General features: G+C 43.4%; 1 protein-coding gene across 7 annotated transcripts; it reads right to left on the bottom strand.

Moving 5' to 3' along the window:
* Positions 1-46,600: 46,600 nt before the first annotated feature.
* On the bottom strand, positions 46,601-131,585 carry SYNE3 (spectrin repeat containing nuclear envelope family member 3). Of its 7 annotated transcripts, none has more exons than XM_075926633.1 (19): positions 131,475-131,539; positions 109,243-109,321; positions 102,064-102,221; positions 88,825-88,997; positions 87,943-88,252; positions 82,821-82,982; positions 79,896-80,240; positions 77,277-77,413; positions 74,576-74,750; positions 73,216-73,398; positions 72,807-72,950; positions 72,102-72,236; positions 70,399-70,560; positions 68,641-68,804; positions 64,413-64,539; positions 63,018-63,173; positions 62,403-62,552; positions 60,195-60,233; positions 46,601-48,962 (listed from the first exon to the last, which is right to left on the bottom strand). In XM_075926633.1, exons 3-19 carry the CDS (start codon positions 102,205-102,207, stop codon positions 48,765-48,767), a joined length of 2,904 nt encoding a protein of 967 aa, XP_075782748.1. In that variant the 5' UTR covers positions 102,208-102,221; positions 109,243-109,321; positions 131,475-131,539; the 3' UTR covers positions 46,601-48,764. The 7 variants fall into 7 exon arrangements, with proteins under 7 accessions (XP_075782748.1, XP_075782747.1, XP_075782749.1 ...); XM_075926632.1 differs by lacking the exon at positions 131,475-131,539 and adding an exon at positions 130,970-131,245; XM_075926634.1 differs by lacking the exon at positions 131,475-131,539 and adding an exon at positions 125,462-127,253.
* Positions 131,586-144,179: the final 12,594 nt, after the last annotated feature.

The following is a 144,179-nucleotide window of genomic DNA, read 5'->3' as shown; positions in this document are numbered from 1 at the left end:
AATATATTTTTTAATTGTTTTTTGCTCAACAAGTTTGGTCTCCCCCCTTTTTTTTCCTCAACAGAATTTTTTCCCTGGTGGTTTGTTGTTGTTGTTGGTTTTTTTGGGGGGGGGGGAGGGTTCGATATTTTTGGTTAAACCATCTAACCTTACGTCTAACCTTACGTGGAGCCCGGGATCAGCTGGAAGGACCCAGCTGACCCTGGGCTCCATGTGCACAGCGCCACATGGCTGAGCCTAGGCTCAGTTGTGCAGTGCTGCCCCTTTGAACTCCGCCTCCGTGTTTCAAAGTGGCCGCACTGCACAGCTGATCCTGTCGCTTTCAAGTACCCCTTCTTCCCCTCAGTTTGCTGCCTCTATCTGATAAATAAATTTTATCTGATAGAGGCAGCAAGGGAGGGAGGGAATCAACCAGTCGACTTGTCTTTAACATCCCTACTTTGCACCTTAAATATGCTGATCTTACAAGACTGTTAACCTGGTTGTTTGTGTCTTATTTCACAATTCTAAATTGAATTAAGAAATATTTCATTTGTGCTGATCAGAAACTTTATGTGGTAGGGTAATCACTCAGATGCCATTGAATTGGGGAGGAGGGGATAGATCTTCATGTTCTTTGATTGTAGTATACAAGTATCTTTCCAGGGAGAAAATATTTGGCATATTTATTAAAGAGTAAAAGGCATTACAAGAAACATGACCAGAAGCTGGAAGAATTCAAATTAGAAATTGAGCACAAAGGTATAACAGTGACAGTAATTAACGATTGGAACAATCTAACCAGGGAAGTGGTGTAGTCAGCATTTCTTGATATCTTCCAGAAAGTCTTGATGTGAAAACATGTTTTAGCCAAACACATATTATGTTTCAGTCCAACACAACTCACTGGGCTCAATGCAGGGCTAACTGTTAAGGATGCAAACAGATAACTGGTAAGCAAGGGCACAACAACAGTGCAGTTACGTCTCACAGTTCTATCAGAAGTGTTGCCATCTTTGATGTTTTCTCAAAGCTCCAACTGTAGGAGTCATGAGAGTGTCATCATTTTTAAGAAGAACATTTCTTGCCCTGCTGATTGGAAAAAAAAAGAAGAAAGGAAGAAAAGAAAAATAGAACAAAATACTTGGGTACACCCTAAAGGCTAAAACACAAAAGGTAGTGGGGGAAAAAGGAACCCAATATTTTGTTTTAAACCTTGATTTTTTTAGGGCCTTCACTCAGGAAACTGGCATTAATACCATCCTGCCCTTCCCATTATGCTAAACCAGAGGTGAGTCACCCACTAGACCCCAGCTGGATGAAAAGAGGATCTCTGTATCAAAAAGGATAAGAACCACTGCATTTGAGAAAACAGTGGCATTAGTAATAAATAACTAGATTTTATTTGAATGAAAAGCATGGAGAAGAGCAACTGATTTCTCAGGAAGGTAAAGGAACAATGCATACAAAACACCTGCAAGATATAAGCTAACATACTTTGGATTCTGAGGGAAAATGTTCCTCAAAATGATGACTCTAAATTTATAACCAAACACAGTGTCAAGGCTTTCACAGAATATAATGTTGTATTTTAAAATGCTTAAGTTTTATTCAAGTCCTGGTCTTCAACTTCTGACATTTTATTTTTGCCCAGAGACTGAGAAGCAGCTAACAAAGCACAATATGACACGTCTCTCACTGCACATTTCTTCTGACAAAACAGCCATTGAGCATTGATCAGTGGCTATTAGCAGCCTGTTAAAATGAAATGTAAATTCCATGAGAGCTCATTGTTTTTACCAAGATCACATGCAATTTGTTGCCAAGCAGCCTACACAAATATTTAAAGCCTGCCTCTTTGACCAGCACAATTTAAAATAAACAAAACAAAAATAACAGGATCTTTTTCTTTGTGTAGTCAGGATAAAGAGAGAAATTTACCCCTCCCTGCATAGAACCCATGTAACTGAGTTCTGTGAGAGCAGCCAAGGAGGAGTGGGATGGAATTAATCCGTTCAATTTGCAGACAAGGCTCAGGGCAGCAGTCTAAGGGTATGTCTACAATACCACGTTTTGTCGAGGAAACTAATGTTGACAGGCAGAAATTGACAAGGCTAAAGTCACCAATATGCTTTCACCCCTGTTGACAAATGGTGTTTCAATTGGGAGCTCCCCCAGTGACAGAAGGAGCAATGCACTGTGAGTCTGTATCCCATAGTGCCTGGTGACACCATCTACTGCTAGATGTTGTGGGACCACAGAATAGAGCGAGGGGCATCTGGGGACCATGCAAAACATCCCCTCGGGTACTACTTTGTTCAGGGGCTTCTGGCATCCTTTTGCACCTTTTTTCCAACTGCCATTCTTTGCTATGCACTCTGGAATCTTCAGTGAGAAAAAAATGGATCCCATCCCACACTTCTCTTGCATGTTCTGTTAAGGACATCATGCATGGCAGCAGAGATCATCTTGAAACTACTGACAGAAGAAGATGACTCAGAGGAGCCTGACAGTGTATATGATATGGAATAAAGCCCTATTCCGGAGGATCTCTTATTCCTACTTGCAATTCCTACTTGTAGGAATAAGAGATCCTCCGGAATAGGGCTTTATTCCGGAGGATCGCGCCAGTCTGGATGCTTTTCTCCGGCTTATCTCCAAGCCGGAAAAAAGCGGCGGCCATGAAAATGCAAATGCCGCGGGAGATATTTAAATCCCTCGTGGATTTGCCTTTTCCCAAGTGCTACATTAGCATGCCTATTCCGTAATAGGCGGCCAGTGTAGACACAGCCTGGGACTATTCCTCCAAACTGGGACAATCTTGGTATGCTGTCTGGTCACCCTAAATAAATATTGGTTTGGTCTCATAAGGTAAAGGCCTATTACCAAAGGCAGAGTGACTCTAAATGTAAAATATCAGCTCTATTTCCAGATACAGCCTCCATAAGCCCCTGGGCAACATGGGGGAGGACTCCGATGCCATGCTCCCAGAAGGGGTGGGGCAGAGGGCAAAAGGGGTGGGGTCAAGGGGAGCCAGACCTCAATGCTGCCTAGAGCACAGCCCCCCTCTCATCCTTAGCGCTGCTCAGCCCAGGGCTCCGATGCGGCATTCCGGCTGTGATTAAATTAAAGGGCCTGGGGCTCTGGCTGGTGCTGCTACTGCAGCAACAGCCAGAGCCCTGGGCCCCTTTGAATCGCCAGGCCCCAGGGGAATTACCCCCTTCCCTCCCACCCCATCAGTGGGCCTGACTGTATACACATCTCTGTGTGTAATTATAATACTGAAATGGAATTATTTCCTAGCCAGATGAAAGCACAATGCCCTGGATCAATGAACCCAGCTTCTGAGCTCTAAGGACACATTTATGATCTGTCTGGATCAGGATTATTAAGCCCCCTGAGTGCTGTGACACAAACATTTGCAAAGCTTCCTTGGCCAACAGCTGCAGCAATCCTATTTCCTGCTCAGCAGAGGCCTGTGTTATGAGGGGGTGATTAACCAATTGCAAAGCAGCTTTAAGAAAGCCCAATGACATCACAAAACAGCTGTGCAACATTCAGATTGATACCACAGAACATTAACCAAAGCCACCTAATAAACAATGATCTCAAGAACATTCTAATATTTAGTTCTTATATACACAGCAAATAAATGATCAGTTGCCAAAGTTCTAACAACAAGCACTCAGCAGATCTCTCTCCTCCTTTCCTACATTCAATTTGATAGGTTCTCTTGCTTCTTGATATCACAGTTCAAAGGATTCTTTCCAGTTAAAATCATCCACTGCAAAACCTTACTGATTGAAGGAAATACCAACATTAGCAATTTTTGAACCAGTTTAACTGATTTTAAAATTGTTTAAAGGCATAGCATAAATCCAGTTTTGGATTTTAAGGCCACCTGATGTATTTTTGCTCAAACTATTTCAAAACCAATTAGAAAGTGTCCACAATGTAGACATGAGCTAGAACTCTTTGTTACTTAGAACATAGTTATGAGCCCCAATCTCTGTTTATTACATTGGAAATTCTCTCAAGTACCTAAAAGTCTCATTTATAAACACTTATTCAATGCCCTCTTTTTCCACTCTTGGTATAATTGAGGTAATGCTGTGTGTTGCTAATAATACCTTGGGTTCCAGTCTTGTAAAAACTTGCTTAACTTTAATTTAGTGAATGTTCCAGCAATTTTAGTAGGCTTGCTCAGGGCAATAAAGTTAGCCATGTGAATCAGAGTTTGCAGAATCAGGCCCTTAGATTGTTAAATATGACCCCATTTTATAGCGTTGTCTTGCAAAAAATATAAAAGCCAACAAAATATAATGTTAATTATTTCCTTAAGCTTAGATAATGAGGCTAGATAAACAACCAATGCCTAGTTGGTTAGACTTTTGGGTTCTCATGCATTAGTGCAAAATGCTACAATGTTTGGGTTGCAAACATTATGAGGGAATATTTAAATCCATATAAAAAAACTGATGTCACTGAAATAAATCGTGCTGAAAACATTTCTATTAAATACGGGTTTTTTAAAAAATTCTTTTCATTTTTAAAATGAAACCAGTTGTTTGGGCCTAATTTTACCTGACAGTGCCTCTTTAAGCATTATAAATAACAGGAGAATTCCAGCTCTCTTGCTCTAGGGAATATCTTTGGCAGAGCTGATTCTTAAAATATAAAATGAAGATAAATAACTACATTGAAAGGGATAGGGCCCAAAGCCTGACATTTACCTGTTTTCATACCATTTTTTGCCCTGTAAAGACAAGTACATTGGAAGTTCTCAGTGGCCGTTCAGTGGATTGATTGGCAGAGAAGGCTTTCTAATAAAGGTAAAGCAGCAGTATAGTCATCATGGGTACAATCCTACAAACCCTTACTGCTAGAGGTAATGCTTGCTACAGGTTAATGCCACAAATGAACTTTCAGTTTCATTGAATGTCTCTTGGCTCTACTGGTATGAGGCAGGGAAACCAGAAGTTGCTTCCCAAGAACATTCATTATCATGTCCCTTTTTGGGCCCTGGTCTTGTGTGCTGCTCCAGATGGACAGACCTCTCTGCTTATACAGAGCCTGAACGAAAAGGACAATTTCTGGCTTATGTTAGGCAGATCAGATTAGTTGACCAAGCCGTCCTCTTTTGGCCTGAAAAATCTATGGATCTTCACAGAGCTGCTTATAGCACAGAAGTTTCCTTTTCAGCGCACATTAAAGAAAATATTTTCAGTGCACATTAAAGAAAACACAAGACCTCAATCCAGCAAAAATTCACTAGTTGACCTGCAAACCTCATGGGTGATGCAGATAATACTCTCTAATTATCTGAGGGAAATCTAGAGTCCATAGCAGCTGCAGAATGTCAGATTTGTCAGTCTCACTTCCTAATACCATGCCATCCATCTCCAGCCAAACCCTAATGAAGTGATTGCAAAGCTACTCAAAGAGGAGACTCAGAATATCCCTTAAAAATAAAGTGTCTTAGTTATGAGCACCGCTGCCCTCTACTGGCTGGACTATATCTCAATGGACCTGCTCTCAAATTGCTTTGGATGATCTTTGTCAACAAATGCACTACATTATTCATTATATTATTAATACAGAGCCTGAGGGGTATAGTAGGTGCTTTAAGAAACATGGTTCAGAGAGAGAGAGAGAGAGAGAGAGAGAGAGAGAGAGTTTAGGGGCAAATCTAGATGTAGGAATGCAGACAAGAAGCTGAATGCCTTCAAAGCCTAGAATGAACACATTTCATAAAGGGCTTTTTTACAGCTTAGATACCTTAATGTGTGAAGCATTTCCCAGCTCCTGCAGTTAACTTGAAACCACTAGCACATGCACTGCCAGCCTCTTCTCTGTGGAAAACTAATCCTGTATTCAAAGCTGCCAGGTTCCAGAGAGCCATTAAGGAGAATTTCGCAGCACCAGTCTGCAGAGATATATGGGGTCTGATTTTCCCTTGCCCTGCACCAGGTGTAGTAACATGTGCCAGTGCAAAATGAGTATTCAACACTGCCATTCTCATTGTCTGTTCACTTTGCACTGGTGCAGTTGACTACCCAATGTAACCCTTTTGCCACGTTCCTCTCCATCCATCCAATACAGAACTGACTCAACACCCACCCGGTAACCTGGGAAATTCACGCTACACCCCTGGGCACCTCTGGGAGGCAGTGCTTCCCCATTCCACCAGCACAGAGTCTGAGTGTAGAAAAATAAACTTTTAATAAAAGGGGAAGTAACGTGGCAGTAATCTGGGAAAATGCCACAAACTGAGTTCATAACCAAATCTATGGGTAAAAGTCCCACCCCAAGTAGGCTGGGCAATGTACTTTTCCTCTCAGGTTCTTAAGGCCAGCAATGTAAATGTCTCATTCACATGCCCAACCCTTCTCTGTACCCCACTCACTGTTGCTGCCCTTGGTCAGGGCAAACCCAGAGTTCAGGGGTGCATCTGCAGGGGTCACCTCCCAACCTTAGGAAAGTAAAGAGGCATCTGACACACTCCACTTATCACTTATCATTCGCCAGCTCACTGCTGTCTGGAGCTGCCCTGCTGGCCATTCATCTCAATTCTCTGCCACTGCCTTGCAGTCTGCTCATTATGCCTTTCCATTGCTTCTCTGCTGGCTGCTAATTATGCTGCCACCATGCTGCTGCTCCTGCCAGCTACTCCCACCAGCCACTTGCCACTGCTCCCACCAGCCACCCTGCCAGCAGCCGCCATTGCTCCCGCTGTCTGGCTTGTGGTGGATGTGGGTCTGGGCCAAACCTAGTGGTTTCAGCTCTCAGTGATTTCAGCTCTTAGCCCAATGCACAGTCTAGACTCAAGAAATTCCAGCAACCACTGTAATAAATTTAAATAATAAAAGAGACTCCTTATTGAGACTCTCTTTAGCTCTATCATTGAAACAATGGGAAGAAACAGGTTGAACCAGTCTTACAGCTCACTCCTGGAGGGCATGCAGCCTGCTGACTCAGAGTCCTGCCCTCCCCAACTTGATCTCACAGTGCTCTGGAAGTGAAGCCTCTGTCCATCCAAGTTTATTTACATGGACAGTGTCTCTCTTCTTTGTGCTAGCTTAAGCACAGATTTTCTTCTTTTGTATTCAGACGTTGCAATTAGTGTTAACACAATTTGTGACCCAACACCAGCCAAGTTGATTACAATGAACAAAACACTATTCCATCAACTGAATATCTAACACATCTAAGCAAAGCAGGTACATAGACAAACATGGATTTCTCTCTCATCCCAGCGGGCTGTAATGGAAACATTGATTCAGACTCTGCTTACACCAATATCCAGTGAAATGAAGAACAAAGCCCTTCAGGTTTGTATCTTCTGTTTCATCCCTTTTCAGACAATCCTTTTTTTTTTTTTAACATTCTCCCTATGCCAAATCTCTCTCAGTCCAATTCTGCTGATGGCCTGAGAATGCTGCCCACCTGCATAGTGGCATGCCATCCCTTTCCTTCAGTCTGGCTAATCGTGAGTGCCCCCTGCTCTACCAGTTGCACAAGGAAGTCAGAACACAGAGCCATGTCCTGGTTAGGAGAGAAAGGAACACTCCCTTTATTGGCACTCAGCGTCTCATTCCGGCCCAAGGTTTCAGGGAAACAGGTAGCAGCAGACCATGCAAGAGCAGGGGGAGTTAGTGCAGCCAAGAGAGATTCCAGGTGGCTGGTGGTTGAGTGGGAGAAATGCCCAAATGTGGGACATTCCTGTTTCAGGGAATCTCAACAGACCTGCCTGTTGCTAAAGGAAGAAATTCAGCATTTGTTAAATGTACAGAACAACTCCCTTTTAAGTAACTTAACATAGTTAGAGGATGACAAGAGAAAAAAAATCTATGAAAGTATTCATCCACATTCATCCTCTTTTTTTCACCCACAGGAATCCAATTATTAAGCAGCAATACCTGAGATTATACTCACTAAGCAAAATCTCCAAGGAAACCTCCCTGTCTAGGTGCATTTTTCATTACCCACTAAACCCTGAACTCCACAAAGGTGTTTTCTCATAATGTTAAATTCAGAGCCTGACAATTATTATCCAGCTCCATTTGGTGCCAGAAGTGCATTCAGTGGAGGAGTAATAAATCCTTTCATGCTGTTTAATAAAACAAGAAAATGTGTTGCTCACACTTGGATGCTAAACTTTATTACACAAACACAGCTAAAAAAATAAATGGAGTATTTCCTGTTTAGAAGTGCTTACAGGCCACGTGATGTTGATTTTCTCCAGGTGTTGCAATTTTAAATGCAATTTGCACCAAAGTTATTCTGAAAGAAATAAACTAGCTTCCTTTAAAAAAAAATTAAACATGTCATTAAACATGGAAAAGCAATTATAAAAAAGAGCATTCAGTGTGCCATAATGAAAAGTAACATGGTGCCTGACAGTTACCAAATTATACAGGAATCTTGAGACGCTACATAATCCACGAGTCCATTCCTGACCAGCTCCCCAAATTATTTACAGATTTGTCTCCAATGACAAGGAAAGAAGAAAGATCCTGAGAGTTTCTGAGCACCTTTTTGTCTGTTTTTTTGTTTGTTTTGCCAATTTAGATTGTCAGCTTCTTGCAAGGAGCCAGGGACTGGTTTTACTCTGTTTGTATAGTTCCTAGTGAAATTGTGGTCTGGTTTGGATTGGGCCTCCAAGGATTTATGTGATAAAAATAATAAATAGTCTGATTTCATTGTGATGTTCAGCATTGCTCAGAATTGAGTTCCTAATCTGTATTAATCCTCCTCTCTGTCTTCACAGTCATCTTTAGGAGCGAGATAATCCTATTTATGTATCTTAGGCCAGGTCTATACTAAAGGGGAAGGTCACATTAAGATACGCAACTCCAGCTATTTTAATTACGCAGCTGGAGTCAACATTCCTTGATTTGAGTATTCCTGCTGTCCCCACAGTGGGAGGCTGATGGAAGCAAACACTTACCCATCAGCTTCCCTTACTCCTCGCAGAAGCAGGAATACCAGCAGCTGACAGGTACACCCTCTGAGTTATCGAACTCTGGAACATCTGTTCTAGGTTCTTGCATAGTATCTGTGCTCTTTCCAGTAGTGCATTCAGTGACATGATCAGTATCTGTCACGTGTGATTCGTTCTCTCTCATCCTCTCCCAGGGAAGACTTGTGTATCTGCTACAGAATATTTCTTTGAATGTACATGCTTCTCATTTTATGTTAGAGACAACAAGGTCAAAGAAGTGCACCTTGTATTAGGAGCAGAATGTGGTGAGGCTTGAGGTGATCCTTAGATCTTTTGAGAGATTCTCTCATGGGCTCGCAAGAAAGGTTCTGTCTTATGCACAGACTTTACCCTTATGGTAGAAAGCTCCATCGTGCCTCAGCACTGAAATTGTTGACTTCGGTCTTAATCCTGGAGCTTAAAGTGATCTTTTAGATTTCCTGGGTGCAAGTATTGAATGCCTGGAACTTTACTCAGCAGTCCATGGGAAGCTAGTGCAAAGAGTGGAGGACAGGTCTGATGTTCTTGCCATAACGGTATTGCTGAGGAGATACACTGCAGTGTTCTGTGCTATCTGGAGTTTCCTAAGGACCCATGCCTTCGTGCTCAGGTATGTCACAATGTTGTAATCTGGACAACACAGATGCTGACTCTGTTGGTGATCTAGGGCTGGAGCACCCATGGAAAAAATTAGCTTAGCACCCACTGGCAGCCAGCTCCTCCCTGTCCTCCAGCATCTCCTGTCCACCAGCGTCCCCACTGACCAACTCTTCCCCTTCCCTCCCAGTGCTTCCCATCCACTGTAGATCAGTTGTTCCCCAGTATACAGGAGGCACTGAATGTGAGGGGGAAGGAGTGATGATGGGATGCAGTTGGAGGAGGGGGTGGGGCGGAGATGGGATGGGAAGAGGTGGGGTCTTGGAGGAAGGTGGGAAGTGGGAGCCAGGCCTACGGCTAAATGAGGGTTGAGCACAGGAGGTGATGAAGGTATGTATAACTGAGGCCAGGGCACAGTGTAACAGCATGGGACAGAGTCTCTGTGTCTGCCTGAGATGGTAAAAATGTTACTCACAGATTCTGCTACGTGGGAGCTTAGTGTCCACAAGGAGTTCAAGAGCATTCCTAAACTATAGACTGTACTGACCACTTGTAGATGCCATCTTTGACTAGAGGAGACAGCACTGTATCTTATGAAGCTTTCTTTACTCTTTATTCTGTTTTCTCACAACAGATCAGAATGTTTTTAAAAAACATTCTCTTGTCGTTCCTTTCATAGCAATGAGAGTGACAGGAACAGTAAAATCTATTAATTGCCAGAGGTTGAAAACAAGAGAATTCAAACCAACTTGACACTCAGAACTCATGTTACCAATCAACAAATGAATGTGCTGTATTCTCAGTGCTTTTTCTTTACAGTGAACCCTTCCTGTTGCAATGAAGATAAAAAAGTCTGTCTTGGTCTCTTATGGTACCTATAATACATACTGTAGACAAAATTTGTTTCTGCTAGCTTGGAATCTGTAAATAAATAAATACATAAATAATAATAGTTAATAATCAACTATCTAGTTTTTATGGAACACTTTTCAACAGTAGATCTCAAAGCACTTTGTAGAGGAGGAAGATAACATTAGGCCTATTTTACAGATGGGAAAACTGAGACAGAGTGGAGAAATGACTTATCCAATGTCATTCAGCAACTCTCTGGTTGGAAGGTTTTGTCCTAAATACATCTGAATATAAATCAATATAGTCATCTTAATGGATTTTTCATAAACATGATGAAGTCTGTTGAAAAAGTGCCTTCTTGATCAATACTTTGATTGATTGGAGGACTAATAATTATGCAGACAGTAATTGCTCTTCTCTATTTTCATTATTGCACAAATAAAATAAATAATAATTATATTAATAATAAATACCAGAATTGATTGTATACAGGTGAACTGTAGTTTTGTAAACTTAAAACTGATTTTTTGTGAGAGATTTGTATATATTAAACTTTCTACTATGAAGTTATTTGCCTTGTTAGTTGAGAACAGATTTATTCACCTTTCTTTGTATTGAGGGTAATAGCTTTTCCGTCTGAATGTGCTTTGGGAATTCTAAACTTTTTCAGTTAATTCCACTAATGAAATTAAATGAAACCCTTTAGTGACATTAAAAAAAGATCTGAGCTGTCAGTTAAGAATTACAACTGACAACAGAACTTCTGCAGAACTTAATTCGATAAAAGCATGTTGCACACATTAAAATCTTTATCTGAATTTGAAAGTCCTATCTGGCACCGCTGACTTTAAACATGGCTTTGGTGTACGTGCTACCTGCTTAGAACTCAGTTATTACCTCTTACAGTTCATAATACTTGATGCCTACGTCTACACTGGCACCCTTTTCCGGAAATGCTTAAAATGGAACAGTTTTCCGTTATAAGTATTTCCGGAAAAAGTGTGTCTACATTGGCAGGATGCTTTTCCGGAAAAAGTGCTTTTTCCGGAAAAGCGTCTGTGGCCAATGTAGACGCGCTTTTCCGGAAAAAAGCCCCGATCGTCATTTTCACGATCGGGGCTTTTTTGCGGAAAAGACTACTGTGCTGTCTACACTGTCCCTTTTCCGGAACAGTTTTTCCGGAAAAGGACGTTTGCCCGAACGGGAGCAGCATAGTTTTTCCGGAAAAACACTGACAATTTTACAGTAGATCGTCATTGCTTTTCCGGAAAAGCAAGCGGCCAGTGTAGACAGCTGGCAAGTTATTCCGGAAAAGCGGCCACTTTTCCAGAATAAGTGGCCCAGTGTAGACACAGCCCATATGTGCTGGAGATCGAGGCCAGCAACCCTCTTTCTGGAATCAGTTCAATTCATTGTTTTTTTGGAATGCAGATAGGACCACTTAATCATGTTTTTCAGTCACCCCTGGATACATTGCCCTACAGGTAACTTAGGCCATTGTGTGTGCGTTTCCTCAGGGGCTACTATATGGTGTCAGATATAAACCAGATCTATGGCAACAACGCAGCAGATAAACCACTAGAATGTCCTCAGACTCGGAGGAACCATGGCAGAAAACTGAAGGAGGAGGGTGAAGCACTCCCAGTTTTCTTGACAGTAAAGTTTGGCTTATTGGCTACACTGAGAAATTAATTCAGTTTAAGGTCAGGTGTGCATTTAAAGCAGGAAAAATATTCCTGATTAATTCCCTGGGATGTACTTTTTCTAGAATAACTGCCTTATTCCAAATTAGTTTAATCCACTTCTAAAGGTGTTCTTATTCCAGAATAAAAGCATCCACACAGGGAGGTTAATTAGGAATAGCTATTCTGAAATAGCTCCCCACTTAAACAAGCACTTTTCGGTATTGCCAAAAAGCTGCAGAGGGCAAAAGGCAGACACATAGGCACTGAAGTTCTACAGAATATTTCAGAGGAAATATGAATATAAATCTCAAAAATACTGTGAGCCACCAAGAATGTCACATTTTCTTTTCACGTAATCATTTATCAGGTGAGACCACTTGACCATAATGCTACAAATAAATCTATGTAACACAGAGGCTCTGAGACAACTAGGGAAAGTGAAGTCTGCTGCCTTCGCTAAAAGTCACTTGGCTTTTAGCTGATGTGCTAGAAGCACATGGATTTTGCATTCCTACTGTCCTAGGTTCAATCACACCTTCCAATATACCAGGTTTACACACACACAAAAGTGAAGCCATGGGATTTTAAATAGTTACAGACAAACTAATTAGTGCAGTGTACTAGTCACTAGGTTAAAGTAAGGTTATAGCAAAAATCAGTTTTTACTTGGCAAATTTTTGTAAATAACTTGGAGAAAAAAGTGCCGTAGTAGATTTATGGGATCTTACTTAGCATTGTTAGAGCATTGCAACACCTCAAGCATGGCTTTGTAGAATCATCAGTTTGGAGACCTGTAGACAAAAAGTTAAAAAATTTACTGCCAACTTCTAACAAATTTCTGTGTCAAATAAAATTCACCCTGACATGATTACAAGAAAACTGTAGAAAAACTACCATGGCAAGAGCAGAGAACAGTTGATTTTTTTTCAAAAGTTCAAAAATGTTGAACATTTTTTCATAGTTCAAATTGTGATGTAAAAATAGCAGAAAAGGGGGAAAAACACATTTCCCTCTCACCATTTTTCAAACAGCTGTAGACAAGAATGCCAAACAGATTCATTGCCAAGGGGATGCATGAATTCTCTTCAATGGGAAAGAATGTTGCATTTCTAGCAGAAGGAGGTAGGCACCTTGCCAAAGTGAAAGCTGTACCCTCCCTAACAATATATATATATATATATATATATTAATACCACCTCTGAGGGGCAGCTCTCAGGAAGAACAGAAAACATCTATGCAAAACCAAGAGAAACCCTGTTGATTATTTATTATACTATTGATAAGATTCAGAGAGGGAACTAGCATATGCCCACCCATTCATGAACAATGAAAAACAACAGAAGCTGAAATTAGGGATGCCAAGTGACACATCACAGCCACAAGAAGTCAATGCAGATGGAGCCATTTGGAAAACAAAAAGTGTTTGTGTGACCAGAAAGTCATTGAAGTGCATGGGTTACTGCCAGATGTCCAAATACCTTGCCTCCACTCTGGATATTATTTGTGTGCTCAGTGATTCTTAGATTTGGTTGCTGTTATTATATTTATATTATTATAATTGCATTTGATTTTTCAAGAAAGAGCAGATGGCCAGTCAAAATAGTGATTACTGGCCTCTGTCATGTGCCATGGATATAATTTTGTGTAACCTTGATGTAGGTCATATGACTGAGGTCAAGAAATGAAGCTCACCCTCTTACCAGCTATCCGATGTGTCATATTCTTAGCACAAGGAGTATCTTTATTTCTTTATTATTGTTTATTCCAATTTTTATCAAAACCTATCATTTGCTCTAGTTGATGTTACAATATGCGAAAAATCACATTTTCCAAACACAAATTCAGAAATATAAGCAAATCCTTAATTAATTTTTCTTCCACACTTTTAACACAAATTCTCTAATCTTTTTCTATTCCTCTGAGAAAAGTTGCTTTGTTGCCTAATTAAAAACAAATCCCTGTGACAGACATATATCTAGGTCAGCAGCATGGGATTTTATATTTAATACCACTCTCTCTGAAACACACGCACATGATCCCTGGGAGGCCTTAGTTTGTCACCTTTTACAGATTTGTCTCCTAGGTATCCTCAGAGTTTACTGCAGCTGACATTGCTTCCTGTGGACTTTCTCTTACATGCTTTCTTTATATACCTGCAGGAGTTGATCACTTTGCAGTCATTATTCTTTTCCTATTTTCCCATGTGCTTTTATGGCACTTGTGTTGAATTTTTAGACTAGCTTATGTATCTGGGGCTTCTTTGTGCTTTTGTTGGATGTTTTGTTTTTCTTGCTCTCCCCAATGGCAGTTACTTTATTGCATCTCAGCCTGTGTCTCCAAACTTTATGCTCTGGGACTTTTGTTTCGTTTTCTCATGGAACAATCTTTTTCCTTGCCATTTCCCTGATGCCTTGTATTGCAATTTTATTACAACAGAGGCTGTGTCTGCAGATCCTTCAGGCTATTTGTTCTGAGGCTTTTATTGAATTCTCAATAAATATGTTTGCCATTGGGGGTCCTTAGCTGGTTTCCTTACTTATTTTATTGAAACTGTGCTTCCAGACAGCAATCTGGTTTCTCCTCTGAGCTCTTGCACAGTTGCTTACATGTTTGAGTTGGCTGAGCTACATCTCCTGGCTTCTTTGATCTTTCCCTCACGTTCAGGTTCCTTGGTGGTTGGTTTCGTCAATCATTTCCATTTTGCACAGAAACACACACGCACACACACTAACTCTCTCTCTCTCTGTGTCAAGTGGTAGATGGAACCAAAACAGACCAAGCCCCTTTTTCAAATGCAAAACGGTTCTAGATTTGGGGGAAGCAAGGAAAAGCAGATAATAAATATGCTCATGGAAACTCACCTCTCTGATGAACAGGTCTTATGGCTTTCATTGGAATTACATCATGCTCCATAGGGTTTGCATGTAGGAAAGAAGGGAGACAGATTTAATGTCTGTAAAACTGACAGATTTAATACCCTAAGGAAAGTCCAGCATTAAGAAACCCCAAAGTAGCCTGGCATTCACATTAGCACATTGTGGAAGAATGGAAGTACTCCATACTCTCAACATTTAGAGACAGGCCTAAGCCACCAAATTTGGATCTAGATCCGAATCTGAAATTCAGCAGAGTTTAGAGGCATTCAGATCTGGGGTTGGGTTTGGTCCCATCTCTATCAGAAGTAAAATGTGATGTTGAAAATATATAAGTAGAACATAAGAATGGCCAAATGGGAATGCAGATGAAGTGACTTGTCCTAGACCACACAGGAAATCGGTAGCAGAACACACTATAACCTGTATCTTCGGAGTGCTAGTCTATTGCCTGACCACAAGACCATCCTCCTTTCAGAATGAGACATGTTGGCAGGGCTGATGTAATGTGCATTGCTGATAGCCAGGGAGTATATTTTAAAATCAATGGGAGTTAGGTGACTAAATATCTTTGAAAGATCTGAGCTGAGACATCTGTAGACACTAAATACTTATTAAAAATGTGCCCCTAGATGCAGGGCCAGATTTACACCTTATGTCTCTAGGCACAGTATCTTTAGCGCCCCTACCTCCTTTATAGGGACTTGCCTGGAGCACCCCCCAGGTGTCCCTGCCTAATGACTCCCTCCCATCTCTCCATGTGTCCATGTGACTTCCCAGATGCCTTGTGTGGCCCACTCTGCCTGCTAGACTGACTTCAAGAAGGCTACTATGAGTTTTCACTTGAGGAAAAATGCACCAGCTACCTACCTACTGGCTGTTTGCCATCGCCCTTCAGACCAGTTAGCCTTAGCCACTTTGGTGTTGCAGCAGCCTCTGGTGGGTGAAAGGCAGAACTGCAGCACATTTTCTACAGAAAAAAATTCTGCCCCTCCCTTCCCGGACTAGAATTCTGCACACACTGCACATGTCACCTAAGAGGAGCAGGTACAATGTGAGATAAGCAGCATGTGGGGAATCTCAGCAGGAAATAAGGCAGATCAGGAGGCTCCTTTGGTGCCTCTTTCCTGAGAAGTATGGTCAGCAGCAGCAGGGCAGCAAAATAACCCCAAATACTACAGCTCACAGCTGTTAGTTAAACCTGGCAATTGACAGCTAAAAGTAGCCAAATTGGGCAAGAAAAAATGCATACTTGGTAACCTGCACACCTAGAACTCCAGCACCCCAAGGCACATGCCTACTGTGCCTAATTAGAAATCTGGCCCTGCCAAGATGACTGACCACAAACTCTGAGGCTGTGTCTACACTGGCATGAATTTCCGGAACTGTTTAAAACAGAATACTATTCCATTTTCAGTTTTTCCGGAAAAGGAGCGTCTACATTGGCAGGCTGCTTTTCCAGAAAAGCCCTTTTTCCAGAAAAGCGTCTGTGGCCAACGTAGACGCATTTTTCCGGAAAAGAGCCCCGATCGTCATTTTCGCGATCGGGGCTTTTTTCCGGAAAAGACTACTGGGTTGTCTACACTGGCCCTTTTCCGGAACAGTGTTCCGGAATAAGGACTTATGCCTGAGCGGGAGCAGAATAGTTTTTCCGGAATAGCAGCTGATTTTGTACAGTAGAGCGTCTTTGCTTTTCCGGAAATTCAAGGGCCAGTGTAGACAGCTCGCAGCTTATTCCGGAAAAGCGGCTGATTTTTCAGAATAAGTGGCCCAGTGTAGACACAGCCTGAATGAATAAACACTTTCTATTCAGCATGGGAGAAACCTTGGCTTTGCTGAACAATTACATAACACTACTCTAGAGGCTCTCTCAAAAATGAAAAAATGGAACTCCTCCACAGTGCTAATATGATACCTTTGCTGGAGTCATAAAACCACACCCAGGTCAGAAAGGGGCCACATGATTCCAGATATCTTGATGGCTTCCCCACCTCAACTTTTCAATAATCTTCCTCAGTTATGCAGGTTTGCAACAGGGAGATAAAATTGGTAATTATTCATCAGGGACCTAGCTACCAGTCCTTATAATGAAACTAGCATTAGCAAAGGACTAGTACCCATCTGCACAACTGCTAGATGTTAATAGGCAATTAAACATGGTTCCAATTCACATCTCTCCCAATACAAATCTCCCTCCATATATCCAGAACCCCACAAAAAACCCCTGATAATCAGATATGGTGTTGTATTTAGGATTTAAATCTCTCCTACCACAGAAGCAACTGAACAGGTTCAAAGCTAATTGGTGACATATGGTGTAACGGTCCTTACTTGGGATCTGGTTGGGGAATGTGACCTCATTGTCACATTTGCAACTCCTAATTGCCAAGGGGGTTGTGGGGAGAGTAATCTAAGGCCCTCCCACTCTGACCCAGGACCCTTTGGGCTATCAGTAATTTGGCAATTGGGTCCTCCCTAAACCTCTTCCTCTCATCCCCACACTCATCCCGGTTTTCTTTCTCTCGTCCCTCCTTAGTCCAAGGCTTTCCCCTGATGGGAATTCCAAAGCACATTAAGTAAGAAGGGGTTGCCAATGTCCAAGATTCACAGCATATTTCTCTCTCAGTTTGTCTCTGCAGTGGATCCTCTTTTCCCTCATGGAGGGCCCCTTTGTTTGCCGTGTCAGAACCTTAAGCTTCCCTACACACAGGTTGCAGTGCTGCTGGAGCTGTGGGCTACAGCTCTGCTCACCTCTAGCTCTGCCACTCAAATGAGCTAATTCTCCCGTCTTTTAATTTTTCCAACAGATGGAGCATTTGCTGCAGGAATGGTGGACCGGGGCTGGCTGACCCTAAAATAATCCTTTAGCCTCAAGTTGCCCATTGCAGGATTTGCACATCCCATCACATTTGGACTGAAATGATTTGACTCCATTTCTGAGCAAAGACCACCCAGATTCACTAAATTGGAATTATGTTCTTTGAGACCGCCTTTCTAGAATGGAAGACTTTCCAATATACTTAATATTCCCATTTTGTCAGTAAAACTAATACTTGACTACAAATAGGGAGACATGTTTGAATTGATTTGGAGCAATAAAAATGGTCTCAAGGATGCATGCTATTTTGTATCTGAAATGAGGGTTTATCAGCATTATATTTAAAAATACAAATAAAATGCGGAATGAACCAGTCAAGATTCCTTGATCAGAAGAATCTGGATATGTCTACACTGCCACCCTAGTTCGAACTAGGGTGGCTAATGTAGGCATTCGAAGTTGCAAATGAAGCCCGGGGTTTAAATATCCCAGGCTTATTTTGCATCTTGCCGGGTGCCGCCATTTTTAAATCCCCGTTAGTGCAGACTCCGTGCCCGCAGCTACACGCGGCACGGAGTAGGTAGTTTGAATTAGGCTCTCTAATTCGAACTGCCGTTACACCTCATTCCACTGAATTGACTAGTGTTAGAAAAGTGCTATACTCTGCACACATTTCATCCAAGACAAACTGGCTGAGCTCCACTGACATCCATGACTTTGGCCTCCATTTTATAACAGGCTATCTACAGAATACTCTCTTCTCCATGGAAGCACCCATGCATCTGATGAAGTGGGTCTTTGCCCATGAAAGCTTATGTTCCAATAAATCTGTGAGTCTATAAGATGCCACAGGACTTCTCGTTGCCTCTTCTCCACTGCATCCCTTGGATTTAGCGTGGCAACTTATGAAATGTACCATGGGGAAAGGTACCTCGGTTCTGCACATTAACAGCTCCAAAAGATTTGCCTCTCAACTTGAACAAGGTTCACCTCAAAGGACACAGGTGAAAATTACTAGGCATCATCACTGACATAGCCACACCACAAAAGGTACCCAATGGGAAAGTGGCTGGTGAGTCATTGTCAAGTCTCCTCTCAAATATCATAAACTTTATGATTGTTTCCTGTTACATTCTGGGTATGCAGTATACCTCCTAGGAAAATGCCTTCTGGGAGGCAATATTATATGCATTCAAGTCTGTGGTTTTTTCCCTGGTGCAATGTTTAACATTTCTATATATAAGCAAAGTGTCAGTGAGTTTATGAGACACGTGATATATTATTGTGCCTTGTTGCTGTGATTTCAGTAGAAACTTATTTCTTTATTGTGTGTTGTGCGTTAAGTATTAGACCTCAGAATAGGTTCCAGTGATAGAGACCTACTAGACAGCCTTCTATGGCTGCATGACTGTCTCTTGTGGGATAAAAAGTCGGTGTGGGTCTTCTGTTTAATGATCCACCCTAGTACTATTGTTTGGACTATCCCATTTGACTGTACATATAGCTGTATCACAGAGTCCAGGTGGGTTGGTAATCTGCATATACTGAGGAATCAGGCTGGGGAACCAGGGAATTTATTGACAAGACAGACATGGGGAACTCAGAGATGTGCCCCCCATGTGGGACTAAATGTGATCAAAACTGCTCAAATGTTCAGAGAGTTTGGGCTCTCCAAAGCACAGCTACAGCTAGAGCTGCCAGACCGCAATTAAAGGTCAGGCAGAAGAGGAAGACTCCTGGTGAGCTGCTGAAAGTGCCAATGGGAATGAAGAGATTCATGGGCAGTGCTCCCAGAGAGAGAGTCTTTTGCCAGAAACAGATTATGCAAATTGTGTTTAGGAGATAAACATGTCTGGATACTGACAGAGTTTTTCTGTAAGCCATCATTCCAGGGTTGGTGGACATAAATCTATATCAGGACTGGCAATAATTCCATAACAATATAGACCAAAGAAAGTCTCCAGACATGTAAAATCACTGAAGAACTGAACTTATAAACTGGGGTGCTGAAACTAAGGGTGCAGAGAGTTCTGCAGCACCCTCTGCTTCGAAGTGGTTTCAGTTATATAAGTTTCCAGTTTGGTTCAACAGCTCCCAGTATTTGCATTATAAAAATGATTCCAGTATCCCTGCTTAGAAGTGCTAGTCATCAAAAGTGAAGCACTAAATCCATATTTAGGTGTTTCAATGAACATTTTATGTGCTTAAACTAGTAGTTCAAGCACCTACAGTAAGTGCCCATTAATCTAGTGCTAAACATATTATTGCCTAAACATATTGGGCATCAGTACTTAATAAAAAGTTTGTTTAAAAACAAGCACTCTCAGCATGCTAGAAGTCTTGGTCTCTCAGCATGATAAAGACTTGGTCTTCATGAGAAGAAAATAGCATTGCTATGCAATTAGCCATGATGATTTTTTTCTTTTATTTCTTTAAAAGAGTTTTGCAAACCCGCTTTGTTATTTCTAATTTTTCTAGCCTTCTTCCCCAAAGATTGACTCTGGTATCCTTTACCAATGATTACTTGGAGAAAGGGGTCAGATCCTCAGCTGGGTAAATCAGCGTCACTCCATTGAGGCTTGGATACAAAAAGTTTTATTTTTTGTATCACAATAAGGGAATGATCATAATCTCTCTGAAATCAATAGCAAAGCTCCCATGAATTCCAGTGGGAGCAAGAGCAGACTCAAGGCCTCTGATTCTGCAACAGGAAAGTAGTTCTAAAAGGACTTTAACTTCTGCCTATTGGAGTAGATTTTACACAAAATACTGAATAAACAGAACTCCATGACTAAATGCATCCTGAAATGTGATAGGGAAAGGAAAAGAGAATCTATTATTGTGCAAAGAGCACATTGGAGCCACACAAACAGAAAATGTATCCTTTTGGCAGGAATAGCTAGTAAATCTACGAGGTCAAAATTCTGCAATAGTGGTTTATAATGAAGACTAAACAGTAAGTAGATCCTCACTCTTTGTGAAGGTAACAGAACTCTCCTTGCTTGTAGTTCCTACATTCATTCTCTTGTGAACCTCTATATCCTTCACGCTTCTTTTATATAGAAATTTCCCTGCTCTCTCATCTTCCTTCATTTTGGGACTAGTAAAATATGCCTAAAATTGAATGTCTAAGCTGTGCAACTTAATTTCATTTACGGTATTTTGGTACCAAGAGAAATGAAGAAAAGATGCCATTTACATCAAAGGTGTTCTCACAATAGCAATTGCTCTTTTAATATCAGAGGAAATGACAAATTAGGACTCCATCTTACAGATCATTTGCAACACCTTACATCTTTGATTGTTAAAAAGAAACATTTTAACAATAATTTCTTTTAAATAGAATAGGAAGAAAAAAAAAAAGGGAAAAGAATTGTAGCTGTGTTTGGCCAGTTGGAATGGAAAGGGTTCTGCATGACATGAGGGAGTTTAAATACATAGGATGTAGTGCTTTTAGTGAAGAATAGAACAGTAAATGTAAACATTAGTTGGCTCCCTTATGGTACAGATAGCTTCCCTTAGCCATAGTCCAAATGAAAAGTTTAAACTGGGACTTGATTTCAAATCCAAAGCAAAGATCTAAAATAAGGCTCACAATCAGCCATGTCCCAGAGGATAATTAGACAATTTCCCTTTCCCTTGGTTCTCTGTGCAACCCTGTCCCTCTGGCTCTTGTAACATCTTCCCATTCAGTGTCTACTCTAGCCAATGATTAGGAAATGGGCTGTCAGCTGCAAAGGAGGTTCAAAGTGCAAATCCATTCATGCTAGCTAATGGAATGCATGGCTAGCTCGCAAGGTGGTTACTTAGCCCTGCCAGAGCTAATGTGGGGGTCTCCTCGTCTCATCATGATTTGGGTTTTTTTGGGGGACTTTTTTTTAAAGTTCCTTTTTCTCCTCCTATGGCAACAGAAAAATGGGATATAAGTGACTAGTTGACTATCTGATTAGCATATGCTTATTGGATAGTCGACCAGTGACTCAACTATCCCTCTCCCCGCTCATGGGCCAGTCTCTTAATACATTTAAAAGGTGAAGACACAGTGGGGTGGGATGGGGTGGGGGGCCGGGGAGGGGGAAACACCAGGCATGAGCCAGGACAGCTGATTCCTCCCCTGCTCCCCCTCCCCGCAGAGATGGTGCTAGAGGGAACCGGCTCCCCCAACACTGACTCCTGCTCTGCCCTTCCAGCAAGGGCAGAGCAGGAATCGGTGCTGGGGAGAGCTGGCTTAAAAGCCAGTTCCCGCCAGCACCATCTCTGCAGGGGGGGGAGGGGCGAGCAGGAGACACAGAGGCGTAGAGAGGGACCGGGTGCAAGCTGCTGCACTTGTGCTTTTAAAATGTATCAAGAGCTGCTAGGCTCTTAATACATTAAAAAGGCTAAAGCACAGTGTGGGCTCGTCTACACTGGCCCCTTTTCCGAAAGGGGCATGGTAATTTCAGAGATCGTAATAGGGAAATCCGCGGGGGATTTAAATATCCCCCGCGGCATTTAAATAAGAATGTCCGCCGCTTTTTTCCGGCTTTTAGAAAAGCCAGAAAAGAGCATCTACACTGGCCCCGATCCTCCGGAAAAAGCGCCCTTTTCCGGAGGATCTTATTCCTACTTCAAGCACAAGCACAATGGGGGTGGGGGAGAACTGGGCATAAGCTGGGCCAGCTGATTCCCAAGTCACACATGGTTTCCCCTTCCCCCGCTGCACTTTACTTTTTTAATGTAAAGACAGGGCCGCAGTGGGGTTAGCTTTTATCAACTAATCGACTAGTCGATGGAAATTCCATTGACTAGTTGATTAGCTGATTAAACACCATTTAACATCCCTAGAATTGCCTCACCAGTTTTCAAAAAGGTCATCTTTCTGTCTGTATGATCGTCAAACAAGGGAAAGGCAGTTAAGCTCTGACGTTAATATGCCAAACATGGTTTTGCTACTGTAAGCTTGGAAATGAAGCTTTTGTTTTTCTATCATGGGTCTCATGTCCTTGTTACTATTGAACTCTTCAGAGAAATTCAAGGTACAGTGGTCAAATACAGAAGCCACTTCTAGCAGCCAGACCAACAATGATTCATAACATCATCACTGAATAAACAAGGGCTTGGTTACACAACTCTCCTCACATTGGCCAGTACTTAGTGACACGAGCAGACCCAGCAATGTCAATGTGACTATTAATTTAAAGACATGCTCACCAAGGAAAATGAGGTTTGCTGTATCTAGCCCTAATTTAAAAAGAAAAAATAAGAGATACCAAAGTTAAACATATAGGCTACGTCTAGACTGGCCCCTAATTCCGGAAAAGTCATGCAAAGCTGGTAAGTCAGAATAGGGAAATCCGCGGGGGATTTAAATATCCCCCGCGGGATTTAAATAAACATGTCCGCTGCTTTTTTTCCAGCTTGGGGAAAAGCCTGAAAAAAAGCGTCTAGACTGGCGCGATCCTCCGGAATAAAGCCCTTTTCCGGAGGATCTCTTATTCCTACTTGCAAGTAGGAATAAGAGATCCTCCGGAATAGGGCTTTATTCCGGAGGATCACGCCAGTCTAGACGCTTTTTTCCGGCTTATCTCCAAGCCGGAAAAAAGCGGCGGCCATGAAAATGAAAATGCCACGGGGGATATTTAAATCCCCCGCGGATTTGCCTCTTCCAAAGTGCTACATTTGCATGCCTATTCCGTAATAGGCGGCCAGTGTAGACACAGCCTAGAGGTTCCCTAGTGCACTTTAATGCAGTGCTGTTTGAAAACATACTACTTAAAATTTCTGATTTAAAACCATGCTAGGGAGGCCTTTAGTGCACAATAGCAGGATCTAGGTAGATCAATTAATGTACAACACATTCATGTACTTTAGAAATCACATCCCTGCTTGTTTACGTCACCGTGTAAACAAACCATTAGGGTCATATGCATTGATTCTTCCTCTCCCTTAAACAGTACACGTCACGAGTCACTCCACTTAAATCAATAGAATTACACCAGTGTAAACTTGATGTGAGAGAATAACGAGGCCCTATGAATGCTAATTGTCACAGACATTGCAGGCCTGGTACAAAGATGTTTACTGTAATCAAATATGGTGCGTGGATCTGAGATACAGATTTTCTCAAAAAAGGTTGAAAAGAGCCGTAATCTGATTGTCCAACAAAAATTTCCAACTCATGCTACAAGGGAATAACAGATACACCACTTTTGAAAACAGTACTTTGTATGCAAATGTAATGCTTATGGATGATACAGATTGACCAGCTCTGGAAATGGAGGCCGTTAGTTTATCCACAGAACAGATAAAGTATAGCATGTGACTCTGTGACTTTACCAATATGCCCAGAGGGACAAGCTCTTTGGGTTCATTGTCTAGGGCCCATTTTGTCCTTGGCCTCTCCATTAAGCAAAAATACTCACTGGGGTGGTTTTCCTGAGGTGGCCATTTAATAACCTAAATTTCACTACACTAGACCGACAGAAAGACACATTTGTTAAAATAATAAAACAAAACACAAAAGAGTCTTAGCATCCTGACTTGACCCCAGGATGATAAACACCAAGACATTCATTCCTAAAATCCTGCCAAGTCGCCATGTTTGTTATGGCAAGGATGAACACCAAGCCTCATTCCCTTCAAAGCACTGGCTTGCTGCTTCAAAGAAATCATCTTACCAGAATGCTCACTGTTGGGTCAGTCCCTAGGTCAGAGGCGAGCAAATATCGGCTCAAGGAGTGGATCCAGTCCACCAGGGTTAGCTCCTGGTGGGCCCCCTCATCACCTTATGTATCTGTACCTCTGCAGGTACAGGAGATGACAGCTCCCATTGGCTGTGGATCACTGTTCCCAGCCAAAGGGAGCTGTGGTAGCTGGAAATCTATGGAAGTGCAGGTAAATATAGCAGTGGTAGACCAGCGGGGCTAATTCTGGTGAACCATCACAGTTTTATTGCCCACCCCTGCCCTAGATGAACAACTGGTGGAGCATCCCTCAGTTTTACAGCTTTCGACCATTATACATAGCAGTAAGCAAGATTGAATGTGAACCAAGCCCATTGCTGATGGTCACAAGCCATTCCCTTATATAGACACTGCCCTCCAAACATTCCAGTCAGTTCTGTTTGCCTGGCTGTGTGATCATAAAGCTGCCCAGATACAGTGGGAGTAGAAACTGACTGGAGTGGTCTAAAGAGCAGTGTTCCCTGTAAGCTGTGCACTTGTGTAGCCATTCAGGAGAGATTTAAATGCCACCCAGCTGATTAGCAGAGTGCCCACAGTTAGGTTGTTTGTTTCTACTGGTGGTGCACATTTGCACATGCTTTGGTGCACATAAAGCAATTTATTCCACACACAGAAAAATATGCACATAGATGGAAAGGGTTAGAAGGAACATTGATAGAGAGAAGCAAATTAGAGCTGGTCAAAATTTTTCAGACAGAACACTACTTGTTCCCTTGGAAAATGCTGATTCAATGGAAGCAAACTGTCCTGCAGGAATGTGTCGATTCAATCAAAAAATTCAATGAAAATTAGTCAAGCAAGCAGACTTGCTCACTGGCCTGCCTCACCGTCTGGATTCCTGCCAGTCAGCTGGCTAGCAGGCAAGTTGTAAGGGTACACTGGCAGACCAGGGAGTTGGGCAGCCCAGTCAGATAGTTGCTCAGTAAAACAAGAAGCATGGGGAGCAAGCTAGCTGGGAGTTGGCTACCTGTGGAGGTGAGCTGCCTGGAGGAAGAGCTGCTGCCCAGTCAGAAAGCTACTTGCCTAGGGAGCAAACTGAAAAACTGTATTTTGGTTCATCCCAAAAGAAATGTTTCACTTTTTCCTCCTACAAAATTTTTCAAATTTGTGACCTTTCAGCCTGATTTGGGAGACATTTTTACAGGTGGGACATTCTTCTTCTCAGCCAACTCTAATGCTAATGTGTGTCAAACCAGCTCTCACAACAAACACTTGAAATGAGTAGATACTTTTGAAAACCTGATTTAAAGGGTGAAATCCTGGCCCAAGTGAAGTCAATGAGAGTTTCATCGGAGTGGGGCCAGGAGTGCACCCTAAGGGCACGTCTACACAGCAGGGCTAAACTTGAAATAAGCTATGCAACCTGAGCTATGCTAATTGCATAGCTTAAGTCAAAATAGCTTATTTTGACTTTTGGCGCTGTCTACACAGCAATTATTTCAAAATACAGCACCTCTTCCCCTGACTTCCCTTACTCCTCACACAATGAAGGTTACAGGAATTGGAGTAAGAAGTTATTTCAAATTTATTTCGAAATTACAGGCTTGCTGTGTAGACACAGCCTAAACGATTTATCATTACTCACAGAGGATATTTTTGGCAGAGCCAAGACTAGAACTTGTAGTTTCTGATTCCCAATCCACTGCTCCAACAAGACCATCATCCCTTTAAAATGTTACCTCTGAGTCACTCTCCCTTTGTGCCAATTCTACACTATAGATCATTTTAAAAATCTTTCCTTCTAGTTCAACTCCCACTTCTTTTCTACTACCTCCTATGCTCTCTCTTTCCCACTGATGCAAGGTTTCCAACTGCTGCTGCTCCAGTTTTTTCTGACTTCTTCTAGAAAACTGTCACTTCATTTTTCACCCATTCTCTTTTATTATTCATGTGTAAATGCTGTTTCTTTTTACTCTAACTACTCGTCCCTTCCATTTATTTCCATTCCCCCTTTTCCTGACGTGTTTCTAGGGACCTTTTTGTTCTGTATGGTTTGTGTTCTCCTTTGCACTTTACTTAAATGCCCTGGGACAAAATTGCTGCCTTTTCACATAGTAAACAGCCTCTCTGAAGTTTCTTAGTGTTGTCTTAGGCTGTTGGTTGTCTCTCTCCACAGGTGCATGCCCCTTTCACTAATTTTGTAAAAAAGCAATGTATAGTAAGCAGAAATGGGAGAGCAGATCTAAGCAGTTTTTATTTATTCAAGGACATACTCATCATGTGATGTTCTGGAAGGATGGGACTGGAACTCAGGTCCATAAGGTGCAGAATGGCCAATGCTTTTGCAATATAAACCAGCAAAGCTGATAGGTCTGGATGCATCTACTACATAGATTCTGTGGGGATAAATACCACAGGAAAGTCCACCTCAGAAGGTCAGACTGACAGGTTCCCTTGTTGATACAGTGTGTATAGAGACACACATGTGCACACATACCTATAGCAACAAAACTTCCCAAGTACAGTTCAGGTGGAGAAACAGTATAGCATTCAGCAGCAAGCTGCTGTTTAAAGTTGTTTATTTGGTGTATACAAGAGGTGGCCAAAAAAAATTCAGCCTGCAGCTGCCTCTTCTTTACATTGAGATGTTATCTGTAATAAAAGCAGCAGTGCAGTATTAATCAGGAAAAAATTCTACCCTCAGTGGAACACAATGTTCCCATTGAGTGAATTACGGGTTACGGGTTCTTACTTGAGATTAAAACTTGGACCAGAAATACTTAACAGCTCTATCTTGAGTTCTCAAACTACTTTATCAGCATAAAGAGCTAAAGCCTCATAATCCCCCAGTGAAATGGGTGTGGTAATGGTAAGCATCATTCCCATTTTACAAACTGGGGAATAGAGAGGTTAAGCAGTTTGGGCAGAGTCAGGCAAGGAGTTGCTTTCAGTCAGGCCCAGAACTGAGAAATTCTGACTCCCATGACCATGTGCTGACTGTACAACCATGCTGAGATGATGCAAAATATCCCAACAGAAAACATCAATCTTAAGAAGATTGGCCCTTCCAGTAAGGGCAGTTCCAGGGACTCATCACTAAGCCCAAACAGGGGGCATCTTTGCAAAGATTGGACTGGAAGGGAGAAATTCTCCTTGCTCACCCCTGCAGGTGCAGAGCTGCTCTATGGGGTTAGTTCAGCCCACTGGCTTCAGGCCTGTGCGACTTTGCTGCAGGATCCTCTGACCGGCCCTTCCAATTCCAGCACTCCTTCCTACTCTGGCACAGGAAACATACACTGATCCAGTGTTTCCTGGAAGTTGAGCACCTGGGTGGCTCCTTAGAAGAGATTCATATGCTGCCCAACTGATTTGCAGTGTCCACGTTTCTACTGGTGGTGCACATCCACATGACTCAGTGAACATAACAAAATTTATTCTGCACATGAACAGAAGAGATTTGAGGGAACATTGATTGATTCTGCTGTCCATGGGTCCTCCGCAACCACAGAGTTGGGGTTCTACTTCACCTCTTAGGGTGTATCTACACAGCAAAGTAATTTCGGAATAACGGCCGTTATTCCGAAATAACTATGTGAACATCTACACAGCAATTCCGTTATTTCAAAATACTTTTAAAATAACAGACAGCTTATTCCGACTTCTGTAAACCTCATTCTATGAAGAAGAATGCAAATTCCAAAATAGCTATTTCGAAATAAGGCGTGTGTGGACGTTTCACTTCTGCTATTTCAAAACAACCGCTCACCAGGCCCATTCTAAGTTATTCGTCCTGGGGCTCTAAATCGAGACAGCATGTCTACATTAGGGAAGCCTGCCTTGGACTAATTTTGAGGCTTCTCTGCAGTAGACACATGCTATTCCAAAATAAGTTATTTTAGAATAACTATTCCAGAATAACTGTGCAGTGTAGACATACCTTTAGTGCCCTGTATACATATGGGTTAATTACAGTGGCTATTTACTATTTGATGTCTATGATGCTGGATAATTTATCTCTAAGATTTAACCAGCCATACCATTAGTTAGTCTAGAACATTATCTGCTTGGTATATGGGCTAGTGGAGAAAGCACTGACCACTGTAGTGGAAGAGCACTCCTACATGTCATCTAGGCTCTGGAATGGCCTTCTCTTTCTTACACCCATAGCATGCCACCATATAAGACAAGAGAATGTCATGTTAACAAGCCTTTGAGGGATGGGGAAAAGGAGGAGATTGCTGCATCTGTCTTGCCTCACTGACACCTAGGACCTGTTACAGAGCATGCCTTTGTTCACAGAGAAAAGGCTGAAGTAAGCAGTTGCAACTGCCATGAATTGTGGGGGAGATTTAAAAGAAATATTTAAAAAGGTAGTATGGCCTAGTGGTAAAAGAACAGGAAATTAGACCAGTCCCTTTAAGCCTGGGGTTGTCACACTGGGAGTCATGACCCGTTAGGATCGTGAGCTGTCAGTCTCCATCCCAAACCCTGCTTTACCTCCAGCATTTATAAAAGTGTTAAATATAAAGATGTGTTTTTTAATTTATAACGAGGGGATTGCACTCAAAGGCTTGCTGTGTGAAAGGGGTCATCTCCACTGTTCCCTCTAATCTTTTCCATCCATGTGCAGAATAATTTTTTTATGTGTACCATGGCATATAAGTATGGGCTAAGTGGTGGGGCGGCATCTGAATCTCTCCTGAGCAGGCACACAACTGCACAGCTTGCAGGGAACACATGTTACCACCAGTACAAACCACTGCTTTAAATGAATGTTTAGGAAGCAGAGCTGGGCAAAATCCACCTAATCCCCACTTCCTGCTCTTTTTCCTCCCTTTCCTCCCATTTACTGTAGTCAACAATGGGTGTGCGTGTGAAAAGCCCCCTCTTTGCAGACATATATCTGAGTCAGATGCAGTAGAAACCCATTTTTTAAACAACATTTTTTCCTGTTCTTCTGTGGGACAGTTTTATGAAGAAACACTGAGGCCCGGTGTTAAGCCCCAAACTCTTCAGTAGGTACCTGAAGTTAAATGTTATGTAAACACCATTCTCATTAGGTAGTGTGGGCTGAATTAAATCTTCCTTTAACTCCACTGACATCATTGGAATTACAGCAGGGTTGAAGCTGACACCTAAGGCCACAAAAGGAATTGATTGTTCATGAGAATGAGTTACTAATTACAATTTCCAAAACGGTAAGTGTAAGGCAAATACTGAGAACATATTATGTACTGTAGACCCTATGGTTATAAATTAACATGCTTATTTCAATTAAAGGTAGACGCCAACTAGCCCCTCATCTGGTCTAATGCAAGTCAGTTATTGGCTGCTAGCAGTTGGAAAGTAATAAGTGAAGAAGAAAGCTAATCATGACCTTTTGGAACTGCTCCATCATGTATGAAGACAACTTCCCCTTACACTTCCACATTATCTGCATCAAAACGTCTTCCAAGCTAAGCAATTTCAGAAGCCTGATTTTAGGAATGCAGAAATGTCTGCTTAATTTCAACCTCAATTAGCCTGCATTGCAACTCATTCTTAATGTATCAAAGTTAAATGTTTTAAACATTTATCTAGTTGCCATGGCTTTGCCTTGTGCATCAGGCACTTTATCCATCAGACATGACAACGGAATAATATTTTTTTTATTTGCTGACACGGGTCACAGATTCTTCTCATCATGCTACTTTTTCCCCTCTGCCCTTTTAAGCTCACTGGAAAATCTGTTCTGTAATACTGTGGGTAAATGAATTACTGTCACAGATGGCCTGTAGAGATTTCATACATGCTGCAGTTCATTTGTCCAGGAATGAAGAAAAACCCCTGTGCTCTATGGGTATTATCAGTGACAGCAGATCAGACACCATGAGGCTTCCTTGCACTCTATACCAGTGGTTCCCAAACTCAAGCCCCCTTTTTGATTTTTGAGAAATCCTCATGCTCCCCTCCTAAAAAAATAGCAGCAAAACTTGTTGAGAAAAAAAAAAAAAAGGAACTAACCTGGGGTGGAGGGGTGGGGTTGGGTTGCCTCACACCTCCCTGGAATTTCTTCATGCCCCGCCAGAGGGGCACCCCCCCCATGCTCTATACTCTATTGACTTCCTATATTTTTATGACTCATCATGTACCATACTTGGATTTAAACAAACAAACAAACAAAAATATCCCAACCCCTCTAAAAGTAGTACGTTCACTTCCACAGTGCAAAGTATTTAGTGCCAAGAACTGTAGTAGTTAGAGATTACAGTCCAATTTTATATTCCTGTTCCGTTGTGGTGAGCTGCTAAATAACTACAGTGTTCCACTCCAGAAGTGTCTGCGTTTCAATGGTTGATGAGGAGATTTCATGGCATAAAGATGCGTTGAGACTTATTTGTTAAAATCTGCAAAGTGATTTAAGATGCTTTGATGTAAGGTGCTATCGAAACTGCAAATATATCTGATATTAGGACAATGGAATAGACTGCATAGGGAGGTTGTGGAAGCTCCTTAAAGGAGGTTTTCAAAAGGAGGTGGGATGGTTTAGACTTTAAACACAACAAATCCTTCATCTTGGCGGGGGTTAGATAAGGCTAGAAGGGACTCTAAGGGTCACCTAATGTTTGTATTATTCTATATTAAATAAAATATGTAAGATGCTGTGAATGTGTCCTGATTAGCATAAGCCAGGCTCCTAGTGAAAGATTTGTCTTTTTATAGCCTATCATCAGCATTCTTTGTTCTTGTTTAACACCCACCCCCTGCTTACAAATTCAGTCTGATGATAAGCAGTCAGGAACGATCTCTGATGCATTACGCCATGGGGAGAGGGTGGGAGAGAAGTTCATTCCTGCTGTAACTCCAAGGCTTCTGTGGGTTTATCCGAGGGATGAAATTTGACCCAATTTATGTATATCTCTACATCCACACTGTACCTCTTTTGAGGGCAGGCCTTGTGGGATGCTTGCTCTAGTTAAGTGCTGAGAAAGACTGAACAAGACACTTTACAGAGTTTCAAAGAAAGGGTTGTATGGCACAGTGACTAAAGAACAGGAGTAAGAGAATTGGATTTGATCTTGAAATCAGCTTTAGACTTGAAGCAAACGTTAGGCAGGCCACTTAGGCAAATTTTTTCAAAATTGGGTGTCTAACGTTAGGTTCATGCATCCAAATTTAGGCCCTGATCCACTCCATGCAAGTGTACTGCTTTGCCTCTACAGAGCCTCCTTTGAAATCCAAAGGCACTCTGCAGGGTCCCACCTCTGAGGAAATCATTGCAGGCTTATGGCTGGTAGCACTCAAAAAGGTAACCTGATTTTCAGAGGGCACCAAGCACCCACGTAGCCAATAAGAACACTTTACTGTAGGTGTGTAAAGTAAAGATACCTGGATTCAGGTATCTCAGGTTGAAAATGCTGGGTTTCACCACTTCCCAATGGTAAAGTTCCCTGTTCTGTAAAATTGGAGTGACAACACATACTTACCGCACAGGGACATTGTGAAGTTTAAAGAGGCAATAAGGGCAAAGTGCTTTGAGATCCTCTGATGGAAGTGCTATGAATGGGCAAAATGTCAGTAATAGCTATTGAGTGTACCAGCTATTACAGCAAGACAGCTCTGTATAATAGCTGACTAGCAGTCACCGTCTGCTCCCCGTCTCTGTTTGCACTTCATCAAGTTATCTTTGTGCAAGTGAAGAAATCCCAGCTGATGGAACAGTATATTCATCATCTGGATTTTTGTATATCATTTTCTATATCTAAAGTGCAATAAAAATCCCACCTCAATAGTTCATGAAGCTCTGCTCTATCTTCCTCTTAACCCCCTAGAGGAGCCACAGCAAGACTTGTAGTTAAAATATACAGCTTATTCACCCGCAGTGCCAATCAAGGAATTAAACCAAAAGAGTAGTTCTGCTTTTATTTGTTTGTAACATGAAAAGCATGAAATATTTAACAGCATTGTAATGAATGCCAGATGGGAATAACGCTTATTTTAAGGACCCTGTTAACCACCTCTCTTCCACAATGCTCAACCAGCAAGACAAATCAAGCAGCCCATTAGAACAATTTATGAACTTCCGCTGAGGGAGTTCTATCAAGAGGTCCACTGCTAGTACAGTGCAACCCTGATAACATCTGTTAGGGTTATTCATTGAAGAGGATTATATTACAATCCTTACTAATACCATGAATGCTACGGTAAAACCGGATGAGACTTCAGTTTCATTTGCTCCAGCAGTGTATGTTTATCAAAGTGTTTTTCTGCAATTGGAAGCTAAGGCTGCATTCAAGAAATGTCAAGAAATGGAATTCAGAAAGCTTGAAATATTAACTTAGAAAAATACCCCCTCTGTCTCTAATCTCTGCGGGATGCAACACTCACCTCCTACACATAGCACTGGTATTACCGCAAGGTAATTTCCACAGAGTGAATACGCCTTAAAAACCATTCCCTTGTGCCTCCCCACTGTTGGTTTTCATTTCATTAAATATTTATCATTCTGTAATCTTGTGCCATTTTTTCTAATTTAATAGGTTTATAATGATGGTTCTTTTTTCCCTTAGTATTAGCTAACTATGTCACGAGAGCTCAAATCCAAAATTACATCATTATACTGGCAAGGACTTTGCAGAGTTACATTCTAGAGCTCAGGTATTTGACAAAGAAGAACTACAACTTTTTTTTTTACCATTTTGAAAGATCCCTATTGACTATGAGCCACATCCTCAGCTGCTATAAATCAGCCAAGCTCCATTAATTTTAATGAAGCAATACCCATTTACACCACTTAAATAAAAATAAGTGGGTCAGATCCTTACTGAACTTGCCACCTTTCAGTGTTATGACCTACACAACAGCTTTTGTTCTCTTGAAGTGGGCAACTGTCTAAAACAGGAATTTCTTAAATAATATCCAGCCTATACATTTATAACTGCCTAGGATACTCTAGTGGCCTCTAAAACCATTTACAGTAATTCTCATTGACTGCGTCAACTCTCACTGATCATCTGCAAACTCCACTGCAGCCTGAACTTGGCCAGTCTACTACTCACTCACCCTTAAAAAGGTGTTTTTCTTTTCAAGCCCGCGAAAATCTCATGCACGACTCTCTCCTCCCTCCTGGAAGTAAATTCCTTGCATTCAGTATAATATCAGCAACACAGTAAAAGGCTCCCCACTGTTATCTGGCTGGTTCAGAAAAACTGACCTAACATAGGCCGATAGCCATGAAAGGGGCTCCAAGGGGGTTGGTTACACAACTCCTGTTGGTGGCCCCCTTCATTGAAAACTCGTAAGGGGCATTATATTGCACAGAGAAAAGCTGTTCATAAGAGTTGTAACATCATTTGCATATTGATTTCAGCAGCCAGTAATACATGCTGATATAATCTATAGGTCACCATAGCCTGCCTGACTGTCATAAGGTCACAGAGCAGTCTCTATGCTTGCATGGCCTTCCCTCTACTGTTGCTGGCATCTCATAGATTAGCAATCACAGTTCTCTTCATGACCACTGCTCTGCTATGCTGAAGAGTTTAAACGTGCACAAGTACAATTTTCTATCTTCTCTCTAATAATCTTGTAGTCCTTATATATTTTGGAGAACACAAAGGGGTCACAAAGCCCTATGTACAGATCACCGAGATAAGTAGCATCAGGAAAATCAGAGACATCTCAAAAGTTCATCCCAACACAAGACCTTTAGGAAAAGTACACAGAGTGGAGGCCCCTTACCTCCAGAAAAAAATTCCTCTTTAGAGTTCTTCAACTTTGATGCTTCTGGTGAACTTGGTCTTGTTAGAATTCAGAAATAAATTGGCAATTATTTGGTTACTAATAGTATTTCTGGGTCCACACATACCACAATGGTAAGAGAAACAGGAGTGAACAGCATACAGGTTGACACTCCCTAATTTGGATTTCCCTAGTCCAGCAACACCCCTGGTCTGGCATTGTTGGGGTGACCCTGCAGGACAAGGAACATTGCTAAACTAGAGTCCCTGGCGGTAGCAGGGCCACCGGGCAGAGTGCAGAGTCCAGCCAAGCCCTGGGTGACAGCAGAGCTGTGGCAGGAGAGGGGTAGCAGAGCCCCACTACCCCATAGGGAGAGCAGAGCCCCAGGCGGCAGCAAGTGGCCATGAGGAAACATGGAGACCCTGGTGCATTGACCTCCCCTGGTCTGGCAAATTCTCTGGTCCGGGACCACTCAGGTCCCAAGGGTGCCAGACCAGGGAGGTTCAATCTAAAGCATAAACCTAATATAATAATGCTTGTTTCTTACACAGGATTAGATTGAGAACTAAACTTTGCACAGGGAAGGAATTCCCCTATTTCCAAGTATATTGCGTGTGTTGTTTCTTCTCCTTGGAACAATGAGCAGGAGTCACCATCTGGGACCCTTAGAGAAGAGTCCTGTTGAAACTCAACAAGGTTCTATAGTTTATGCTCTTTCTGTAGATATCTATTGCAGGGATATAATTTTTTAGTACATTTGGTATGATGGTCTTAAAGAAAAGTTGACATTTTCTAATAAGTGTTATGAATTTAGGATCAATTAGCTGTGTTGAGCACAATCGTTTGTGTGCTAAGATGAGAGGAAAGGAGGTAACAAGCACGAACAGATATTAGTCATTCCTACCTTGTTCCTCAGTTTTCCTAGGACAGCACAAACATATGGATGGAAAGAATCAAGCAGAGCAAAGAAAACACAGAATCGCCCCAGTATAACTGAGAAGCCCTTAAAAAGAAAATATATTTATTTACTGCATTACAACAGCAACACATACAATTATTTTCCCCTTTAAAAAAAAGATGTGCAGTAAAATATTCCGGTTTTACAGCGCACTTCAACATAAAACATAGTACTTCATTGATAATAAATGACAAGCATCACAAAACAGTCACATGGCAAGAATTGTGAGCGATAAATTTCCAGTCTCTTTATCTTTATTGCAGACAGGAAAACCACCTCATATTTTATTGGTCATCAAATGTTTCAAAACACTGGGACCTGATCTTGCCAGGTGCTGAATCTCCAGTGAAGTCCTGCAGGACCAGCCCAGGCTGTACGGGGAGATGTACGCTTAGAATCAAGTTCTGGAAGTATTTTCTAGGAAATAGCAAAATCTCCTCTCTACAATACACTGTGAATCATTTAACAACCTAAAGCCTCGTTTTCAGAGATGCTGAGAGCCCAGAGTTCTCACTTAGTTTAATGGGAGCCAGGGTGTGTCAGCATTTTTTAAAAAAATAGAGGACACTTTTGAATATTTCTGGAACATTTTCCTTTAGATTTCTATCATCACATCTGAGCATGGGACTTCAGCTGATTTCCAACAACAGAATACATTGAGAATATTTAAGAACAATCCACAATGCACAACAGAACATATTTTTTTCCAGAAATGCTCAAAACATAACTCACCTCTCTACTTTAAAGGCCAGAGACATTCATTAAGAAAGGGACTCATTCTATCTCTCATTCAACTGGCATGTTACCTTACTCTTAACAGACTTAATGAAATTAATGGAGCTACTTGCGGAGTAACATACTGGAAAGTTTGAATAAGGATAATAGAATTAGACCCCAAATGGCTTATGGTCCCATTATGGAGTTGCCTATAATTTCCAAGCAGGGTTTTTTAGGACATGGTATTTCACTATAGTCATGGATTCTGAATGGGCCAGATTCATCCTTCCACATATGATGGACACTACAGATGAATTAAGTCTAAGAAACAAAGCCAGGCTCTTGTTATTGAAATTATAATTTTATACACTGTCATACACAGGCAGCACCGAGAAGCTGACAGCTTCTTGAGATCTGTCTGGAATGTAAGAGGATATTTTTAAAGACAAGAGTTTCAAAACTATATGGAATTCAGTAGAATAAATATATATTATTTCCACACACAAAGCAAGTAGCAGTCAGTTTACAAAAAATACTATTGTTACAGTCTTCCCGCATCAAATGTGAGTAAGAGTAAAGGATGTAAAAAATTAGCATGACATTTCAAAAGACCACAGTTTTAATAAGAAAATAGACTGGTCCATGTTTCCCTGAATCAAACCAGAAAGGTTAAGGAAAGGTCCAAGACAAGGAGTCTGTCTTGGACTTGATATCAACTGTGATAACTTGCACATGTATAGAGACAGCTGTTTGGCTCCAGTATTGTTTACCTTAGCAGAAAGCCTAATTTATCGCAAATGTATGTAAAAATCATAAGGTACATGACAAAAGTGGAAATGGTCCCTGCAATATGACTACTTGTGTTCACACAACAAAAAATGTCAGCTATGCAGTTATTTAATTCTCTCTCTCTCTCTCTCTCTCTCACACACACACACACACTCACACACACACACACTCTCTCTCGTAAATGTTACACATAACACAGGCATAAACAGTTATTAACTCCAACATTATTATAGCTACCAGATGGGAGATGTTCATGCTCTAAGTGCCTCTTATACTTGTCTTCTACTTGAATATTAACATTTACAAGTAGACTTTAGCTGCAAAACTGGGGCCTGGTTTCAAGTCTGGGTTTCAAACACTTCCATATGGCAAAGCATGCAGATCTGGAGTTCTGATCAAGTCCCTTACAATGATTGAGATTTGAATCTGGACTTGGATTGTGAGCTGTCCTACAGTTCAGTTGTGTTCAGAATTAGGGATCTTGTCTGCCTTTTATAAACCCAGGCGCCAATCGTGAAAGTTGGATCCAGATTGAGGTACAGATGTCAACAGCTTCTCTAATGTTCAAGAATGCTCAGACATTGGCTTCCAGTTAATCTCTAACAGCAAGTGTAAAATATATTTACATATTTGTAGATCTTTTAATGAAAAAAATACCTCAACATTTACAGCCTAATTAAATGAAATTCCACAAAGCCAAGTTGTTCTTTTTTTATGTTTTGGGAAAATACATTGAATGCAAAGGCAAATCCCTTAGCTATGCTTTCAATTTTGGCAATATACATTGGGTATCAATGCACCCTTCCAAGACTCAGCAAATTACCATACACTTTCTTCCTACAATTAAACAAAGGCATGGGTGTGGATGTGTGCGTGGGGGGAGGTAGGGGAGAATGAAAGTAAAAGAGACGGAGTGTAAGTGAGATGAAAAATGTCCACAAACTCCTTATGACGTAGCTCTCTGAACTCAATTGGGCTTAACACAACCAACTGAAGATAGGTCTTCTGCAAAACATTTGTGCCTCCTGATGAACAATAATGCAACTTCCATTCTCAGTATCACTTTTTAATGCGAATGAGACTAAGTTTTACGAAAGGTGATGTCAGAGAATTTTCACACGCACATTATTACTCCTGCAAATGTTTCATGTAGGTCCAGTGCATCCAAGTAAACAAATGGGGAGAAAGTTAACTTCTGGAAATATAGCTGTGATTTTTTTCAGATGGAAACTATTCCCTTGGAATTATCTAAGAAACTAAAGAGATCACACGCTAATAGAAAACAATACAAATAGAAATTATGACAGCCAGTTAGCCCAGCAGCTTTGTACCAGAACCACTTGGTAAGTTCCTCAGCCAAGTCAAAATTCATTTTGGACTTCCAGTCAAATACTCATGCAATATGACCTGGAGACATGAAATTCAAACATAAGAATAAATGATGGAGCATCTAAATAGCTTTAGAAACACAAAATGCTCAATCTATGACTCTCAGGTAAAACTCTTGGGCTATGTCTACACAGCAGCCTCTCAGCCTGGGTAGACAGATGCACAAGTGGGACTTGAGCTAGCATACTAAAAATAGCAGTGCAGATGTTATCTCTCTGGGGGAGAACTGTGCTATGCACCTGGCCTCAGACCCAGTGAATCAGGGAGGCTTGAGAATCCGAGCAGCTGCCTGAGCAGCAATGTCCACATTGCTCTTTTTATTGTGTGCCAAGCTCAAGCCAGGCTACTGTGGATCTATCTAGACAGTGCTTGGTCCTGCCATGAGGGCAGGGGACTGGACTCGATGACCTCTCGAGGTCCCTTCCAGTTCTAGTGTTCTATGATTCTATCTACTCCAGCTGGGAGGCTTGTTCCTAGTTGCAATGTAGACATATCTTTAAAGGGCCTGATTTGGTGTGGTGCTGAATGGGAAGGTGAAAGTCAATAGGATTTGAAGAAGCTCGGCACCTCACGGGATCAGGCCTGAACAGAAGAAAATACTGAAAACTTATTCAAATAGATCTTTAAATTTCCCTTACTGCATTTTAAAACCAAATTCCTTTTAAAGCTGCAACTAAAAATTACACTGATGTGGAATGTTATGTCATCTTTCTTTACACATCACAATTATTATACTCCCTCTTATGGCAGCAATAGCTAGGCTATCCTTGCACAGTACATGAACACACATATATGCAACGAGAACCAAATCTGTGGTGTTTTACTCTTATTGGAACTGACAAAGGAGACATTTAGATTTTTTGGGGCCTTCTGTTCTAAAAAATAAACCCTTCAAGTAAGAATTCTAGATGGAGGAAGATGTCAGCTCCAGGCCAAAAAAACAACTGGTTATGGCAGGTAGGGCTGGGGCCAGTTTGCATCCTCCTCTGGCAACTTTCCTTCAATGTTCTCTCTTATTTTTCCGAAATGGTTTGTGTTCATTTTTCTAGCGAACAAAAGGGCCAAAATAAATGGTTTGCTAAAGATGATAAATGGTTTGCTAGATCAGTTTGTCAAAAGTGAACTTTTTCTGTTTGAAAAATACCCCAGCTATTTATGATGTGTAACTGTGACATTCAAACACCCCAGGGGGACTTCCAGGGCATGCAGACTCAGACTTCTGAGCACATGGTAGTGTTTACATAGACTGGGACAATGCTGGGATAACACAGCTGAATTTGAAATGGTGGCCCTTTTCTGGTTAAATGGTAACTTTCTACAGCTCTCCATGAGTGCCTGCTTAAATGGGATCGGAATGAAGGGACCTGGGCGGACTGTTTGTAATACAAATGGCACAGTGGTTATTATTAGTTAAGTGCACTCTGATCTGTGTAAGACACAAATGCTCCAGTGTGAAGGCAGATTAGAGAGAGGACAAAATGTACCGGGAGATCCAGAGATCATTCATTGAGATCAGAATAACTTAAACAAGTATGAGAATAAAATTCTAACATGGGTGGTGCTTGTGGACCTTGTAGCAGAAGTGAATCTGTAAGAGGGATCTGAACGAGGAAAGGGGGAGGATGCAGAACTCTGGGATTGGGAGGCTGTTCTATGTGTGGGGTGGCATGGAAATAGACAGGGAGAAGGAATGAGTCAGTAATGAAAAGGTCAGTGAGGTAGGATTTGTTGGCACAGAAATAGGCTAAGACACTAGATCCGAGATGTAGGGTTTAGCAGAATTGTGCAAGGGGTGAAGGTCAGGAGGAACCACTGAAACAACGCATGGTAGGAAATATTCAAAGAGTGGCAGCGATTGACAGGGGAGGAAGACAAGTTTAACAGCTGAACTATGGAGAGACTGGAGGGGACAGTTATGGGAGCAGAGAAGGGAGGACAGCAGTAAACAAAGCAAGAGACAGCCAACACACTGCTAAGTCATCAAGCCAGGAAGAAAAGGTCAGCTTTTAGCTTACCAGTGGGTGAAAAATTAACATTAGAGAGGGTTCAGAGAAGGGTGATGGGAATGACCAAGGGCACAGAAGAACTCATATGTCAGGATACATCGAAAAAATTGGGAAAAAAGTCACAGTGGAAAGGAGAAAAATCAGAGGGGATATGATAAATGAATACAAACCAACAGTTTAGTGGAAGTAGATCAAGAGCTTTTGTTCTCTTGGTCATGTAATACAAGAACAAGGGGACATTCAATAAAAATTAAATTTGTCACATTTAAAACTGTTAAGTCATACCTTTTCATACAGCATGTGTTGAGACTTGGAACTCACTACCACTTGCGGCTTCCGAGGCTAAAATTCAGCATGATTCAAAGAGGGACTGGGCATTTAGATAGATAAAGAATATCAAGATTCATCATAATTAATGCTAACACAAATTTTGGAAGTGATATAAAAAGTGATAAATATGCTTCAGGAATCAGAATTTATCTTAATTATTAGGCTTTAAGCAGAGATTTCTGGAGTACATGGTGCCTCTGCCAAAAAGAGGATATGGGAAAAAATGACCCTCAAATTTGATCCAGAGCAGTAATTTCTATGTTCCTGTGGTATAGAACCTAGGATCCATTATGCCTTTTGAAGGCATAATTCCTCCTGCCGCCTCCATTGGGGTGCTTGTATCTTCCCCAACACAGCTTAGCCTCTTCAGTGGTATAACAGAATCCTGTACGTGAGAGAGCCTACAATTTCCATTACTAGTCAGTACCTAGCAATTGCTAAAGTAGTTTGGATAACAAAGGTTTGCTTGTGAATAGTATTTTAATTATAGTGGTGCCATTTAGGCTACCAGCTGTGTTGACATATTCCTGATAAACCTTATTCTTCAGGGGATGATGATAACTCTTCCAAAAACACATGGTCTGGTTTTCAATTAGACAGACCAAGGAATTTAATAAAAATGTATAAAACAGACTATATGCTAGATTATTAAATTATATTTGATATTTTGGGAAAACTGTAATTGTTTAAAACAAATTGGATTTGTGTTATATATTGTACAAAACCAAAATGAATAAAGAAATGGCATGTCTGTGTAACTCAAAGTCCAGTGATTAAAAAAATAAGCATGGTTAGTCATGGTTAGATATAATCAAGCTTATTGAATATCAGTTAAATATGTAGAGATATTAAAACTGGTTTCTGAATGAATCACAGTAACTGTGAGAAGTTATCTATGGGCTTTTCTAAGCAGGCAGATTTCAGGGAACAGCCAAGCATGCACATCTGGATTAATACAGTGAATTTTAAGAGCTCAGAGCATGTCAATGAGCCGAGAACTATGATGAACTTGCTGGACTCCCCACATCAGGCCCAAAAGGAGCCCTTATATTTCATTGGGTAAATGGGTTTTCAGCTGCAGAATAGCAACTAAACTAATGGACAGTAAAGTCTCCAAATTCATTATGACCATGAATACAATGTAACAACTTATAACCCAAAATCCTTGCATGATTTCACTAAGAGGTGTATTTAGCGGAGTACTGGCAAAACGTTTTTCAAATGTGAAAGTAAATATATCTCCACCCAGCTAAAATAAATATCAAATGTGAAAAGAATGCTGTTGCTATTTAATTTTAGTCCTTAATTATTATCTGGCAATTCCCATGATTCCCAAGCAGCAAGAAAGATTTTTCAGTGCAACTCATTGGTTTACAGATTCCCATTTGCTCCCTTTCATTTATTTGTACAACTGAGTGTTTAAACCGTATCTCCTCTCAAAGTGCTCTTGTAAGTCTCCTTTACACTATGGGAGATCTATGCATACACCATGCACAAAATATTTCAGGTTCTAGACATGATCATGCTGAGTAATCCCAGAGCACCAGTATATAGCAGAGCTGGTAATTGTTTTGTCTAATGGAACACTATATAGATATCTGCAAGTGTCACTTTTTGGAGAGACTGGTGCTTTTCTGAGGACTTAATCAACTCCAGTGTCTATAGGATTAAGTTGCAATAAATTGTGATTCTAAGAGCACTGCAATTTATGCAAAAGAACACTGTATAATGATTAATTCGTGGCTTTATTAATTAAGTTAGTAGCTTTATTTTCAGCCAGAAATACTTGGCTATAGTAAATGTAACAGCAATGCAAATAAGCTATATTGTGGCTTAAAGATCATGACAGCTCTGCAGTCTTGGTGCTATCAGGAGAATATGACTTTTTTGTGTGTTCTTAGAACATTTTTCCACTCAGAGAGAGGATAATATAAATAGAATTTAATACAATCTAAATTGCTGGTTGGAATCAAAGAATATTCTATAAATAGGTGTGCAGCACAATAGCAATTTTCTACCTCATTGTACTGAAGTAATGGAAAAAACTGTTGAAAGCGTCTGGCTACCGAATCAATTACAATTCATAAATTAGACTAAAGCTTTTTTCCAAAGGCTTGGGCTGAAGTCTGAACTTGGAGGGCATGGAGATCCTACTAACTTCCAAGCATGATCATCCGTGTGTAGAATTTGGCCCTTTGAGCCCTGGTTTCAAAGGGGCATCATCTTGGCCCATCAGATAGTATGTGACATCTTGTACCTAAAGAACTTTGGTGCATGCAATTTTGCAAGCTCAAACATATTAATTTATGAACATGTTTGCATGCAGCCTAAATGGTCAAGTGCTGGTCTAACATGCATGTGCAAATAGTTCCTAAGATCAAATGTATATAATTTAAGAGCTACAGTTTTCCTTTAAGATTCCCTGACTCTGGATTCACTGTAAATGGGTCAGGTAGCATGAGCATGGAGGTGTGAGCACTAGCTATTGCCATGCATGTAAAGAACTCCACCAGTACGGATTCCATTGTCTGAATCTGAAGCCCAATTGTGCAGATGTCACTGACGTGAATAACTGATTTTTCAGCTTCATGGCCAAATTTCTCTCCCCAAAAGACATTTCAGGTTTACCAAAACCACAAATTCTTTTACATTTTCAGCAAACCAAATGTACCGAAGAAAGCACATTTAGGTCAAATTAGAGGTTTTTCAAAAAGAGTTTAAATTTTTCAAGTAAAATTCAAAATGTAAAATTGTTTTGAATATAAAAGGCAAAATGTTTCATTTAAAAATATCAAAATGAAATATTTTGACATTTTCAGAATTGTTGTTTATTATCAGCCAAAAAGTTTTACCCAGCTCTAAAGGTGTTAAGAGGCGTAGCCATGTTAGTCTGTAACTTAAAAAAAAAAAAGAGTAGTTCTGTAGTACCTAGTGCTGTGTCTAGACTAAATCCCTCTGTCAACAGAGACACATAAATGAGGCACTTCGAAAGCGCAAATGAAGCGGGGATTTAAATATCCCACACTTCATTTGCATAATCACGTCATGGTGCTCTTTAAAAAAAAACGCCATTTCGAAAGTAAAACCGCGGTCTAGACGCAGTTCTTTTAAAAACGGCAGGCTTTTTCAAAAGATCCTGTAAACCTCATTTTTTACAGTGCCTCATTGACATCCCTCTGTCGACAGAGGGATGTAGTCTAGATACAGCGTTAGAGACTAACACAAATATATACAGGCAGTCTCCGAGTTATGCGGATCCGACTTATGTCGGATCCGCAGTTACGAACGGGGTTTGCTACCTGTCTCCCTGGTCTGCTGGAGATCAGCAGACCAGGGAGACAGGAAGCAAAGCCTCTGAGGACGCCGGCAGCAGGACAGCCGCGGCGCGCCTGGGCTGTCCGCTGCCCGCATGCTCCGCGGCTTTGCTCCACGTCTCCCCAGACCAGGGAGACTGGGAGCAAAGCCGGGGAGCACGCGGGCAGCGGACAGCCCAGACGTGCCGCAGCTGCCCCGCTGCTGGTGTCCTCAGAGGCTTTGCTCCGCTTTGCTCCCCGTCTCCCTGGTCTGCTGGTCTCCAGAAGACCAGGGAGACGGGGAGCAAAGCCGCGGAGCACGCGGGCAGCAGGACAGCCGTGGCGCGTCTGGGCTGTCCCGCTGCCCCCATGCTCCGCGGCTTTTCTCTGGACGCCTGTGGTACAGCAGCTGGGGCGCTGCCGGTTGGTCCTGTAGCGCCGCTCTGGGCGCTACTGGACCAACCCGGCAGCACCCCAGCTGCTCTGCCCCAGGCGTCCTGATTCAGCTACTGCTGGTCAGTTTCAGCAGCGGCTGAATCAGGACGCCTGGGGCAGAGCAGCTGGGGTGCTGCTGGGTTGGTCCAGTAGCGCCGAGGAGCGGCGCTACTGGAGCAACCCAGCAGCACCCCAGCTGTTCTGCCCCAGGCGTCCCCAAGTCAGCCGCTGCTGAAACTGACCAGCGCTGACTACAGGAAGCCCGAGGCAGAGTTGCTCTGCCCCGGGCTTCCTGGAATCAGCCGCTGATCAGTTTCAGCAGCAGCTGACTTGGGGACGCCTGGGGTTCTTAAGTTGAATCTGTCTGTAAGAACTGGCGTCCAGATTCAGCCTGTTGAAACTGATCAGCGGCTGATTCCAGGAAGCCCGGGGCAAAGCAACTCTGCCTCGGGCTTCCTGTAGTCAGCCGCTGGTCAGTTTCAGCAGCGGCTGAATCTGGATGCCAGTTCTGACTTACATAGAGATTCAACTTAAGAACAAACCTACAGTCCCTATCTTGCACATAACCCGGGGACTGCCTGTATATAGTATCATGAGCTTTTATGGGCAACACCCACTTCCTCAGACGAGACTGAGCTTACAGAGTCACTGCCCCTAACTGACACCAACTCCACAAAGGACCTCATTTACATCTTTCTCACACCAACATAAACTGGAAGTAACTCCTCTAAGATCAATAAAGTTACACCAGCATCAAACTGGCGGGAAAGCAAGGTCAGGGCCTAATGCTTGAGCTGATTTCCATTAAAAGCAGAGAAAACTTTATCTCCACTATGAGATAACTGTATTGCTTTCTTTACTTACAAAAACGAATTTGCCTGTGATTCCTAGCGAAAAACTCCAAGATTTACAGCAGAAATATTAAAGAATAAATTCAACACAAAACCCCAGCAGCAAAAGTGTGGTTCTAATTTAGATTTTTTTAAACCTGCCACAACACTGAAACTTTAAAATGACATGGAAGTTATTTACATAAGACCCTCTGTATGGAAATAATTTATTTAATGTCCTCTACATTTGTATTGCCAATGCTTGAGTTCACCAATGGATTTTACAAAAACAATCCAGACCAGAAAAGGCCAATGCTCAAAAGTTCTTGGGAGATTCTGTAATTTTCACACACAAAAAAATCCTAACCATTTCCTTCTTGATCTTCACCTTAACTAATTTTTCCCACTTGCTATAGTTCTTTTTCTCTCCTGCCTTTCATACTTTTACTTCATTTCCTGGCCATAACACCCCTCAAAGAAGTGGAATATAGCTATGCTACAGAAATTAACACATCTCTCTCCTGCCCCAAGAAGCACATGGCTCAGAGCTTAGATGATTAAATCCTTGCTGCACAGAGCAGAATTTGCATGGCTCTTGTAATCAGTTAGGAGGATGTGTCTCTCTTCTCTGCTGGAAATAACGGTTGCAAAGAAGGAATTCATTTGCTGCATCACTTGTAAATTATAGTTCTTTTCCATCGGTCTCCTTTGCAAAGGAGGACACAGCTTGATGCCTTCCTTTTCTTCCTGTTTATATTTAAACCCCTTATTTGTCTCTCACAATTTCCTCTTTTTGTCACCTTTCTGCTTTAAGTCACCTGTCTCTTCTCCTAGCTCTTAACTGCCAGTTTTTAATCTGCATCACTTCAGAGCCTCCTCTGCTCTTCCTTCTGCTGCTTTCCTTCCTCTCTCCCTCCCCCAGGGCTCTTTCTAATTTCCCATAGTTATACTAGTTGCCTGGAAAATGTACAGAAATAACTGTTTCATTTTTCTGGAGCTGAATTTCAAAATTTCAGAGACATTTTTCATCAGAAAGCATCTCCTCCATTTGAAACATTTTGACTAGCTTTAGCAATGACCTAGCTCCAGTGCAGACCTGCCATGAGCAGCAGACAGCAATGTGAGTGAGGTTAGACAACATGTTTGTTAGAACACCAGTGTTCTCTATTAGAGCTCCCACCATCCTTGCCAACCCCGGTCTCACTGCAGATACAAGAAGCACGAAGAAAAATGTTTTGCGTAGACAAAGCCTTTCTAACAGTGAGAGCTTCTATGGGGGAATAGTCTCCTCAGAGAAATGGTGGTGGCCCTTCACCTGGACATTTGAAACTGGACAGGGCAATGTACAGTGGGGAATAATCCAGCACAGGCATGAAGATTTCTAAATCAGTGGTTTTCAACCTGTGGTCGGTGGATTACTGGGGGGGTCCATAGATGATGTCTAAGATTTCCAAAGGGGTCTGCACCTCCATTCCAAGTTTTATTAGGGGTCTGCAAATGAAAAAAAGGTTGATAACTACTAAACTAGATGCACCCTAATAGAGATTGTTCTTTTCTACATTCTTGCATTTTACCTTTCATAGATTTTTTCAGACCCTCTCTTCTCTATCTGAATCCACTTCCTTACCTCTCTCTTCCCCCACTCATGGCTTCTTTTCCATTCAGTGCTCGTTACTGTCTTCTCCTTCATATGCTACCCATTCTATCAAAAAATGTTTTAAAGATTTTTGGGGACTCTCAAATCTGAATTTGGTTTTTCTGTTCTTCATAATTATGGACACAGTAGGCAGGAATAACAGACAGCACACAGGCAACCAATGGAACCCTTTGCCAGAGGATGCTGTGGATGCCAAGACTATAAGAGGATTGTATCTCTAGCCTCTATTTGCCAGAAGTTGGGAATGGGCACCAAGGGATGGATCACTTGATGATTACCTGTTCTGTCATTCCCTCTGGGGCATTTGGCATTGGCACTGTTGGAAGACAGGATATTGGATTAAATGGACCTTTAGTCTGGCCCATTATGGCCATTCTAATGTTCTATGTAATCATCATTATACTTAATGAAATTGCTCTGTAGTTAGTGCACAATGAACATCAAATTATATAACACATGTAATTATGGGTCATACTCGACGTCCCGAGTATTACAATAGGAATAGAAGCTTTGCATGCTCTGTAGAATGTGGCAGAATGCAATTAACCTCCCCTATGTTTTATAGTACAAAAAGGTGATTCCCCCTACAGCTATACAGTAATGCATATCCAATATATAACTGATATTATTTTGATATGTGTTTGGAGAGAGACAAAAAAGTCAGTTGCTGCCACCTGGAATTCAAATTTCACTCAAAAAATAGCCAGGATAGAAAAAAGTAGCTAATATTTTTGACTGGAAGTTTGACCAGTATGACTCAGGATAAAAATTATCAGAAATAAAGGAGGTGAACCAAAGAAGTGCCACCAAGTATTTGAAACAAACCTCTCTCCCCTCTTTGCACAAGATGCAGGCTCCAATTAAGTAAAACACCACCAAGAAATGGTTTCCTCATAATAATGCTGTGAACCACATTTACATTATAAAGACTACTGAATGCATACATTTTTGTTAAAAAAAGAAGAGCTGATGAAAACAAGCACAAGACCAGGTTAAATTATGACAATCCTCAGTGTCTCAGACCTCAGATTTTTAAAAAACCTGTAGTATAATTATGCTTGATGCAATTATACAACATCATATTTTGTTAGCAAACCACTGGCATAATAACACCTCTCAGTAAGGAATCATTTTTATAGACTGCATTTGTTAATGCACTTCTGTGCTATGACCATTTTGTATGCTGATGCTGAGATAAGCTGTATCTCACTGCTCAGAGCACGTGGTGTATCTCAGAGCAATTTCTGTTAAAAAAGCATTCATGTGGATGATCTCTGTAGTTTAAAAGAAGGAACAAGATCATATTTTCTCCTTCTGCATAATTCATTGCTATACAGAGCTTTATATAGCTGCACAAAATAAAATAAAAATGATAATTTGGTTCCAAAATGATTTCACTAGAGTGAGGTTTAGAAAAATGCCTTATTATTTTCAGTTTGCTTTGCTCAATTCTACCTCTCCGACTTGAATGATCAAGGACAAAACATCAGTAAAAATTGGGAGACTATCACAGACGGCATTTGAATATACTGTAGGCTTGGTTTCACACACCCAGACATCAATGGGAGGTTTGGCATTTGCATCAGTGGTGACAACAGAAAAGCAATTGCAACAGAAAACCTAGCTACTGATCCTGAACAGAAACTTTTCCTTTTGCTAAGGCTAAATGGCAAACAGTGTATTTAAACATGATTCCATTTCATCTCAGGTCTCAGTGACAATTTTTCTGGCACACAATTCCATGGAACATCCCTTCTTTTCTCATGCTCACTTCGATTTCAGTTATAAACAACAAGAACTCAGTTTTTTAAAATATCTGCTATGCATTGCTGAAGCAAAGGTGGAAGCAAAAACATTACAGGATTAGACCAAAACAGTGGAGTTTAGATTTTTTTCCATTATAGTTATATACACACACTATATATATATATATATAAAATAGATATATACACACACTCATAGTATAAATATATTCATACAATCGTGTAAAAATATTCATTTAGCTTTAAATGTTAATACCTGATTTATACGGACTAACCTTACGCTGCATGTTTTGACCATGTTTCCAGTCAATCTGGTGGTCATGTTAAAAGCCTTAGATTTAGAGGCCAAGCAATAGTCAAGACACCAAAAGGAAAAAGCAGCATCGATGTCCAAGCCAGTCACCTCTTGCCACGTGCCTGTCATGGAGTTAAGTTGGAGGAGGGCCTTCATATCTCAGCATCAAGTTGAAAGAGCGGGCGAAGTTGTTGGCAAGCTTGCAGCTCTGGGTCTCTTCCACGAGAGGGAGCAGAAACGCCAGGAGCAGCAAAAACAGCAAGAGAATCTGTAGTGGCAGTGCTGCCCAGCACACACGGTACAGGAAAGAACACATCCCCCCTGGACGTCTCTAAAAACAGAAACATCAAATAAGGATAATGGATTTATTGAGCATATTAACAAGAAAATGACAACAATAACTAGGGGAGATGGACAGGGCAGAGAGTAAAGACACCTCAAACATTTCCTAGAATCAGTGATTAAGGAGATGGAAAAGACCTTTTATCCCACCTTGTTCAGTGCAGCACTGATATATTCCTGCATGTTCTGTACAATTTGACTGATTCATGTAAAGGCCCTTGAACTACTTCTCTTGGGCTAAGAGGTCTCAGTGCTTGGAATTATTTTATTGAGAATTATTATTTGGCTTCACTGGAGGAAGAAAACGATGATTCTTAGTGTCAGGTTTCTGATTATTAGGAAATTATAAATGCACGCTCTCATACACACACACTAAACTGCCAACTAGTCTTCTCCTAGGGAATGCCAGAGAGAAAAATTCTATTTAGCAGCTAATATGTCACAACAAAATGAAAGCTTTGTTACTGGGAGAAGCCAAATAGCCTTAGGCTTTAACTCAGCAGAAGAGCTTCATACATACACTGTATTTAATTCATTAGGGCCAGATCATGCCGAGATTTGATTTGGTTGGTCTCCCAATGCAGTCTGATCCTTGGGCTGTCTCTATTTATTGATGACCTTCCCCACGGGTAGAAAAGGCTGGAGAAAGCTTCCGCCTTATTATAGCCAATCCATTGCTTCTCATGCTTTGCCAGACAAATTTTATACTTTGCAAGATGCAACAGAAATGGCAAGGAAAAGGGAGAAGCACAGCAGATGGTGAAAGCTGACTTTAGCATGAAGCACTCCTTAAACTCACATTTGCTGCTCGGTGATTATTCATTATAATAGGGTTCCACAAAAGAAAATGAAGAGCCACATTCTGCTCACTTATGCTGGTGTAAATTGAGAATAATTCTATTGACCTCGAAGAGTTGTTTTGGATATATATAAATGTTACAGAAGAGAATTTGGGCCTGGTACTTCAGGAAATACTCATTCAAGTGGAGAGTTCATAGTGGCAGGATTCTTGGGGTGTTTTACAGATCTTATTCACACCCCCAAAATGTTCAAGACTTATCAGCTTTCTCTGAGAGAGCACAGAAAATATAGTTAAAAAGTAGCCAGAAACTTGGATGAGGCAATTTCTTCAGCAGCCATGGATTTACATCGGCAGTATAGTAGTAATATTTACCATCTACCCTCTATCAGTCATTTCATGTTTTACAAATTAACTAATTAATTCTCACAACCCAAGTGTGACACAAAGCCACAAAGGAAGCCAGTGTTAGAGCTGGGATTAGAAATTCAAACTGAGAGTTCCTGACTCCCATTTATGCTCAGATTAGTAGGCAATACCTTCTCCCCACAGTGTTACCAAGAGACAGTGCCCTGTGAACTGCACTAGCAGAGAAGACAATGTCAACAGACTAGAACATCATCACACAGTGTTTTGCATCTATCTCTATTAGATATTTTGGAGGTGTCTCTTCCCTTGGTAACTAAGCACCTCAACCTCTTGCTGTTAATATATAGAAATTGCCAAGGTACACAACCCAAAATAAGAGATAGTGATTCTGTAAAAATATTCTTCCGTTATGGCTGATTTATTTCTACTATATCAAATGACTGATGAAGATCTAGTTCTTGGATCTGGCGGATGTTGAGGCAATAGAGTAACAGCTGTTGGTTCTAGCATTACTGACGTGCTGCATTGTGACTGGGTTAAGGCCTGATACAAATTCCGCTGAAGTCAGTAAAAATTCCCAGCACTCTGTGAATATGTTGGGTGCCTCAGCTGCTTGTGTTCATCTTTCGCTTTGGCTGAAGTACTAGAAAAAACAGAGTCTAAATTAAGGTGTTCCCCGAGGAAACGTCACTGTGCACAGCTGGCATCTAAACACAAATCAAAACTTAGCAATCCTGATGGCATTGTAGGAGCCATTTCTACATATGGATGTACCATTCTTGACTATTGTGTCCAGTGCACTAGTCACAACTGGGTGACCAAATAGTTCTTTCCCTTCTATTACTCCTATAAGGTCAAATCTGAAGTCCTTATTATGCTCTTAAATGAGGAAAGGAAAGACTGAATAAAAACTGAGCTAGGGAAGGGAATTCTGCACAGTTACGTTGAATAGTCCCATTGGGTGCATCTACACAGTACTCTTAGCTTGAAATAAACTACTCAGTTTGCTCTTGTATATCAAAAGCTTGGTCTTCGTCTTTCACTAACAGAAGTTGGTCTGATAAAAACTATTATCTCACCCCCTCGTGTCTTTTGTATTCTGAGACCAACATGGCTACAACAACACTGCAAAGAGTGTTTTGCTATAATTATTGCTCTTCCTCTAACTTGGTTTTGTCCACAGTCCAAAATACAGAAGAATGTTGTCTTAATTTGTCTTAATAAGCTAAGAGATAGTGGCATCTTAAACCACTGCCTGTCCAGCTAATGGCACAGTACTTATCTGTGAGTTTAATTGCTGTGCTGCTACTATGTGCCAGACATATCAGACAAAAATAAATGCACCTCCAGAGCTGCCCTACATATCAGGGGTCCCATGAGGGGACAGAGAGAACATGTGATCATATAATTAAATACTGTATCATAATGCACAAGGAGTCTGAACTAAGTTTACACAGACAATATTAATTCTGGCATTTCCTAACTGGAGTGCTTGGCTTTTGTAACCTTAACATTCTTTTAAAACAGGAGGGTGGGGGATGTGCATGGACATGCAATGTCTGTGGGGAATTTTGAAAGCTGCCCAGTTTGTAAGTAGACAGGCAAATCCCAGGGCTTGTGATTCGTCCCATGCACTAAGAAATACATAAAATTGGCTGGACTATCAGCCAGAATCTTTGTACATGGGTCAATTTAAAAATCACAACAAGAAATAAACCTGCAGTTTATGCTCGAGTTTCAGAGGACATTGACGACATTTCAAAGTTTCTGCTGCAAAGTCACTTAAAACTAAATGCACTGCCATATGTCACTGTGACACAAATGGGTTTACAACAGCCTACTCTACTGACAGATTTGGCACAATGTGCACTGCAGGTAATAATGCCACAGGCAAAGTGGTGACACTGGATCAGTTAAAGCAGCACTGTGGATAAGAAAACACTGCCTTCTCCAAATATTTATACATAGACACAAAAGTTTTGAAATTGGCAAACTCACGATCTGATCAATAGAAGCTTTGTTTCTCTCCCCTCCCCCTACCTTTTTTTAAAGTTTGGGGATATTTGACCCTTGATCAGAGTTTAGGTAGCAGTGGGGAAGATTAATAAACACACTTGCAGGAAGTGAGCAGAAGGTACGCTGGGGCATCTAGCAGATAACCTGTAGTACTGCTACAAAACTGAAGCCCAGTCTCCCATTAGAATAGCACAGGGGCATGTTTCAATATTACCAGTAGTGTGTCAGAGGCCAGGGAGTGAACAGAACAGGCTGTACTCTGATCTCTTAGAAACCAACTAGTTATGCAGAGAAAGTTGGTTGAGATAATTAGATAACCAGGCTGGGTGGGACAAAAAGCCAATTACCCTATTAACACAAGTCTGATAAAGAGGCACAGGAAGGAAGTGCCAGGGAATGGGGAGGAAGGAAGGAAGGGCTAGCTAAGTCCAGGCACACTGAGTATATCTGCACTGCAATTACGCATCTGTGGCTGGCTTGCACCAGCTAACTTGGACTACCAGGGCTCATAGTGCCGGGCTGTTTAATGACAGTATAGATGTTCCAGCCCTACCTCTGGGACCCTACCACCTGGCAAGGTTCTAAATCCTGTTCCAGCCTGAGCCCAGATGTCTACAATGCAATTAAACAATACAGCACTCCAAGTCAGCTGCCACAGGCCAGTCATGGGTTTTTAATTGCAGCGTAGACATATCTACAAAGGTCTCCCAGACAAGCAACCTCTGTTCCCCTGGGTCTTGATGAGAAAGCCTAAAGCACGGAAACAAAGGTCAACAGTTGCATAAGGACTATGATGGTATTAGTGGAGAGAACTCAAAATAAAAACACTGTGAATGAACAACTTGTGAGGAGTCTGTGCAGTCTTTGTCTAGTCCAGCAACATCTGTGGTCCAGCATGATTTTATTTAGGGAGATATCCACTTATCATAGGTGTGGCCAAGTTTCCTGAAGTCCCATGAAGTTTGTTTATAGCTACTAGTCCTGGCTCTCGGTGTTCCATGCTGTTCTTTAGCTCTAATTTACCCCAAATGTCTTAGAAGAGCCCAGTAAGCAGTGGAAGTGTTGATAATACTGCTAGACAATATTGACCTCCCGTGGCTCAGCAAATTCTCTGGTTCGGCACTGATACGGTCCCAAGGTGCTGGACTACAGAGGTTCAAACAGTATTAGCAATCACAACTCCCTCCAGCTTCCTGCAGTTTTTATACTACTCCTTCACAAAACACTCAGACTTGTTCTTACTGGAATGGATCACTGGAAATGTTTTTCCTCACAAAGAAAGTCAACATCCTACATTCCGAACTAGAACCAAAACCGAAACAAAAACCACTCCTTGAGAGGAAAATGTTCATGGCTGGGGCAGAGAGGGGCCCCAACCTCAAATCTAAGATCCAGATCTGAACTACTCCAACCAGCTGGGGTATTTGGCCATAACATTTTGGTTCAAGGGAAATACTTCTCTTCTTTAAGGGGAAAGATTTCCTCAGTGTTCATAAAACAGGCATTAAACTGGGAAAAAGTGTCACCTTCGTGCACTTTTTAAAAAGCATTTTCCATTTTATCAGGCATGTTATTTTACAGCAGACTTCAAATGACCAAACAGCTGCCATGAGTCTGATCATGAAAAAATAAAACCCATGATGTATTTTTAACAGGACACATACATGCTGTGTTATTGGAAATGGATTTTGTTTTCTGTATACTTCTTGATGTATCTTAAGTTCAGTCTGTGTTGTTACTGTTTTCTCCCAGACAAGTTAGTGCTATAGCTTTGTCCACAGTTTCCTGTATAGCTTCATTAATTTGATTGACTCAAGATCTATGGTGACTTCTAAGAAGATTAAATTACACAGTTCCCCTTGTTCATGTGCTGTTTGAGATTACATGCAGCAATTTCTCAAAGGGAAGCAATTAGGTGACCACAAATTTAATAAAACCTAATTATTTTGTTTGTACAAACAATGAAGCCAAAATCATTTGAGCAGCAAGGAAGTATAATTACTTCAAAAATAAACTGAACAGTGCTACCTATTCTCATAAATAACCAGCTTTGGATTTTCTATTTATGCGAAGAATGCTCATGGAATATTTTCAGTTGGCTGGGAACCAATCTTCAAAGGTAACATTTTATCATTATTATTTAATATTTGCTCTATAATGCCTTGGCATATGCTAGGTGCACTAGAGATACATGTTTCCTCATCATGGGTATCTGCCAACTAACAGCAGCAGATGTAATTTCCTACCCATATTTTGTTTGGTTGGTCTATAGGAAATCACTCTTAAAGATATCATTATACCATAGTGCTCTTCTTGGGGGAAGGTCTAGCTAGGGTATGTCCTCGCTAGACAAGAATAATGAGAGAGTGAGCATCTGTGTCCTTCTCCACCCCCATGTCAAACTATTAGAACATGGCAGATGAGATGGGAATCACTAGGAACAACACATCACAGAAGCAAAAGATCAGCTTGAATAATTTATGGGATCCCTCTATCATGTGAAAGCCTTGTAGAGGCAGCATCAGAGGCAGAATGTCAGATGCTAAGTTGAAGTGCATCCTCTGAGCAAAAGAGCGTTCACTTGGCCTAAGGCATCCATTCAAGTCCTCGAAACAGGAGTCAGCTCCTACTGCACTCAAGCCAAGGAGACTGAGTTTTATAAATTATAAGGTGAAGCAGCCTCCTCCCATGAGTGCTGCAGTATTTCAGGTACAAATTAGTTAACTCAAGACATTGTTAGTCATTCACAGCATAACTGCTTCAGTTTTGAAGGGATACAATCAACGTAAAACATATTTAAAAAAAAAATCCTTAACTAGCAGCACCATAGACATAGATCATTTCACCCAAATTTAAAAAAGCAACTACGGAGATTGTAACACTCTCATTTTCACCTTCCCATTTTCACTTTTTGCTCTTCTCCCAGCTCAGATAACATTGACACCAGATTGGTCAATGTCACTTTCCAGTTCTCATGAGCTAGGCCCCACGCTGTTATGCCAAAGGTTGTTTAATTCATACATGTATTTCTGGTCATAATTGACCTGATTTTGCTCTCATTGGCACCAGTATGAATCTGGGATAACTCCACTGAGGCCCATAGACCATCACTGGTGTAAGATGGGTATACATGACAGCAGCATCTGGATCGTTAGTATTTTTAAACAATTTGGCACCAAAATTTCCTGCCAATGTTCTTTTTAGAGGCAAAGGGAGCTACTGTATTCTCACCCACAGTGTGTTCTGGTTCTTTGTCTCTCCCTCTTTGCACTGAGTAGTTGTTCAGAAGTCAAGGAATAGTCCGGTGCTCCTTGGCAGATATGATTTGCCTACAATGGGCCTAATTGCCAATACTTCATGTAAGTATGAAAGGAAATTACCAGTGTATTTGCACATCACTCAGGAAGAGAGAGACCGAGTACCAGCCAACATTAAGGTGTTTTGCTAAAGTCAACGATGGAATCTCACTTCTCAGTGAAGATACAATGGAGCCACAAGCATTTTCTGCTAAAGGCAATTTGACCAGGAGAGACATATAAAAATAGAAGTCCTTGATAGGTTCTTTGAACTTTCCCTTTAAGTTCATTACCATGGAAGAGTAGTTTTACTCAATATCTGACAGCTTCTACAGCAAGAAATTAAGGTGCCACATTGTTTAAGTAAACTGATTAGGAATTGAAGGGAAGATTATTGGCACCTAAGATATCATGCTGAAAAAAAGCCAGTGAACTTGATATTTGGCTTATTACACCCCGTGCCTAGTGCTAAGCTACAGATGCAATCAGGAAAGGCTTTGGAGTTACCATGAGTGAGTCAAGATTGGCCAGAAGTACTCAGGAGAGGTGTGGGTATCACAATGCACAGACGTGCTTCACCAGGGTAAGAAATGGATAGGCTTAACCCCATCTTTTGAACACTGGGGGAATAGCCTTGCTGCATTGGGAAGCCTTGGCACGAGGAGGAATTTAGGATGACAAGATCAGGATGTGTGTAACAAGGGGACTTAATGCCAAATGTGAGTGTATAGCATTCCCTGGCAGGAGCGGGATGTGGTTCCCAGAGGGAGAGATCTAAAGTTTTAGTTATACCATGATGTGGTGATATAGTCACAAACTCTATCCATTCTACTAAAGTCTCAATCTGTGCTATCTAATATAGGGCAGATGAGATGATGTGTAAAGTGGAGGCCAACATTTTTTATGAATAGAGAAAATGCTGGTAGAGATAAAGGGAGATTCAATCCCATGAAGGCAATGGAAAGAGTTGCTGAATTTAAATGGGAGCAGGAGCATGCCTCAAGAGAAGAATTACTCTTTAACTTTAATCAAAGTTTCTTCTTTTCCTTTAAGCATGCCCCTTTTCATCCCCTGTCTCTGTTCTCGGTTATTCCAGACTTTTACATAATCAGTCCCAAGAGAAATTCCTTCACAGAACGCTGCACAGAATCAGGGCTTAATCTAACAGCATTAGGCAAATTACTTCATTTTACCTACAATTCTTCACTCGAAGGGACAAGGATTAGATGAGCTTAATTAAATTCAGAATGTGAATTAGGAACTTGTAACACAGAGTACCCCAAAGTAGCACACTGTAATCTTTATGTGCATCATTCACATATGATTGTTATATTCCATACAAAGCATTCCGTTTACAATATCAATATCAGCACACCAGTGTTCCCGCTAAACTGCGCTGCAGCACAGCTTCATAGGTGAGTAATCAGCCCCACCCAGTCAGCAGCTCAGGGCTCCATGCACAGAGCTGACTGACTGGGCGGGGCTGATTAATCACTTGTGAAGCTGTGCTGCCTTGCAGCTTAGCAGGAACACTACAGCACACAATGAGTCATTTGGAGAACTACTTACCACAACAAGTAGGGAATGTGGAGGAGGGGACTGGGACTAAACCCTACTCATCAGAGGGAGTTAAATCTGATCTATGAATTATTTTGGGGAAGGTCCATAGTTCCCTCTAAGGTGGGCACCTGTGCAGGCACACACCAACAATTTGAGCCACGTACCAGGACTGGAGCTGGGGCCACAGTGCTATTTTTACTACAGTAATCCTGTCCCCAGAAGCCACCATACAGCCCATACAGCCCTGGCCCCAGCTGCTCCCAGGCAGCTGCCTCATGTGCTGGGACTGGAGCTGGGTTGTGGCGCAGCTGCTCCTGGGCCAGGGCCAGGGTACTAAAAATAGCACCATGACCCAACTCCAGCCTCGGCACACGGGGCAACCGCTCACCACATGGCCTAGGCCCGGGAGCAGCTGGGGCCGGGGCTGCATGGCAGCTTCTGGAGCTCGGACCATCGTACTAAGAATAGCACTGCTGCTCCAGCACATGGGGCAGCTGCCCACCATGCAGCCCAGCCCTGGGACCAGGGGGTTAGAGAGGATTTAGGGGCAGGGCCGGACTAAGGGGTGGGCTAGCCGGGCAGCTGCCCAGGGTGCCAATCTATGGGGGGCGCTCGGCTACCAGGGGGCTGCTGCGGCCGCCTGGGGCGGGGGCTGTGTTAACCTCCGCAGCACGGGCCAGCAGTGCCCTTCCCCCCCGTGGTCACTGGGCCCTGCACGGCCAGGCGCAGCCCTCCCCAGCTGGCCCTGGGTTGCGCGCCATCGGTGGTGGCGGGGCCGACTGGGCACCGCATGCATCCCGGGGACGGGCCCGTGCATGCATCATGCACCCAGAGGTGGGGGCGGCGCCATGCGCCTGGGACCGGGACGCCAAAATGGCTCGGGCCGGCCCCGTTGAGGGGTGCAGGTGTCAGGAAGGTAGAAGGTGAACAAAGGGGGCAGGAGGATAACTAAGGGGAAGGTGGGTATGAGGAGAAGAAGGGGCTTTTACGGAGAGGAGAGGAGAGGAGAGGAGAGGAGAGGAGAGGAGAGGAGAGGGCAAGGGCAGGAGAAGAAAGGGGAAGGCACCAAGAGGCAGGGTGGAGGAAAGACAAATGCCAGGGGGCCAAGAGGAGACAATGAGGGGAAAGGGCAGATGGAGTGGGAAGGAGGGGAGGGAACAGGTTGATGCTGGGAGAGGAATGGAGAGGGGGAGGGGGAGGGGCAATGGGGGAAAAGAGAAAGGAAGAGGAGAGGGGAGAAGTGGGTGCCGGGAGAGGAGGGGTTGAAACGAGGGGTGAGCATGAGGAAGGCAAGGGATGGAGCAAGTCATCTGTGGGGTTGCAGAGGGGTATGAGAACTGGGACAGAGGGTGGTGAGGGGGTGGGCACCAGGAAGGAAGAGGGCAAGGGGAGCAGGTGTTGGGAGGGCAGTGGCAACGAGGGAAGGCGGAAGCACCAGGAGAGTGCAGGGCGGAAGGGAAGGTGCAAATGCCAGGAGAACTGTGGGGGTGAAGCAGAAGGGCAGACACGGGGAGGAGCAGGGAGAGGAGGAACACAGGTGTGTAGAGCAGTGTTTCCCAATTGGTGCTCCGTGGAACCCCAGGGTTCCGCAAAGCGAAAGTAAGGGTTCCACGAGAACACGGCATTGCCCCTCTTAAAGAGACAGAGTATTTTGCAGGGTTTTTTTGCTCAACCAATTATGGCAGGGCTTTTTTTTTTTTTTTTTTTGCTTGCCAAATTTTACTCTGGGAACCCTAGGGGTTCCTTGAAATTATTTTAAGCTGAAAAGGGTTCCGTGGCACAATAAAATCAGGAAACACTGGTGTAGAGGGATGTGTTAGGAGAGGGGAAGGAGAGGAGGGCTAGAGGAGGGGTGGGCACAAGGGAGAAGGGAAGGGCAGGTGCAGGGGTTAGAGAGGATGGGGAGGGGAGCAGGTCCCAGGAGGGCTGAGGGGAGTGAGAAGGGCAGGAGCTGGGATAGTAGAGGAGGATGAGGCATGGGGATGGCAGCAGGCACCAGGGGAGCAGATGGGGTGAGGGGAGGGTGGGAGACATGGCAGCAGAGGGGAAAAGAGAGAGGTTTATAAGAAATGTGTTAATAATTTGGGTGCCACGAAGGCACACATCCAAACAAGTGCACATGACTTCAATATTGGTGCATAAGACACAACTCACTCCACTCACAGATGGAAAATCTTAGAGGGAACACTGGGAAGGTCTACGGCCTATATTATACAGAAGATCAGATTAGATGATCACAGTGGTCCCTTTGGGCCTTGGAATCTAAGAACTTATGAGCTAGGCACCTAACTCTGCAATGGAGAGAGGCACCCATCTCCTCACAGGATTCACAGCCCTGTCTGTTCTTTACGAGTTGGGTACCTAAATCACTTTGTGGCCCCTAAGCCACTTTTGAAAATGGGATGCAAACTCCTAAATTATTAAACACTTTCAACAATTTTCATCCTCACCTACTGAGGAGATGGACCTCCAAGTCCTATGCTTCTGTGATTGTAGGACAGTCTAAAGGGCAAAACTCTGAGAGTAAGAGTAATTTAATTCCTTTTAACAGGAAACTGCTACACCAGCAGTTCTCAACCACTTTACCACAGTGGGCCCACATGTACTGCTCTCTGTGTGTTATGTGGGCCACATGCACAGAAAATATTCTATCTGTATAGCCTTGAGGAGTCACAAGGGATGCAGTTATGTGATGATTTGGCTACAAACAGCCTGTGACTTAAAAGCTCCTGATCTATACTATCTATAGCTGCTAGAGGAACTCAGCTATGGCTTCATTCTCTGCCACTTACAACGAAAGCATAGCCACTTCCTACACCAATGGAAGGAATTTGTCTGTGAAGTAGATAACTCAGCTCTCTAGGAGGTGGCAAGCAGATCAATATAAGTATTCTTCCATCAACCTAGCCTCATTTCCACCAGGGTTTAGGTCACCCTAGTTATAGAGCTCAGGGTGAAACAAAACAAAAGAATCTTGAACGATGAAGCCTGGTTGATATAATTTTTAAATGTAAACCATGACTTGTAGGAGAGGAGCTTCCTTATTAAGTTACTTCACATAGACACTTGCCCTAATGCAACCAACTGTTCTCAAGAGCCTTTAAAAAACTCATTTAAAAGCAATTACCCAGGACACCTCTATTCTAACATTTCTGAATTTAATGAGTAAAAAATATTGTACCTTTCTGAATCCATTGGGTTCTTCCAAAGATCTAGAAGTCTGTTTTTAAAAAAAGAAAAAAAAATATAAACACAAAATTCCATGAAACTGAGATTCCCATGGAGCCTATAACAGAATATTCATTTCACAGGGGGAATGTTTCTTTCAAATTTCTGGTCATCTGGATAGCCTGAAACAGCAGGTAATTGGTGTTTAATGAGTTTTTTAATGCACATCAGGAATAAAGCCCAAATGGATTTTGTTTCCTAACAATGTCAGTCAGATGCAGCGTTCCCTAAGAAATAGCTTTGATTTTACTGACACCTATTGACTAAATGTGTTCTTACACAAGGTACACAGGCAAAAATTGTACCACATAATAACTGATCTCACACTACGTCCATAATACTCCAATTAACAGAGACTGCCCATCACCTCCAGTACAAATCAAAGGATTTATATTCTAAATATATACTTTCAATTTGAAACTCACTGACAACTTCCTAGCAGAGGATAACAATTACAGATTTTCTCCCAGACCTTACGGCCAAGATTTTCAAAAATGTTAAGTCAGTTTAGGGGGCTCAATTTTCAGGTTCCCAAGTTAAGATACTTTAAAGAGGATTTACTGCACAAAGTGCCAAGAACCCACAATCTGAAAATGAGACTTAAAAATTTAGTGTCCAAAATCACTAGGCACTTTGAAAAATCATGACTTAACTAGGAAAATGTATGTAAAACTGCAAATATCTGTATCATTATTTACAATATTTGTTACTGGATAAGCTATTCACAATGCTTTTATGTACAACTCTCTTATTAAAGCTTTATTTTTACTCAGATCTATACTTTGGTTCTCACATTAAAATCCATTACAATTATCCAAGACTTCATCTCTTTTAATCATTTCAACGACCTAGCCCGCGAAGAGAATGCTGTAAAGAAATTGGCACCTTCTGTGGTCTGTTCTGTTCTGGATTATACTGATCACATTGATTCACATAGCACAACAGACCGGAAGACAGTTATTCAAAGAGAGTTCTGTGGGTATATAAACTTGTTACAGTAAGGCTACGTCTAGACTGCAAGCCTCTTTCGAAAGAGGCTTTTTCGAAAGATACTTTCGAAAAAGCCTCTTTCAAAAAAGAGCATCTAGACTGCAACCAGTACTTCCGAAAAAGCAAGCCGCTTTTTCAAAAGAGAACACCCAGGCAGTCTGGATGCTCTCTTTCGAAAAAGCACAGTTTGCATTACATAGCGCCTTTTTTCAAAAGAGCACTGGTGACGCAGGTGAAAGAGACGCAGGTGAAGTATTTTTGAAAAAAGGCTACTTTTTTCTAAAAAACCCCCTGCAGTCTAGACACAGCCTAATTGTGCAAAAGAACATTCTGTGAAGGAGCGAAGCAGCAGGCAGAAAACCCCTACTTGGAATTTTCCCGTTACATGTCTAAGACAAAGTTATATATTACACCCACCGACAAGATGTGAGAACCCAGGGACTAGAACCCAGGTTTGAAGAAACAAGTACAGCTGATATTTCCACAGTAGTACTGGCAGGCCATATGGTGGCACAAAATGTTATCTAAGACACTCTGAGTGATAGTACCCGATGGTACTCTGACCGGCTACTTAATCCCAGGGGTTGTCCAGGCAATGACATAGATTTCAGTCTGCTGCAGTGTCAGACTTCACCTCTTCTCCTGATATCTGATCTCTAACTCCAATCTGACTTCGACTGATTCCTGCCTCGGAGTTCTAACCAGGTTCTGGCTCTAATCTCTAATCTCCAATCCTGGCCTGAGTCTGACCTTGACTCTTATTTATAGGACCTAGGCTTGCAATTCCTGCAACTCCAGCCCAGTGACTCCTGTTCCTGGTGGGCAGACCTCATCCCAGCTGTGACCACTAAGCAAGACCACCCACGCGCCCATTCCTTACATATAAATGTTGGAAAGATCATCACTATTGGGCCAAATCTGAGGTCTTTTCCCAAGAAAAAAAATATAAGTGATGCTTGTGCAGAGGCAAAGAGGTTTTCTAATTGAACACTGAAAGTGTGTGTCTTTATAGAAATATTCAGTTGGCTTCCATGGGACTACCCATATGTTTAAAGGTAAGCACATGCTTATATCCTTCCTGGACTGTCAGAAAGCAGTGGTTACTTACAAGAATCATGGAAAAGTACCTTAGTGTCTTTAGTGCTAACAACTCCAGTGACTGTTCACCTACCAATGAGCTGGTGGAGTCTTTGAGTTTAGATTTGTAAAGCATCCATCGATAACGCAGGTCCTCCACATCTTCAGAGGTCCCAACAACTCTCTGAAGAGTACGGAGATCTTCAAAAAGACGCTGCCCCTCAGGAACACGAGACTGCAGTTTCTTCAGGAAAAGACAAGGACATCAGCAACATGGCATTCAGATGAATCACTGCTTTGCCGAAACTAGAGATTGTCATTTAAAGGGACATTAGCATTGCATCCAGTTGTTGGGAACACTGCATTAATGTTTACACATTTATTTGTATTTTGTCTCCACATATCCATTTCAGATGGTCAATCTTCCTGGTAACATAGACATGTCCTAAAATAGTCAGAGATGCAAGCCCATGCTGCATATGCCCATAAAGCTGTCATTGCCACAAGCTGGGATTTGACGACAGGGGATGGGGATCATTTGATAATTGTTTTGTTCGGTTCATTCCCTCTGGAGCATATAGCACTGGCCACTGCCAGACGACAGAATACTGGACTAGATGGACCACTGGCATGACCCTGAATGGCCATTCTTATGTTCATCTCCCAACACCACTCACTATTCCCAAAAAATTAGTGTTTGAAGACCAACCTTCAACTTGCTTTGTTTTGCTTTAACTTCTTCACTGTTGGAGGGTTTTGTTAAAAGAATCTTGCTCAATGTAGCATTTTCTACCCGTAACCACTGTTCAAAGTCCTTTATGAGTTTAAGGAGGTGACTGCTCTCTTCTTCTTTGCTTACATTCTCCTGTGTTACAGAACAAAAACCAAAAAAGGGGTTTTTTTCATAAGAAACACATTAATTATTATTATTTCCTTCAGTCGCCCAACAGCCTGATCACTGTTTCCTGCTGAAGCCAATAGCAAAATTCACATTGACTCTAATGGGGTATCACCAGGGTCCAGATTAGAGATATGAAATCCTGGTTAAAAAGTGAACTGGTTAAATGGAAAGTTTAGCCAGTTAACTGTGATCCCACAGGCAGGGTGGCTGCTCTAGCCCAGCTGGGCCCACTGCACCATAGGCTGCCCCAGTCAGGTCAGGCCAATCCCACTGCACTGTGGGCAGAAGCTGTTCCAGCCATGCCAGAATGAACCCGCCGCACCGTACCATGTCACGTGCAGGGGAACCACTTCAGCCAGGCCAGGCCTGGCCAGAGCAGGCCCCCCCACCGCTTAACCTATTACCTCGGTAAGCATGCCAATAGAGTGCATGCTTACCGGATAACTGGTTAACCGTTTGCATCCCTAGTCTAGATTTGGTCTCTCTTGCCTCATCTTAATTGAGGCCAAATTCTATGAAGTTCTGAATGCCTCCTGAGAGGTGCTTCTCTTTCTCAACTTCCACTGAAGTCTCAAATCCCACAGGCTCTCACTATGAGGAAAAAAGTTTAGATTTGAATTTTCTATGTGGACAAAAATCTCCTATGATTTTATAAGAGTTTTCTAGGACAACAGAATTGGAAATGGAGCAGGATGCACCATCCACCTGTGATTCAAGTTATAAATAACTGGTCACAGGAAGAAGATGGAGGGCCAGATCCCTAGCTGCGGTAAACCAGTTGTACAGGAACTATACTGATTTACATCATCCGACACTCTGGCTCTAGGTTTACTCTATTGAAATTTGACAGTGGAATGAGGAATTTAGCAAAACAGAGAACGTTCACAATTTTTCCATAACTCCCAGTCTGGCATAATTCTATTCCTTACAAGGGTTTCTACTATAACACGTGCTGTCTCATACTCAAAACAGTGCATGTGATTTTGGCTGAGTGACTTGTACTGATCTGTAGGGGAATCATGAAACTATGCCCCTGCACCAACTGTTGCAAATTGAAGCTGTCTGTAAGGATCACAGTCTTAATCCTGACATATCAGAGGACGTTGTAAATTGCACGGTTTTAGATATAGTATCCAACAGAGCCACAGGGAAACTGTCTTTGTGACATTATGATGGAATGCGGATATACACTGCTTCTCTCACCTGCGAGCGCTTGACAGTTACCTCTAAAGAGTGGAAGGCGAATTCAGGCATCAATGTATTTCCCACAATGTTTATATTCTTCCCTGTATCAACCACTGCTGCATTTGGCTGCATGTTACCGAGGAGGCTTGAAAATACAAAATCAGACAAGTCAATGCACTGATGCATCTCACAACTGACACATCCATGTACAGGGGAAGAGGTGGGGAACCAAGCCAATATATCTATGCTGCAATAACCTATGATTACAATTATTTCCTTACTAATAATATAACAAATCAGCAGTGTCACAAAGTATGAGTAGTACTTGGTGCTAGTACTGACTTGTAGCTCTTTACAAGTTATTGGAACTATACTCCTCTCTGCACAAACAACACTACCGATAGGCTGAAGTATTCAAGCCTGTCTGTGTATTTCTTTGTCATGCTCCCCCCTTGCACCATCTTAAGCCCCCGTCTCTACAGTGCTTTCAAGCCCTTGGGAAGAAAAGGAAAAGGCCTCGGACTTGCTGAGATGGGGTGGTGAGGGATCCACCGGGATGGGGGTCCAGGATCTGCTACAGCCACATGGCGGGGGCGGGGAGGCCAGGGCCTGTTCTGGTAGCTGGTGCCAGGAACAGGACCTGCTGCATGGTGGTGGTGGTGGTGGTGGTATGGGTCTGCTCTGGTGGCTAGGAATGGGACATGCTGCATGGCCGGGGAGGAGGAGAGCCGGGAGAGGGCGGGCTCTACTCGGGCAGCTGGGAACAGGACATACTGCATGGCGGGGAGGAGGGGTTCTGCTCCGGTGGCTGGGAACGTGTGTGGCACAGTGGCACACATCCAAACCAGCACACATGACCTCAATACTTGTGCACAAGCCAAAACTCACTCCGCTCACGGTTGGAAAAATCTTAGAGGGAACACTGCTCCACACTGTACGAGTTGGTGCAGGTTATTTTTGTGTGAATATGGGTACATGTGCACACACAGCACTGTATTAGAAGTTCAGCAAGGACCTCCAGATCCGAAAGGCATGAGGTTCTATAGTCAATGCTAAAACTTTAGTACAGATAGGTAGGAGAGGGTATTTGCTGTGCTTAGAATGTTACAAATCATTAAGATTCAACTCCAGAAGTGGCCCCTTGGAAATGTACAGTTGATGTACTTTCAGAAGAGAAAGAAGGTCTTGTGGTTAAAGCACAACAGCAGATCCGGGCTCTATTCCTGTCTGCCAGAGACTTCCGGCATGACTATGGGCTAGTCCCTTAAAGGGATACTGTCATCCTGAAATCTAGTCTCTTGAAAAAAGGAAAGAAAGATAGTTTCAGGTTCTATGCCTGAGCCTGAATTTCCTCACCAGGTTTTATGGGTTTTACAACAACATCATTTTTATATTTAAAAATAATTACTCTTCATTACTGCAGTGTAATAATATACAAATCTCCCTCTCATATTATATATAGAGAGAAATATAAATATAATAAACAACATGATAAACCTTTCCCCCCTCTCTAATGCCCGTCTATCCTTCATTTTCCCCTACCACTCAGAGAAAGGCCTGAGTAGGATCCATACTTTCCCAGAGTGGGAGTCCTTGGCTCTTGGGGCTTGGCTTAGGCCCATTCATAGATTTAGGCTCCACCTCTTTAACTATCCTTTCCTTTAAGGATCCATACCAGGAGTGCTTCTTGATGCAAAACTACATTTTGCCAATCTAAAAGGTTGGGGCATAAGTGGCTATGTCAATGCAAAAATTCTGTCAACATTACCACATCTATACTGGAGATTAGGTCACTCTAACTAAGGTGTTGAGGGCACAACATTTTTCACAGTCCTGAGACCAAGCTAGGACAATCTAATTTTTAAACGCAGACCATGCCTAAGTGACTTTCATGATGTCACATGGAAAGCCTGTGATGGAGCAAGGTATTGAACCCTTGTCTCTCAAGTCCTGGATTAGAGCCATCACCACTAGAACACCCTCTCTCAAGCCCCCAGAGGGATAACCTGCTGCCACCTACAAACGAACCCCATAGCCAGCAATTTTATGACCTAATGCTACATAAAAAGTGCCAAGTGCTCTGAGTTTCCTTTGCCTTAATGAGAGTTTGAGATGCTCAGTATCTCACAAAACCTGGCCCCTAGCATACTTAGAGCATCTTCACACCATAACAGCAATTGAATTAAGGAATCCCATTACATCACGATTGTTCCATAACCCAGTTACAGCTGGGTTAAGAACGGTTTCAGTGATGGGGCTTTAAAGATGTTACAAGATTGGTTTAAAGCTTTGGACTTGAACATGCATAAGGCCCAGAATGCACTTACAAACAGAAGTTGTAACCAACTTGGGTGGTGAGGTAGGATAGTCAACCCTGAGTTGTGGTAGTCAAAGACAGGCCTTTAGAGAACCACCTCCGACCTTCTGGCAACACAAGGTTGCTGTGAGGGGAGATGCTAAATGTTTTCAGATAGACTTCCCAAGCTTCCAAAACACAAAGATGTCTTCTTGCCCTCTCCTCTGTAACACGAAAGTGGGTTGTTCCAGGATATTATAAGCCCTGGGCTGTAGAAGATCCCAACTGGGGATCTGGACACTAGAGTACCGATACTTTGCCTTTACAGTTTTGCTAATTTTTAAAACTTTTTTGGGGGAAACTTAATTTTTATTAGCTTAATTCTCAGAACGCCAGCAGCAGAGATGGGATCTGAGCAAGGAAGTAATGGTAGCTCAGTTACAGGGTTCCAGAAAGGTGCTCTAAATAGGGAGGGGACTGTGAAAAAAGGCACAAAGGTGGAAACAGCAGAAGGAAATAAAGGGTGTGTCAGACAGTAGCACTGACTGAGCCAAGAGTGTTTGGGAGAGAAGGGAGAGAACATGCAGGGAGTTCGGAGGCAACTTGGGAGTTCTAGGGCAGGGCTGAGTGAAAACCAGACAGGGCCAATGTGAGGTTAAGTACCATGAGAAAGTTAAGTGGTTAGGTACCATGTTTATGTTGTGAGAAAAATAAACCAGAAATTGATATTCATTGCTAGAAGCACTTTGGTCTCACTCAGAGAGAACCATTTGAGGACGCTAATGTGTGTTTGGTAGAGGAGGTCAGGACTATGTAGTTTGGAGAGATCTCTAAGATGCCTGATGGCCGCAGGTGAAAAAGTCAGGGGAAGGGTACCAGATCAAAACAAATTCCAAAATAAAAATAATTGCACACGCTCTCAGAAAATATCTGAACTAGGTGAGTAACCTGTTATTGCTGGGTTATTTCCAGAGAACACCTCTCAAGCATGTAGTAATTCAGACAATCCACTTGTAAAAGAACCCAAGAGCTCAGACCAGAGATGGAGAGGGAATGTGTGGTTCTAATTAAGCAGTGTTCCTTGACAGGTAACAGCCAAGGCATCTGCTAATGGCAGGGATCAAAGGTATTGCAAAACGGCACTTAGCTGCCAGCAAGACTTAATTAAAGAGTGATCTCCCTTTGTATTTGGTGTGGCTTGTTTCTGAATGGCTTTATTTGAATTTAAACTTGAGAGGTGTTTCAACACAAAACTGTCACCCGCATTACAGCTGGTTTGCTATGGCTGCAACAGGCACTGCTCTGGAGTCTCATTATGTCCTACTAATACTAATACAGATACGCAGACTGTGTCAGTCTGGAGTGGCTGATTGTGAAAATTAACCTAAACATGTTTCCACCGTGTTGGGTGAGTGTGTCTGCTCCCCACACCTAATGTCTGCTTCTCTGCCCATTCTCTCTGCCATTACTAACAATGTCATCCTCCCAGTCCCTTGGGTCCTCAAGCACAGTGGCACCTCTGACTCTGCTCTCTCTATAGCAGCAATGCAGACAATATCCAAGTCTTGCCTGCTCTTCCTCCTCCATAACCACTGCACAATCCAGACTTTTCTCTCTGTCCACATCTGCAACACTCTCATCCAAACCCTTATGTCCTGACTCAAGTACTATAACACTCCTATTGGCTCAGGCTTAAGAGAGATTTGCCAGGTATCGTGTCTGCTCACAGACCACAATATCCTGGCTAACATCTCAGAAGAGGTACAGTGCTCAACTCTCCACTTTCTTACACCAGTGTGAATCAGGAGTAACTCCACGGCACTCAAAGAGAATCAAGCACAGTCACTAATGTTCAATACTTCTCTAGGCTTAGTGTTTGCAATATATCAAGCAGAGCAGCAGAAAGAATCCCTGTCGAAGAGACATGGGAAACATTTATTGAACACTTACCTTATTGTCATTTTTTTGAGTGACTTCAAAGACTTTGTCAGCTGGTTCAATTCAGCATGGAGATGTGCTGCTCCCTCTGGGGAAGAACTCTTAATCACCAGCTGACCATGAGCCTCAACAAGATGTGCTTGGATCTCCTTATCCGGGAATTCAGCTAGCAGCCCCTGAAATTCACACATTCAGTCACTTCCAGGTGTCATAGCTACTTCTGAAGTTTTACCACCATGCGTGGTATCTGTGTCCAATGAAGGGCTATGTTCAGCCTTGGATTATGCTGGTTTCTCTTGGCGTTACCCTATTTACAGTTCCCCAGGATCTGTGAGGTGTTCTTGCAGGTAGCTAGCAAGCCCAAGAAGTGGGTTGCTCAGAGTTAGGGAGGAAGTGTAGCTAGCATGCCTCTGTTGCAGCATCCACTGTGGGACTTCTCTGAAGCCCCCAGTGGAAATTAAAGCTGTTGCTTCCCACTGAAGGGCTAATCAGCCCAGGGAGGCACAGGCAGTGCAAACCACCAGTATGAGTGAACCTAGATGCAAATTACTTCCATGGACGGAAAAATGAGCAATTGCGGGAAAGGAGAAGTTTTCACTTTGGCACACAAATGCAATGTAGGATAAACTAATAGAGTACCACAGCATTTTAATGTTATACTTCTGTATGTCTGGAGAAATTAGGGATGTTTAGCTAATTAACCATAACATATCAAATAGTTGATGGAATTTTCATCAACTACTTGATTAGTCATTAAGGGGGGGTTCCCTACCACCGCTGCAGCTCTGCATTTTAAATATAGTAAGACCTACTAGGCTCTTACTATATTTAAAGTGCAGAGCCACAGAGGGGCTATGTCTAGACTGCAAGCCTCTTTCGAAAGAGAGCGTCTAGACTGCACGCGGACCTTTCGAAAAAGCAAGCCGCTTTTTCGAAAGAAAGCACCCAGTGAGTCTGGATGCTCTCTTTCGAAGAAGCCCTATTTACATTCAAGAACGCCTTCTTTCGAAAGAGCACTTTCGAAAGAAGGCGTTCTTCCTCGTGAAATGAGGTTTACCGCCGTCGAAAGAAAAGCCGCGTTCTTTCGATTTAATTTCGAAAGAACGCGGCTGCAGTCTAGACGCAGGTGAAGTTTTTTCGGAAAAAGGCTACTTTTTCCGAAAAAAACCCTGAGTCTGGACACAGCCAGGGGTTAGCGCCTGGGGGCGGCGTGAGCCAGGACTAAACAGTCCCAGCTCGTGCCAGCTTTGGGATTGCTGTGGGTCTGCACTTCAGATGTAGAAAGAGCCCAGTGGCTCTTACTACATTTAAAATGCAGAACTGCAGTGACAGTAGTGAGCACCCCACCTTAATCGACTGTTCAATTCTGGCTGGTGCTGCTCCCAAGAGAACCCCACAGCGGCTCTGCAGCCTATGCTTATCAGTTGACTACTCAAGTAGTCGCTTACATCCCTAGGAGAAACCACCCTGATAGGAGGAACGGAATTCACATTCAAGACTGGATTTTCCTTTAAGGTGTCTGCAGACATTTCAACAGAAGCTTGATGCTTCTTTCACCCTAACCAGCCAGATCATCATGCACTAATCATAGAGCAGTCCAGCTGGGAATTAGCAGGCCAGACTTAGGAAATATCTGTTGTCCAGTTTACACAAGAAATGTAAATGAAATGGAACCCATGGGAATGCACCTCTTCCCCTGAACTTCCACCTACTACGTGGATCACAAAAGCAAATGGATGATGCCATCATACGTCAAAATGTGTCCCCCACCTTCAAGTCTGCGACTCTGCTCTCTGTTTTCCTTTCCCCACTGGCATCCTGATAGGATTCCAACTTCTGTTCAGTCATTGTGATCCACTGCTGAAGGTCTGACAGTTTGTTATTGAACGTCCAATGTTCCTGAACATGCTTCTCAGTCTGAACCAGCATGATCTAAAAATATCAGGAGAAAACAAAACACATGAATAACAGCGCACAGAGAGCAAGTTTCACTAGAGAGACCATGGGGATGGGTACTATAGAAACACAAAGATATGAAATAAAAATATGGAGGAAAGGCAGAAGCTCCAGTTTAGCTGTTTAGTACCATGCTATGGAATGTCCCTAAGTGGGTAAATACTAGCTCCTGCAGATCTGAGCTTAGCCACATGGTGGGGCAGTATGTATTAGAATGGCTTCCCAGTTTACAAACGACTCAAGGAGAAAAATTCTATATTTTGCATCGATACTAAGTACTTTACCCTCCTCACTTTGCATGCAAAATCACACTATATACAATAAAAGGAGAGAAGCCATATAGTATTTTTCCAGGTAAAAGCACCATTTTAGTGATCCAATTGTTATAAAAAAACTACAATTGCCTAGCATTTTAGACTCAAACTTTATTATGGATAGTTTTTAGTGGCATAGCAAACCAAGAGAATTTTACAAAAATCTCTGTTTTAGGAGGGAAGATTTTTATAGATGCCCTTACAAGCAACAAAATTCTGTACTTTTCATCAGTCTTTGATGTAACTACAGTGGCTTTGGACCATTAACATTTAAGTTTACAAAGTGTATATGATAAACCTACCAGACAAGCCAGTATTAAATTCTTAGGTAGCAAATCAAATTGTGTGAGCCTAAGCCAAAAAAAATCTGGACACTCGGGAATGGATTCAGTCCCAAGGGGTGAGAAGACTCATGCTGCACAAAGGAGACTTTCCAAACCAAACAAGCAGTAGTGTTTAAAAACATAAGAATGGCCATACTGGGTCAGACCAAAGGTCCATCTAGCCCAGTATTCTGTCTTCTGAATGTCTTCAGTCCCAGAGGGAACGAACAAAACAGATAAATATTAAGCGATCCACCCCCTGTTGCCCATTCCCAGGTTCTGACAAACCTAGGGAAACCATTCCTGCCCATGCTGGCTAATAACCACTAATGGAACTATTCTCCATGAATTTATCTAATTATTTTTTGAACCCTGTTATTTTCCTGGTCTTCACAACATCCTCTGGGTTATAGACTCAAAAGGAAGTCTATCCACTCTTCACAACATGTCTGAAAACAGAAAATTTATCATTTAATTATTCTGGCATAGTTAAAGTCATACAACCTCCCCTAGTATGGACATGGTTATATTGGCATAAAAGGTCTAATTCTGGTATAACATTCTCATAAAGAAAGAAATATACTGGTACAAAGGTGCTTTAGAGCAGTATGGTTTAACTACATCTACTCTAGGGGTTGTACCTTTATAAACTATATTTTATACTTCTCACAACCAACATATTTATACCAGTACAATCTACCGGTATCCTCAATTGTTACGATGATTAAATTGTAGGTTAGGGAAGATTAAAACAAAGAAAACTGGGAAATCTTTAAAGATTGATCAAGGCCATAAGAACTTAAAAAGCAGATATTATGATAATATGAAAAGATAATTTTTGTAGCTGCCACTTTAAATTCTTCACTAAATTTTGAGTTACCTCTAGAGATCTCTTCAGTGTCTGACAGTCAGATGAAAGCTGGTTCATTTTATGTCTGTGGGTGGGATTCGATTGAACTAGATTCTCCAGCTCTTCCATTTGAACTATAAACTCTGCCAACTCTTCTTGGATCATCTACAGAGTAAGAGAAAAACTGTACTTACATACTGAGCATTGATTTTGCAGTTGGTTCCATTTCACAGCATGAGACATCTTCCAGAAAAATCACTAATTTTAAGCAAATTAATTTTTGATGCCTGGAACTGAAAATTTCAAAAAGTAGCCAGCAGGCATTCAGATGTCTTCGCAGCTGATTATGAATAAACAGAGAGATAGCATGCTTGCAGCTATCAGGACAATCAAAGCACCACAATGGTACAAAAGCACCAAAATAGCTGCAGAAAGGGATTGATTTTGCTGTCACTAAGGCCGTGTCCATACTAAAAAAAAGTGAATCTATGTGACTAAGGAGTGTGAAAAGTCCCAATTCCCAATCCCAATTCTTATCACTGTGACATCAGAACCAAGCTGTGTAAGATTACAGAAACAAAATCTACCTCTTCCCTCTAACCCTGCGCCCCGCAGTATTTTTGACATTAATAAAATATGCATTTTGCCCAGAAGGAAAATAACCCAGTCATGCCATCTGTTAACAGGGGCATAATTAACATGCAGGTAGCATAGATAACTATCATTGTAACATACCTGTAGTCTCTGGAGTCGTGTTTCTTTACCTAAAAGATCAGGTAGTGGTTCATTCTCTAGATCTACTTTGGTTCTGATAGCGGATAACAACTTTTGCAGAGGTACAAAGGCTGCATCAAAGTCTTTATGCTGAGTTACCAAACTCTAGGCAAAAAGAGCAAAACAGCACTCAACAGAACTACAGTTATATTATTTTGTCAGTGTACATGTGACACTGAGCAAATAAGCAGCTGCCCTGCACAGTAATCCGTGTTTCTATTATCAATCTACAAAATGCATCAGACATAGTGGGTTAGTATAAGGGAATGTATTTATAAAAAATTGGATTAATAAAAGATTCATCATAATCTTTAGCATGGATATTAAACAATGAATAGATCTCGAAGTGAACTTAATATGAACTGCTTACCTGCAGTCTGCTTTTCCTTTGCAGCAGACTTTTGTGCAGAATCTCTCTTTCCTTTGCAGCATTGGTTACCTCTGCCAAAACAGCCTTTGCTCTTTCCTCACTGAAGATACTGCTTAGCAAATCCTTCTTCAGCTGTAACATCACCAACTGCTCCTTGAACTGGGAGCTCTCAGCCAGGCATGCCTACAGGAGAACAATTCTTCTAGTGAAATCATAACACTAAGAGCTACAGGAGCAGATCAAGGCTCAGGTAAAGGCTCAGAAAAACAGCAATGCCATGACTGTAGGACAAAAGCAGCTAAAACATAACTGCAATAACACAAGAGTGGCTAATCTGCAACTTGCCAGAACCCCTTCAGCGGCACCTATTTTTTAAAATAAATGGAGCTGATTGCCATCATCTTCAACCCTAACATGGCGATACGGCCCAATGGCTCAGCTGAAGGCTGGCTCCTCACCTCAAGGTGAATTATTGTTTGCTGGAACCTGCTGTGTACAACCCTGTAAGGAGGAAGCTGTGGGCAACACTGCAGGGCTCTGTGGGCCTACTCCAATCCTGGTATACAGATGACTCAGGATGCTATACCACAAACTGCATCAGGAAAGCGTAAACTCTGCTCACAATATTTCTTCTATAGAAACTGGCTTGCTGCTTTTTTTCTAGTTCTGCAGCTGCTTTGCTGGCCTGTTTGAAGGAAGCCTACTGAGCTACATGGTGCAGGACATGAAATTATCTTATCAGAGTCATGATTCTGCTTGATCCCCGTTTATATAAACATTTACTTCAGAAATCCAAGGAGCGAGGCTGTCACTATCCCTACTCAACTCATGGGTGCAAACATCAATTATGTCTCTTAATACTTTTATTATAATATATTTTAGTATTTATTTGGAACCTGGACCCCTTAAACTCTATTCATCTGAAGAAGTGGGTTTTTGTTGTTGTTTTCGTTAGTCTCTAAGGTGCTGCAGGACTATTTGTTGTTTTTAAGGGTTTTTTAAAATGGTAATATAGTTTAGTGATTAACAGAGTCCTCAGATGTCCTACCCAGATGGATGCTGGGTTACTGCCTAAGGCAATAATAATCATACCAGCACTTAGCTCTTATATAACACACTTATGTAACATTCTTTATTCAACAGGCAACTCTAGCTCACGAAATAGAATGCTCATATTGAATGCGATTTTGGTACAGTTAGTGAAGATGTTGGTCTGAGATTCAGTAGTGTGCTATTTCCTACAGTAACTGGAAACCGTTCTCAGTTGCTGCTGTCAGACAGCTGCATTCCTGCATGTGTCACTGCAGCCTGCGCAGTGCAAACAAGATACTGGCTTCCTAACTTAACTGCAACTCTCTACCTCAATCTGAAGTAGGAAATCATGAGTCTGTGAGGGCTCAGCTGCATTCGCTGTGGAGTCCAGAAGTCTCTGAATGGATGGCTTCCACAGCTGGAACGCTCGTAGTGGATTTTGAAAACGCTGCCCGAGTTCACTTTCAGCCTCAGTGCTCATTTTAAATGTCTTTCCCTTGACCCTGCAAGAATAAGCAGACAACGGAGAGAATGATTCGAGTGAAATCTTAGGTTAAACATGCAATTCACTGAGGGATAAAATAAAACAATCTTGTGTCCGCTCCATGTAACATGAAGGGCCTCCGCTTTCCTCTTGTGTACTCCACTACACCTGGCTTTGTCCACACTTTACTGGACAACTGCCTCTGCCAGTCACACCTCCAACAAATCCTGCTTAGTACAGAGGGACCAATTTATCTCTGCTGCCACTGCACTGAACTCAGCAGAGTGTACCAGAGACGAAATCTGGCCTTGAAGCTCCAATGCCAAACAAACAGTCTCATTGTGCTCAATTTGGTATCTTCAATATTATCCCCCAAGTAAGATCAAAGGCACAAAGTGGCTGGTGGATGGAAGACACAAGCCATGCATGTACATTTCAGAAAGCTAATATGTAGCTGCACCCCCCTGTAGCATTTATACATAAAGGGGTGAAAAGGGAATTTTGGTCCATTTTTCATTTAAAAAAAATGAAGTTTTTTTTTCACACACAAAAACAGTTTGATAACTCAAAATGGCCCAGACTAAAGGAGAACACAAATACATTTTCCTTGCCTTTCATTTTAAATTTCCTAATCTTCTTAGAATCATTTGTGCATGTCAAGTAAAGTCAGTGGATAAATTTAAATAGCAAGCATTCATTAGACTAATAAATGGCTTAAATCTTCAAGTTCCCAATATGAAGGCTGGTCCTAAATGCTAGGAGCTGTGAGAGTAACTTTTAAGGAATGTATGCAGTTCCCTTCCTGGTGACAAACCCTTATAGTTACATCCTACTTCCCTATGCTTTCCTGAGTTCCCATCCCACTGGATCTTGAAGCAGAAACAGCTTTTGATATAAAGTTTACACATAAAAGGAAATATTGTCCTGTTAAGACACAGGATTGACTAATAAAAAGAGATCAACTCCTAGTTATGCCACAGACTTCCAGTTCAACCTTGGCTAATTTCCTTTTTCTGCATCTGCTTCCCCCTCTGAGAAATGGAGAGATACTAGTTAGCTATATCATGTGTCACAGGAGGTTTTGCAATTAGTTTAGTTTCCTGAGGGCCCTGAAATCCTCAGATGGAAATCTCTGTTATTACTTGTTTTGCAGTCCTCCACCAGCAGCACGCTGTGATTTTGCCACGCTTTGCAAAGCAGCAGGATTTGGAGGAAAAGCTGGCAGCTTGATTTCTGATCAGAGTCATTTTTAAGGATTCTACATTTGTTCTTCATTGGAAAAAAAATCCCAGTGTTTCATTTTTTAAAATTTGAATTGCTTGCTTTTTTGGATCCATTTTATTCCTCCTTAGCTAGCACAGTCCTATCTAGGGATAGGAAAACCAGTTTAGACCAAAAACAAAACAAAACCAAAACAACAACAAAAACTGACCTTTTTCCTCTCCCAGACTGATCCTTTCTTGAAGTTTGCTAACTGCAGCCTTCAAACTTCCTGATTCCAGCCAGCCTGGAAGCGGAAGTGCTACAGCACAGGGAGAGGCTAGATTTGTAATGTTTCCAATCCAAAAATGGAAGCAGGAAACAGGAGGCACGTTGTTGGGAGAAGGTGGAATAAGCCCTGCCAGATAACTGGGAGGGGAGTGATTCATCAAAACAATCCTCCCAAAAAAACCCATGTGCACTCTGCAGTAGTTCTGCCATACCATTTACAACTACAGTTCCTAGCCTGATTTTTAGTTATGATGAGGAAAAGAAAGCAAAAAAAATAAAAATATTGATTCTCCAAAGTTAAAACAAGCAGTCCAGGCAAATATTTCATCTAGTGAATAGACAATACAGCAAATGAGTGATCCAAGGTCCAGCAGACAAAGAATCCATGTTCCAAACCATTATGGAGGTTGAGAATATACTGTCCAGACAGCCACATCTTCCCATTACATCAGAGAAACCACAAAGATCAGTTTCCTTTAGTATTTTAACACGTAAATAGCTGATCTTGCTCCCACTGAGATCAAAGGCAAAATTCCTACTCATCTCAATGGAAGTGGGTTGGAATTTTCTAGCACTCAGAATTCAGGTCAAATTTGTGAAAGTATCCAGCACCCAGCAGCTTCTATTGCAATATGATTCACTAGAAAGTCAAAAGAGGTCAGCATCCAATGTGAGCTAAGCTCTTCTGAAAATCTGGCCATTTATTTTGGTGCCTTAATGGGAGCTGAGCTTTTCTGGGACGTCTCCCGTGAGTCAATGCTTCTCAGAAAGGTTCCAGGAACAGGTAATTCTGGCAGCAGTCAACCAAGCCAGGACAGACCAGTCCTGTCCACAGCAGAGCCAGCAGCAGGACCTCATGGCTGCAGCTGCAGGGGCTGGGCAGCGGGTGCGGGACCTATGTTAAAATAGCTGACCACTTATATGCTATCATTTAACTGGTTAACTGTTTATACATCCCTACTCCACAGGCCTTGCTGATCCATTGAGACATTCAGTCCCCAGTGAAGTTTTGTGTTAAACGGCTAGCTTGTCTCACCTGATTCCCCATTCATACCTTTGATATTCCTGTAGTGCAGCTACAACGCCATCAGAAAGCGGTTGTGTATTCTGTGAAAACTGGAACAACTCCTTAATCTGAGCCTTCAGCCTCTCAACCTTTGATTCTTCGGTCAAAAGTGCTGCTCTTGTTGCCTTAAGCATAAAAATAAGGAGCAGTTTGCATTATGAGCACAAAACCTGGAACATGAAATGTATAGACTATGCTGAATCTAGGAGATAGTCAAACTATTTGCTGCAAAAAAAGGAGTCACATAGCACTTTAAAGACTAACAAGATGGTTTTAGGGTTGCCAGGTGTCCAGTTTTGAACCGGACAGTCCGGTATTTGAGGGTTCTGTCCGGGAAACAAATTGAGAAAATACCAGACATATAAACTGTCCGGTATTTTCTAATTAGGTAAGTTTATTATTATTAGGAGTATCAGTGCGTAGTTGTGAACTGCTTGGCTGGTAGACATCTCATGCTGCGTGAGTATGTCTACCAACCAGGCAGTATGCAACTACATGAGGGAGAGGCGGGGCCAGGATGGAATCCCCGGGGCCAGACTCGTTCCTGCTTTGCCGGGACCATGCACGGGACGGGCAGCGCCCCGGAATCTGCGTGCGCCCGGGTGAGTCCCGCTCTCCGTCGGCCAATTCTCTCCCCTCACTCCCCTCCTGGCCAGCCCTGCTTCCCACCGGCCGGTTCTCCCCCCCTCCTCTTCCTGATCTCCCCCAGCCAGCCCTGCTGCCCCCGACACCCTCCCCCAGTTGATCCCCTCCCCATATCTCCCCTGGCCAGCTCTGCTGCCCCTGACCCTCCCTCCCCTGCCAGTCCTGCTTCCCGCCAGCCGGTTTCAGCCCCTCTCCCCCCACCTCCTCCCAGCCAGCCCCGCTCCCCTCCCAGCCAGTTTCCCCACTGCCATTGGAGATCAAGTGTGTCTGGTATTTTTTTAAGCCACCTGGTAACCCTAGATGGTTTATTAGGTGATGAGCTTTTGTGGGGCAGACCCACTTCTTCAGATCATATTCTGAAAGTGAAATGACATGACCATTCTATAGCAGAGGGATACAATGAAGAAGTAAACAAATCAGCTACATAGAATAGCAGGTAGGGCAGAGCGGATGAGGAAGAGACAAGGAAGGAGGAAATTGCTTATTGTAAGAGTTAATTAAGTGGCTAATCTGGAGTTACTACGAATATCAAAAGGTGGGGAGGCTGTCTTTGTAATGTTAAGGTAATTATCATCATCATTTGTACATCAGATTTGGCCTTTTTTCCTGCTCTTAAACTGTTCATGAACCTATCAGGATTTTAGTGAATTTCCATGTTGTTTTTTACAGTTAGGTGACTAATTTTTAGAAACAGCGTTGTGCCTGTCCTATGGATGTTTTGTAAACTGTTCACAGCAAGTACCTGTATTTTATATGTAGAATTTTTATTTGAACTGTGTGACTGGCCAATAAAGTCACATGGCTTAATTTCTGTTCCTGATTGGGTGACCTAAGGTGAGCAGCACTTCTGATAAAATTGCATTCAAACTACTACTAATAGCTCTTCCACAAACTGTTATAAGAATACAATATGGTTACGTCTACACTGCAGGCTTCTTGCGCAATAACTTTTTGCGCAAGAGTTCTTGCGCAAGAGTGCGTCCATACGGCCATGTGCTTTTGCGCAAGAGATGTGCTTTTGCACAAGAGCGTCCATGGCAGTGTGGATGTTCTCTTGCGCAAGAAACCCGTTCCCGTCCACACTGCCTTCTTGTGCAAGAGCTCTTGTGCAAGAGGGCTTATTCCTCATGGGGAGAGGAATAACTCTTGTGCAAGAAGCCCTCTCTTCTGATGCTTTACCATAAATTTACTTGCACAGGAACACGCGTGCACTGTAGACGCTCTGCAAGTTTTTGCGCAAGAACAACCATTCTTGCGTAAAAAGCCTGCAGTGTAGACGTAGACTATGGCTAAATGGATGTGTGTGGAAAAGGGATTAAACAGGGATAGAGTGAAACACTGTTTGGATTTAGTAAATAATGTTTGCAACTGCTTTTGCCCAACTCTTTGCACAGTACTTGCTGAATACTACATATAAAGTAGGCATTTTGAATTATAATGAAAGTAATAAAAATGAGAACAGATGCAAATACATTACAGCTGCTAACAGGAAATTAATGAGGTGTCATTTTAAAATACTTTATCGGAAAAAAATCCCTCTTTTTATGCCATTTGATGGTTAGAGAAGTTTTACTATGGGATTTCTACAACCAGAAATTATAAGTGTGTATGCACCCACCGGTACACATTTTATTTAATGGGATTACTTGCAGAGTAAGACACAACGCCGTATGAGCAGGAACAAATACCATTTGCTATGCCTAAGAAGAAGCTGAGAACAGACAGTGTGAGGCAGAGATTGTAGAATTGTTGGTTTTTTTCTCCTCATTCACTTTTTTCCTTATTCTTTTCTTCATATATTCTTATATCATCCTCAGCCCCATGGTATCCGAGCACTTTCCTATAGTGCATTGTGACTGACTAATATCTGTGTGATCAAGGTGATCACATATCTTTGATTTTATCATGCGTGTCTACTACACTTCTCACTTGTTTTTAGGCATATAAAATACAACAACTTACATCGTATTTTCTCCACAGAGCTACTAACTCCTCTTCATTCTTTGGCTTCTCCCTTAACTCCAGGTCCTTTTCTAGCCTTTGTAGCATCTTTCTGAATTCCTGGACCTCTATCTCTAACTGTCTGGCTTTGGACTGATAGGCACTTTCTGACTTAAGGAACTTAAGCAGTCTTTCCTCTTCCTCTCTACACATTAGTTTCAGCTTCTCCAGGGCTTTCCTCAACTCCTCCAACTCATCCTTCATCTTCCCAGCTCCCAGGGGAGAGGTGTTCTGGATCACCCCTGCAGACTGAACCTCAAGGCATTTCAATTTCTTTTCACCATTCTTAACATCTTTGGCAATGTTCTGAAAAAGAAGGGTATCAGAAAGGGTTAATTTCAAAGAACACTGTGTGTGTGTAGTGGGGTGGGAAGTGACACTTAATAATATATGAATTCTATCTGTGCATTTATTTTCTTCTCCAATAGTTATTTCAAGGCATGTCACTTTTGAAGTGGCTAGCCGCCACATTTGACATAGATGGGTGAGTTAATGTCTTTTTATTGAATTAATTTCAAGTTTTCAAGTCTTCTTCAAGTCTGGGAAAGAGCTCTATGTAAGCTCAAAAGCGTGTCTCTCTCATCACTAGATGCTGGTCTAATACAAGATATTACCTCATCCACATAGTCTCTTTAAAATCCTGGGACTCAGACGACAACAACACTGCATACAGATCTGATATTTGTAGCCTTATGACAACTTTGATGATATAATTGCAGGCATGTGGTTTCCCAAGGATTGGGGAATCTTTTAAAATTGATAAGCCTGATTTTCAAGTGTTCAACACTGCCTCACAATGCCAGGGGAAGTCAACAAGAGTCACCTGTCTTTGGCATCACAGATAATCAGCCCACAAAAGTGCATACATTTGGGCAGCCCAAAGGGGGGCAGCTAAAATTGGAGACCACTGCTGTTAACAGTGTCACCAATCCCAAGCATTCAAAAAATCAAAAATCAGGCCTCCCCATCAAGTAGTCTACTCAGCTCATTTGATTGATACACGGTGCTAATAATGCCAAGGTTTCGAGTTCAATTGCTGCACAGGACACAGAGTAATGTTTTATGAGGAGAAGTTAACAACACTGAGACTTTTCAACTTGTTAAAGAGACTACTAAGGGGTGATATAACAGAGGTTTATAAAATCATGACTGGTGTGGAGAAAGTAAATAAGGAAGTGTTATTTACTCCTTCTCATAAACACACAAACTAGAGGTCACCATATGAAATTAATAGGCAAAAGATTTAAAACAAGAAGTAGTACTTCTTCACACAACACACAGTCAACCTGTGCAGCTCTGGCTATGTCTAGACTGCAGACTTCTTTTGGAAGAAGTATTTCTGGAAGAGATTTTCCAAAAATACTTCTTCCGACAGAAAGCGCCCACACTGCCAAAGCACACTGAAAAAGCGATCTGTTTTTTCAAAAGATAGCATCCATTCAGTGTGGACGCTATCTCGCATTTCAGCTGTGATTACTATGGATGGAGTGGCCACCAGGGCACCTGTGCTTTTTCCTCTTTCCTCTTCTTTTGAAAGAGCTCCCTCTTCCCTGTCCACACATGCCTTTGTCCGAAAGAGCTCTTTTGGAAAAAGGCTTCTTCCTCGCAGAATGACGATTACTAATGTCAGAAAAACTCCTCTGTTCTTTCGATTTTCTTTCAGAAGAACGCGATTGCAGTGTGAACATAATTGGAGATTTTTTGGGAAAAAATGACCGTTTTTCCGAAATAAACTCTGTAGTGTAGACATACCCTCCTAAGCAGAGGATGTTGTAAAGGACAAGATTATAACAGGGTTCAAAAATGAACTAGATAAGTTCATAGAGGATAAGTCTATCAATGGTTATTAGACAGGATGGGCAGGGATGGTGTCCCTAGCTTCTACCTGCAAAAGTCTGGGAATGAACGACATGGGGATGGATCACTTGATGATTACTTGTTCTGTTCATTCCCTCTGGGGCACCAGGCACTGGTGACTGTTGGAAGACAGCATATGGCTAGATGGATCTTTGGTTTGACTCATTAAGGCCATTCTTATTGTTATAAAATTGGTTTAAATCATGATATTTTAATAAATAATAAAGCTCGGGGTTGTTTTTATTTTGTCTTCTAGTCTTGGAATCTGTAGGCTACATTTAGACCATGTTTATATTAGGGATTTAAGAGACTAGTCGTGTCACTACTTGACTACTCACGGGGGGGGGGGGGGGGGGGAGAGGCGTGAGCAGGAGCCAGTGCTAGGGAGAGCAGTCTTAAAAGCTGGTTCCCCTGAGTACTGTCTCCATGGGAGGATGGGGGCAGAGTCAGAGGTGCAGCAGGGTCCCCAACTGCTGTGCCTCTGCTTTTTGTGCTGCACCTAATGCACGCCCGGCTCTTACAACATTTAAACTGCAGAGCCGCAGCAGGGATAGTGAGTCCCCCCACCCACCCCAATCAACTAACTGAGTAGTCGATGGAAATTCCATCAACCACTCGATTAGCCAATTAAACGTTACTTAACATCCCTAATGTATATGCTTCTCTCTGTAATCAGAAAGGCTAGAAATGTACATTTCTTTTTTCTTTTCTTTTTTTTAATGAAATCTCTGATTCTCCTGTAATCACAACTCCAAAAACTAGACTTTTTAAAAAAATGTCAAATAACATGAGACTCATGCTAAAGTTGTGAAAGTTAGCAATGGTTTAAGTGTAGGATAACTCTGGATTCAAAACCCCTTCTTTAGCTACTACACTAGAATTTGTTTTAAATGCCTCTCTTTTAAATACATTGTTCTGTTAAACACTTGTATGGTTTGGGGAACAAACACACGAAGGGATTTGGGCAAGATGAATGTATTTCTTAGCAGTGCTCTCTCTCCCCTTAAGAGTCCTTAAATCATAAAGAACCTGCAATGTCCTTAGCCCGTTGTCTGCTGGTAACTTTGTTGTTTCTCCGATGCAGCGGTTCAATCTTTCATTCACACCTCTGAGCCACAACCAAAATTGGTCGACATTGGTCTTGTATTGCTCATGTTCCTTCGTTATCTTTTCAAGCAATTTCACTCTGCACTGTAAAAAGAAACATTCAGAATGGTGAGGACAAAGCTTCCTAACTACATTTTTAACCCAGAAAAGAGAGTCCATTTCCTTTCACCCTTATGTCACTCCACTTTTTCAGGAATTTGCACCTCATCTCTAGCATGAGAACAAAAGCATCTAAAGCTTTCTCCCGATCTTGTCTGTGCTATAGAATCTCAGCATTTATTCAGAGAACAGAAGACCGAACACCAGAATGGATCCTGGAATATGGCTGACCCACACAGAGGGCTGGCTGGTCTTTGGGTAATGGTGACTCAAAGCGCCAGTTTGCTCTCCCTTGATGCTGGAGCTGATCTGTGCAGAATCCTGCATCAAGTTGGAATGATCTGAGGGCTCCTTTATCCTGTGTTCTCTGAAAACAGCATCAGCAGTCTGAAGACGCCATGGTAAAGGAGCATCCTCCAGAGATGTTAGCAATCCTGGGTCAGAGAAATGCATGAGTCCATGTGTCAGTTCCAGCCACCACAGGATCACCCTTGTGCTGAGATGATCCTCCAGGGCCAGTCCCCTGAGCTTTAGGGGCAGACTACGCCAGTGATGTAATGCAAAGCAGCTACATCACACTGCAGAATCTGGCCCACAGTGATAGTTTTTGCAATCAGAAGGCAACATTCTGTTTCATACTCAATGATTTGGCGTATTGCAAACTCTACTGAAATGGGAGGCTGTCCTTTTCATTTCAGGGCCTTTTGCTGATCTTGGCTTGCAGGCTAGGAGCTCTGCAGAGAAGCATGTGATTTGGGCCTGACCTGGCCTAGTGCGCGAGATCACAGACCTCAAATTAAGCTACACATCCCAGGCTGGTGTCAGTCAGTATAAAATGGACTCTACTGAAGTTATTCTGATCTGTACTGAGGATTTGGCAAAGCAAGTGAAATGAAACATAAATGCCCCAATCCAGAATGTGCAAGTTGCAAAAACTCCCAAGTGACAGGATTCAAATCTGACTGAGAAACAGAATTATGGTGAAAATGTACTCCAGAATTTTAGAGTGAAATTACAAAGGTGGATTAAGCAGGAGATACAGAGTTTACTTTGCAAAGGAACTTAACCTCTGTTTGGGACAAGCTGTTCAACTAAAATGAAGCATTCCATGGGGCTTGAAGATTACTGTTAGAAACATTGCAATCAATCAGGTCTTGTGATAAATGACACACATTTGAACAGTCACAATATTGTGCTAAACTGTGATATGAAAACCAGTCATGCTGGCAGACAGGAGCTACCTTTGGGTGCGTCTACACTGCACTGGAGGTCAAAATAAGATATGCAATATGCATAGCTCAAATTGATATTTTGATGTTATTTCGAAATAGCTTATTTCAAAATTTGGTGCTGTCTACACAGCACTTGTTTTGAAATAAACTGCTGTTCCGAAATGTCCCTTACTCCTCGTGGAATAAGGTTTACAGGGAAGACGGAATAGTGAGCCTGTTATATTTCGAAATAACGGGTGCGTTCAAAAGGTGCGGAATAGCTATTTCGGGATTACCTCCGTATCCCGAAGTAGTGCTGCAGTGTAGATGTAGCCTTTGAGTGCAACTTTTAAGGAAAAGTAAGATTCTGCCATTAGCTCTGTCAGGCAGCTAATTATTATTTTTACTAAGAAGCAACACAGAAGGACTGTAAATCTGTGCCTTCTGCAGTGGCACTTGAATAATCAGAGAACATCAACCAGTCATGATGTGGCACAGGGACGAATATTTGCCCTGATAAAAAAAATAACAGATCCCAAGCAGGCTACAGGGAGACAAACTCCCCTGCTGACCTCGGGCACCGTGCGGCGCTGCCACTTTGAAACGCCGCGTGGAGCTCGACTCAGGCTCCTCGTGGCGTTTCAAAGCGTCAGCGCTGCATGGAGCCCGGGGTCAGCGGGGGAGTCCCCAGATGACTCTGGGCACCACACGGTGCTTTTACCTTTGAAGTGTAGCAACAGCCTTAGGATTGTTGCTACACTTCAGAGGCGGAGGAGCCCTATCGACTAATCGAATAGTTGATGCAAAATGCATTGACTATTCGATTAGTCAATTATTCGATATTTAATATCCTTACTGCAGAGGATGCTATAACTTAGAGTAGCCATCAGGGCTGCTTAAATTTCACTAGAGTTTGTATCAGCCCCTGAAAGAGCTCACAATTGGGTGGGTATACAAATGACTGGAAGCCACCTTCTGCCACTTTCTTCCTGCCTTCCCTCCCCCACACACTCACATGGGATTATCTGGGAGTAGAATGAAGGACTGAGTCAAGAATCTGTAGGTTAAATTTAAGAGAATCAATGTGATTTGAAATGTTTGTGTTTCACACCAGCCTAGACAGAGTAAGTGTTGAAACTTCATACATCACTACTACTCCTGCTAAACAAGAAAGACAGGATGTCCTTGGTAATTATTTATATTTAGATCATGTTCTTGGTTAGTACCAACCAATAGCTTTTTTGGGGGTGGAAGGATGTTAAAAGGGTTGCTGGGGAGAGGCTGTTGTGTGTAAAAATGTCACAACCACTGTAATTAAAAGTAATTCTGGTAAATATAATTTTCAATTTGGGAGTGATAAGGATACTTGGTGGCAGCAAGAAAATAAATCACTGGAGAAGCAATGTCACGGTTGAACCATTTGAGAAATGGAGTTCACTTGCTCAGTTTATGACAGAAACTGACAACTGCACAAGATCTAAAAAAGCTTCTTGAGTACTCGTGAAATGTACAAGTACCAGCAAGCCGCCTCCTGTAGCCAGCTTTGGAATTCAGCTGTCATTTGCAATTTACACGGAGCCTGGCTTCCCATCATGAGAGGGGCGGAGAATTTCTCAGATTACTGGAGCTCTCTCATTCAGTCCTCCCTCTCACTGTGAGAGGTAGCAAGGTTCCTTCAGCTACCATTATTCACTTTCTGGAAAGACTCTCACGCTGCCTCTAACCTTGGAATTAGTCAATGAAACAAATGGGGGACTCAATCACAAAAACTGAAGTTTTCTACCACCCCTCCACCTACAGCCTTCAAAGAGAGATTTCTCAACTGGACTGTCTCACTTTCTCCTTTAGTGCAAGGAGGCATTTGTAGAGGCTCCAGCTGCATTTTCTAGAAGCTCAATTAGCTGGAGACATCACTGTGCATTTTATGTAAATACTCTGGGCCTGATTCTTATTTCGGAGCAGTAACAATCAATGTAAATCTAGGCTGGTGTAAGACCAGTGAGAGATCTAACTGAGGCTTTCTGTATTCAGGTAATTTGTCTGTGGGAACTGGCTCTTTCAAATATCAAACTGCACAACATAAATATTAGCTGTTCATGAATCAAGGACATATCTTTGCTTAAAAGGAAGTCACTAAACACTTAAATTGGGAATCTATTGGAATTCATAATCCCAACCTGACTGACTAAATATTTCTTTAGATGTATTTATCGCTAGAAAGTGCCACTGCAGTAGCTGCAAGCACAGAAGAGGGGTTTATAATTATTTAATATTTTAAATGAAAAGTAACTGAAATTCATGCTCATAAAAGAGTCCAGTCCTGGAGACTTAAGGCTTCCTGTTTACCATAGAACCACAAACTTCCCTACATTGCCCCTCCAACATGACTCAACAGTCCCCTTGGATGATGACATCTTGGAATGAGAATATCCACCAATCACCATGATCATCTGTTCCTTGGCCTGGGTGGAGAAGTGGGAAAGAAGAGCAGGTATCATGGATGTACAGGCAGATGACAGAGCCTGTATAAAGGGGTTCAGTTTTATTGACACTGGTTGTTTGGATTAGTCAGTTACCAGACTCTGGAATCCCTTTTCTGCCCCAAAGAAAATTCAAAGCCACTGATGTATAAAGGCCAATATACTGGTGATTGGATATCCCTGAGATAGGTCCTTGATCTACTCTCACTGCTTTAGCCTCTTGATGTAAATCTACTCTACATGTAAATCTCTCCTACCCGCAAAAGTCAAGTCCTTGTCCCATAACCAGATCTTTCCCACTGGCTGTGGAAGTGACAGGCATTGTCTCATCTCAAACCTTTATCCAAACTAACTGTCAAAATGAGTCACTGACATGACAAGGTGAACTATAATGTTAACCATTCTCTTGTGTAAGGAACACTGCCTCTCTGGGTTCGAGGGCAAGTGCAGACAGGAAACTGAGTTAGCATCTAGTGAAAATCTTCTAGCAATTAGTATTGGTTGCCAATACTTAGTATTGGAAAAGCACTAACTGCGTGCCAACCCTGGGATTATGGTGTGTGAGTCTTGATCTGGTGGTCTGTGTTATAGCATCTAAGGTGGGTGCAGAATTGGGAAGCTTCCTCATCTCCTTAGATTGCTTACTTTGTATCACGATCACACTACAATCTTTGACTCACCAAAGGGCACGGAAGCATATGCTTTGGGATTGTTTGTATTCATCTTACCCTGTTAAGAACACTCAAACCTTCTCTGCACTAGAGAAACACTCTTTTCCTATATTCCATATTGGGTGAATCTCAGCTCTTGTATCAAACCTAAGAAACACTAAGGGCTCGTCTACACTGGCCCCTTTTCCGGAAGGGGCATGTAAATTTCACCAGTCGTCGTAGGGAAATGCGCGGGGGATTTAAATATCCCCCACGGCATTTAAATAAAAATGTCCGCCGCTTTTTTCCGGCTTTTAAAGTAGGAATAAGACCCTCCGGAAAAGGGCACTTTTTCCAGAGGATCGGGGCCAGTGTAGACGCTCTTTTCCGGCTTTTTTAAAAGCCGGAAAAAAGCGGCGGACATTTTTATTTAAATGCCGCGGGGGATATTTAAATCCCCCGCGCATTTCCCTACTACGACTGGTGAAATTTACATGCCCCTTCCGGAAAAGGGGCCAGTGTAGACGTAGCCTAACAGTAAATAATACTGGATAGTAACCAGTGGGCATCCTAAACCCTGTTCTCTTTCATCGTTGCATTTTACCTGAGCTTCCACCTTTATTTCTTCATATTCTACCTTCATCTTCTTCTGGACATCTTCATCGACACTTGGGTCACCTATCCTGTTAAACAAGGAGGCTGCTTCCTCCAGCAGCCTTTCCAGCAGAACTGACTGGTTTAGGACATCATTCAGCAGAACCTGGGAGTGGCTCAGCTGCCATTGCTTCTCCTTCAAACCAAGCTGCAGCTCTATGTCAGGCTCCAAGGTAACCCTCATGTTATGAATCCATGCGTAAAACTCATCCTGGGCTTTCAAGTATTCACTCCAGTGCAGCCACACCCACTCGATCCGGCTGTTGGGAAAGTAAAAAACACAATAAGCAAGGTTCTCCCACGGCCTATGGAGAGGGTGGGAAGTTCAAGATATTTTTTTTAAATGTTGGCACTAAAGAACCAGAAAGGGTAAATCAGCCTAGCTTCATTGACTTCAGAGTATCACAATCCACTTCCCAGGTTCCCCTCCTGCTGCCAGAGGTAGTACCCTGTGCCTGAAAAGATAATTTCTCAGGTCACTGGACTGACACTTTGTGGGTAGATGTAAAGAAAGGCTCCATCTACTCTCTTCTCCTTTCCAGCATACGCATGGGAATCCAGTGAAGGCTCTTCTCTTTCCCCCACACAAGGGAGCTAACAGGATCCCTGGGCCCATGGCAATGTCTGTGTGTGAGGGGAGGGGCTCCTCATTCCCAGAAGGGACAGAGTCTCTGGCAGAAAGGGTGGGACCAAGGCAGCCAGCACTGCCCTCTCCTGCCACTAGGGGGCCAGAGCATGGAATAAGGCAGCACTGTCTGAGAGTATTAGACAAGCCACAATCTGATCCCATTTGTCAAATATGCTTCTTTGTGGAAACAGCGATGTGTCTGACCTGTGGCAATGAGTAATATAGATGGCTGTTTCTTCCCACATGGCTTTAATGTCTTTCAGTTTGGACAATATCTCATGCTTCTTCTCCTCAGTAATGCAGCGAAGAAGGGCATCTGCTTTCATCAGGACCAAATCCATTTTCAGCCGACCTTCTGGCTCCAACGCACAAATTTTCTATTAGAAAACACAAAACTGAAAGCATTAGAGAGAGAGAAAAAGAGAGAGAGAGAGAGAGAGAGAGAGAGAGAGGTCCTGCCAGTGTAGTTACTGAATTAAAACTTAGTTTTTGTATGGAAATTATTACATCCCTGCTGGAAAACTCCTACAAAATTTAATAGAAATAAGACCTTTCCTACCTTTTATTCCTTCCCCAATATTCTTATAGAATTAAATAATACAGAAATAGATTTCTATTGTAGAATAGCTAACATCACCAGGAGAAAGTAAATGATTCTTTATTAATTTGTGCAGGTTTTTATGGTAATTTTTATACAACCCTGTTGGTTTTGTACCTATTAAGTTCTATAGGACTTGCCTGTAACACCAGTGTCTTCACTACAGCTACAGATCTATTGCACTACAAAACCACATAACATCTAATTCAGTTTCTTGGAATAGGTGCAAAGGAGATACTATTCACAGGTGAGATTGAGCAAAGCCATGGGATCTGCACAAAAAAAGCAGTTTGTTGCCAATCACAGAAAACATAGTAGAGAATTCTCTCTCTGCTGTCAAAGTCTGTTACTACACAAAAACATGTGCATCAGTTCAGGTTCCAGCAGGTACATGCTTATCTAACACAAAACCTATAAGTAAGGAAAAGGAAGTTAAGCCATCTAACACTATGTACCTTCTATCCCCAGACAAACTTCGCCCTAGTACAACTGCTCCACACCACATACCACATTCATCCTGTCCTAGTGTTGTCAAGCTTTCAGCATCACCTGCCCACTGTTACACAAACCACTAAACTTCTCTGTACAGTTCTGGGAAAACAGACTCACTCAAGGTAGGGGAAGGGATACCAAAAGAAGACACTCAAAATCTGAGGACACTTCTAAAAATGTAAGTTTGCATGATTTGTCCATTACCCTTAAATACATCATTTGTTTGTTTATTCATGCAAACAAAAATAGCAGCGGGGACAATATAAACCACTTTTACCAAACAACAGAAAGATTCAAAACCAAAACTTAGCCCAAGCTTCAGATGTTCCTGCTTCAAGTGGCTTGAAAGCAAAGGAGCCCACCCATGACCGAGATGTTTAATGACAATGATAGATTTCCAACATCCAGATTGAAAAAGCTCCTGTAACAAGGATTTGCTATGCATTATGATCCTGTTCCAAACGTCAAGAAAGGCATCAAGCTTTAGATCATCCCAAGAAAGATCATCACAAACCATAGACTCTTCATTCTTGTGATCTGTAATGTCAACCAGAACCCCTTGATAAACTGTCTCCTACAGCACTGACTTTCCTGGATTATCTGCGTGCAGTATGTTGGTGCGTGCATCCACACTCCTTAGGCAAAAGGGAAGGGCTGAGTTCATGTGAAAGCAGTAACAAACCCACAATCCAAAATGAAAGAGGAACTTCCAGCCTTTGTGACTACTATGCAAGACTGCCCAATACCAACAGCTCATGGATGAGTCTCTATGCTTGGCCTGGTACAAGCTCCAAGCCATAGTGAACTCAGTTTGAGACAATGGTCCTGAAAATACTGCAATGCCATTACATAAACCACCAACTAGGAGTGCCATTTTCAGTGTCAGTCATCCCATCTCAAAAACAGTAGTTGGGAGAAGGAAATATGGCTAGATGCACAGAAAGAAGTTCCTCTGAAGAGAAACAGAGAAGGTGGTTTCATCCTGAGACCAGAGGTCTATCACAGGGAAATATGAGGGTACGTCTACACTACAGCGCTAATTCGAACTAACTTAGTTCGAATTAGTTAATTCGAACTAAGCTAATTCGAACTAACGCATCTAGAACTAAAAACTAGCTCGAATTAGCGTTTTGCTACTTCGAACTAGCATGTCCACATTAAGTGGACCCTGAACCGGGCTTAAGGATGGCCGGAAGCAGTGCTGGCAGAGCATCAGAGGAGGACTTAGAGCGTGGAGATGCTGTCTCAGGCTAGCCGAGGGCTGCACTTAAAGGGACCCGACCCCCACCCCGGACAGACTGTTCTCAGGGGTGCCCCGCTTGCAAAGCAGTCCTGGCTTGGAGTGCCCGGAGTGCCCACACTGGGCACATCACAGCACTCGGCCATCAGCCCGGCTGCACTTGCCGCAGGCTGCCATCTGGGGAGAGGGGGCAATTGGGGGGCTGCAGGAGAGCTTCCACCCCCAGAAGCCCGCAGAGCCAGCCCAGTCCTCCCCATCGGGGGCTCGTACCCCATTCCTCCCTCACCTCCTTCCACTTACCCTTCCCTAGCCCCTTTTCTTGATGTACAAAATAAAGGACAATTGTGTTCAAAAATGGAATCTGTCTTTATTGAACAAAACTGAGGGAGACTGGGAAAAGGAGGTGGGAGAGGGGAAGAGAGAGGGTGGGAGAGGGGAGGGCAACTACAATGATCAGGGGTTGGGAATAGGTCCCATATGAAGAGAGGCTAAAGAGACTGGGACTTTTCAGCTTAGAAAAGAGGAGACGGAGGGGGGACAGGATAGAGGTCTCTAAAAGCAGGAGTTGGGTGGAGAGGGTGCATACAGAAAAGTTCTTCATTAGTTCCCATACAGAAGGACTAGAGGACACCAAAGGAAAGAAATGGGTACCAGGCTTCAAACTAGTAACAGAAAGTTGTTCTTCACAAAGCAAAGAGTCAACCTGTGGAACTCCTTGCTGCAGGAGGCTGTGAAGGCTAGAACTGGAACAGAGTTTAAAGGGACGTGAGATCAAGTCATGGAGGTTGGGTCCATGGAGTGCTATTAGCCAGGGGGTAGGAGTGGTGTCCCTGCACAAGGTTCGTGGAAGGCTGGAGAGGGATGGCACGAGACAAATGGCTTGGTCACTGTCTTCGGTCCATCCCCTCCAAGGTCCCTAGGGTTGGCCGCTGTCGGCAGACAGGCTACTGGGCTAGATGGACCTTTGGTCTGACCCAGGACGGCCATTGTAAGCTCAGGGCTCAGGGTCGGGGGTCTCAGTGGACCCCCTTGATTTTCATGCACACCTGCTCCTGGGTGGCCAGGCTGGCAGCTCTCCTGCCCAAGACAGCCACTTTCCTGTGCCTAGTGCAGAGATCATGGACGAAGTCCACGATGTCCGCACTAGCCCAGGCGGGTGCCCGCCTCTTGCGGTCCCGGGCAAGCTCCCAGGAGCCGCCAGCCTGGTCCCGGGAAGAGGGGGAGGGCTGGGGGGCATCGGGTGGCTGGCTCGAGCCGTGCCAGGTGCAGCGTCTGCTGGCTGGGTGCTGGCAGGTTTGCACCTGGCACGGGCACCGTAGCCAGCCCGTGCGCCTTTAAGGGGTCTGGGGCCGGGAGGGGGGCAATAGAGTTTCCCTGGTGTTGGCCAGAGTGGCCACCAGGGAAAGCTGGGGAGGGCTAGCCTCCCACTAGTTCGAATTAAGGGGCTACACACCCCTTAATTCGAACTAGCTAGTTCGAACTAGGCTTAATTCTCGTAAAATGAGGATTATCTAGTTTGAACTAAGCGCTCCGCTAGTTCGAATTAAGTTCGAACTAGCGGAACGCTAGTGTAGCGCCTATGAAAGTTAGTTCGAACTAACGTCCGTTAGTTCGAACTAACTCTGTAGTGTAGACATACCCTGAGAGAGGTACTGATACAAAGTCCTTGTCCACACAGGCATATTTTGTTGCCAAAAACTGTGTTTTGTTGACTACAATGTAACTTTTGTGGGAAGAGGGAGATGAACACCAGTTTTGAGGACGAAAACTTCCACCCCTGGGAGAGACTTTTGTCTTTCCCCCTCCATTTACTGTCGACAAAGAGCCAGTGTGGACTAGAGATGTTAAAGACTAGTCAACTATCCGATATGCATTTGCTTATTGGATAGTCTTTTGACTAGTTGATTTCCACACCCCTCTCCCCCCGCCCCACACTACTGTCTCTATGAGATAGAGGCAGCAAGGGGGGGGGGGGAAGGAAGGGGTACTTCAAAGTGCCCCACTGCCACTTTGAAACCCCAAGGTGGCATTTCAAAGGGGTAGCCGCTGCACAGCTGCCCCTTTAAAGCCCCGCCTCCGAGTGTTTTAAAGGGGCAGCAGTGGAGCCCGAAGTCAGTTAGGGAGTCCCCAGCTGGGGACTCTTGTGTATTTCACAGCAGACACCTGCATGCAGCTCTGAGTCAGCGGGACTTCCCACTGGCCCCAGGCTGCATGTGGCGTTCCGCAAGAGCCCCAGAGGGATTGAGGAAGTGCCTATCGACTAGTCAACTACTCAATGGAAATTCCATCGACTAATCAATTAATCGCATTTTAGCATTCTTAGTGTGGACTCTGTTTCCACCAGTACCCACAATGCCTGCCCTGATGGCTCTGCTTATATCTGCTGCCTGCAGGCATGCACCCCTCCCCTTTCAAAGCTTGGGGAAGTATCGGACAGTTGAGTGAGCTTCTCCCTTTGGCGAACAAACAAAAAAGAGCAAATCATTGGGACGCCTTGCCGATCTGCCCTTCTAGAAACACAGCGGCAGCCAGACTGCTGCTGCAGGGAGAGGGCTGGAGAGACTGCTGTGCTGCTTTGACATTCCTCAGCATGGAGAGCTCACAGAGCTATAAAGGAAACCCAAGAAGTGCAGGGATCAGCTCTGCCTTCCCACAACACCTCACTACGGTTACAGTGACCATATAAAAATAGGGGCATATTAGCCACAACCCTGATCCTCTTAGCCATGCCCCAACCCCTTAGGCCCTACCCACCTGCCACGGGAGATACCACCCCTGGGGGCAGTATTTCAGGGGTCAAGATGGACACATGACCAGAAGTAAAGGGTGTCATGTGACACCTCCCCCCCCCAAGAACTCCTCCCACCTTGCTCTACCAATAGGGATAGGTTTGGGCCCTGTAGGCATCCCCCATGCAAATATACTACAATTGCATTAATCCAGGGTCAGGTCCAGACCAAGTGGCCCATGACACTGTATCACTAGGGGTCCCACCTTGATTCAAGATGAAATCCAGGATCCAGGACCTATTACTTTGCAGTGTAGATGCAGCCACATTTGACTCAGGGCCTGGGAATCATCCAGAACTATCCCTCAATTTCACGGGACAGCTTCCTTAGTCCTCTTAATGGACGATGCTTATCAGTTGCAATTAAGTGGTAATCAGAGGGGGCTGGAGCAGCTCCCCATCCGCTGTGGGCAGGGGCCTGCTCCAGCCCAGCAGAGGACCCATTGCAGACAGGGGCTGCTATTGTCCAGATCAGCCCTTGTCTGTGGGGTCCCACAGGCCGGGACTGCACCACTGTCGGGAGCAGCCTCTCTCTGTGGAGGGTCCAGTTTGCTGTGGACAGGGGCTGCTCTGGAGGGGGCTGGGAGCCGACAGCAGCCCCAGTGTGACCTAACATTAACCGGTTAACTGATGAATGGGAATTTACAACCCTAATGAGATGTACTGCAACTGCATTTTTTGAAGTTACTGCAAAACTACCAAGTGTCCTCCATTTCCACAAGCCAGAATGACATTACTGAACTAACCATGACAATTACAGGGCGAAGACCATGTCACTAACCCTCACCACCACTGCTTGAAAGATACATTTCCCATGGAGATCAATGGGGCTGGGGTATTTTATATGTAAAGCTACTGAGAAATGTATATGCCAATACCATGATGGCAATGCCTATATTATGTAAATAATACCTAATAATAATTGTCAAATGAGACTACTTCCCAACCTGCTTACAAAGCATCTGATCCAATTTAAACTTTAAGCTTGGACTGGGCCCAAAGCAAGGCATTGATATTACTGAAGAAGACCCAGTTAACATTTAAAAATATAAGGGACAAGCCATGAAAACCCTCTCTGCAGAGAGACGATACATCCTGCCTCATGTGTTATCTTAACATGTTGTTTAAATAATCAACAGCTTGGATGAGGAAGACTCACAAAGAGTCTGTCCATCGTCCACACTGGAGTGACACAGTGATTTCATCGCCCTGGTAACAGACCAGATCTCTCTGTGTGCTTTTGTGGAACAGCAGGGAGCCTGGGGCAGTCTCTCAAGGGGCGAGGCAGCGGGTGCCTCTAGTTCAGTGGTTCTCAATCTTTTTGGCCCGTATACCACCTGGCTCAATGTAAGCCTTTCCACGGATCGCTAATTGCTAACAGAAACTCACCGTTAATTACATAATTATGCCTAAGCCATTTTGCTAGTGGCGCAGCTGGGGAGAACCATTTAAATTATTAAACAGATTAAGCGTTTTAACTTTCTCATGTTAGTATATCAAACTTCATTTTAAATAAATTAAAATATTAATTTATGTCCAACACAAAAGGTTTCAATGTTTTCTTTATGGTAGGGATAGGGAAACTTTTTTGGGTTGGGGGCCACAGACTGACAAAAATCAGTTGGGGACTACACAAGTGAGAAGCAAAATAACTCCTCTGAAAAACCCAACCCCCACAGATATGGCCCCAACTGAGACACCTCATTCCTCTGGCACTCCAGACCCATAGAGCAAGGGGAAGGGACAGGGAGAACTGATGTTCATGGCTTCCCATAGGCCGCATTTACTTTTCTGGGGTTCTGGAGTTAGTGGATTTTATGGACCCCTTAGGCCCTGAGGCAGGGACAAAAATGAGGGGTTCAGTGTGTGGGACAGGAATGGGGTACAGGATCTGGGAGGGAGGTGGGGAAGGGGGAGAGGTTGTGAGGTCTCGGTGGGAGGTAGGGTGCAGAAGCAGGCTGGATGCAGGGTGTCTGGCCAGATGGAGGGAGCAGGAGCAGGTTAGGGGTAGTTGTCTGACCAGAAGGGAGGGTGTCTGGCCTGGAGGGAGGGTGCAGGAGCAAGAGAGGATGTTGGTGCAATCTGGGGGTGCTCCTGGCGAGGGGAATGAAAGGAATTGGGGTGCATGGGTCTGGGCATAGGGAGGAGTACCTAGCTATATGCCCCTTTGCAGCCTGGAAAAGAGCACTGCCATTCCCCCAGCGGGGTGGGGATGGGGAGGGAGCTCAGCTCCCTCCCCCACAGTGGGGCACCCACACACCAAGTCCAGTTTCCTGCTCGGAGGCCCGGCGGAGGGGAGGGGGGGCGGAAGCCCCGACCCTGCTAGACCGGCTTTGTGTGCTGCCGTTCCCCGACCCTGCCAGACCGGCTTTGTGTGCTGCCGTTCCCCCATCGGAGTGGGGAGGGGCGGGGAAAGAGAGAGTGACAGTGCACTGAGCGCATCTGCGCAGCCTGAACGTGCCTCATGGGGCTGGCAGCACCTCAGCTAGGGTCTGTGTAGCCCCCACCGGGGCGCAGGTGGCAGCTCGGAAGTACCAAAGTCCAGGAGCAGCTCTTCAGTGCCTTTTGCCTCAGATTTGCTTGGTGTCCCCCTCCTCTCACGGCAGCAGTGGTGGTGGCTGCTGTAAGATAGGGGCCCCATGTGACAGAGTCAGTCTCATATAGAGAGGGGGGGGCCACGTGGCGCATGTTGGTGGGGCAGGGTACGGTATGGGTGGCGCACTGGAATGCGGGGAACTCTGGAAGCTGTCCCAGCTGCCTGCCATCAAAGCGCCAAGGCAGGGAGCCGCCTACGTACTCTGTGGGGAGAGGGAGGAGGAAGAGTGTTGCTGCTGCGCCATGCTAGGGGATGAGTCTCTGTGAACTCTGGCAGCTGCGGGAAGGGAAATAAACAGCGGTGCCCTGAGCCATTTCTAGCTTGCTGCTTCCCCTGAAGGGATTTTCAGGACATTCTGCTATTAGGGCTTCCAGGTGTCCAGGTTTGAACCGGAAAGTCCGGTATTTGAGGTTTCTGTCTCCTGTTTCCAGAGCCCCACTGCAACCAACCCCACCAGAACCTCCCCCAGTGCCAGCCCCCAATATTAGCCTCATCCCCAAAGCCTCCCAGTGCCAGCCCTGTCCCCATAGTCCCCCCACTACTAGTTCAGCCTCCAGAACCCCCCAGCTCTAGCCCCACCCCCCTCACCTAGCCCTGTGCTGCTGCCCACGTGGCAGCGGCTATGGGGGCTGCGGCTGGGGTACACTGCCCAGAGTCTCCCCTCCTGCCACAGCTGTTGGGAGAGGTGTGTCCTGCCCTGCCTCTCAGCCAACAAGTACTGAGCAGGGGCAGTTCACTGCACCATGTGAGGGCTGCACAGAGCTGCTCCATGTGGCATACTCTTCCACGGCCAGGAGGAGACCCTGCGCCTGACCAGAACTGGTTCGCTGAGAGGTGTGGCAGCATACGCCTTTCCCAACAGCCATAGTGAGAGCGGCATACCCCAGCCCTGAATCCCAAAGCCGCCACAGCCCGACAGCCAGAGGTCAGGCTGCAGCCCAGCGGTTGGGAAGCAGTGCACTGTGGGATGCTTACCCGTATTGTTTTGCTCTGTGGACAGGAAGCTAGCAGTGTGGCCAGGAAACGTCCACAATAGGAGGCAGAAAAATCAATTTGACAGGTTTTCATTTTTGCCAACTTTTGCATGTTGGCAGCACTTTTGTGGCCAAACCTTCCCAGTGTAGTCTAATATAGTGTGAAGTGGCATACAAACCCCACACTGGGAAACACTGCGTTAATCATAGAACAGAATCATACAACACTAGAACTGGAAGAAAAAACAGGACTATGTAGCACTTTAAAGACTAACAAGATGGTTTAATAGGTAATGAGCTTTCGTGGGCCAGACCCACTTCCTCAGATCAAATAGCGGAAGAAAATTGTCACAACCATATATACCAAAGGATACAATTAAAAAAATGAACACATTTGTCCTTTTCATATGTGTTCATTTTTTTAATTGTATCCTTTGGTATATATGGTTGTGACAATTTTCTTCCGCTATTTGATCTGAGGAAGTGGGTCTGGCCCACGAAAGCTCATTACCTATTATACCATCTTGTTAGTCTTTAAAGTGCTACATAGTCCTGTTTTTTGTTTCAGCTAGACCAGACTAACACGGCTACATTTCTATCACTAGAACTGGAAGGGACCTCGAGAGATCATTGAGTCCAGTCCCCGGCCCTCACGACAGGACCAAGAACTGTCTAGATCAGGATTTCCCAACCTATGGGTCGGGACCCAAATATGGGTCGCCATTACATTTCAAAAGGGTCGCCAAGTGTCTCCCCAGGTGGCTCTGCCCCCCACCGCCATTTTTGAATTGCCTTGGATTGCCAAGTCTTCCTGAATTGTCAAAATGGGTCTCCATCGGGAAAAGGTTGGGAACCGCAGGTCTAGATCATCCCTGACAGGTGTCTGTCTAGCCTGCTCTTAAATATCTCCAGTGATGGAGATTCCACAACCTCCTTAGACAATTTATTCCAGTGTTTAACCACCCTGAGAAGCAGGAAGTTTTTCCTGATGTCCAACCTAAACCGCCCTTGCTGCAATTTAAGCCCATTGCTTCTTGTCCTATCCTCAGAGGCCAGGGAGAACAATTTTTCTCCCTCCTCCTTATAACACCCTTTTAGACACTTGAAAACTGCTATAATGTCCCTTCTCTTTTCTAAACTAAACAAGCCAAATTCCTTCAGTCTTCCCTTATAGCTCCTGTGTTCTGGACCTTTAATCATTTTTTGTGGGCTCCTTGTCACACTTGTGAAAGGCGTCAGACTTGAAGGGAGGATTTTAGAAGGGTAAAATGCAGCACAGCTGGTGACAGAGCAGACTTTGTGTGAATGCCTCAGATCAGTGCAGACCAACAGCTGTGCCCTGACAGAAGGGAAGACCCTCTGCTGATCTACTTTTAGAGGGATTGTTCTTCCATATTAGCCTATGAGCCTTGCTGGGACCACAGCTTAACAGTTGAAGAGCAAACCTTACACTTGTGGGACAATCCATTTGTGCTCATCCTTCTTGTGTTCCTTGTAACCCTGAAAGGAGCAGCCAGCCCAGAGCTTAGCCAGAAGGGCGAGCCTTTCACAACTGGACAGGCATGGTGGAACACTCAAGTGTCTCAGTACAAAGGCCCAGCATCAGATCTAGGAGTGCTCTGGGAAGGATGCAGTGAAACTACTTTCAAACTACTGCCCCTATAATGATGAATGGTACAGAAGGGGTACATAGGAACAGCCAGTTTTTTCAGTGTAGGAACACTGAATGAAACTGAAAGGCAATGAATTTAAGGGATAAAAGGGGACACTAGTTTTTAAACACAAAAGGCATAATTCATTATCCACAAGATCTGAGGACAAGTGATTAACTGGATTACAGAAAGTATTATTTATGCACATAGGTAATGTGCAGTCACAGTCCCAATAAAAGGAGAGCTTTAAACCCACTAATAGGCAGGGTTTGGGAAGAATATTGCCCAACAGATAGATTATTCCCTCAGGGTATGTCTACACTACATTGTTATTTTGAAATATCTTATTTTGAAATAGTTAATTCAAAATAGCTTATTTCGAAATAACAACATATCTACATACAAAATGCCTTTCAAAATAGCATTTTGCTATTTTGAAATAGCGCGTCCACGCCGAGTGGACACTGAATTGCATTGAAGGCCGGCCAGAACCAGGTTCAGCAGAGCATCAGGTCAGAGGTTTATTTGTGTAGCTGCTGCCTGAGGCTATATGAGGCTTTTGCTTAAAGGGACCCCCAATATGGGCAGCTGGTTCTCAGCTTTCCCTGCTTGCTTGCCTACCTCCATGAGGGACAGCAATTCATTTGTGTCTCTGTGTGCTCTGGTTGCCCTCACTTGGGACACCACAGCACTCTGCAACATGGAGCCGGAGCTGCCCCTGGGCACTCTGGTGCTTCTCATGGACGTGTTACTGTGAGCCTGGCTGCACTTTCTGCAGGCTGCCATCCAGGAGGTCCATTGGGGGGCTATCAGTATCCAGGAGGCCCTGCATGAGAGCTTCCACCCTGAGGAGTACTAAGAGCCTCCCTAGTCTGCCCCACTGAGGGCTTGTGCTTCGTTCCTCCCCCACATTGTTACATTTACCCTCCCTAACCCCCCTTCCTGATGTCAAATAAAATACACGTATTTTCATGAACACAAACTCTCTTTATTTAACAAAACTGGGCGGGGGGGGGGGAGTGAAACTGGTGAGACTGGAGAAAGGAGGTGGGAGAGGGGAGGAAGATGGTGGGAGAGGGGATGGGGAAACCTGGGAGGAGAGAGGTGGAAGGGGGAAGCAAGGGGAAGAAGGGGGAGGGGAAGCTCAGGGCTCAGGGTTGGGGGTCTTGCCGGACCAACTTGATTTTCATGCGAACCTGTTCCTGCATTTGCATGTGGCCTTTGGTGACTAGGCTGGCAGCTATCCTGACATAGATGGTGTGTTCCTCTGTCTAGTGCGGAGATCATAGATGTTGGGGGCATCCCCCTCAACCCTAAGTAAGGTCCACCCTGGACCAGGAAGGAGCCCACCTTCTTCAGGCTCTGGCAGGCTCCTGGGAGCCGGCAGACTGCTCCTGCGGAGCGCTGGTTGCCAGTGGCTTGCTGGCTCATGTTTTGGGGCCACTGGGTCAGGGGCAGTGACTGCTGGCTCTGGGTCGGCAGGCTTGGAGCTGGCACAGGCACTGTGGCCAGAGTCAACCCCTTTAAGGGCTCCGGGGAAGGAGGGGTGGCAGAGAAGTGTTCTTGTTTGAGGCTGGAGTGGCCACCAGGGCACCCTGGGAAGGCTGGAGGCCCCCTATTTCAAAATATGTATCTACACAGCACTTATTTTGAATTCGCTATTTCAAATTTGGCATTATTCCTCGTAGAATGAGGTTTACCAAATTCAAAATAAGTGCTCCACTATTTCAAATGTATTTTGGAAATGCAGTTTGGCTGTGTAGAAGCTAGTAAAGTTAATTCGAAATAACTGTTATTTCGAATTAACTTTGATGTGTAGACATACCCTCACTGTCCATCCCTGGGATTCTAGTACCCTTCTCAATAGGGCCAGATTTTGCCCAGTGTTTCTCAAAACCCAAAATAGTGGTAACCTAACTGTCTCTTACCAGGCAGTATCAGAAATAAATCAATGGGGGAGCACAGCTCATCCATCTGATAAATAAATTGATATGAACCAGGACTGCTTTAACTTGAAACTGTTTTTAAAAAATTAGATCTGAAATGTGCAAGTGCAAACATACACACACACTGTTGCAGTAAGGCTAGAGCATTTCAAAACAAGTGTATTTACTTACAGTTAAGAAATGGTTTTGAGGAATCAGTGACCAGCCTCCCAATGGGCACTGCCTTCTAGCTAGCTGTTGGGGAGCTTTGCTGTCAAACTGTTGTCCAAAGAAAGCTTCCTCACACTGCTCCAAAGCACATTCTTTCACCTACTCTTTTATAACTAATTTCAAACAAACCACATAACCTACAGTAACACCTTGTGGATCACAATTCTCCTAATTTCCGCAAAACTACTTATTATCTCATATCAAAACATAACAATGTTCTGAGGCACTTAAAACACAGATTGCTTTTCACTCACTCTCTTCCATACTTGTTAACTTTCTGCCCCATCCACCCATTCTGATTAAAAACTGCAAGTATGAAACTGTCTGACCTTGCCTCATAAAGGCCTAAGATTTTTCCTAGCTATGTGATGTTTGGTTTTCAGCTGGCAGTGGCCAAACATACAAAGCTGTTGATTGTGGCATTATCAAATTCTGGGGTAACACTGTCAGAAAGAGTACATAAGATAAGATGGAATAGTGGCCCCATCTGGTAGCAACATTTCCTGTACTGCGTTAGGTGGTTGCAACCCCCAGTCTTGTAACTGCAAGAAGCAACTAAATTTCCACTTTAGCATGCCCAAGTGAGTGAGTGCCGAGGGCAGCAGCTATGATCTCTGTTGGTAAATAAGGATGGCTGCTAGTCTTCCAAATACATGAATGGATGCACCTAATCTCCCAGCAGGCTGCACTCCCTCCCTTCCACATACATATTCTATTCCCTTTTCTTATGGGAGCAATAAGTGGTTTGCAAAAGATGACGCTGGAGAGAATGCTGAAAAGATCCTACTGAAATGGAACCAACCTTACAAATCGTGAGCCTATTTTCAGGCCCTATTCCACCCATGATTATCTCCTAATGGCAGCCTATCCATGACTCCTCGCAGTCTCTGCAGTGCCAATGCTACTGGTGAATGTGTCTCTCAAAAAGAATATCAGTCTTTCCCTACCTCAGTCTCTCTCAGCCTGGCTTCCAAGTCAGACCGAGGTCCCTTGGTGTTGTCATTAATCCGCAATCTTTCCTGGATGGCTTTCATCCAGGCTTCTGCATTCTCCAGGCTCGCATCAAATTCATCCTGGGGCTGCTGAGTCATTGCATTAGAGGAAACTGAAAGGACAAAGAGACAAGGAATTAAAAACAAACAATTATCTTCTCAGGAAAATCTCTCACAGTCTTAAAGAACAAGGAAGACAGGAATATGACTTTATTGATCTCTTTTGATTAACAGAATCAAAATCCCCAATTCACAGTAGTCCTAACTCTCTATGTGAGGCTCAACAGAAGTAGGTATGAAATAAAAGCTCAAAACCAAGAGCTTCTAAAATGAAAGTATACAAGGGAATAAGATGAAGTTGGTGACAGCCTTTTAAGCTTTGTGATTTGGGCTGAAATTCAAAAGGATAAGTTACCACATTTATTTGAAAGCCAAATTAGGTTAATTTGGTGCTTATGTAAAGTACCAGACTGGCCACCCTGGACACTAATGTCCTCTGTACTTTCACAAAAAAAGCATAGCACAGGCAGAGAGACTATAACTCATCCATCAACATGCCTCTCTCTAAGCTCCATTAGAGGTCAGCTTTACAAGGTACCGAGCACCTACCCTGACCTCACTAAGAACTAGAGTGTGCTTAACGTTAAATATGAAATTGTCTCAAAGAAGTTTGCCAGAACAAGGTAAGATGCTCAACAGCTTTCAGTTAATCCACTCTGAAACTTTTAAGGAGGCCAGCAGTCAGCGCAAGCAATGGTGATGGTTTTAGGATACGGACACCATACCTGTATGAAGCAGCTGACACAAATTACTGGTCAGTCATCAGATAAAACCATCTTTCAGTGACTATGCACTTGGGTGGATTGGAACCAAGGACTTACAGATAAAAAAGCTCTGCAAACCTGATCCAAGTGAACAATATAAAGAGACTACAGGTTGGACCTCCCTGGTCTGGCACCCTCAGGACCTGACTGGTCACAAATGAGGGATTTTTCCAGACCAAGGGGGGGAGGGCCATTTCAGGGACCCCCCCCATGACACCCCTCTCCCTGCTTCCTGTCTCTCCCTGCAGCCCACCTAAGCCACATGCCAGCTCCCAGCCCCTTCCCAACCGAGTGCTGGCTCCTGGTGCTCTCCCGCAGCCCTGCTGAGCTGCATGCCCCCTCCAACAGGCCAGCTGAGCCGCACACTAGCTCTCTGCCCCCCCCATTGCAGCCCAGCTGAGCCACCAACCGGCTCCTGGGCCCCCACCCCTCTGCAGCATGCCGGGATTCTCTGGTCCTGGAACTTCCAAGGTGATGCCAGACCACGGATGTTGCCGGATCAGAGAATCCCGGATTTTAGAGGTGCAACCTGTATTGGAGTTCACTGGGCTTTGGATCAAGCTATACACCCACTGCCAATGTCTGCAAGTCAATTTTTCCTTAATGAAAATGCCACACCTTTTTGTGAATGTCTTTCTTTAAGGGGCCAGAGACAGTTACTGAAACCTCATTTTTGCCACTGTTACTCTGACCAAGTAGTACTTTTCTCCGGAAGCGTTCCTGTTGATTTCCAAAGGGCAGCCCATGCACTCTGGTACAGGATGAACCTCTGTAAGCCGGGACTCCCTGGTCTGGGAACATCCATGATCCGGCAGGTCCATGGATGTTTGAGGACCAGAGTCGTGGTGGAGGGCGGGTGGCTGGGTTCTCTGAAGCTGGGCTGCCTGGTTCCCCACAGCTGGGCTACCAGGCACAACCCACCTGGGCTCCCCCGGAGGGGTCAGGAGCCCTGCATGCCAAAGTGGAGCTGCCCCGGAGGGGCCAAGAGCCCAGTGTGCAGGGAGCTGGGCTGACCAGCATAGCAGGGAAGGGGGTGGGAGGACCAGCAGGGCAGCGAGGCAGGTGGCACAGGGGAGCCAGCCAGGAGGCTGGCAGTCAGTCCAGGGCTAGGGGACCGATAGCAGGAGGGCCCGATATGACCTCCCCTGGTCTGGCAAAATCCCTTATCCAGGACTGATCAGGTCCCGAGGGTTCAGGAGGACCAGGAAGGTTCAACCTCTACTATGCAACATGAGCAAGGGGAAGCAAAGTATGGCCCTTGGGGAATCCAGCCCAGGGTTACTGATAACATCTTAACATTGGAAGTCATCCTGAGCATTACCACTGGGGGAGGAGGGCAAGTGACCTGTGTATGTCCCCACCCACTACTTCTCTCTACCTCCCAGCTTTTCACTATCCTGTTGTGGTCCTCAAGGTGTGGTGGGAGGGCATGGACATTCTCACACACTTCACAGCTGCAGGATCACCTGATTCAGGGGCCAAATGCGCTTTCCTCTGTGTCCATGGAAGGAGCTTATGATGAAGGGAGGCTTCATCCTAGGCAAGAGAGCACTACTGCTACTAGCCTCCACAGAGGGTTCTCTTGGTGGAGGGCACAGGCCAGGGCTTCGTAAGAGCCCACAATGGCAAAGGCTGCCAGAGGAGATACTGACTTATTCAATTTCCAAGCCAGCCCGAACCCCATACATACTTGGTAGTTGTGGCAGCTAGGTCCACAATGAAACAGAGGACGTGGGCGAGTTGGGCTGCTACACTCTCATGCCTACTGGGCCTTGTTTGATATGCTTACCTAACTAGCAGACAAGGTTCACATAAGGACGGGGTGTACCGCTGCTCAGTGGAGGCGGCGGAAGGGTTGTGCGTGGGAAGGATTTGGCTTGCCTAGCAAGCCTCTAGGAAAGGAAATGGGTAGTCCTAGGTTGCACAAACCCTCCTATGATAGAATCAGAGTGAACTCATTCTCAAGGTGCAGGCCAAATGAGAAACCTGGCTTGGAGAATCAAACCTAATTTTCATAGAAACGGTTTAAGAAATATTAGGAAGCAACGCTGAGCAACAAATGGTCCTAGCTCACCAATGTTCTGCAAGCTATCCAAAGCACCTGGACACACATGAAGGAGGACATTTGGGCTCCAGTGATGACGGAGACACTCTCATGTTGCTCTGTATAGCTTAGTTGAGGGAAGAGCCAGAGGCACAGTTCTATAGACACTTTGGTTTGGTGAGGCTGGAATAGCCCCCCATCTGAGACCTAGAGACGTGACTTTTGGAACAATTTTTATATAAAGATTCTAATTTATTTGTGTATTAATTTATAAAATACATTGACTATTGAGAAACCTGCAACAGCATATGTGAGTAATAATTAATCATAAGGAATCAAGGTGTTACTAACAAGTGCTGAACAAAGCAGTCACGCCTGGAAGGATAGTAAAGGCAAAGGAGAGGAGAATATTCCAAGGCACTGAGAGGCAGACAGTCTATCTGGCTAACACAGGCCAGCTCCTCAAATGTATCCAGGGGTTATAAAAGCATTGACAGCTGAGTTTGAGCATTATGGTAAGTGCACAATCTTAGAGCGGTGTCAAAACTAGATTCATTTAGATGATCCACTTTTCCCATTCCTACTTTGCCCCTCCCCACAGCTCTGAGCTCATCACTTCCCCCGCCCCCAAAACCAGTTTATGGCATCCAGTTTAACTATCTTTCAAAAAGTTTTAACAGCCCTTATCGGTTATTGTGAGGTTTAATTAATTAGTATTTTTAAAGCACTACTGAGATCCTTCAAAGTTACTCTTCAAATGCAGTGTATTTTTGGCAATATTATCATTATGTTTCCCAATGCACATTCTTTCTCCTTGCAAAGCCATTCTGCTTTTTCTAACAACACATTTTTCGCAATCAATCCTTTTCTTAAACATACTTTTAAAGCAAACATTTAGAGTGCACTCACTTTTAAATGGTTCAGTATGTCTTGAATTCCTGTGTTCATGTACTGCTTGACTCACTTCCAGAACCAAGCTCTTTAACAAATAAAAAATTGGAGGAAAGAAAAGTGTTCCAGGAAATTTAAATCACTTGCCATTAAGGACAGTATTTTCCAATTATTGAAATACTTCAAGCTTTTTATAACTCTTTCCATTTGGAAAAGATCAGGGTTCTGGATTTGCACATGCAAAATGTTTTTAAAACAGAGCAGTGTGTCAAATTTTATACAAATGCACGAGTGTGGAAGTGACTGTGGTTCTGGGAATTGTTTTGTACTTGGGTTCTGGGGGCAATTTAATTGCTGCTCAGATGCCCTGGATATTGTTAGAAGAAAAAGAGAAAGAAAGAGAGAGAGACACAGAGTGTGTTAGTTGTATAGGAGCACAAGTATTTCGAAGTGGAGATGGAATTAGCATATACTACTGTGGAAGCAAAGCTTCAATCCCCATAATTCCAAATCTGAGAGTTTTTGGCATGCTAGTAAATTTACAGCTCCAAATCATGGTACTATTAGCACATACAGTTCTAGACTAGATTACTTCAGTGGGGCCGTGTCCACACTCAGGGGTTCTTTCGAAAAAAGTACCCTTTTTTCGAAAGAACTTCCCCTGCATCCAGACTCAAGCCGCGTTCTTTCGAAATTATTTCGAAAGAACGCGGCTTTTCTTTCGATGGCGGTAAACCTCGTTTCACGAGGAAGAACGCCTTCCTTCGAAAGTTCCTCTTTCGAAGGAAGGCGTTCTTCAATGTAAAGAGGCCGTCTTCGAAAGAGAGCATCCAGACTCGCTGGGTGCTCTCTTTCGAAAAAGCGGATTTCCTCTATCGAAAGATCCGCCTGCAGTCTAGACGCGCTCTTTCGAAAGAGCCTCTTTCGAAAGATGCTTTCGAAAGAGGCTCTTTCGAAAGAAGCCTGCAGTCTAGACACAGCCTGGGACTCACACTCACAGCAAAACTAAACTTGGTTCAGTTTGAGTAGATGGAAACCTCTTGAGATTATAGTCATCATTAGTTGTATTGCAAGCAATTGTTTAACCATTTGTTGGGTTTCAAGACATTAACACTTGAACATATCTCAAGACAGTTTTTTTCCTGTATAATTTGTGATGAATGTTTATGACCATCAAGAATTGTTTGTCCAAAGTAAGGTACTTAAGAATAAACATTCCAGATGTTCTTGGAAGAATCACTTCTATTTCCTGTTTGAAGTTAATAACTATAGCCAAGTGATTGTCATACAGGTGGCAGGGTGTAGATCATTGACTTGCAAAACAGCCATTTCCTTTCCTCTCCACAACAATATCCACTCACAAGGGAAACCCACAGCTACTTTACAAGCCCAACTGCCACCTACTGAGTGCCACTGAATATCAAAATGATAACAGTTTGTTGGATCTGTTCACCAATTCATAGTGAAGCTAATTCTTTCCAGCACACAGAAAGGTCAATGCTAGAAAATACGGTCATCTTAACTACATTGGCCAAGGGTTTGAAAAAGCCACACCTTGAGCAACAGAGTTAAGCTAACCAAAGCCTTCATGTGTAGACAGTGCTAGGTCAATGGAAGAATTGTTCAATTAACGTAGTAACTGCCTCTCACGATAGAGGTTTATCTAACTGATGGGAGTATCCCTCCTGTCATCATAGAGAGCAGCTATACTCAAGTACTGCAGCTGTGCTGCTGTCATGTTTTAAAAGTAGACACGTCCCTAAACTCCACTGGGAATAAAATATATATTTAATTAATAAAACTGGTACGTTTCACTTGGAAAAGAAATGACAAAGGTGGGTGACATGACAGAGGTCTATAAAATCATTACTAGCATGGAGAAAGTAGATAAAGGAAGTGTTATTTACTCATCCTCATAACACAAAAACTAGGGAGTCACCAGATGAAATAAATAGGCATCAATTTAAAAACAAACAAACAGAAGTATTTCTTCACACAATACACATTCAGTTTGCGCAACTCTTTGCCAGAGGATGCTATTAGCCAGGATGGGCAGGGGTGGTGTCTCTGTTTTGCCGGAAGCTGGGAATAAATCACTTGATGATGACTTGTTCTGTTCATTCCCTCTGGGGCATCTAGCACTGGCCACTATTAGAAGACAGGATACTGGGCTAGATGGACCTTTGCTCTGAAACAGTATACCCATTCTTATACACATTCCCTCACTTTATAAATCTACTTTTACACTCTCATAATTGCCAGTTATAAGAAGACGTTGGCAGAAGTAAGGACCAATAATTCTCCTCTGAAAGGAAGCTGGACTTGTAAGTAAATCAGAGCTGAGTTCTGGGGTTACTCCTCTTTTCACTTGCGGGGTGACAACCAGCAGAACTAGATTGAAGTTTCTAAAATTTTGACATTTTAAATCTTCAAAATTTCAAAGTTTTTAATTTTGAGGGGGAAAAAGATGCTTTTCTTTTTAATTGCAAAATCTCCCACTCCTCTTTATTCTGCCACGTCACTCTAGCAGACATTATCCTGCTGTAATTCAACCAGATCAGTAAAATGCCTGGGTAATTAAGGGCACTTTTAATTTGATTTATGACCAGTGAAACACTCGATAATATTTTTCTTATTTACATGTCCCCATCATCATAGGATCCAAGTCCCTCATATCTCTAATGTAATTAATTTCACAACATCCTTGAGAGGCAAGGCAGTACTATCATCTCCATTCAACAGATGGTGAATTTATTATAATATCTTCAGAAGGGTAGCCAAGTTAGACTGTAACTGGAAAAACTTAAAAAACAACAAATAATCTAGCAGCACCTTAAAGACAAACAAAACATGTAGATGGTATCGTGAGCTTTCGTGGGCACAACCCACTTCTTCAGATGGACTCATTCATCTGAAGAAGTGGGTTGTGTCCACGAAAGTTCATGATACCATCTACGTGTTTTGGTATAATATGTACTACAAACAGCCGCTAGGGGGAGCAGGCAGATAGTCAAATAACGAATCATTTGGCTATTCCAGGTGGTGGTGGGTTCATTACTGAAAACTGCTGGAAGTGTGGGTCTGTGGAACTATTGCAAAATTATATACTTGTTGCCTGAATAAACAGACAGTCAACACTCAAAGAAGCTGGAATGCATATAACTTACGACACAACAGTAGGGGGCACAGAAAGGCAAGGTGGCTTGCCCAAGTCACGCAAGAAGTCTATAGCAGGGCAGGGAGTTGACTACAGATCTCCTAAGTCCTAGACTAGTGCTCTCATCCCTGAACCATCCTTTCTCTAACAGGCTAGTAGGGAATCCTCAGAACTAAGCGAATCTTCTCCTTCTGCAGTTGCCAGTAAAAGTAGCCTACCTTCAACCTTCAGATTGTGAACTTGGTACCCCTCCTGGTGAAACAGTCCAGACTAGATTTCCAATTTCTGCTCAGCTCCCTAAATAAGAGGGACACCATCAGTCAGCCAGAGGAAAAGCATGGCAAGCCAAGAATACGAGAATCACAGCCCTGTGGCTGGGATTTATATAATTAATTAAAATTTCACCTGTCTGCTAAAGATTGGGGTGCTGACAATGCATGGTACTGACAATATTGATCAATAATGTTCTATAGTGAGTAGGTCTTAGCTGGGACAAACTTCAGGAACAATTTTTAGCAAATAATGTATTGATAAATTTCGCCCCTTTCGATGGTCACACCTTGCACGGGACCAATCTATGATTTTCTCACATATATTTTTTTATTCAAAATTATTTTGCCAAATAAATTCTGCAATTTATTCTTGCTTGGCAGATTACTCTAACAGTTCATTGGGATCACCCAATACTCCAGGTGTACTGGATAGTTTTAATTAGACCCAAAGGTAAATATAGTAATCATGGTTTCTGCCCTGCCTCAATGAGAATAACTTTTACAATTAATTTATTACTATTTATTATTTGTATTACAGTAAGAACTAGCACTCCAGGATCCTACTGTGCTAAGCACTGTACAAACAGAACAAATTACACAGCATCCAACAATGAGCCTGGATGCTTTAGGGAAGAAGCACAATAAAATCCCTGCATTGAGGAGCCTACAGTTTAAGTGCCAGATCAGGTGGAACAAAGCAGCAAATCAAAGCTTGTTTAAGTATTAGAAATGTGAACCTATAACCATATAAATGGTTAATCTATAATCCAGGGTTTATGGGTTAACGTTCACAGGTATGGTAGCCAGCTGAACGTGGGCGGTACCCAGCTCTCCTCCAGCGGGCTGCAGGTGCATGTAACTGCTTGCACAATTACTTGCATTTTAACATCCCTAATGAGCAATGGGAATGAGAAATGATGGAGAGTGGAAGGGGCAACAAGGCTTACACAGACACAGATTACTTTGAATGTGTCCCGAGGATTCTAATATACACCTCACCGCTCGTCTTCCTCATTTGGAGTAGGGATATAAAATCTCATTTAATCAGTTAACCAGTTAAACATTTTATTTAACCAGTTAACCGCTTAAATGGGGGTGAAGGCCCGCTCGTGGCATGATAGGCTGTACTAGATGGAGTGCTCCCACTTGTGGTGCAGGCTGCTCTGGCCAGGCTGGGCCCACCGCAGGTAGGGGCTGCTTTGGCTGGACTGGAGCACTACTGCCCTCTAGCCTGCTGGTTAACTAACCGGTAAGCACCACCTGGTAAAGATGATGCTTACCAGTTAACCATTCACCTTCCTAATTTGGAGCCAGAACCACTCATCAGTAAAAGGAGCCAGACATTTTACAATCTAGAAATATGTCTGAGGCCACCAAATTTAGATCCTTTTCAGACCAAAATGTTCTCAAAGTCTGAGTGTTTAGAACTGGGGGGTGGAGGAGGAGGGGGTTTGCTTCAGACACATCTTTGAAAAGAATTGAGTTTGAAATGTAGATGCTAAATGCTTCAATCGGACTGGTGATGGGGAACACTTAGCACACAACTCTGAAATCAATGATCCTTGTAGGTAACCCTCAAGTACATATTTACAAATACTAAATGAATGTTCAGAACTTATATGCCAGACTTGATCCTTAATAGGATACCAATGCCCTTCTCCCCCCCTCCCCCCGCCCCGCAAAAGAGGAGAAAAAGGTATTTGTCTCCATTTTTGCAAATCTTAAAACACCCCTTATCTTCATGGAAATGAAACAGGCAAAAATTGCTATTGTTATGTTTTTAATTATTTTCACATTAAAATTAAAAATAGGTCTCCGGGAATGGCTGTCCCATGGAAAAGGGAGTTTGCAAACACAGCCCTATTCTAAACACTGCATTCAATGCTTAAAATAATCATGTGATCTCTAGAGGATCAAAGCTCATGATAATAAATATGTGAACATGCTTTTATTTATACCACACAGTGACGGTTTCTTATGAATAGCCTATAATTGCTCCAGGGCCTAAAACGTTGGAACCCTTAAAAAAGCATGCTCTAAAGTAAGTAAAGTTGCATCTACATAATCTAATCATTCGGACATTATTCATAACAATATCTGTGTCGAGCTGATGCCAGGGCTGTCTGTGGCAAAAGTGGCATCGATTTGTGTTCAAACAAATCTAGAGTTAGCTAAAGCTTGCAGACATCCCAGATCTTGTATATTATTGAAGCTGACAAGCAACCTTATCCACAAGCTCTCTCTTCAGAAACTGAATAGCCCACTGCAAACTGTAAATTGCATCTAAATTGATTTTGAACAGTTAAGAACATTTCTGGAATTGAGTAAAACAGGCTCTCTTCCGGTGACTCATTTTTGCCTGAACTCTAGCAGTTTCCATAGCTTAGTCACCCTCCCACCATGCCTATATGCCAGGCACTGTGGGTCAGTAACAAAGCGAGCATATGCTTTCAATCCCAAAGACTATTCCCATTAGCCACTGGAGTTTGCTTTTATGCTCAGTTCTGCTAACACATTGTAACCTCAACAACACAATGTTCTGTTACTATGTAATCGGATACTTTTACAACCAGTGAATATGTTCTATATAACCAAAACAACATTATCTTTTTCAGTAGAGCATTGACTAGGATTGTAAACCTAACCAATCTTGGTCCCACTGAAGGCACTGATTTGACCTAAAGTTGGGCCTAAAGTTCTGTGTCAACAGTTTCTTTCCATCGAAAATATTCTGGGGGCTCTTTGGAGCTGGAGCTGTGATTACAGATTGCTGCTGCACCATGAAAGTGAAGCTAGCATTTAACACTTCCTACTCCACTATAATTCAGCTTTGCTAACCTTTTGAAAATGTAATAATTTATATATTAATAACTATACCTAGCATTTTCAGTCACGGCATCTAAATGAGTTACATCAGTGATGAACAACCTGCAACCCACATGTTGCCTATCAGGATTCTTTTATGTGTGGCCCACAACCAGGAGATATTTTGTTTACTGTTGCTTACATGCCGAGTTGCCAGATTCTGCGGGTTTCCATCTGTTATGTTTTATTCCTACTGGTATTACTAAAGTGACATACACATAAAGCAAAGGCATGTGAAATGCATGCTGACTGCACGCAACATTGACTATGTCAGCTATGCGCGCCCTCTGCATCCCATCACAGTGCTGCTCTAGTTGAATTTACTCACCCCACAAATTCTAGGAACATAAGTGCTTTTAATAAAACTAACCTATCCCAGGAGACTGTCTTGGATACAACAATCTCGAGACCCATTTTGATGACGGAGGGCCATTCATGTAGCTCACTCGCTAGCTTAGGTCACCCATTGTTAAGTTAGATGCTTAAATCCCATTGAATTTCAATGAGCATTGGGGCCCAGATTCTAATATTTAGGTGCCTTAACTCCCACTGAAATCGAAGATGATGTTAATGGGAATTAATATGTTTGAGGATTTGGGCCTATGTGCCTAATTTTCTTAGGTTCCTTTGAAAATCCCATGATAAATATCATGGTGCAGATCCTCAGCAGGTCCATTGAAGTTACCAGCTGAGGAGAGAGAGAGAGAGAGAGCTCCCTCTCCCTCCCTCTCTCTCTATATATATACACACACACACACACACACACACACACACACAAAAACAATTTAGGTTGCTGAGTGATGATAATATTCACAAATCTCAAGCCCTTAAAAGGACACGGAGAATATCACAGATTTTATATATGTGTGTGTGTGCGCACACACGCACACACAACATAAATCATTTTTTTCTTTATTACAGTAGTGCATATTCTACCACAACATGACAATCTGAAATACACTAAAAATGTTAACAAATCTAATTAGAAAGAAAGTTGTAAGGTTTTCCTGCATCTCATCTGCATATGGGTCAGTAAAAGATGGCTTTGATCTAACTGGTCCTGAATTTTGCAGACACAAATTCATCTCTTGGTTCTGTCCACCTGGGATTATAATAAACTTGTAACTTGAAGGTCAGACACATAGCAAATTTAAGGAAAATTATCCACAGCTTCCAGGAGTTCCAATCTGGCCAGGATTGTCCTAGGTTTTAAAACTCAAGTCACAACTACTATCCTAAGTCTATAGTGTTGCTGTGTCATGTCTTCCTGAACTGCAGCCTCATCTGGCTGTTCAGCAGCAATAAGTTGTTAGAATCATAGAGCTGTAAGAGATCTCAGAAGGTCATCAAGTCCAGCCCCCTGCTCTAGGCAGGACCAATCCCAACTAAATCAACCCAGCCAAGGCTTTGTCAAGCCGAGACTTAAACACCTCTAGGGATGGAGACTCCACTACTTCTCTAGGTAATCCATTCCAGTGCTTCACTACACTCCTAGTGAAATAGTTTTTCCTAATATCCAACCTGGACCTCTCCCACCACAAATAGAGACCATTGTTCCTTGTTCTGCCATCTGTCACTACTGAGAACAGCCTTTCTGCATCCTCTTTGGAACCTTCCTTCAGGAAGTTGAAGGCTGCTATCAAATCCCCCCTCACTCTTCGCTTCTGCAGACTAAACAGACCCAAGTCCCTCAGCCTCTCCTCATAGGTCATATGCTTCAGCCCCCCAATCATTTTGGTTGCCCACCGCTGGACCCTCTCCAATGCGTCCACATCCTTTTTGTAGTGGGGGAGGGGGACCCAGAACTGGACACAATACTCCAGATGTGGCCTCACCAAAGCCGAATAAAGGGGAATAATGACATCTCTGGATCTGCTGGCAATGCTCCTCTTAATGCAACCTAATATGCCATTAGCATTCTTGGCTACAAGGGCACACTGTTGACTCATATCCAGCTTCTCATCCACTGTAACCCCCAGGTCCTTTTCTTCAGAATTTCTATTTAACTGGTTGGTCCCCAGCTTGTAACTATACTTGGGATTCTTCCATCCCAAGTGAAGGACTCTGCACTTGTCCTTGTTGAACCTCATCAGATTTCTTATGGCCCAATCCTCCAATTTGTCTAAGTCACTCTGGACCCTATCTCTGCCCTCAAGCGTATCTACCTCTCCCCCTAGTTTAGTGTCATCTGCAAACTTGCTGAGGGTGCAATCCACCCCCTCATCCAGGTCATTAATAAAGATATTGAACAAAACCAGTCCTAGAACTGAACCTTAGGGCACTCCGCTAGAAACCGACCGCCATCCTGACATCGAGCCGTTGATCACTACCCGCTGGGCCCGGCCTTCCTAGACATCTTTCTATCCATCTTACCATCCATTTATCCAATCCACATTCCCTTAACTTGCTGGCAAAAATATTGTGGGAGACCATATCAAAAGCCTTGCTTCTCATCTGCAATCTCAGCCCCGCTACTGGTGGCTATCACCAACTCATGAATATTGTTAATGACTCTCTTTGCGTCTCATGCTAGCATCAAGTGGTAAAAATAGAAGAATCATGCGGATAACAAAAAAAAATCCTACAATAATTTCTGACTGAATCCTGTGGATTCTGGAAAAATTGCAGAGAAAATTCAGTTTTGATTTCACCAACATCCCCACTGGTATTCAGTGCCCCAACAGCAATTTATTCCAACTTCTTAGGAGTTTTGATATTAATGCAGTATGGTAAAATAAACTAGGACACCTGAGTAAGAAGAAAACAATATGGGTTCCTCTTCAGTCATGACAGTGAGAGAACAGGATTTCCCCTTACTAAATGAGCATGGATTGGATGGGAGACAAGAAGAGAGACTAGAGACCAATATGACCAAACTAAGGACAGCACAGAGCATGCCATCACTGTTTAAAAGGTGAATAAGATTTAAATAGAGATAATCCCCCAAGTAACTCTCTAGAGTTCAGGTAATCAACTAACTCGCTGATTAACTCCTATGTGGATTGATGTTTGAAATTATTATGTCTGACAGACTTTTGTAGAACAGGAATTAGCATAGAATACCCTGTACTAAAGAAAAGACAGGAGTATGCAGCACTTAAAGATTAACAAGATGGTTTATTAGGTGATGAGCTTTTGTGGGCCAGACCCACTTCCTCAGATCAATATGTGGAAGAAAATTGGTACAATCATATATACTAAAGTGATACAATCAAAAAAAAGTGAACACATAAAAATGACGAATCAGGTTTAAGAACAGAGGAGGGATGAAGGGGGAAGGTTAGTGTCTGTGAGGTAATGACGTTAGGGGTGATAATTGGGGAAGCTATCTTTGTAATGGGTGAAATAATTAGCATCTTTGTTAAGACCCGTACGCAAAGTGTCAAATTTAAGCATGAATTTGACACAGTAAGAAGTAATAGTGCAATAGCTTAGCCTGGGTACATATTAGAGCTGAGATTTCAGAAATCATTGATACAATCTTGGACACAGACAACATTTTTGCCTGTCTTAAGTATTTTTCTGTTTTTTCTGCATGTTCCTAGCAGTAGATTTTTCTTTCCTGTATTGCTGAGAAGAATCTGATTGACTTATATGCTAACTGTACCTCAATTACAGCTCTACAATCCCAGGAAGAGAGGGCAGAATTTAACCAGCTTCTTCAGTTAATGCCAGTGCTATTGCTGTTTAGCCAGGGAACTCCCAAACGGAAGCTGTGTTTCATCCATCACCCTTTTCTGATAATCACACTCATTAGGCGTTGTCTGTCTCCTGACTTCCTGGAGCCTTCGGAAAATAAAATGCAGTATTTTCCCAACTCAGTTTGGATCTCTTGAGCCATTGTTACTATAGGGCTCATTAGGGAGTCAAATCTGCTGGCTACGGCCACTGCTACAGAGGTTGTAATTTACACTTCTACCATTAACATGCTGAATCCAGTTTATATGCTTCAAGGCACAGCCAGAATGCACTCTCATTCACATCAATGTAAATGCAGAGTGATTCCACTAAAGTAATCTTTGTGGATTTAGACTAGTGTAAACGAAAGCAGAACCTGGCCCATGCCATCTTAATCTTCACTCTACCAGATAAGATTTCTAGGGTTAAGATGAATGTGAAGAAGAAATAATGACGGGAAAGGTCTGATTCTCTCCTCTCATCAGTTTTTACACCCATGTACATCCATTGACTTCAGGGGAGATACTCCCGGTTCACATCAATGGAAAATTAGGGCCAGGAAAGGTAAAAGAACTCAGGGAGAAAAGAAGAACACTCTGTAAAGACTCAAAAGCTGAACAGAAAAAGAAAGCTGGAGCAGAAACAGTGTATTAATTTAGCCCTTAGAAAAGCCCCTCTAAGACTGTTAGCTAACGAAACAGATAAAGAACTAAACAGGAAACTAAAGGACCAAAATCTCCTCTAGCTACAACTGTGCAATCCTATTGTAGGCCATTTAGAGTTTAGGTCAGCACAGAATTTGGCCACAACTGGAAAAAAACAAACCAGATACAAGAAGGCTGGACATCAAAGAGAAGCCTCACAGAAGTTTATTGCTTTCCTCTATTCCAAAGAGGAAAATGATCTATCTGGTATTTTGAAAATGAATTAAGATCCCCCTTACTATCAAGACAATGACACAACAGAAGCTCTGTTAGTACAGGGCTCTATGGAAATTGAAATGGATAAAACTTTCTTGGTGTTCTGGATCAGGTCCATCTATCCAAAAAGAAACCAGCTGCAGATTTCTGGACTGTCAAGGTGCCTTGGGGCAGAGGTCAGAATGTTCATAAGTAAGCCTCCTCACACTGCCGCTCCCTATTCTATGTCCTGTCTGCTCCCCCCACTGTGAGTAGATTCACAGTGGCTGTGGGATTTACTACAGCCCTATGGCATCTGGGCTAAGAATGTACTCCCACGGATGGAAACAAGCTTGGGCAGCCATAAGGCTGAAATCCACATTTACCTACATGGTAATCACTTTATGACATGGCCTATCTTTTTGTCCTGTGTTTGCACAGCGACTCCTAGCATGATGTCCAGGACTAGGTCTCCTGGGCAATATGATGATAAAAAATAAACACCACCAACATTGTGCAGCTGCTTATACAGAGGAGTTACTTCTTCATAATAAGGAGCAGACACTATGGATGACTAGTCTAGAAGGCTCCCTGAGCTCAGAAGCCACTAAGGCAAGGAAATTGGCAGAATTCTGCCAATTCCCCCAAAAACTTTCAGTGAGTGAGTGGAGACATATAATATATGTTATATATTTTAATAAATCCAAAATTACCATTTATGAGCACAATTCTCTGAGTCTCAAAGCTGATCAAAAATTTATACAGATATTTCATAATGATGCTATTTTTTCTGCAGGTTCCCCCAATGCCTGACTTCTCAGTTAATAAAATTCCAATCATTCTGGTTTGACAGAAGCTGTTTTTAGGGCTTAGTTACTTCAAAAGATTGTTGAAACAGAGGGTTTTTTTTTCCTGGCTAGCACTTTCAACCATCAAGGTTGCAGCTCTGGGAAAAGCCCCAAGTGTAAATGGTAACTTTTAAAATGAGACCATCCTGTATTCAAATGTAAATTCAATTATTCCTATAAATAAAACTGGATAGATGTTTTCAAATTAGCGACACTGCAAAGGAAATACATGTCATTAAACACCAAAGCCAACAGAGTTACTTAAAGGATTATTTTGGTTCACTGTTTAAACTACTGTACTTAAATGATGCCCTGGGCAGTCTGGCTTAGTTGCAAGGTAATAATCTGCAATTCTGAATTATTAAATGGATTTTTCACAGTAAGTGGTCTATCAGGGACAAAGGTCTCATGTTACTTGACCTTCAGTACTTACTTGGACAGGGTTGATGCGTTCCAAAGACGGTTTAGTCAAGTTCTCTTGGGCCATAAGGTGGCTGTAACACATCATGGCCACAAGAATTGTAGGGTGCTAAGCAGGATACATTTTCTTCAGAGTTCTGACAAAGAACTGGAAACCTTTTGCAAGGGATGGAATACAGCAGCCTTTTGACCATCAAAATGGCTGTTTCCCCGCACAAAAGTGAAGCATGGAATATCGCCAAGCCTCATCTGCATGCCCAATGAGCCACCATTTTTTTCAGAAGAGGCTCTTGCGCAAGAAGGAGCGTCTACACTGCCCCTTCTTGCGCAAGAAAAACCCTCTTGCACAATGCCGTTACACCTATTACTTGACAGGAAGAATGGCATTGCGCAAGAGGGTTTTTCTTGCGCAAGAAGGGGCAGTGTAGACGCTCCTTCTTGCGCAAGAGCCTCTTCTGAAAAAAATGGTGGCTCATTAGGTATGCAGATGAGGCTCGGCGATATTCCACGCTTAGCCTCATTTGCATATTATTCGCGCAAGAAGCCGCGAGTGTAGACATAGCCCTAGAGTAAGAAGACAAGGCAATACTAAAGGAAAAGGTGTTCATGACATCTCCTCTGCCACAGGTGACCACAGACAAAATCAACACCTGATGGAAAGGAAAATTTTAAGGAGTGATTTAAAAGAGAAGATGGTAGCTTTGCAAATTGGGATGGCCAGGATACGCTTAGGAAAAGTAAACCAGAGGGTTGCCAATGTTACATTTGAGGTATGTGGCTTTAGTCCTTAAGGTTGCAGGTTCAATCCCTCCAGCTGACAACCAGGGTCCATCAGCCTTACACTAGACATCAGTGATTTTAGAACTCTGTGTTGAGCAAACGATTAGCCTTTGTTAACAGGCACTCTCTTTCCCTTACCCTCATTCTCTTTTCCCTCTTGTGCTTCATCTCACTAACCACAAACTTGTTAATTTTAGTCTTAAATTAGATTATATGCTTCCCAGGACAGGGATCACACCTTTTATACTTTTCCCATTGCCTATCATCACAATGAAGCCACCATCCTGCTTTTCTAGAACATTATGACACTAGCCTAATTGCAAGAAAAAAATCATTTTCAAGGAGTAGATTGACTTGGGCACTTTACCTTCAATCTTCAAGCCTTTGGAGAAGCAAGCTTCCCAGGTTTGCTAGCCAGATTTACAAGTCCCTTTGGTGACCCCAGGAAAAGGAGTTAATTTTGCACTGAAAGTATCTTTTAAAATGTCTCTTTAGGGGACTATGTGGCTGTTCTAAAGCACAATAGAATGTAAAGCTTTGATGGTAAATCCACATCTATTTCTTTTATTCTGGAGCAAGTAAGGCTGAGGATCTTATCTACACAACAACACCCTAGGTCACCTGTGAAGCACCCTTTGTGCCCCTGGACACAAAAATTAAGAGTTCTCTCCACTTCTCACCAAAGATGTTAAATTTCGATTAATCAGCTAATTGAGTAGTCGATAGGATTTCCATCAGCTACTTGATTAGTTGATAAGGGGGGCACTCCCTATCCCACTGCGCCTCTTCCTTTGAAATGTACAAGAGCCATCCGCAGCTCCTGTACATTTCAAAGGGAGAGAGGTAGTGGGAAACGCGCCAGCAGGTTCTCCTCTGTGCCTCTTCCTTTGAAACGCACAAGACCTGGAGGTGGCTCTTATACATTTCAAAGGGAGAGGAGCAGCAGTCAGGACAGGTGCGAGCAGGATTGTTTCAATCCCCGCTCATGTCATTCCCCCACTGCCCTCTGCTTTCCCTGTCCCCCACAGAGACAGTGCTAGGGGATGCTGGCTGGTGCTTTCCCCCCCAGCACTGGCTCGTGCTTTCCCCCTTTCTGCCTCTCTCTGATAGAGGCAGCAAGGGGGACAGAGGAAGCAACTAGCCGAGTTCCTACTCAATTAACCAATAAGCATTTGCTTATCGGGTAGTCGACTAGTCGCTTACATCCCCTACCTCTCACCTTGAAGTATGGGGTGAAATCCTGGCTCCACTGAAATCAACAGAAGTTTGGCCACTGACTTCCATAAGGCCATGATATCACACACGATTTTTACTGGCTTACACGTCAACTACTGCAGTTCTCCCTGGGTTCTTTCCTTCTGAGCAGGAAGATTGAAAGTAAGAATAAATAGATACATTTACTGAGCCAGCCTGATATGCTACATATTTTACATACAACCCAAATGCCAAAACCTTTGCATTTACTACCTGAACTACAGAAGTCTGTAGTGACTTATATAAGAAACATCATTTACATTTGTTAAGAGCTGCTGTCTACCAGAAATATAACCATCTACCGCATCCTTACAGAGACTGAAGTGCAGCCATGCAATGAGAATGTTTGCATTAAGACAGGTCAGTCACAACAATCACAGAGAATTTATTGCTGAGGGAAGACAATGACATCTTAGAGGTTTTTTTCTTCTGTTCATCCACAGAATATGCACAGCATGTGTACATTTCCTCACGCTGCCCTGCCATTAGCTTGTATTGAAAGGATAAAAGCAGGCCCATACACAGGAATTTGGGGGGGAGAAGGAGGGGTGCTTCATTTTTTTTTTTTTTGTAAATGTGGACCCAAGGGTGTTAATACACCTGCCGTGGTCTCTCAAGTAAGTGGGGAAATCAGTCCCAGCCTTTCCCCCTGCTGGCCAAACCATGGGGGAGGGAGGCTCAAGCAGCTCCTGCCTTCCCTTGGGCTGGCCAGAGCATGCTTACTTGGGGGACCATGGCGGGGTGCTTTTGCACCTTCTGCACCCACCCTGCGTACAAGCCTGAACAGCATAAGTCAGCCTCCAAACATATTCTGCCCTTTGCCTCAAATATATTCATTGGGAACTGGACTGAGGCCAACTCGTTTCACATAAGTCACTACCCAGGCATCAGATGGTAGCAGCTTTCAATCACTGATGACCCAGTCTGGATTCAAGCCAATCACTCAGAGGTGAAAGGCTCTATTGCCAATTACCACCAATCTGCTAAGCAGCCCAGGCCCCAATGGCTGCACAATATAGATATCTTTACTGCCAATATCCAAAGATTTGGTGCATGTGTTACCATTATAAAATGTTGATTAGTTATGCAAAATTAGTTTTAATTTAACACACTCTTCTCATATAATTGTTTCATTATTATAACAAAAAAAACCCAAAAACCCTGGCGTCCGATACCTTAAATCGGACATCAGTGATCCACCTGACATGGGCTACAAATGAAAAGTTATCCTAGTTCTTCAGTTACAAACTAATTTTCTTTTTGCTGCTGTCATTCCAGCTCACACACTAGCTTATTTACTTACTTACAGGCTTTTCCACATGCTCATCACCATATGTCAGTGCTCCACATTTGTGAATGGAACTTGACTTACAAACACCCCTACCAGTTTAAAAAAAGATGTGCATCCCCATTCTCAAGAGAATCACAAAGGAAATCAAGGCCATGGTTTCCAAAAGTGACTTATGATTTAGGATATCAAACTCGAAACAAAGTGCTAGTCTCTGGTAGAGTTTGAAATATGGACACAGCTCTTCTTGATCCCAATCCAAGACCATAAACACATGGCCATCCTTCCTCCTTTAATAACAGCCCATCTATAAATTGTTTCAAGGTTGCTTCACTTCACAATTGGAGTCAACAATATACTCCTTAGAGACAAGGCAGGTAAGGACATTGGAGCAATAAAAGATATTACATCCCCCAACTTGTCTCTCTCATATCCTTGGATCAACACAGCTACAAGACTGCAAACAATATATTGTTCAGGCAAAACTTGCAAAGACTTCAATGAGAATTTTATCTAAAACAAGCAAGTGTAGGTTCAAGTCAATATTTATTAGATAAATAAAAGGATTTTCAAGAAAACTCTTGTTCTGTCAGATTCAGCATTGTCAGGAGTCTCCTGCCATTGACAACCATGAAGCAGGACATTCAAGGAAACCACAAGACAACATTATACCAAAGTAATCAATGGAAAGGAATGGGGTCAGTGCCAGGAGCACAGGACTGGTAGCTGGGACTCTGCACCAGCAGTTCTATTCTTGACTCAGCCACTCAATCACTGTGGCATTTGGGCAAGTTACCTGGTTGCCATGTGCCTTTGTTTCCTCAACTCTACTAATGATTTAATTGTATTTACCTACAATCCAAGAGTGTTTGAAATATTCATGGGTCTGATTCTCCTTCCATTTAAAACAGTGGATTTTTTTATTATTGACTTTGATGGGAGCAGTTTATGGCTCGATATCTCAATTGTTTTTGGTATCCTCAGTTGACAGCGTTTATAAGCAAAAAATAAATAGTTCCTATATAACCTTAAAAGATATGAACAATCACTTACTGGACATTGCTACCAATAACTTGACCACATTTCAGAACATTCTGAAGAGTAAGCAGCTTACTGAATACTGCAAGTTATAACTGTTCCATCAACTTGTAATAAATACATACATACAAATAAACAAACCAGGAAAAACACAGAACCACCCCCCACTTACATGTGAATTCTGCATGAATGATGGCCTACCTGGTCTCCTTATTTTCTGTCTCCCTTTCTTCCCACTTTCCCCATTATGTTATTTGTGCAGTTTGAATAAGCCCCAGTTTTAGAGCACCTGATTCAAAACTCAGTGAAATCAAAGGAGTCTAATGGAGAGCAATGAATTTTGTATCAAGCCCCTGGATTCCTATTAGCTATAAAGCAGGATGGACACTAAAGGAGTTATGGTATATAAATGAAACATCAAACACACAAGGCATTCAAAGGTCCAACAATAAACAATGTAAAGAGCACCAGAGGGGGTTGTGCCTTTTGGAGAAATCAGCACCTTTTTTCTTACAGTGCAATTAAGATGCCCAAATTTATTTCAACACATCAAGCTCAGGCCATTAAGAATTGTTTAATAAGTGACGGCACAGAGAAAAAAAATCACAGCATGGCATGACCTTGTCTTACAAACAGTCTCAGTTTCTCTGTTTACGTTATCCAGACTGGATGAGCTATTACGTGAAGCAAGGCTCTTAATACAGCAGAAGCTGAAAGTTCCACAACTGACATTCCCATGAATCATTTCATTGTAATAATGCTACCATCATGCTGGGAGTAACTCAATTTAATCTGTCCTTGTGACAAGAGTACTAGCTGTCAGTGAACAGCACGGGCACACAACCCAAAGAGCAATGGTTAGCCCCACCTTGCTAAATCCATGAGTCAAACACAGCCAAGCACAATGACTCACAAGTATTGTGTATTTACTGTTTGCATTGGCTTTGTACAGCTGACAGCTAGCATCTTACAGTGTCCCAAACTTGATGCTTTATTTAAAATCCAAGCTCCTATGGACAAATGATTATGTGAGAGTCTTCTCTTTAATTTTAATATAAGAGTACATCTCTAACCCATTTGGTTACAGAGAAGAGATTGCACCCCAAAGACAAACCCCTGAAGGCAAATAAAAAGATTTTGTTTATAATAATCACAGCTTTTATGCCAATTTCATTATTGGATTTTGAACATCTAGGGTTGATAATGCTACATCTTGTTTGGACTGTATCTAAATACATATCAGACATAGACCTGAAGCACAAAATTCAGTTCCAGATCCAAGCTTACCCCAAGTTCAGGGGTGTCAGGCTCTTGGATTTGGGCCTATGGCTAGTCAATACTGGACTGAGTTTTAAAGGCGCCCCAACCAAACCTCCCATTTTTCTTCACCTATGTTATTCCTTTTATTGGACCAATTTGTGCTGGCAAGAGATGCTATGTCTACACTGCAAAATTAAGTTGACTGAACTTACATTGACATACAGAAGCCACAGCAATTACACAGTTTGTGCATGTCTACCCTTTGCTCCTTGTGTCAGCCATACACATCCTCACCAGGAGCACTTGCACTGATTTATTGTCAGTGTGGGGCATTGTGCGATAGCTTCTAAAACACAGTAACAGTCAAAACAAACAATGTCCCACACAGGTGAGGGTGCACACAGCCAACCCAACAAAGTCTAGACACACACTGTGTTGCCCTAACTACATCATTATTGACTATGTCTCTTGTGAAAGTGGAATTATTATTATGTTGGCATATAAGGCAGTTACATTAGTGGGAACAATTTTTTTTAGAGTATACACTTTCATAGTTGAGCCAATGTAAGCTGCCTTGCCTTGATCCAACTCTATAGTGTAGTCCAGACAAACTTTTGAGCTTACAAAGATCTTTTCTCCAGGGAAACTTAATGAGTATCACAGCTAAATGCAATGTGGAACAGACTGTTTAGCATAAGCAGTTATATTTCAACTAGGGATGTAAGCAACTAGTCAAGTAGTGACTCAACTAGTCACTTCCCACCCCTTGCTGCTTCTATCAGAGAGAGGAAGCAAGTGGGGAGAACAGGAGCTTGTGCTGGGGGGGGGGGGGGGGGGGGGGGAGAAAGGGCAGCTTAAAAGCCCTCAGGCCGGCTTCCCTACCTGCCAGCAAGAAGATGATTGGCTGATTCCCAGCTTGCACCTGGTCTCCCTGCTGCACTTCTGCCTTGTAAATATATTAAGAGCGTGGTGGCTCTTAATACATTTGCAAGGCAGAGCTGCCATGGGGTGAGCTCCCAAAGCTGGGAGCTAATCCTGCTGCAGCTCTACAGTTTCCCCCCTTATCAACTAATCAAGTAGTCAATGGAAATTCCATCATCTACTCAACTAGCTGATTAAACACAATTTAACATCCCTAATTTCAATGGATCAAAAGTTGGTCCAATAAAAGATAATACCTCCTCCATGTTGTCTCTCTAATGTCTTGGGTCCAACAGAGCTACAACACTATATATAAACATTGTATGTCAACAGTTTAATGGAACCCACAATTAATTGTAGGCAGAAATAATTTAGATTGGGGTGGGCAAGATACAGCCTGTAGTCCAGATCTGGCCTACTAGGCCTTTTAATTTGGTCCATGGCCTGCTCCTGCAGCACAGAACAGCTCCATGCTGCTCTAAGTGGCAGACTGCTCAATAAGGCTCTCTGCGCCAGGTGCAAGTAATGAGGCTTTGCACACTACCCCTGCCTCCAGCACAATCTCTCAGCTTCTATTGGCCAGTTTCCCTTCTGCGCCTCCCCCCACACACAGAGCACACTATATGGAGTGGTCTGGGTCTGCTGGTAGGTAGGGAAGCCTGGCTGAGGATTCTGCTGGCTGGGAGCTGCTTAGGTAAGTGCCTCCTGGCAAAAGGCTGCTTCTGGCACCTCACTTGCTTCAGCATCCCAACTTCCTCTCACACCCTGCACCACCTTCTCATCCCTCCTCCAGAACAGACTCCTCTACTGCATCCCAGATCATGCACCACTTCCTTAGAAAAGTTTAGCCCTTGACATCTTAGCAAAATCTTGGAGTGTGGGGGGGCCCCCCCATCAAAAATTATTGCACACACCTGATTTAGATGTTACAGGAGCTGATCTGCATTCACAAAAGGAGGCTGGTCATGAACATCTAGTTACTATCAAGTCAAACAGAAACACAACTATATCAGGCTTGAGAAAGTAACAGAAGCCATAGGAAGTCAAGTGCTGCAGCAGCCCGCTCCACTCTACCATCTCCTAACTGGGTCACTCCGCTTCACTATGGTGGTGGGAAGCAGAGCAACCCAGTCCCAGAGCGCTCTGTTCCCTTGGTTGAGTGCTGGGGGACCCAACCCCTGCTGCTGCTCCATGCCAGGCCACCCAATAATCCACAGGGTCATGTCAGTTGGGGGAGGGGGCATTGGAGAAGGGCTGCAATGGGGGTAGGATATATATTTTCATAGAAGGACTATCAACTTTGACACAGTCTGCTTCATCGCTGTTCATGTGACTCACTCAAAGTTAGGCTTTCTGTAGAAATAAAGTTGCTACAGACTGTAAGTGGTTACATTTTCCCTCAAGACCCACTTGGCTCACATCCCTGGCAACAAGAGATTCTGCTTTTGTACACTTCCACTACCCACAGTTTTGAGACGCTTTCAAAAAACACTGAAAAACAACTGATGCCTTTTATTATTTGTACATTCCTTAACAACAAGTCACCATGTACAAAGTTTTTCAAAGAGTTTGCAACAGACAAGGAGCTAGAAATAATGTTGAAAGAATTAACAGCAAATGAATCTCACTAAAAGTGGTTCTTGTTGTATTTTTTCTCCACTATTTACTTGGCATCATAAAAGGATTTACAGGCAAAAAAGAAGAGAGTCAGCTCCTGCCTTAAAAGAAAATCCTGCAACCCCTTAATTATTTGAAAATCTTGACACACACAAATAGTACCAGAGGATTCCAGTGGGATTACTCATGTGACTAAGGGCTACTTGCATGAGTAAAATGTTGCTTAAAGAAGCCCTAATGCAGACAGAAATCTGCACAAGGAACTCCTATCGGAAAAAGCACAGGTGAATGGCCATCAGAGCTTTCTTGCACAAGAGCATCCACGGTAGTGTGGATGCTCTCTTGTGCAAAAGCACATCTCTTGCTCAAAAGCACATGGCAGTGTGGATGCGCTCTTGCGCAAGAACTTTTCGCGAAAGATCTTTTCTTGCGCAAGAAGCCTGCAGTGTAGACTTAGCCCCCGAGATGCAGGAATGGAAGACAGGTTTACCAGGAGTTCTCAGTCTGTGGGTCGGGTCTCCAAAGTGGGTCATGACACTGTCTTAATGGGATTACTAGGTCTAGTGATGGGCTTGTTGACAGCCTCCCCCTGATTGTCCGGGGCCAAAGTCAAAGCTCAAGTCACACCTCCCAGGGAGGAAGCCAAAGCATGAGGGCTTCAGCTGAGCAGTGGGATTCAGGCTTTGCCTTCAGCCCTGGGCAGCAGGGCTCAGGTTACAAGCCCCTACCTGGAGCTGAAGCCCTTGGTCTTTGGCTTTGGTCCCCACATCCAGGGAGGTGTGTTCAGGGACTTGGATGGTCTCAGGCTTGAACTCCCCCTCCTGGGGTCATGCAATAATTTTTGTTGTTAGGAGTCACAGGTCAAAGAAGTTTGAGATCTGCTGTCCAAGAGCTTGTTGAATAGGCAGGAGGTGAAAGGTAAGAACAGAGAACATTAAGGAGATGGCTATAAGAGTGGTAGCAGTGAGGATAAAGGCCAAAGGGAAGATACGATCAATGGTATGCAAGTGGATTTAACAAGAGTTTGAATATCAGGAGACATAAGTGCCAAATTACCCTCTAGCCTATGGGTGCTCAAACCCCTTCTGCCCAGTCCCTGCCCCTACTCCACCTTCACCCAAGCCCAGCCCAGCCCCACCTCTTCTCACTCCTCCTCTGCCTTCATTCCATACCCTTCCCCCAAGTCCCCACCCCATCTCTTCCCACCCCTGCTCCATCTCTGCCCTCATTCTACTTCTTCCCTCAAGTCACTGCCCCACCTCTTCCCAGCCGCCATCCTAGGGTTGCCAGATGGTCTCCCAAAAATACCGGACACCCAATATTTTTTGGTCGAGCCAAAACAAAAAACAAAAAAACAAAAACCACACACAGGATACGCAACTCCGCCTCCCAGCTGGGACTCCCAGGCCCCCACTCTCCCACCCCCACCAGGCTTCTGCACAATCACAGGCTCCCAGCACATGTCCAGTATTCTCTGTTTTTTTTTTTACCGGACAAAGAGCGCAAATACCGGACTGTCCGGTAAAATACCAGACACCTGGCAACCCTACGCCATCCCCAAGTGCCCAACCCTACTCCTCCACTCCCACTGAAAATGTCCTGAACACTGCAAAACAGCTGTCTATGGTGGTCAGGAGGCAGAGGAGTTGGTTAGCGGGGCCACTGGTGGGTGAGAGGCACTGAAGGGAAGCAGAAGCTTGGCTGCTGGTGGGTGCTCCAACCCTGGGAGACTGCCTCAAGGCAGACAGTGCAGTTGCCAACTGGGACAGATAACAGGGGAAGGCACAAGAGGGGCACAGCAGGAAATATGAGCGGATCCATTTCTAATACATGGATTTTGTGGCCTGTTGTCCCATAGATTGGTACAACTCTACAACCCCCTGAAAAGTGTCTGTTGCTGGCATAGAATATACAGCAAAGGAGGGCATGGTGATTTAGGGTGGGCCTGTAGAGCTGAGCCCAAACAACAGGAAACACATTTGAATGGTCTCTGTGGTTCCTTTGCCCAAGTCACTCACCCAACTGACAATTTCAAACAAGCTTCCCTTCCCTGCCCCTCTGGTGATAGTAACTCCCTTTCTGGAACAATGATTGTTTATTTTTCATTTTTATTGGCCCCTGCAACTGCCAGTCTAACAGCACGGGCAGGATTCCCTGCACAGAGAATGCCAGCAGCACATGTCTGCAACGCAGGAATATGGTGTGCCAAGTTGTAATTATTATGCCTTGCTATGTGGCCTTGGATGAGCCATGATAGCTAAGTAATCACACACAGGGAAATGAGCCTTTGACATTAACCCTTAAGGGCCACAAGTCAAGGCTTGTTCAAAATGTAATGGTTTAATAAAAAGCAAATTACATACTCATGTCAGAGATTTAGACTCTTAATTACAAATTGTAAAGGACCAAACTGAAGCTGTCTGTTTCCCCCTTTCTTCCCCCAGGCCAGATCTTTAATTTAAAATGAAATTTCATTTTATCAGACAAAATGGGATGCTACCATTAAACTGCACCAGAGTTTCCAGGACACATTCCCATTTTCATTCCATTGTTGCTTCACATTTATTTACACAGTGTCCTTAATGCAATGCAGTAGCAAAGGGTGATAGCTAGGTTTAAATGCTGAAAGAGCTTTCACAGGATTATAACTTTTTACAATAGTAGAAAGGGATGGCAGTTCATCCAGGCACCTACAAAAGTGCCATGGGACCTTTGATGTCTATGTAGTTATTTATATTGCACTTCCCATCACAAATGTCAGAATACCTTTTAAATTATACCTCTCTCTTACATACCACTTTTCAATGGTAGATCTCATAGTGTTTTACAAAGGAGGTCACATTCATTATCCCCATTTTACAGATGAAGCACAGAGAGGTAAGGTGACTTGCCCAAGGTCCCCAAGCAAACCAGTGGCAGAGCTGAGGAAAGAAACTAGGTCTCCCAGCTCTTTCCACTAAGTCACTCCACCTCTCATTGTGTTAACATTCACAATGTCTATCAGATAAAACTTTGTTTTTATGTTTGTATCCAAAAGAGTCAGATATGGTAAACTGCCTGGTGCTCAGTTTAATCCTACGAGAAAGAATTAAGGGTGATGGAATCTGGATTTGTGGTTCTAGATATGACAAACACAGAGCCTGATCCTGAAAGAGAATCACAAACCCTACTTCTGGTGCAGAATACCTAGTTCTCCATGTCAAGGGCACAATTTGTAATGGAGAAAGAAGACAGCTTCTCCCCCTCAGCCCTTACTCATACTTTTCATAGGACTATCTGCACCACTTCTTCGCCCCCATCCTGAACTTTGCAGGCTACATGATCAGATATAGTGCTCTATTTCCTGGTACAACTTTGATCCTCACAGTTTTTTTCTGAAATGACATTCCAGCTCTATGAGGTCAGAAGGGGCCTGTACATGTGGAACTGTTTGTAGGCTCGGACCCCTAAACACCTTTATGCAATACCGATTAAAGATATTTTTGTTTTGTCCTCATGTTGCAACTTCGGAACAGATTGACATTTTTAAAGGGAACTCCCTACTATCCTAGCATAGTTCTCAATTTCACTATATTGACCCTATTACATGTTTGGGAGGGGACGGGGGAGAGAGGGAGTTAAAATGAATACTAACATTAAGTATTGTAACCATAATAGCTCTCACACTACTAGCAGGGCTGCCTGGGTTAACTATAAATATATTGCTACACTATGTCCAATACCAGAAAGCCATTGCACTACTCATCTCCCTCCCCCATTCCTGGTGACTGACTGACAGCCCTGCTGAATGCAAATCCTCCGGCAACACAAGTGCACGATAAAACACTGAATGGAGCCTCAAGAATAACCTTAGCACCCACAGGATTCAAAAGCTGGGTAAACCAACCAGTTTCATAGTTCTCAACTTTTACAGACTACTGTGCCCCTTTCAGGAGCCTGTATTATGCTGTCTACACCCAAGTTTCACCTCAATTAAAAATTACTTGTTTACAAAAGCAGACATAAAATTACAAAAATGTCACAGCACACTATTACTGAGAAACTGCTGACTGTCTTATTTTTACCATATAATTATAAAATAACACAACTGGCATATAAATACTATACTTAATTTTAGTGCATGTAATAGTATAAGCAAATCAGTTTGTATGAAATTTTAATTTGTATTGACTTTGCTAGTGCTTTTTAATGTAGCCTGTTGTAAAGCTAGGCAAATATATACAGGAGTTAATGTACCACTGAGCACAGTCAGGTAGGGGAACCCCTCTTATTTCTGGCTGAGAACCCCTGCACCAGCTGGCTGCCGGGAAACGCTAGAGGCAGGAAGGAGTGAAAGGTGCCACCCAGACTTGGTGGCTTCTCCTCTCAAAGTGAGGGCCACCCAGTCTCGTTTCCCCAAGCCCTGCTGGAACTATTTTTATGGGAGGGCGGGGTGCTGACGGCAGAAATGATGTATCCGGATTGTTGCTACTTCAAGCCTAGGGGTGAAGAGACCCCCCCTTTCCCAGCTGGCTGCCTAAAAGTTCCTCCCGCAGAAACGTGCGTGCGCGCAGCGATGGAGAAGGGGGGCACTGCCAATCTCTCCTCCCCACTTGTCAACACGCTCGCTGGTCCCGCCTGCCGTGGCCTTGCCAAGGCTGGGACCTGGAGGGCTCGGCGGCCCCCAGGCGTTCAGCAAGAGCAGCAGAGAATGTGAAAGTGACACGCAGAGGAGCCGGGCTCTGCCCTCTTCCCCCCTCACTCCCCGCAGCGCTTGCGCCCCCCGCCCCAGCCCTGACCCCGAGAGCCCGAAAGATGCCACTTACCCAGCAGCGGCATGGGTCAAGGGACAAGCCTCCGCAGGAGGAATCCCGGGCTAGCCAGCTGCGGCAGCCGCGCCTGCAGGGTTTGAATGGCGTGTGCACAGGCCCCTCCTTCGCGGGCTCCTCCCCCGCCTCCGTCCCGTCCCCGAGCAGCCTGACACTGCCCGGCCCGGGCGCCTCCGCCGCACGCGAGGCTGGGCGGCCGGAGCTATGGCGAGCCGAGCCCTGCCCGGCGCGCGGGGACTGCACTCCGCAGGCTGCTGCTGGGCAGGGCGACCCCGGCGCGTCTCCAGCTGGGCTGCAAACATTCCTTCCCCCCCCCCCCCCCCCGGGAGCGCCCGCTGCAGCCAGCCCCTCAGCGCCCCTTCGCCAGGCTTGTAACCCGGGGGCCGCGCAGACAGCGGCAGCCCGTTATGTAACCGCAGCAGGGGGCTTATGCAAGGGACCCGGAGGGGCTGGCACGGAGCGAGGGCGCTGGGGGAGCAGCCTTCAAGTCTGCCACACTCACAGCAGGGAGCCAGCTCCCGCCGCGCGGCTGCCAAGAGGCCCGCGGCACTTTTTGGCGACGAGCAGCAAAATCCGTTTGTGTGGCCCACGTGGCTCCTCCGCCTCGTCCCTGCCCATCGCCGCCGCCTCCTCACTCCCGCCGCGCTTGTGTGCTTCCCCCCAGCTCCTTTGCAAAGCAGCAGCTTATGTCATGTCACCCACACGGCGGATTATGACTTCAGCCAGGGATCAAGCAGAAGGAGATGAGTTAAGAGGGAGATTTTAGTCCAGCTCGAGTCTCCTCTGCACTAGGTAGGGCAGCACAGGGAGAAGGGGATGAGGTTTGTGTTAACTTACTTCCAACCCTCAGAAGGTCCGGCGAGTAGCAGGTAGGTTGTGTGTGAAGGGTCTTGCCTTTTAAATTAGCTATCTCAGTCCAGGAATATATTGCCCCACGGGCTGCATAAAAGCAGAGTAAATTGTAGGCAATGAAACACGCCACTTAACATCTGGCTGTTTTTTCCTAATACCTTTTTCATACACCACTTTTGGGAAGTAAAGGGTGACCTTAAAAAACAACTACAGATTCATCTGTGGCTACACACATTGGGTAATGAATTCCATCACAAAAATAAGAACAGCTACATCTATTTTAACATCTATTATTATTATTTATTTCACAGTTGCTCGAACCAGAAATTATGCTCACAGTATGATTATGCTCACAGTAGTAGACGGTCCTTGCTGCACACAGTTTATAATCTAAATAGATAAAACAGTCAAAAGAAGAGATCATCCTCATTATGTAAATGGGAAATTGAGGCAGAGATTAAATCTCCAGTCCTGCAAAAGAGTTACATACTAAACTGAAACAGTATGCTCAGCTTCAAACATAAATTATACCTTGGACTCCACAAAGTCACAGGACTGGCTTAAAATTCATGAAACTGGCTTAATACATGTTTTAATTCTCTTCTGCACTTAAGGCTCTGCATTTTGGGGGGTTTCTCTGCAATCATGAGGACTAGAAACTTACTTTATAAAAGGGTGATAGTATCATGTACTTATATGACTTTAGGAACAGGGGCTTTATGAAAGTCACCAAACAAAATGAGATTTGTGATAAAATTATGAAAGTTGACATTGCTGCTTTCTATGCAGGAGTAATCCCATTGAGACTACTACACAAGCAGTGACAGACCTGAAAATTGGATTCAGACTTTGAATCCCAGACCAGATCCCAGAGCCATCCCTGTCCATAGGATGGTTCAGGATGGCTGTCCAAGGCCCTACGCTTTGAGGGACTCTGCAGCAGCCACTTCAACTATTCTATGGATGGGACCCTGGGAACCAGGGCATTAGAGGATTACTGGAGGTTTGGTGCAGGGCAGCGGCAAGGTCAGCTCTCTCAGCTCCCATGCTCACCATGGCAGTAGGAGCCAAAGCAACCCAGTAGCCTGTTCTGCAGTACTGTAGCCTGATTTGGCTACGACAAATCAGGAAAAAGATCTTGGAGTTATCGTGGACAGTTCTCTGAAAACTTCCACGCAGTGTGCAGCGGCGGTCAAAAGGGCAAATAGGATGTTAGGAATTATTAGGAAAGGGATAGAAAATAGGACCCAGAATATCTTACTGCCCCTGTATAAAACTATGGTATGCCCACATCTTGAATACTGTGTACAGATGTGGGCTCCTCACCTCAAAAAAGATATAAAAAGATATTTTGGCCTTGGAAAGGGTTCAGAAAAGGGCAACTAAAATGATTAGGGGTTTGGAACGGGTCCCATATGAGGAGAGGTTAAAGAGACTGGGACTTTTCAGTTTAGAAAAGAGGAGACTGAGAGGGGATATGATAGAGTTCTATAAAATCATGAGTGGTGTAGAGAGGGCCGATAAAGAAAAGTTATTTATTAGTTCCCTAAATAGAAGAACTAGAGGACACCAAATGAAATTAATGGGGAGCAGGTTTAAAACTAATAAAAGAAAGTTCTTCTTCACACAGCGTGTAGTCAACCTGTGGAACTCCTTGCCAGAGGAGGCTGTGAAGGCTAGGACTATAATAGAGTTTAAAGAGAAGCTAGATAATTTCATGGAGGTTAGGTCCATAAAAGGCTATTAGCCAGGGGATAAAATGGTGTCCTTGGCCTCTGTCTGTCAGAGGCTGGAGAGGGATGGCAGGAGACAAATTGCTTGATCATTGTCTTCGGTCCACCATCTCTGGGGCACCTGGTGCTGGCCACTGTCGGTAGACAGGATACTGGGCTAGATGGACCTTTGGTCTGACCCAATACGGACGTTCTTATGTTCTTATGTCCCAGCCTGCTCTGCTTCATTGCTCTGGGAGATCAGTGATGTGGTGGAGCAGAGCAGGCTAACAGGTTGCACCAGCTCCCGCTGCTTCAGGGAGTATCTGCTGCAGTGAGTCAGGAGAAGTCAGGGGGGAGTAGGGCCTATCCTTGCTACCACCCCATGCCAGGCCCCCCGGTAATTCCCTGGCTTATGTCCGTCAGTGATGGGGAGAGTGCAGGGCAAGGGTGGGAAGGGAGGTTTGAGCAAGAGCTGGGCTTGAGGAAGGGGGGGGGGGGGGGTGGGCGGCTGGAGAGAGGGAGGCAATTGCTTGAATTACTCTTGAATTACAGCCCATAAAATAGGTTACTGGTTCCACTCTTCATCTTATAATTCAATAGGAAAAACAATTCCTGTTTTTCACAAAAACAGTATCAATAAAACAATTCACTTTAAAACATGTTTATAAAACAACTAAGCTTATTTAAAATAAGAAATAAACTGAAAAACAGACTGTTGTACTGTTCACTCCCATTTTCAAGCAAGTTACAAGAAGCATTTGATCAAGGTAAAATTTTTTCCCTGGAAACAAATCTCTTGTGCTTCTGCCCATATTATATATTTATATAAAAACAAAATGCCCAAAGTGTTTTGGTTTTCCAACACGGGGGTTTGGATATGTAGTTTTTGTTAACATATCCAAATATAGGAAACCAGGCAGCAACAAACTTCCCACAGTTTAACTTGTAGCAACAAATCATTTAGTTATAACTATTTAAAACTACATTGTATCAAGCAATTACGATTCCATTTCAGGGTGTTGCTTTTATGTACCCCCACAATAACATAATTAAAACAAAAATCGAATGAATACATAGAACTGTGCATTACAATGATTCATCAGGTTTAACTGAGGGTTCACTAAAAAAAACAAAACAACAACATTGGGGCAAATCTAAACAGATGAGATGGGTTTTGGGGTTTTTTGTTTTCGTGTTAGATGTACTCTTTCCATTGCAGGGACAAATCCACTCCCTTTTCTGAAATTCATTTAAAAAGCAGAGCCAAAGTGACTTAAGTTTGCAGATGATACCAAGTTGGAAGGGGCTGCAACTGCTTTGGAGGACAGGGTCATAATTAAAAATGATCTGGACAAACGAGAAATGATTTGAGCTAAATAAGATGAAGTTTAATAAAGGACAAATGCAAAGTGCTCCACTTAGGAAGGAACAATCAGTCTCACACATACAGAATGGGAAGTGACTGTCTAGGAAGGAGTACTGCAGAAAGGGATTTAGGGATCAAAGTGGACCACAAGCTAAATATGAGTCAACAGCAAGGATGGGCAAAAGCGCCAATCAGGTGGATCTGGCCCACAGAGGTCTTGCTGGTCCCCTGCCCCCAGGCCAATTAGGGCCTGAAGGTGGGGGAGCGCCCAAAGTGCTGTGCGCTGCTCGCAGGACAGGGGCAGAGCGGAGAAGTCTTTGCAAGTCCCTCTGCCCCCAGCCTTGATTGGCCTGGGGGCAGGGGAGTATGCAAAGCCTCCTCCCGCCTTGCCAGGAGCACATGGTGCTTTGAAGTGCTGCACGCTGCTCGCAGGGCAGCGTGGGGGAGAACAGAGGAGGCTTCATGTGCTCCCCTGCCCCCAGGCCAATCAGGGCCTGGGAACAGGGGAGCTGTGTGAAGCTTCCTTCACCCTGCCCCGGCCCTGCGAGGAGCCCACAGCACTTCAAAGTACCACGTGCTCCTCGCAGGGTGGGAGGCTTCCCACGCTTCCCTGCCCCCAAGCCCTGATTGCATGGGTGCCTAGTGGGAAGGGGGGGACAAAGGGGCTCCCCCAGACCCAGACCAATCATGGTCTGGGGATGGGGTAGCCCCGCTCCTTCCCATTTAGGCTCCACTCCTTCCGGGCTGGCTTGGGGCTACTTTAAAAATTTTTGAAGTGCCTCCCCAGGCAAAAATTATTGTCCACCCTTGGTCAACAGTGTGACCGTATTGCAAAACAAGCAAACATGATTCTGGGATGCATTAACAGGAGTGTCGAGAGCTAGACATGAGAAGTCATTCTTCCACCCTACTCTGCACTGATTAGACCTCAATTGGATATTGTGTCCAGTTCTGGGCACCACATTTCAAGAAAGAAGTGAAGAAATTGAAGCAGCATCTAAATACCTCTAAGGTTCTGGGTCCACAAACCTCTGGACTGGTTCTCTGGCCCTGGCAGTAAAGTTCCAGAGCACTTCTAAAGGCTCCACTTCTGCCATTGTATTGGAAACCTTCTCCCTCCCCTCCTAGGAGTAATAGGGTTAATTTACTAGCTAGTGTGTTATGGGACTGAAAGTAATATGATGGCATAGAGAGTGGCCAGCCATCTTGTACAAAACAGTCAAGGCCAAAGCCCGTATTCTAGCACTTACTGTGGCGTTTCCACAGGGCTGGGTGAAGGGGTACAACAGTGCAAGTGGCAGTGCCTGTTCAACATCCATGGATGGAACCTTCTGATTTTCTTCCCCTTAGCCTGTGGAAATGGCTCTAACGTTGAAGCATTATGGATTCCATGTGCCTGTCAAGGTTGAGTCATCATATTTTGTTCCGTATCTACATAGAAACATTGATTCAGTCACTATTATGATCTAGGGGGCCACCCAAACAGAGGTACTGACTCATTTACTAAAAGTCCTGCAGATAAGAAATGAGGTTGCACTCACTGATCTGTTAAGGCAGAAAAAGCTGGTCTAACACACTCCGAAAGATTTCCTTTGCCATTTAAACCACCCCAATTGCCAGTGTTCAGAGATATACTTTGATGTTGTGTTGCCTTTACCATTAAATCACAGTGTTGACTGCATTAAACTTCTCTTCCAGCACGTTCCAGTACTGATACTAGATTGTACATTAACCAATTGATAAGTCATTTTTTCCTCTCCCTTATTCTTAAGGTCCTCCTTTTTTTTTCTCCACTCAATATCATCTCATCTGAAGAAGTGGGTTTTGCCCACAAAAGCTCATGATACTATATATATGTTAGTCTTTAAGGTGCCACGGGACTACTCATTGTTTTTAAAAGTTATTAACCAAGGTACCCATCTGATTAGCTTTTGCCATAGACAACGGTTTGTGACATGCTTAGGAATAAAAGTCATTATCACTGCACAGACAACCAACATGCATTAAGCAAATGAGTACTCATGCTTACAAAAACACCTATGTTATGCAAACATGCTAGGCTGATCTCAGCCAGCTAGCACTTCATACCTAAGGCTGTGTCCAGACTCAGGGGTTTTTTCGGGAAAAGTAGCCTTTTTCCGAAAAAACTTCACCTGCGTCTAGACTGCAGCTGCGTTCTTTCGAAATTAAATCGAAAGAACGCGGCTTTTCTTTTGACGGCGGTAAACCTCATTTCACGAGGAAGAACGCCTTCTTTCGAAAGTGCTTCTTTTGAAAGAAGGCGTTCTTGAATGTAAATAGGGCTTCTTCGAAAGAGAGCATCCAGACTCACTGGGTGCTTTCTTTTGAAAAAGCGGCTTGCTCTTTCGAAAGTTCCACGTGCAGTCTAGACGCTCTCTTTCGAAAGAGGCTCTTTCGAAACTATCTTTCGAAAGAGCCTCTTTCGAAAGAGGCTTGCAGTCTAGACATAGCCTAAAAGAGCAGGGAGGGATTAAATGATTAAGGATGAAATACGGGAATGGAGAGCCTCTCAAAAGAATTGAACAGCCTCTCTTTCTAACTATATGTTTTTTCTTCTCTCCTGGATAAATCTTCTGAGACAGACAGTTGTGGTTGATTTAATGTGTAGTAGTTTCATACATTTCCTGTGACATGCAAAAAGCCCAAGAGACTGGGTGGAAAGCATGAAACAGTTGCTGGCAAGTAACAGTTGTATTGGTACGATTTGATCTTTAGGCAGAATCTGTGCAGCATTTTTACCACAATGCAGAGGCATTTATAGCACCACAAAGTAACTGGGCCCTTCTGTTTTTAGTATAATATACCCGTTTGCACATCCTGTGGTTGACATGACGATAAGGAAATGTTATAGAGAATCTGTATGAAACGATGTTTCCCTTTTATGTTGTTTGTGGACAGGAATATCAGGAATATACCATATATGAAAACCAGAGAGAACTGAAAACCTCCCCCCCCCCATTCCTGAAAATGTTATTCAAATGTTAATGAGTCAATTGGCAGTCCTGGAAAAGTGATGTGAGAAGCATGACATTTGTATGGCGTACATGTCTTTACAGTGATAAAAACTGGAACATTTGGGCTTTTCCTAGCATAGTGTAGGTTTTAAAGAATTTTAACATTAAATCAGTCTGCTCTTTGATGCTGCACATGGCTGTACAGTGGGCATTCAGTGAATGTCACTAGGGGAAGTTAGAGCTCTAAAATCCAGACAATAGGTTAAATCTTCTCGGGTACTGCTCCGCATTCCTTGTGCATTCAAATATTACCTCACTGAAACTGCGGACTTCTTGCCTGAGCAATCTTAGGAGTGCCATTTAACGCGTGATATCCTGTGTACCTGATTTGGGTATCGGTTAAAATTAAATGCTTTTCTCCTTGTGACAGATACATCCAAAGAAGCAGCAAGTCCCTATAGTCTTCTTACATGTGAATGATGGAAGAAAGTCTAGTACATATCAAAATGGAACATAATGGGCAAGATCGACAACTGATGTAAATTAATGCAATTGAAGTCAACAGAGCTGTGCCAAATGCCACCAGCTGAGGGTCTAATTCAGTTACTTACATAGTTATAGTCAAAACAATCTGTTATAACATATGGTTTAGATGTTAAGCTTCTTCCCATGAATATAACACTTGTTTGAGTCTCAGTATTTGAGTTTTCACACTCAGTAGCAATAATCCGTATTCATATTTGATTCTTTCAGGACATTGAAAATATTCATACAGAATAATTGCTTGATTGTTAAAATACAGTGCTCACAGTCCTTATTAAGTTCCCCCTGCTGGACACTCACATTGTTGTGTTCTTATGCTCCCCAATGTCTGCAGTATTCATTCATAATCTTTGGGTTCAGCCCCTCTGACACACTTCCTGAACACAGAATCTGTCTGGTACCCCTCTCCTGGAAGTCCCAGGAAAAATGTTGAGTGCCTAAGACACCACAGTAGCTTGAGCACCCTTTTACCCCCTTCCTTTAATTGTAGCAAACAAACCCAAATTTGGCAGGAGTATTCCTAAAATAATCACTCTTTACTTTAGGCTGCACAAGATATACATAGATCCATACAAAATAAGTACATAGTTCCTTGCCTCTGTTTCCTTATGACTCTTGAGAGTTCTTTGGGATTTGGTCAAACTCCTTAAGGAGTTTTCAGAGGGGTAGCCGAGTTAGTCTGTAACAGGAAAAACTTAAAAAACAACAGATAGTCTGGTAGCGTTTTATAGACTAACAAAATATGTAGATGGAATCATGAGCTTTTGTGGACACAGCCCACTTCTTCAGATGACCAGAGCGTCGGATGGCTGTGCCAAGAAAGCTCATGATACCATCTACATATTTTATTAATCTTTGAAGTGCTACCAGACTATTTGTTGTTTTTAAAGTTTTTCCATAGAGAGGTTCTTTCTATCCTCTCTTCCTTCCTTGGGGCTGTGTCTATACTGCAGAATTTTTGCGCAAAAACTCACAGAGCGTACACACCTCAAGCACGTTTTTGCACAAGAAAATTTACAGTGAATCAACAGAACAGAGGGGTTTTTGCAGTCTAGGTATTCCTCTTTCTATGAGGAATAACTCCTTTTGCGCAAGAATTATTGCGCTAAAAGGTGTGTGTGGATGGGCAGCAGGGGTTTTTTTTGCTCAAAAACAGCCTATTGAAACATGCACGGGTGCCCTGGTGGCCATTCTGTTAATGGTAATCAGAGTTTTCTTGTGAGAGAGCGTCCATGCAGCCTGGATGCTCTCTTGCATATAAGCGCATCGCTTTTCTGATGTGCTTTTGCACTGTGGACACGCTCTTGTGCAAGTAGTTTTTGCGGAAGATCTCTTCTTCAAAGAGCTTCTTGCGCAAGAAGCCTGCAGTGTAGACGTAGCTATATAATTTTGCCTTCTCACACACATTCCTACTGTCCCCACATTCCACCTCCTCCTGCTCCTCATATGCCCACCCAGCACTCCCACTGCCTCTCTCCCTCACTCAAATGGCTAGGAAGAAAACCTGTACCCTTTGTCAGGTAACTCCCATGAAGGGATCAAAGTACCTACCCAATCCCATGATCTGTCATTTGTCACCACCCACTTGGAGGCCAGACTTGACAAACTGGTTTGTCATAGGTGACAGGCAGCTCTTTGTCCATGGGTGATCATCAAGGTTTAAGGACCTGCCATTTCCTTAGCTCTCAAGTGCAACAATTTCATCTAGGCGCAAGAATTCCTTCTGAAATCTCACTAAATATGCAGGCCAAGGTGAAGCCAAGGTGAAGACTCAGAACTGTGTTTATTGAAAATCATCTTCAGAAAACGGATAGGAGCCTGGTAGTCTGATACAACTACATTCAGAGTTCATAACTTCAAACTGATTTCAGACACTATATAAACAGATCCCCAAATTGTCACACTGATTATTCTTATCCCAAGAGCAGTGCAATTAAAGTTAGATTAAAAGTAGCAATAAGGTGCCCTTGTGTTTCTATAGGAGTTTATAATATATTTTTACCTCCTTGACTTAAATCTCGCCTCACTTGAGGGATGGGGGGCAGGCAGGAGCCAGTGCTGGGGGGAGCTGACTTAAAATCTGGATCCTCCCAGCTCTAGCTCCACAGTGCCGCCTGACACCCCTCCTCCCTGCACTGCTGCCTCTGTCTGCGTCAGTCCATAGCAGCAGCCCCGTGCAACCCAGCCTCTGTCCACGGGGAGCTAGGACTCCCTGTGGATAGTGGCAGGTTCTGGGGACCAGCTCTGTCCATGGGGAGCTCGGACCCCCGTGGACAGGAACTGCTGCCACCCTGTGTAGCAGCGTGAGGTGGAATGCAGCCGAGCTGCACCAGGAGCTGGGTTTTAAAACTGGCTCCCTTGGCAGACCAGCTCCCGCCTGCCACCCCACACTGCTGCCTCTTATACAGAGACAGCAGTGCAGCGTGGCAGGGTGCTCCCTGGATGTGGGGCCAGAGCACACTGGCTTCTGGCCCTGGCCCTGGGGACTATCTAAGGGTATGTCTACACTAGCCCCCTAGGTCGAACTAGGGAGGCTAATGTAGGCATTTGAAGTTGCAAATCAAGCACGGGATTTAAATATCCCGCACTTGATTTGCATCTTCCCGACCGGTCATCATTTTTTAAAATTTACAAGTCCGGACTAACTGCCCGCGTCTACACGCAGCAAGGACCCAGAATTTCGAATTAAAGCCCTAAATCAAACTACCTGTTATTCCTCCTGCAAGTTTCACAACTGTTTAGTGAAAGTATGTCTACACTAGCCACCCTAGTTCGAACTAGGGTGGCTAATGTAGTCATTCGAACTCGCAAATGAAGCCCGGGATTTAAATATACCGGGCTTCATTTGCATGTTCCTGGGCGCCGCCATTTTAAAATGCCCAGTAGTTCAAACTGCCAGCCCGCGGCTACACGCGGCACGGGCTAGGCAGTTTGAATTAAAGCTCCTAATTCAAACTACTATTACTCCTCCTGCAATGAGGAGTCTCAACTTCCACTGGCTGTGATTTGCCATTTCAAGTCAAAGGGAGCCGCAGGAAGCAGCGTGGGCCAGGCCGCTGCTTCCTGCAGCTCCCCTTAGCTGGAAATGGCGAATTGCATCCAGTGGAAGTTGTGATGCTCCGTGCCTATGGATGCTTATATAAACAAAGAGTCTTGTGGCCTGCCAGCGGCTTACACAGGCTGGCCTATGACTCAACTTTGAAAACCTCTTCAGTAGGCTAGAAGTTGCCTAAATTAGCTAATGGAAAATGCTGAACACAGGGGTGTGTGCTACGTCTTGCCCCTCAATCAGAGATAGGTGCTTTAAATCTAGTCTGCAAGGAGGCATCTATCTCTGTTAGGGTATGTCTAGACTACATGGCTCCATTGACGGAGCCATGTAGATGAATTTACTAGACATAGGAAAATGAAGTGGCGGGTTTAAATAATTGCCGCTTCATTTATATCAAAATGGCCACCACGCTGTGCCGGTCAGCTGTTTGGTGGCACAGTGGGGCAGTCTGGACGTGCAGCAGTCAACAAGGGAAGCCTTAGTGTCCCACAAATTGGAATCCCTCTCCTGAAGCCACGCAGTCTGGACACCCAAAACATTTTTTTGGAACTAGACACCTGCCTTGTTCCACACAATCTGGCTGCAGCTGATGTCACCTATATTTAGACTTTTAGCCCAGAAGTCTCAGAGGAGTAGCTGTGTTAGTCTATTGGCACCTTAAAGACTAATATTTTCTCTAAGATACCACATAAACAAAGGATCCTACTTCTCAAGGAAGTGCTCTAACCACTGGACTACAGAGTTATTCTCACACACTCTCTCATTGGCCCAATGACAATATAAGTATTTGTTCTCAGTGGGACAGATGCACAAACACCTGTGTCCCCTTGGTTTGTGAATTCCTCTGGGGCTGTGATGTCCAACACGCTAGTCACTAGCCACATGTAACTATTCCCTGCAAGCAACGACCTGGCCCTGATGTTGCTGGAGGATGTGCAGCTAGATAGCTCTGTGTGCTGCTTCCCCTTGCAGGCACCACTCCGCAGCTCCCATTGGCTGTGGTTCCCAGCCAATAGGAGCCTTGGAGATGGCAGGGACAGCATGCATTGCTGCCTCGCCATGCCTCTCCCTGGGAGCAGCAGGGAGAAGTTATTGTTTGCAGGGAGTCACCTAAGATGAGTACCCTCTGGATCCAGCACCCTGAGGCCCATCCAGTGCCCCATCCCCTGGGCTGCTTCCCACATCCAAACTCCCTCTCAGAGACTGCTCCCCGCGCCTCCTTCCACATCCAAACTCCTTTCCTCCTAGTTATCCAGATTTTTTCATTTATCAGCACCCTCCATTCTCCTAACATGCCCGATTAAAAAAAAAAAAAAAGCTTTTACTGTACCAAGAGATTTAGCAGTAGTGTGTGAACTGCAGTAGTGCCAAAACTGGGACTTAGGTGCCCAAGTACTTTGTGGATATGAGCCACAATCGAATCTCTCATAACTAATCTGAGACCTATGTATCTTCCCCACTCCTTCCTCACTTATTTACATGGATAAATGCCGCACTGGAAGCATGTTGATTACAGCTGCAAACTGGACAGAACAATGCCACTGAGAAAATATGTTCTCTTTACCTCCCGGTCTGCAAACCGAAATGACACCTTATGTGTACTATGTGGGAAACTCATGCTATAAATCATTATCACCAATCATTAGTAATAAGGAGGGGGGAAGATGAACTGGTTACCCCCCCAAAAAGAAAAAAAAAGGTATAATAGAGATATCACCAGCTAGTGCAAGGTAATAAGTACCATGACATTTGTGGGGGTGGAGGGACCTTAGTTAAGACTCATTAGCTCAAGTGTAGTTTGATTGTATGTCCATAAAGAAACCTCAGTGATGAGTCTGGAGTTGAACCCTGATTCTTGGATTCCAGAGAACTGGATAAAACATTCTCCCAGAAATGGATGAGGTACGCTAGATGAGCTGAATTGGAGAGAACCCAAATCCATAGAAAGAGTTTTGTGCATAAATAACATCTAGGAAAGGTTATGTTAAGTTCAATAGCAACCAGTGGCACTCCCCTCTACAGTTTCGTTATTCACAATGCACAGTGATAAATCAAACTCCCTGACATTCAAAAGCCCAGAATCCCTCCCCATCTATACTACTTGCTCAGTTCTTAAGTATTCAGGCTTTAGATAGTACAATGCATTGGTATTTGTATTAGGGATGTAAAAGGCTAACCAGTTAACTGGTAGGGGCTGGAGCAGCTCCCCACCCACCTCACGCAGGGGGCTGCTTCAGCCCCGCAGGGCCAGTTGGAGCAGACCCTGTCCATGTTGGACTTGGCCATCCCTCCCCTCCCTCCTGGAGATTACATGCTGGCTCCCCTTTGCCAACCCCACTCCCAGGGAGGAGGCTCACTGTGGCAGCGAAGTCACCTCCCTGGCTGCCAGCTCCACCCCCCACGGGGGCTTCACTGAGGGCTCTGCAGAATAAAGTTTTAATCTGCAGCACCTGCAGCATGCGTAACCACTATGAGTTTTTAGTGGATACACGGTTACATTTTTAACCTCATTTTTACATCTCTAAATTGTATGCAATCTTTCAACTAGTAGAAAACAGGTGCAAGGCCAAAGGGCTTTTGCCAGCTCATAATTAAACTGTGCAGTTCCTGAAACAAACCTTTATTTTCACTTTCCCTCTTTGGCATGTGCCTTATCTCTTCCATGTCTGCAGCTGTAAGCTAGAGTGGAATGTGAGTTAGCTTG

Source organism: Pelodiscus sinensis, chromosome 4 (genome assembly GCF_049634645.1).
Source record: "Pelodiscus sinensis isolate JC-2024 chromosome 4, ASM4963464v1, whole genome shotgun sequence".
In the NCBI taxonomy this organism is placed as follows: Eukaryota; Metazoa; Chordata; order Testudines; family Trionychidae; genus Pelodiscus; species Pelodiscus sinensis.
This window is presented reverse-complemented; position numbering and strand designations above follow the sequence as displayed.

Bases quoted from the DNA above. Each gene is read 5' to 3' on its own strand.
- SYNE3 (XM_075926630.1), bottom strand. The intron at 88,998-102,063 runs GTAGGGAAAGAC...GTTTTCTAATAG, and splicing joins CCAGGCTGAGAGAGACTGAG to AAAATTTGTGCGTTGGAGCC. The intron at 60,234-62,402 runs GTAGGTGAACAG...TTTTAAAAACAG, and splicing joins AAGACTCCACCAGCTCATTG to ACTTCTAGATCTTTGGAAGA.